The sequence below is a fragment of the Sylvia atricapilla genome, chromosome 3 (assembly GCF_009819655.1).
Source record: "Sylvia atricapilla isolate bSylAtr1 chromosome 3, bSylAtr1.pri, whole genome shotgun sequence".
NCBI classification, from domain to species: Eukaryota; Metazoa; Chordata; class Aves; order Passeriformes; family Sylviidae; genus Sylvia; species Sylvia atricapilla.
Window position 1 is genome coordinate 53,135,177 of NC_089142.1, and position 120,212 is coordinate 53,255,388.

At 39.4% G+C, this 120,212-nt stretch overlaps 2 protein-coding genes across 2 annotated transcripts; one reads left to right on the plus strand and one right to left on the minus strand.

Moving 5' to 3' along the window:
* The first annotated feature begins 17,916 nt into the window (after positions 1-17,916).
* On the plus strand, positions 17,917-30,980 carry C3H6orf58 (chromosome 3 C6orf58 homolog). Its single transcript, XM_066314337.1, has 6 exons — positions 17,917-18,251; positions 22,485-22,571; positions 26,158-26,342; positions 27,415-27,548; positions 28,001-28,239; positions 30,536-30,980. The coding sequence occupies exons 1-6, from the start codon at positions 17,930-17,932 to the stop codon at positions 30,661-30,663; spliced, it is 1,095 nt and encodes a 364-aa protein (XP_066170434.1). The 5' UTR covers positions 17,917-17,929; the 3' UTR covers positions 30,664-30,980.
* Positions 30,981-41,779: 10,799 nt separating this feature from the next.
* On the minus strand, positions 41,780-115,616 carry THEMIS (thymocyte selection associated). Its single transcript, XM_066314414.1, has 7 exons — positions 115,481-115,616; positions 101,384-101,542; positions 93,083-93,541; positions 88,068-89,110; positions 52,802-52,952; positions 42,826-42,963; positions 41,780-41,823 (listed from the first exon to the last, which is right to left on the minus strand). The coding sequence occupies exons 1-7, from the start codon at positions 115,602-115,604 to the stop codon at positions 41,780-41,782; spliced, it is 2,118 nt and encodes a 705-aa protein (XP_066170511.1). The 5' UTR covers positions 115,605-115,616.
* Between the last annotated feature and the right edge of the window lie 4,596 nt (positions 115,617-120,212).

The following is a 120,212-nucleotide window of genomic DNA, read 5'->3' on the forward strand; positions in this document are numbered from 1 at the left end:
GCAAGCAAGGGATGCGCCGCTTTCTCTTCCCAATGCGTGCAGGCGATCGATTATGATCAATAATTTAGCGTCCCGTTCAGGGGAGCCTCCTCGGGTCGGGCAGAGGTGCCGGGCACCTTCTGTACGGGCAGGGCTGCGGTGACAGAGCTTTCTTTCTTTGTTCGCCGCCCTCGCCGGCGCCCCTTGGGCAAGAGCCCGCTGCCGCCCGGAGGGGCAGAGACAAAGGCAGCCCGGTCCCTGGGCTGGTGGAGAGCACTCCCTGGGGTTATTTACGCGTCTCAGCGCAGGGACTAACTGATCCTTTCTTTACTCGTGTCGCGGGCAAATCTGTTCTACCTCTCTGCTCTATCGTGAGGTGGATTTACCTTTGCTCTGGAGGCTCTTAAGACTTTGCGCTTGAAGTCTTTCCTAATTACAAAGAAAAACGGAGGAAAGGCTTTCTTTCTTTCCCCTTCCCCCCGAGGAGGGATCCTTGCCATGTGATGGCTGTGTGTGGGAGTTTCCCGGAGCCACCTGTGTCTGTGTGAACACCCAGCAAGAATAGCCTCAGGGGGAGCAGTGCTCCATTTGGGGTCCTTCTCTCCTGCAGCAGCTTACAGGGCCGGGGGAGCTCCTCAGCCCCGGCAGCGCCTTCGCGGCGGGCGGGGCGGGGGACCCTTCCCTCCAGCCGTGGGTTTCTGAAGGATAATTAAGTGATGATTTCGTGCCCAGAGGTATACCAGTATGTACATACATGCATACGTCTATCTACAAACTCTATGTACACGTACACGCTGTGCACACATATATATACACGAGTGTGTGGGCATACACGTGTGCTAACACACCTACAAAACATACTTAGACGTGCATGGGTTTGTATATTGCATGTACATATTTACTTAACTCTGAGGTTCTTCTGAAGTCCTTGGGCAAGGGCAAGCTCAGGGGAGACGAGCTGCCCCTTTTCCAGCTCCTCCTCTCACGACAGTCCTCTCCACCTCTCCTGATGTGCTGAGCAGGACTCAACACATATAAACCAACATATCTGGCATGCAGAAAGGTGCTCCCCCATGCAGGTGCATGTCCTCCATACTCGAGCCCTGGGACTGCATGAACAGCATATATATAGATGTGATGAGTTGAGGACAATCAGAAAATAGGAAATGGAACATTAATGCTGAATAAGAAAATCACTGGTACGATGAAAGGCTACTTTTAAAATTATTAATATTTAATGATTTTTTAGGCCTTTGAAACTCATAAAAAACCATAACAAGAAAACAGAATAAGTGGTTGAAAACATGAGGAACAAAAATAAAAAATATTTCTGGAGTTGGAGTGGAGAAAACTTCCTATGAAAGACCTAGATAGATTCTGCTAGAACATCTAGGTCCTAATCTCAGTGAATATACAGAATAGAAGTATCAAGGTCATCACAACAACATAACATTTCATTTACACAATATCATTCAGAAGGATAAGCACAACAGTCCCTATTTTAACCTCTGGACTTTATTTACTATTCTTTCTGCTCTCTTGGTGGGTGAGTTGCCTGGACAAACTTTCTACAGAAAACGGTTATGTGATGTGATGGCATCTTGTACCACCTACAAGTTTGATCATGATTTTGGAAAGATAAAGATTCTTATTTTCTCATGATTTCTCATGATAATGTCCAAATGAAAACCAGGTCATCAGGTTATCACCTACATTGTCAGGCCATATATCTCATAGTAGAGATCAATCTTATGGTGGTAAAAATAGCCAATTTCTCAGTGTGATTCGGGACGATTGACTTAATTCTCAAGACTTCCATTCTGTCTAAACATCAATGCTGACAGAGTTATAAAAATTGATATGGGCACAAAAATATTCTACTCATATCATTTGTTTTTCTGGGGGAAATGGATAAAATCAATGCAAGTTAAAATACTCTTTTTCTAATATAATATGTATTTCCACTAGGAAATTTTCTGTCAGATCTCTGTGGGCATTTTCTATTACTAACAGATCATGATATAAAAGACACAATAATTATATCTACCCTTGAGTAAGTCCAGTATAAAGAGACCCATATATAAAAATTATGCCGTTTAAAAGTCCATTTCTGAGCAGATTTTATTGTAGAGTCTCTAAACACCTGTGGATTGAAATAATACACAGAAGGAAAGGTCTTAAGTTCACAGAGAAAACAGGAGGCTCTCAGCTGACTATTGTCATTCAGAAATAAATCACTGACATGATGCAGAACAGTTGTACAAATACACTGGCTCAAATGTCAGGGAAAACAATGGAAATAAAATACTAGAAATTATTTTGTGAGAAGTAGAGAACAAACCAGAAAATATAATTAGTGGTCCTGTGTAATTCCATGGTGCAGAGAGATTTTGATTACTGAGAGTAGTTCTGGTACCCCATCTCAAACCAGGCATGGTGGAAAGGGGTGAGGTTCAGGGGAGGGTGGCCAGGGCCTGAAGTGTCTCTGCTCAAGGAATGATCAGGTATGGCAGGAGTCTTCAGACTGCAAACAGGGTGACCAAGGAGAAATGTGGTGCAAGTCCCTACAATGTTTAGTAAGGAAGGTAAACAAGTGTAAGAGGTTCACTGTTAGTTACAGTCTCTTCCCACACAAATAGTGCGGAGATGCAAACGCGAAGGAAAGAAACAAACAGGTGATGCATTCCAAAAACCTAGAAAACATTCCTGTCGTTTAGCTATTCAACTCCCTGACATAGAGTGTTGTGAATATAAGGGTCTACATGAGTTTAAAAACTGATTGAAGAAAGTAATGGGAAAAAAAATTAGTTGGAGACAAAAAGGGGCAAACACATTCAAAACCCACCTCTCCTCTGACCTCTGACTACTTTTTGATCTGGGAGATGGTCTGGGAGAGGTATTAGTATGTGTTTTTGCATTCTCTTCCAACATGTACCACTGACCACAGTCAGACACCTATCAGTAAGATAAAAATCTGGCTGTGTATGACAATTCTTATCCTGTTAGTATCACACTCTAGCTTTGCCCCTCTCTATTTTCCACCTTATTTTGTTTTTTTCATTTCTATTTCATTCTTCTTCCTTGGATTTATTTTCATGCAGAATGTTGGCAACCTGCTGCACCCTGTTAGAGCATACCTATGACTTCTTCATTACTTTCTTGCCTGCAATTGTTTTGTTTTTTGCTAGAATTGTTTTGACTCAAATTCGAGATGTGAAGACCTTGTTTTCTAGTCCCCATTATTGCTTGCTCATGTAGAGACATATTTTTGTGTTCAGCCTACAACTGCATTAAGTTGTCTGTAGTTACGCAAGAGATGAAAGTAGAGGATGAGAAAGGAGAGGAAGAATTTCTCCTCCAAGTAGAGTTTTAGTTTAAGCCATGTAAGTTTCTTTTCCTAAGTTAAGAAGTGAATCCCTTTACATAACACCCTAAAAGTGTGACCGAAGCATGACCTCCTAGCTTTCAGTAGAGAATACTTTAATAATGGATTTCAGAAGCAGCTTGGAGAGGATGCTTTTCCAGGAAAATGCCTGGGTGGCTCACAAGTGCTGTACTTTCTCCACTTGCTTACTCACCTCTTCTGCCCTCTTGGGAATATGCCGGGTTATGCTGGTGCAGAAAGAGAAGCTTCTGGAGCATGCTGTGCTAATTCATGGTACTGGCACTGCCCCAGCTGGCAGAGGCTGCAGTTTATCTCCCTGCCCAGGAGGATGCGCTGGACACAACTAATTATACCCCAGGCCAAGGCCTGTTTTCTCTGTCCATAAAAAAAATGTTTGAGAATGTGATTCACCAATTTCTAATACATTGACTAAACACTTCAAGAGGTAATTTGAGAATAAACAATGAATACATTATGACTGTTGTATTTTCTTATTTTCTTGTAAATGGAAAAGCTTTTCAGAGATATTGGATAGCAGTATTGTACAGCACCAAATCGTCATACTTTGAAAAGAAGAAACCTTGCTGTTAGATAGGAATAACACTTGGCTGAATTAACAAAGTTAAACTGCGAATATTTTAAGTTCATACAACTCAGTAGGAGAGAAATAAGAGCACCAAATCATTTGTTAAAGGACAGTTTGACATACCTGTTTGGCCAAATCATTATAAAAAATCATGGTGGTCTGATTGCCATCTCTCCAGCCTTTTTCCTCCTCCTCCTCCTCAACAGCTGCTTCTCAGCCAGAGACAGCTATAGCATGGCACACTGAGGCTGCACCTTCTGTTCATCAGCAGACTCTACCTACCAAGGGGACAGGATGCCCCACCAAAGGTACAGCAATGCCATCTGCACCCTCCCTGGCAAGTCATTCCAATGGGAGAAGTAGGTCATGTTGCCTTTTACTACTGTGTAAAGGAAGCAGCTTCGGCTTTCATATCTGTAAGGGGTCGCCTATATACCAGTTCAGGAGGTATGGGTCTCATGCACCGTGTCATACCTTTCTTGGTTTAACCCTTCCATTCAAACATCTCACTGGATTCTCAGACTCACAAGATTGTGAGAAGGCACAAAAATTTAAATTGTAATGAAAATTAGAGGCATCTTTTTTTCTAACAATGGAGAATAAAACCAGGTGAAATTAGGTCTGTTGCTTTTAATAAACAAGTTCTTTTAAAATAAAGGCTTAGTTCTAATTTTGCTATCGCACATTTCTTTCAGCCTTTCCAAAGGCTTCAGGAAGTTTCATAATCCTGGTTTTTATTCCTACAGCAATCAATTGTACTTATTATTCAGAGATAATGACAGAACTGGATATGCCCTAAAACAGGCCGTTTCTGCTCAACCATCTCTAATGATAAAAAAAATTCAGTAGGTCTCTGTCTCTTCTAGAATTGCTATATCTTATGTTACTAGAATGATTTTTTTAGAAGTATCAGTTTTGAATTTAAGACACTGAAAAAGGTCTCTGTATTGCCGTGTTTGCTGCCATTCTACTTTCTCATGCTCTTTCAGAGGGTAAGATTACAGTAAACTTGCATCAATGCTATCATGCATGCATATTATCTGAATAGTCTATATATTGCATCAGTATCTAAACCTCATTGATTATTTAATGAGGCTAATGGTAGAGGAACAGTAGAGAAAACTTTATAGCTAAGACTGTGGGAATGAAAGCCAAAATGTGGAATCCTTCTAGATTAATCAGTCTCGTACCCCGCCTCATTACATTTTATATAGCATGCTCACTGGCTGCTGAAGGTAAACAAAATTTCTTTGGACACTCACACAGTACCAGTATGTTCAAGCAGCTTTTCTAGGAAGAGATTTCAAATACAAAGTATTTTTGTTACAGATGATCATTTGCAGGTGATACCAAAATTAAAATGGGTGGTCCTAAAAGAAATCAGTCATGATCAGACTGTATTCCAGGGTCTGCCTGCTGCCTCTCAACAGGTAAGCTGTGCCACAACCTGTGCATTGCCCTGAGACGTGATCCACAAGCAGGTCTTATTGTCTATCTTAATCTTTAGAGTCCTTGTTGTGACTTTCTTGAGCAGACTGCAGAGTTTCTTACCCCACGATGTTCCACCACAGCTTAAAGCAAAGGAAAACAGTGATTCAAGCATCCTAGGGGGTTTGCAGGCTCCCTCCTCTGTGCCTAAAGAGAGTTTGGGGGAAGCAGGGCCATCCTAGTCTCATACCTCTGGTGACCAACAAGATGCAGTACTTTTCATGGGTCTCCACAGTAGGTGATTTTTCTTCATTTATTTGTAGGCACTAGAATACGCCATTTCCTTCGAATGCCAGGGGGCTTAGGTCCTTATCTTGGAAAGGCAGGGAAGATGTGATGAAACAGGTGTATAAATAGCCTGCATTTTGTTAGCTGAGAGGCTTGAGAGTGTTTTATGTTTTAATTTATTCCTCATTTAATGTTAATTAAATTTTTATTTCCTCCCTGTTAATTTGATATGCTTGTTTTGATAACTTATGGATGTGCATAATTGTTTAGGCTGGGACTGTATCTTCCTTCTCTGTCTTTCAGGTGGCATTACCATATACATTACCAGGTGATATTACCATATACACAGGCTTCCAGATGAAAATTCCATCTAGATTTTCCAATATCTGATTTTAGATAATTAGTTGTTTTTCCACCTGTGATATTTCTTGAATTATTCTCTGCCTTTTTGCCCTCTTCTATGGATAATCACTCTTTTTATTTGGTCTTTGATTTCTCTGGTTTTTTTGTTTTTTTTTTTTTCACTATAACCTGTATTTTAGGATCAGTGGATTTTTGTACATATCATTTGTGAGCTTAATGCAATTTTCAGAGACAACTCTTGGTCTAGGAAATTTTGAAAATATTGTCAGATTTATCTCTGTTCCTTTTTTTCTCCTAAACACTTGTGAGTCCTCAACATAAGTAATTCTGAAAATAATTTTTTTTCATATTTCTATGTCTGAATGGATTTTGTGTATGATGACAGGACATTTTATTTGTTAATTCACACTTACAAATCCTATTAAAAAAATCACTGTATTTAGGCAAGCTGCAAATTAATAAAACAACAGTGAATGAGATCCTTTGTTTGACAGTTTACTGGGCTTTTATCAGGCCTGTTATGCTGCTATCTACATCCTGGATCATATCCAAGATGCTTACATAATGCCCTAGTACTTTTAGAGAAATTAGAGGATTCTGGCACATACCAAGACAATAAAATCAGTATATCAGGTTTTCCAGCTGGTGCATGTGCACGGAAAAAGCTCTGTAGGTGTATTGAGGAGTGCACATGACGGATTTGTAGCGAGGCTTTTGACTCGGGGACCGAATTTTGATTCCGATTTAAAGAGCAAGTGAGAAAACTGTTCTCTCCAAATCTGCTGCTTTGCGTACGCTGATGTTGCTTTAGAGGGTTTTAAAAGACAGACGGTGTGGCTCCGCCGTGAGTGTGGCTGCAGCAGCTCCCGTGTCCTCTCCGGGCTGCGGAGAGCCGCTCGCTGCGCCAGCGAGGCCACAGCGAGTCCCGGTTTCCATGGACACTCCACTGCCCTCGCCCCGTCAAGCGGCCCCTCCTCAATCCCAGGGAGCTGCTGCAGGGGAGGGAGAGGAGGGGGAGGCAAGGAAGGAGTATTTCCAAGACGGAAAATCACTATCGGTGTGTTGTAGTGTCAGCGTGTCAGGGAATGGACAGAGACAGTCCCTGCGGGGCAAGTTCCAGGGAGATGCTGGGCTCCTCCACCCTAAAGCCCCTCCTGCACTCCTTATATCTCACAGAAAGCATGGCAGAGACAGAGCGGTGAAGGCCTGGTCTTGTCTGGAGTCCCTGTGGAGAAATGTTTCTCAGCACAACACATCTACCCTGGTGTAATTCTATTATGAACAAAACAATCAACCTTTGTGGAGTAAGGACAGTCCCAGTGACACAGGAGTCCTGCAACAAGGCTCTGGGTCACATTGCCAGAGCAATATGTAAACCCTGGGCAGCTGATGCTGCTGCCCACGGAGAATCAGAATGTTGCAGGACAGATCTGAGATAATCCTTTATTGATCTGAGGTGCAAAGAGACCACAGTTGAAGCATAACTGACCCTCAAGCTTAAGGTAATGGCTTTGTGTTGAAAAGGCTGCTGCAGAGTGAGTCTTTCTGCTCCCTCTGTTCTGAGTCTGAATGCGAGGTTAACTCTGTATCCGACCCAGCAAAGTCAGCAATAAATCCAAGTGTTTCTGTTTGGCCGAGTTAATCAGTTATTAATGAGATATATATACAGGAGAGGATGCCCTCCAGGTTTCATTCATTATTGAGGGGGGAAGTCCGAGGAAGTCCAAGGAAGGCACATAAACTTACCCTGCCATATAGTCATGCTTGCTCAAATGAGCTGTGATCCACTCTCCAAACCTACTGTCTTTTCCCACAATGCATTCTGTCTCGTAATTGTAGAGGGGATGTGTAGGAAACAACAAATCCTCACTATACAGAGATATTCCTTTAAATCTTCTGGGACTAAGTCTTGGCTCCATTAAAGTCAATAGCTAATCTCACATTGCTGTCAAAATGACCATCCCCAGTGTTAGGATTCCTTGGACAATTTGGCTCATTGTCTCCCTTAAGCTGGATTCTTCATGCTATTTTGAGTACTGACAGATTTAATTTAGAAGCTTTACTAAACCAATTGCTATAAAGCAAACATATTTTCAAATCACTGATTGTTTCCACGATGACTAGGAAAAAAGCGTTCTGTTCACTTGAAATACTTCATACAACCTGAGAACTTCTGTGAATCATAATAAGGAATTGTAGTAATGGATCTTATTAAAACATCAATTGTCTTTTCACTTACAGATTTTTTTGTATGACTTAAAAAATATAAGAAAAATAAAAATCATTTAATGCAGCAAAGTAAATGTTCCCAGTTTTATAATAAAGTTTTTCTTTCAAGAGGAAATCTGTAGTTACTGGAAAGGAAGGCTCTCTCTTCTGAGCTGGAGCTGCCAATGCTTAGGCACAGAGACAAGCAGTGTGCATCCCATCTCCTGTTTGATGCTGTCCGTGTAGCTTGTGACTTCTAGTTACAATTTTCCAAAGTCATGAAAATATTTGCTGCCATGTCTTCCTCTCTTACCCTTCAGAGCTAGTTCTGGAATGAGATATGAGTAACAGACTAACTCAGGGAAGTTAAGGCATTTTTCTTAAGGATGACTGAGCTATTTTAAGGAAAAAAATCCTAAACCCCACTTTTCATTTGCATGCACTTTCCATTAATCCATCATAATTTTAAAGATGTTTAACTGAGCTGAAGAAGAAATTTCAGCTTTCATTTTGTTTATCATAATTTTAATAGCTTGAATACCAAAAGCTCTAGTTCTGAAGGTTTCACTACCATTAAAGCCCACAAAAAGACACATGAGAAAACCTTCCTCGAGCCTTTTTTCAAGAATAAATGTCCTCTTCAATGACTGCTGTGGTTACACTCTCTCTCATTGCAGGATGCTTTCTAAGCCATTGGGAGTCTGTGCATCTTATGATTACTATCAAAGGGTCAAACTATTTCTTCAAGCAGTTTTAAAGTGTAACTCAAGCCCATGTGCTCTTAACAACTACCCTTACATATAGGTTGATTCAAGCCATTGAGATAATGGTGACCTGCACCACTGATGTGAAATGAGCACGACACAGAGTTATTTCCGTGGCTGCCTGGTGAGCACATTAGTGCATGGGCCCTGCCCCCTGACCAAGGAACTCTAAAAACTGCATAGATCACAAACTCCCTGGGGCAAGAGAAGCTACTAGTCCACATCCCAGACAGCAATATTTGAGATTCTCCCCTTCAATATTTCTGCAACTTATGAAATACCCACCATATCTGGACAGGGACTTGTTTGTGTCTGTAACTATATCACCCTGAGACATGGATTCACCACTTGGTTAGTGTTTGAAATATGTTATAAGGACATCATACGTACAAGGGTCATCCAGATCAGAGCAGCTGTTTCTTACAGGAAAGACAGAAGCCAGATCTGCTTCAAAGCCTTTTCTCTGAGCCAAAGCCCTTTTTTTTTTTTTTTGGGCTATCACATTACCTGGTAGCACAAGTTTCATCTGGACCAAAACCAAGCTAACTTAGTCCAAGTGCAGTGTGTGATGTTTATGCCAGTTTAAGGAATTATCCTGACTGCAGCAAAAGAGGTGACACCTGGTCGAGTTAAAAAAACTGCTGGGTAAAGAGGATTTTTTTGCCAATTTTTTGTTTGGCAAAGCATCTGGAAAGCATTGTTACTATTAAGCATTTGTTTAAAATCATTCTGTAACACATTGCCACAACGTCTGGTACAAGGAGCCCTAAAATCAGATGTACCCTCTCTCTGCATCTGTCAGTTGAGATGATGACAGCTGACTGGGAGAGAAATGTAGATTTTTTACTTCAGTGACATGATTTGGTGTATGTGGGTACTTGCCAGCATATTAAAAACATGTTCTAGTCCAGTCTTCTGATTTTACATAATTTTTATTTCAGTTATATGTGAAAGTGATAGGGAGATTGAAAAGTTATATAGCATCATCTAGTGTTCATATACAAATCTACAGGAGCCTGCAGTTTCACCACCCTCACTTATTCAGATTAACTAGCACCAGTGTTGACTCCAAAGGAAAATGTGAGAGAAATTCTTTATTTCCAGCTGTGGACTCTAAAGAAGGAAAAAAAAAAAAAAAGAAAAAAAGAGATGTGCTATACCCATTCTGTTAGCATTAACAGGAGTGGGACAAGAATATTAAGTATTTCCTTGCGAGTATTTTTGCAGATAAGGCTAAGCCAAAGAATTTTGGTGTGTTATTTTAGTATAAAGATGGTAAAAAACCCAAGATCAGAGCCTGCTGCACTCACTCTGATTTGACAAAATAAATTAGAATGGTTTATTTTTTAAGTACTTATAATAAATAAATAAATAAATAAAATAAAAAAAAAAAAAAAAAGAGAGAGAATCACAATAGGAATCCAAATCTTCCATCTCCAAGGCTAAGCATTTTAAATTAAATTACTTAGAAGGAAATGCAATAGAAATTCAGGGGGACATTACAGAGCTCAGAAACCTGTCTTCTGTAAAGCACGTCTGCTTATGTTCACTTTTCAGGAGGGAGGTTGTCTTCTCCTTCTTAAGATTTCAAAAATTTACGGTTGGTTTTTCTTAACTGTGTACTGTGTTTTTATGTGTAGAACAGCCAGCAGAGAGGTATATGCTAATGCAAAAAAAAAAAAAAAAAAAAAAAAAAAAAAAAAAAAAAAAAAAAAAAAAAAAGAGAGAGAAAATAAAGAAGGAAAAAGAGTAGCCCAGTCTTTCATTTAAATCTAGGCTACAGTGTAACATGTTCCTGTATCTGTGTCAATGACACTCCTAAGCACCTTCAACGGGTCTCCTCACTCTGGAAAACGCAATCCCTGTTTCTAGGGAGCACAGCAGTTCCCTTTGCCCCCCAAACAGCAGAAAAAAATGCAGATCACGTCTCCCCAGACTCTTCTGCTGGATGCCATCCCCGGCAAGTAAACGTCATATTGTGACTCCTAGCAAAGACCACAGAGCATGACCCAAGTGCTGGTGCAGTCAAAGAGGAGACAAAGACAAGTTATATTGGAAAACAATGTAGGAGCAGGACAGCCAGTGAGATGGGAAGCTGAGGGAGGCATACCTTTGTATAAAAAACCCCCAAAAACTATTCTTGTCTTCTTGATGAGAATTAAATGGGACAATTAAGTATGACTCAAGATGAGCAAGGTCATGGGACACACTCATTTGAGGAAATGGCACTTCAGAACAGGCCAGGAATATTTGGGAAGCTGGACATTTTTATCTAGTGAAATCAGAGAGTCCTCAGATGTTCTTGTTTGATAGGAACACCTGAGGGCTAAATGAATTCCTTTCAAATTCCTTTTAAAACTAAATGCATGTTTTGCTTGCATCCTTTTGATAATCCAAGGCCTAATTTTTGACTTGTGATAATGGACTAGAAATTCCTGTCCTGCAAAAACTGCCCAGTTGTGTGCCTCAGGGATTTTTTTTATGGTTCCAAACCTGGTGGCCTTTGTGGAGCTTAGTCATATTTATGTTTGCTATATAATATCAGCAGTGGCTGTCAGATGCAGGAAATTAATTTCACATGAATCTTTATGCATTGGACGCTTGCACTATGGAATTGATATTGATATGTGTGAAATCATGTCGTGTGAGAAATCTCAGAAGCAGAGTTCTTAGGAGCTCCCAGGTACTGGAGTTTGGGGTGTGCTCTAAAAAGAAATAAACATCAAGGGAAAGAAAAGCATGAGAAACTGGGCAAAGGGAATATTTATAATGTTTTCTAGAAAAACAATATTTTGTTTGAAGAAATGTTTGTCCTATCATCTTTCTACTTGGTGACATGACATCTCTCCATATACTATCATTAGGTCTCATTTCAATGTTAGCTTTGTTGTGAAAGCATCTGTGAATATCCAATCATTTCCGCCTTTTAATGCCTATCTATGCACTTATTTGCTCCTTACAAAACTTTTCTGGGTTTATAGTACCATAATAATGTTTCAAAAGTGACTATTTTGGTTTAGGAATTATATGCTGAATATACATTTTAGTTTAATCAAACAGGTTTGGAATTTGTTTTTGTGAATTATTCAGACTTCTCTAAATGAGACTGAAACCTGTTTTTCTTGAAAATCGCCCTTATTTCCTCATTGCAAATTAACAGCAGAAACAAAATAGTGTGTTGTATACCAAGGCAGAATATCAATTAGAAACAACAAGGGTGTTATTCTTTCCCATGACAGAAGCAAAACTGGGCAATAAATGTGAGGTTAATTTATACCTCGTGTTTTATCTTACAACATTTCTTTCCAGTTGTCTTGTACTAAAATTTATTTTTCCTGCTTGCACAATGAAGACTAATCTATTTCTTTGAGAAATATTTTTGTTAGCTCTCCTTTTCTTTCTAGCAAGAGAGCTTCTCCCCTCCCCCTCCTTTTATTTTTCAGTCTAAGGAAAATGGCTGCAGCTGGAAGAAGATGGTTGACAGTCTTCTTAAAATTTTCTCTGCAGTCTCTGAGTGTCAAGAGCTGATTATAATTCCTGAATCAATTGTTTACTCCTTCCAAATGGAAAAAAAAATCTATTTTGGCCTAAGTTTCTAATTGATGCAGTCATTTTGCATCTTTCACATCAGTAATTCCAGGCACTAGCATCTAGCCACAGATTACCTGCTTTGGATATTTGTGTCTTTCTTTTAATGAATCTTTTCCATTATGCTGATTTTTTTCTAATCAGTATTCACATTTTCATCTAACTAAAACGTCATGCTAAAATTATAAGTGAAATTCAGTTTATTTGTCGTATAAATGAATACATAATTAATGACATATTGAAAAATAAATCCAACTCACAATGTGACTCTAGTAATTTTTGCTGCACTTTACTCCTTCCCTAGTGATATACAAACAAATAGCCTAAAGATTTCCTTGGCTTCATAAGGAGTCTTATAGCTGTATTTGGCAACAATTTCTAAGAAAAAAATAGACATATTTTATTAAAAATTTACTATCATCTTCCTCCCTTAAACAGGTGTTTACAACTCAGATGCTCTCAGGAGGAGTACATCTCTCTATTTCGGTCATATCAGCTTTTAAGTATGTGTTTCAGTGAGTGGAGCTTTTGTATAGTCTGACTCAATGGAGTGAATTCCATCATACTGTTAAAACAAGGCTGAGGTATTTTATGGCAGACGTTGAAGGTATGATGCTAAAAACCACACTGTAGGTGCTAAATTCTATAGATATCTGACTCTGTGGTCAACTTCACCTTCAATTTGAAGATAAAAAAAGCAGTGAAGATTATGGTATAATCTGAACTAACTTCTAAGCTAAATATACCTCCATAATACCATTATAAAAATGAAAATTATAGGTTAATTCAAATTTTTCTGGTTTGGGTCTGATAATTTTTTATTGGCTGGTTGACTTTATATTTATAGTTATAGTTATATTCACATTCACACTCATATTCATATTCATATTTATGTGCACATCTTAACATTGGTCCTGCAAGCAAACCTGTTCAGGAAATTTGAGTATGGTCTTGACTCCTCTGGAGCACTGTGATCGGAAAATGATACCTAGGACACCACCAGGTACGCATCACACGTCTTGTGTGTAGCTTGGTCCTCTCTCCATATTCTTACCTTGGTGGCAACTTTTATTAACTGGAGCTCTGGAAATGTTGGATTTACACGTGCCTTTGTAGCCATTTGTCCAGCCAGACTTCCACCCAGCAAGCCTCATGGAAAGAATACTGCTTTGTCTGGGAAAGAAAAACTGCATATGGTAAAATCCCACCACAGATATGAATCTGGTATTTCTCTGTGTGCTGATTAATCCCAATTTATACACTGAATTGTCAGGGTCTTCAGCACAGGTTACTTTTTTTGGTGAGGCAAGATCAGCAGGGAACACAGGAAGGCTTTTGCAGAGGGGAGAATGGGATTAACAGACCACATAAGAATGATGTTTTCCGAAGAAGGAGAAAGAAATGTTAACATCAAGGATGTAGGAAGGAGCAGGATGTGATGATGCAGCACCTCCTGCTAGATCCACTACACAAAGAGCATGATTTCCCCTCAGGTGCCTGATGCTCCTATCAGAGCACACCTTACCCCTACCAGAGCACACCTTGCTGCGTTAGTGGTTGGGTCCACCCATGTGACCACAGGGTTTGGCTGATGACCTTTACTCACAACAACACCAGTAGCAATTTATAGACCCATTTATGGCCCTGTTAAGGGGTTTTGCTGGAGGATACTGAAGCCAGAGAGATCCTACCTGCCAAATACTGAAGACCTATGACAAAAAGAAATAGAAATATGTTCAAGACAATAGCTGCTGACAGTTATGACAGAGAGTAGTATGAAACCTAAATTTATCCACTGTTTTAAACTTATTCAGTAAAATGCATGAAAAATACTTTTAGCTACAGTGTAGTAGTTTTTCTCTGAAACAGATCACAGTCAAGGGGCGCCCACAATGACTGGTGGAAGTGTCAGGGCATGAAAAAAGGTGCCATGTGACAGGGAGGCCCATATCAATATCCCATCTAAATGAAAACTCATTATTCTTCCTCTTAGGGGTGTTACCCTAAAATGAAGTGGGCAAACCCTTCGTTTCAGTGCTATTTTATGTGGCTGAAGGATAATAATATCCCCAGTTTACCTAAGGGTTTCTCACCTGCAAAAGTCTGTGTCAGTTGTGAATTAATTCCCCTGCAAATACTGAAGCCCCTTCCTTACTGGCTTTTCAGCTCCTTCCTCAGTGTATCCAGTCAGGACTAAGGAACCATATGATTTGACTGTTTGGGAGCTTCGGGCTGCCATTTCTTCTTGTGGTCATCTCAACTAATCTAATTGATGCTTGTTAGCTTTTCTGCAGTTATCTTTAAGCATAGCCTCTAGCCCACTTGAAAACTGCAGCATTCTCTCTTGAAACTTTATAATTACATATCAGAGATGAAATTACCACCTGTCATATCCTACAGTCTTTTCCAGCACGTGATTCTGCTGCAATGGCTCTAGGAACATGTCCTTACTGAGTAACTGAATAGGGTACTTGCTAACAGAGGTGTGAATAGTGCTGTTGACATTACTAATAGTCTTCCTTAATCTCCCCCTTACTTAAAACGCTGACATCCCTGGAGGGTTGCTATGACTCAACACCAACATCAACACCACTCATGTCCAATTGACATCACAAGTACCCTCCCCTCTACCCCCTCAGGACAACCAAACCAACAGGACTGGATTCCAAACTGGAAACACCAGCTCAGATATTTCTCAAAGGAAAACTATTGTCCTTAAAGTCTTTCAGAAACTTCAGCAACGTGTTTGTACACACTTATAAGTGCAAAAAATTAAGTAAGATCTATAAATTGATTAATAATATTTTTTCAGGAAGGATTTTTTATTATATTAAGAAAAAAATATTGTTTACTCTTTAAAAATTAACTGTGTTATTGAAGTCCTTTTATTGCCATAATAAGGCAAGAGGCTGAAATTTCTAAAAGTGAAGGGACTCAGCAGTCTAAGTAGATGTATTCTTGTCCATTATGTCCCATTTAGTATATAAAACAATATTTTTTCTATCCAATAGCTCAAAAATTGATATAGGGGAAACATTATGTCATTAGTTTATCTCAATTCTGTATTATAAGTCTTTTGACAAAGTGTGTTTTTGCATTTGCACTAGTGATTAATATTTTCACGCCAGCCCAGGTCAGTATTAGTAGAGTTTGCCTTTCTAGACAACAGAGCGGGAGAATAGTTTTTCATGCACAATAAAGGTCCACACAAACATGGAACAAGTAGTTCAGTATCAGGTAATCTGCCATGAGGATGTAAATATATGGTATCTGTAAAAAAAAAAAAAAAAAAAAAGTAAAGGTCCTTATTCACCTCTGTTTACCTTAAGTACCTTAGGCAAAATCACTCATATAATACAGATGTCTGGTTTTCATTAGAAGAATTCACTTTGACTGAAGTGAAACTAAAGAAAACTAGTTTTCTTTGACTAAAGAAAGACAGAAGTTTAGCTTCCCAATTTGGACACTTCTTTCAGTGATGATAAAAATAAAAAAGCCAACCACTCTTACTTACTCCTTCATGTTCCTAATTAAAATTTAGTGCAATTATGAATTTTGTGCCTTTTATTTCATAGAGTCACATGATTCCTTCATATATCTTGTGCCTTACCTGATGCCTTTCATTATCCTTCCTTTTTAGGTGTGAGCCTTACTGCCCATTGCCTTAACTAGAGACTAATAGACATATATATATATATATGAAACCAGCACAGTTCTTGACATTTGTCCTCAGGATTATTTAATAGAATGCTTTATTTCAAGAAAAAAGAAAAAGAAGTACCTTTCAAAACATTTTGCAAATTATTATTTCAGAATATAGATCACAAATTATTTTAGAGAAGTAGTAAAAAGAATATTGATTTTATTTAATCTAAAATATTTTTTCTATGTCTAAAGGTAAACTTGTAATTTCTACTCCATCTACTGTCAGTCAGGAACAATACATCTTTCAGCAGTGTGTTTTAAATGAGTTACATTCTGGATATGCCTGATTTCTGATTTGGTTATCAAGGGAATCTACATAGCTAGGTTAATGTTTAACTGGCCACATTTGGGTTAGATAAATCCCATCCACATAAGTTAATGAAAGAGCAACTTGATTTTTTTAAACTTCTTCAAGGCACCATGAATAAATCTATGTTAATCTTTAATTTCAAAATCCTTTGAGTTTCTCTCTCAGTAGCAGACAAAAAATTTATAAATGATCATTGAAAATTTCTGCTATTTACAAGAAAGTCTTCTTAATAAATAGAGTAAATGGAAAAATTTTGAATTGAAATCATACATTTCTTTTGAAATTCCTATCAGAAGTTTGCAGCCAGTTTTGACTTGCTCCCACCCACGGGTTTAAGGTACTTTAGGCACACAGAGCCCAGCTGAAACTCACAGAACGACTTCAGAGAAAGGCGGCATTTGCAATTTTTCTCATGCAAATAAAAGACTACAGAGATAACAAACCACATGTTTGTTTGCTGAATGTTCTTTTGCAACCATTGCTTATCTGAGAAAAAGCAGCTGAAGATTATGAAGTCCTAGAATTCTGAAGTAGGTGAGATGAAGGCAGCTGGACAATTTCACTTTTGTTGGAGCATAACTTGGACACAAATTTTATAGCCGGAGGCATGGCCTTTGTGCTCCCTTTGGAGTCCACAGGATCTTGGAGGTTTGACAGAAGACCTTAGAACTTTATAATGATCATTTCTACACAAGACAAACCAGAACGAAAAGTGCAGCTCTCCAGGTGCTGTGTGACCTGAGACAGGCTGATCTGACTGCCTCCAGCACCCTCATGGCCTGAAGGCTGCAGGCATTGTCCCAAGGCCAAAAGACAAAGCTGACAATGGCAGAACCAGCAGCAGCATGACACTGCTGCTTTTTTGTCAATGCCTGGAGCCCTCCTCAGAATACCTCAGCCACAGCCTGTGGGTGTGTTGAGGTGAGATCTCTGCCACTGCTGCCCCTTCTCTTTCCCAAAACTGGGCTGGGACAGGGAAGCTGACAGCTAGTAAGAAACGCAGGCAGTGTGATAGCGCAGCTGCACAGTCAGTATTGTGGCACCTCAGCCATTTGGAAGTGTGCACGTATGTCATGGACAGCACAGATTTAGACATTTTCTGATTAGATTGATTCCTCTTAAACAACTGCTGGTGCCCCCTAGATCCCACAGAGAGGACAGAGCGTTGCTCACCGTCGCTAGTCTGGTGACTCCCGATCCAGGTCATGGCCGGGAAGAGGGAAGGGAGACAAAGACTTGTGCCTCTGAGTCAGCCTTTTTGCCCAGCCCTCTCCTTTCCCGATAAAAGCCCTGCAGCCACAAACACCTGGTCACAAACCTCCACAATGTGGCCCCACTTTGGCATACACGCTCTTCTTGTGGTGGCTGTTGCCCTGAGCCCTGTGACTGCCACAGCCCAGAGTGAAAACGATGCCACTGGAGAAGATGTCTATCCCCCTCTGTGGGAGCTGGCCCCTGAAAACCTGCTGGATTTCCCAGTAAAGGACAACAAAATTGTCATCAATGCTTGGAACTATCAAGATCGACTGGGAGTGTATAAGAACTTGCTAAACGCTTCAGCCAAATATTTTGGTGCCTTTGGACCCCAAAACAGTGGCAATATTCTCTGGGGATTACCATTGCAGCATGGGTGGCAATTTCGTACAGGTATGAATTATTTCCTTAAAATGCTGGATTAGCAAATTTTTGCCAGACCTGCTTAGAGGCTTGCTTTCTGAGGTTTCTGCCTCACAAGCCCAGTATAGCCTCAGACGGTGTAAAGTTTGTCAAAGCTGCCAATTTGAAAAAGAAATGCTGAGTGAGCACCTTGCTGAGCAATACCTATTAAAATTCCTTATAGGAAGAGATCAGAATCCAGATTTGTGGCATAGATGGGCAATATTTCAGCTAACCAAAAATCTTTGGAAAGGCATTCCCAGCTGCTTCAGTTTATGTAGACAGATTTCAGGGCATACATTCTACAGTGCTGTTCTTAAATTGTCAACTAATAGGCTTTTTTTTTTTTTTTGTTAATGTTACAAGCTTCTAGAGGTGGTTTGATTTTTATTTCTATGACAGGTATTTGAAAGTCCACATCTCCCTCTGAGAACTTATTTCCCTTTATTCTTCATGGTCAATTTAGAAGTAGCCTCCTTATTTTCTAAATAATTTTTACAAAAATAATTTTTTCTGTTTGTTGGGGTTTTCTTTGTTTGCCTTTTTTGCGGGATTTGTTTAGTTATTTGGTTTTATTTTGTTTTAAATTATGTCCAGGTTCTGAGGATTTATCAGAAAAAAGCTGGTTATTGTGTAGCGCAGTCATTCTGGTTTGCTTCTTGTCCCTTCCAGGGGTGCAGACACAGAAACACATGTGAAAGGTCCCTTAGGGCTGAGGCTGCAGTATCTTATCAGGGGCTTTATCAAAGAACCCTTCTCTCACAGACTGCTTCACACACAGCATTCTTGCTTGTAGCTTTCCATTCAGAGCCAGAGTTGGCTTGCTTTGTTCTAGCAGCCAGAAAACGGGGTGGGGGGAGAAGGAAATAAGAGTCAATGAGATTTTCAGAAATCCATGCCTGATGGTAAGAAGGGCTAAACAAATGCATCTGTCTGCCTGTTGTTTTCTTTATTGGATATAACCTGTAGTTACATGCGGTGGTGGTTTGGGTGACACTGTAGGTTTGAGAGAAGACGGAGGTCCTGCAGCTGGTGGTGAAGGAAGGCTGCCAGCATTTAGTCACATCTAATGGGAAATTTACTTCTAAGTGAAAATGAGGAAAACAAGATAGTAAGCAAAATCCAAGTGGGAAACTAGCTGGCAAGAGATAGCAACAAAAAGAATTTGGCTGGAGTTTAGGCAAGGTTTTTCCTCTTTTCCTTCTTTATGTATACAAAAAGAAGAGCAGATGAAAAGGATGGCTGGTAGAGCAGGAGGACTGACCCAATGTGTGGCAGAGGCAAAGATGACTGGATGCAGCAGCTACAGTTGAGTGGTGACCTGCTGGAAAGGAGGAGTTGTGGAGTATGGCCCCATCCACGAAGTGAGGATGTGCCTTGTTGTAGTGACAATTTCCAAACAGAGACAAGGGACATAGTTTGTGAGGGGAAGATTTACCCCTGGTTGCATAGATAGGTAAAGATGTACTGTCACCTGCTAAAGAGTCATAGGACTGACACCTAGACAAAGGAGATATATTTTTAAATGTACATGATCAGAAAGTTAAAAAGTATTAAAAGGAGAAATTTCACATACCTGGAAGTTGTTTTACAGTAAAAAATATATGAGAAGTTGAAGGATAAATGGTTAAGGGACAAAGAATGACATAATTCTGGTGTACACAGTAGTAAGGTTAGCAAAGGGCTAAACTTAATCCAGGCAGGCAGTGAGATAGATTAGTGAGGAATGACTGAAGCATTTGTATATCACCATAATAATCTTGGGCAAACAAAAGCAGAATTTGCGTTCATGGTGCAAGGCAACAGAACTTTGAAAATATTACAAAATTTGTAGAATTAACAGTTATGTCTGGTCCTGAAAGTTATGTTACTGAGTGAATATTTTTATGCATATGGTTTTTCATAAACCATAAAGAACAAGTAAAGCTATGACTTAATTAGGATGGTATAAAGATTGGCAGTAGTCCACTCAGAGACATAAAATGAAATCAGTAATTTGCCTAAATCTTCAGCAGAGACAAGGATCTTGAGACAGCACGGCTGTTAGGAATGAGATTGTAGAATCAGAAATTGTCTCTTGGGAGGTGGAGCTAAACTGAGAGTCCTACCTACAGAAACTGAGGAAACAGGATAGTCTCTACCTCCATTTCACATACAGAAGTAGAAATCCAGGATCAAGAACTTTAAGAAAGATTCATGTGGTATTGTATGTCTGAAAAGCAGGAAAGGTTGTGATTGTATTTAAGAAGAAAAAGGGAGATAAGGACATATTTATTCATCTTATATCAGCAGTAAACAAGACATTAGAATAAGTACAGAGGAAAGAATATTTAATGACATGGAACTAGATAGAAAAAGAGATAAAGCACAGGTTATGAGAATCAAAGCTAGATTGTGTCAGGCTAATTTGAGATCTTCTTTCATTATATAAATGTTGGGTTTTTTCCCAAAGTTCAGAAATATATTTATTCCCTTTGTAAAAGCAAAGCTTAGAATGAAATTTTTTAAATGATACTTTACAAGACAAAGGAACTACAAATTTGGTAAAGGAACACCTGAAGGAGAGTTTAGTGATAACTGTTGCTAAAGGAATTCTACAGCTAAGTGGTGGATGTGCTAGGAGTTCTTCATCAGCAAGATGAGAATAACTACATTTAGCACTTTCAGTAACAACATTTTCACCAAAAAAAAGTAGTGTAGAAATCTTGCTGATGAGGTTGCACACAGTTACCAATATGTGCAATAACACAGCTGGGCGTCAATACAGTCAATGCAGATTAGCTTGGGTAGACCTGAAGGCTGAAATAACAATCCCTGTTGCTAGGCACAGGGAATAGGAGGGAGAAGAGACAACAAAAATGGTGTGGAGACTTGTAAGTGCAGTTAATGCTTCCAGCTCCAGTTTCTACATATCGTGTAATTATCACCGACACTGCCTGGGAAATCTTCATTTTCTTGAAACACCAAGGCTAACAATATTTGGTAAACTTCGTGTACAATTCTTTTGCAACATTTTGTCTTCTTTTTCTTCTCTAGCTTTTATCCTTCCCATTCATAACCTTTGCACACCAGTGATCTATTGCTGCCTGTTTTTTGACAGTCTCTGTTGAAGTAAAATCTTGAAAAATGGATTCTTTTTTCAAATATTAAAAAATATAATCCTAATTTAAAAAAACGGGTTGAACTGCAATTCTCATCACTGCAAGTTCATGTTCTCTGTGCTTGGCTACTGAAAGATACAGGTTTGAGTAACTAGTATGCCCCAAAGCACAAGCTCTGCCCAGTCAGCTAGGGAGAATAATTAGGATAATTTGTATGCACATTGTTCATGATCGTCTCTTCTCCTTGAGTAAAAGTATCAGAAAATTTGGTTTGGTAATGCGGTTCAGTTCTAATCTGACAGAAATGATACTGCCATTATTCAGCTGACTTGTCAGAGAGCAAGTGCTCTGCAGGGCAGAATTTGGAAGCTTCTGGAATAGCTCAAGTCATTGCACAAGGCCATGGTAATTGCGTGTCGTGCACTTAGAGCAGACCTTCTGACTCTCTGCATGACAACACTTAATGTACACATATGGTGTTCTTTATGGACTTAGGCTATTTCTTCATGCCACGTGCTTCAAGTAAAATATTCTGTCATGAATAATTGTGAAATGTCTTGCATGTTTTCTACAACACAGATGCTTCCAAACTTTGCTAATTAATTACAACAATGTTTGCATGCTTACATTCACAGTAAGGCTGCATTTGTCTGCATGATTAAACTGGAAGTGATTCTGTATCACACAACCCAATTAGGTGAGACAATTAATAGCACATTTAGTTTGTGCTATTTTGCTCATTAAGCAGCTCTCCTGACCTAGCAGCCTTACATCTATTAGAAATGATGCTTCAGCTATGCATGTGTTCATGTCTGTATGTGAATGTTTATTTATATCTCGGTAAAAATACTGTGAAGTTCCGATTTCAAACAGTTCAATAAATTCACGGAATACATTTACAGTGAGGGATAACTCAAACTGTAAAACACAATCAAATTACTATACACCGAGAAACTCAACTACTCTAGGAAAAGTAGCTTATGAAGCGAAGCAACAGTAATTGTTTTGCTTCTCTAACCAAAATCTGCATGCTTTATTCTTTTATATTTTTTCTTCTCAGTGGGATTTCTTATGGGAAAAGTTTGAGACATATTTGTTGTATTATTTTATTTGATTCATTCAGGTAGGTTAGCAGATCATTCTGGTGGGACTTCCTGTGGCTATGAAAATGGAGAGTTCCTGTGCCAATCTGTAAGAAGCTGGTGGTCCTGTAAGTATATACTGTCACACTGTTCCTCTCCAAAATAAATTAATGTCCTAGAAGGCCATCTCAAAACATTTCTTCCCCTTAGACTTCTCTACTACATTATAATTTCAGTGCTATGTAACTTTTCATCACAAACTTCCAGCAAGACACCTAACTGTGAGTGGGTAAATGAAAGTTAATTGATTTTGAATACTTACTTGAGAAAGGAGAAAAAAAAAAAAAAAACCAGAACAAGTTTGCAGCCTTAAAAATATTTACACTGCAAATATTTATGTGAAAATGTATGGGAAACACTATGACAGATATATATTTGTAGATATTTGTAAATATTTGCAGTTTACAATTAGTCCAGAGAGAATTTCTTTAGTTTAGATGCTTGCATTTCAAACTAAAACTTTGTGAGAAAATGTCAAGCAGGAATCTGTGGTTCTTATACCATCCTTGGTTCATTTTCTCTCCATCACTTGTGTCCCTTGCTCCCTCAGCTTCCCTGATATCCTGTTGTAAGTTCCCCTTTTCCCCAGACCTGTTGGCAGATTTGAGCAAGGGGCTTTGTCTCTTCCCTGCCACAGGAACGTTTTTCCTTTGGTGGCCATTTGGATTAAGCTTCTGGCTGTGAATCAGCAGTTAAATGTATATATCTTCAAGTGAACAAAGGCATAAGCATAGATAAAATTTAAAATGTAAATCTGGGGTAAAACTGACTGTGATACTCATTCCAGCTTTGGTTTTCCCTCTCTGTGTTTGGATAGCACCAGGTGCTCTGTGGGGATGGTGTCCCACACAGCATTAAGTAACAAGAGTCCCTGCAGAGCCCTTTGCAAGAAGGGGACCTTCCTGGAATAGAAACCACCACCTTTACTTTCTCAGGGTTTGAATTCCTGCTCTTCATTTACTTCTAAATATTGCATGTTTGATTGATATCCATTTTGTTGCCTCCAGAAAATGTACAAACTCAAGCTTTGATTTACCGTATTGCAGCAAGGATATGCAAAGTCCTTGAGACTGCACAGAAATGTCTCTTAGTGTTCTGACGAAATGAATTCTTTCAGCTGGCCTTCAGAGCAGCCCTCTCTGGCACAAATAGTCATAAGAAACCAGGAATGAGTTTAAACCAGAAACTCACATTTAATATATCTCGGGTGTATGTGATACTACCTGCTTAAGAACATCAGTCTTTTTTGCACAGAATAATATTCAGCATAGTCCTGTCCTGCATTGTTTTCTGCCCTCAAGTCACCCAAGCCAATATATAATGTGTGTATATGATTGATATATGATATATGATATGATATATGATATATGATACATCACATATCATATATCATATATGACATATTGTATATCATATATAGTATAGCAAATATATAATATAGGCAAGCATACTTAAAAGAATGTAAACACTTTGTGATGTGAGATCAAGGTTTCAATATTCTCATGGAAACAGTGAACCAGAAGAGAGAGCCAATTCAGCGATGACTCTCAGTGAAACAGTTTCTTCTCATCACTTGAGAGTTTTCCTTTGCTCTTCTGACTGGCCGTACATTTCCTCCTGAATTCCCAACCAGGTCCACATTCAGGAGGTATGTCACATGAGACAAGGGGTTTCTCTTTATATATGTATTTAATCTTTTACATTTCTTCAACCAGCATCCCCAGGGAAGCAGAAACCCTTGTTTCTGACCAGCCTGTCAGTGCCTCATTATGGGGACCCCACCAAACAGTCCACTCTATCTGGGCATGGTTTGACCAACCTGGGTAGGGTCACACACCAACAGTGTTCCTGCTTGAAGTTAATAGATATTTCCCGTTTTGTCAACTATGTTATCTGCTGCTGGCCACTCCTCTCTTAGCCCTTGAAGGACTCACACTAAAGTCTACTGAATAACACACTTTATTAACAAGCACACTGATAGTGGAACATTGTGACAGGTTAAGGTTCAGAGATTGCTGCTGGTAGTAGCTGATTGCAAAAATGAATTTTAAGCAATATATCTACTAATTCTAATCACCAATTAAAGCTAGCTAGAGATAATAATTTAGCTTGCAGAGAATGAGGTTCTTACCCAATAGGCATCCTTGTGTGGGAGAAGACAGGTTCAACCTGTTGACTGATCCCAGAAGTTATGATGGAGCCTTCTCTGACCTCCCTCCCCACTTTAGCTATATTTATATTACTTCCTTTGAGGGAAGAGAAAAAGTAAAATATCAGTTGGTGACATTTCATGTTGATGTGGTGCTTGAATCATTAGTATATGTAGAGTATGAAAAGCAAGATGCATTTTTGAGCTACAAAAGCAAAGGCCAGCTTCTGGTTACCATCTGGTTCAGTCCTTTGGCTTAGCTCCTGCTAGCTGCATGTTTTCAGTGGAGCATAACCACAACATCACTGTGTTGCCCCATTCTTTGTTTCCTATCTGCAGATTTTGACAGACCATGACCACAGCACCTCCATGCCGCTCCATCTTTTTTTTTTTTTATCTCATGCTTAGAGCAATATACCAAGTTCCCTCAGTATTTCTGCTCCTAAGGTGTGCAGACCCAGTCCCTGCTGAATGAAGCCAACAGAGAGGCTCCTTCTTCCTGAGCTTGGTTTCGTGATCTTCTCCCATAATGGCTTCCCATTAGGAAGACACATTAGGAAGGTGTTTGGGTTTTGATGATTTTGGTCCTCAGGGCTGGGACTTTGTACAAGACAGAAGCACAGTCTCTGGCCCTGAGACCAAATATGAGCAAATGACTTTTCAGCATAACAGCTCAGAGGGAGCTGTTATGCTGAAACCCATCCAAGAGGGAGAATAACTGATCCCCAGGCTTTTCTTCACCCAAAACAATTAAGCTTCATTTCTACAAAGGGGATACAATTAAGAGGAGAACTTTAATTTCTCCTTTCAAGAGAGGAATATCAAATAGCCCTATGGGCACTCTCACTAGGGACAAGATTTGGCATCAGTGAGAAATGAGCCTGAGTTTCCTACATCCTGGATCTGACTGCTCTGACTTATGGAAAGCCATCATCATAAAATAAATCTAAACAGATAAACTGAGGTAATATCCAAGCAATTTTCAGTGAGTGAAATATTTTTTAGAAGCAAAATCATTATTTTCCAGTAAAATATCACATTTTCCTTTCTCATAGGTCTAGGATACATAGAAGATGGGTTTTTAATGACAACAGTACTTGTGGAATATCCCTTAGTCTTTCTATACTTAGTTTGCAATTAATGTTTGAGAGACTATTCTTGTCCTGTCCATGACAGCCTGCAAAGATCTAACTTTTTTCCATTAGTGTTGTTTTTTTTTTTTTTTTTTTTTTTTTTTTTTTTTTTTTTTTTGTTTTTTTTTTTGTTTTTTTTTTCTTTCCTGGAAAGTAAAGCACAGTGTAAGCTCATACAAGGCTCTTAAAGAACAATGCATAAACGAACACTTCAAATCTAAATCTACATATCTAAATCAATACAAGTGTCATCGTTGTATTTGTGGCAATTTGAAACAGTTGCATTTGGTGTGGGAGAAAGTTCATTTTCTTACATGGGGATTTTTCATTTGCTTGTCATTAACACCTCCTGCCTTTTAATTATTGTTACAGGTATGAATTACTATCTGGCTATTATACCCTTTCTGGGGGCAGTGGAGGCTGGCCTCTTTGGGCAGCTGCCATATGAGATAGAAATATTGCCACCAGAGGAGCAAAAAGGTGACTTCTGTTACAGCGTTAAAGACTGCTGGTCTCGCATACCCGAGCTCATGGATGACTGGAAGGCCTTTTTTGAAGTAAATAGACTTTTGAAATATATTTTTAGAAATTATTCCAAAATATTAGCTTTAAAAACGATTATTACTGTCATTCTTAAAATTCAGAGAGCTTAGTTTGTTTCAATACCAGCTTCATATAAAAACAGGAAGGAAAAATGGAAAGCATAACTTACAGTGAGTCGGTGATAAGTAGGACAGGAATTTTACGAGTTATGGAGTTTTTTTCTTCCTTTGAGACAGTTCTGTATTTTGGTCTCTGTTCTAAGACACTGTTTTGTATTCAACTGTATTTGCATTCTTCCAATACTGCTTATGTTAGCAATGCAAAATAAGCCTGTGAGATGGAACACTGCCTTTAAGAAGTGGCCTTTTAAAAGTCTCATTTATTTCTTTGAACATCTAAAAACTTGAAAATGCTGAAACAACATTCAGAAGGACACCTATGTATGCAAGTAGATATTCTTTTTCCTTTTCACTCACCTATTCTTTAATCCCAAAGATGACAATATTTCTTACTTCATAGAGTTAATAGCTATTTTTATAGGTAGACTACTGCAGTCAGCACTTTTTATTGGTAGTCAGATAATTGATGATGATGAAAAATGTTAAACTGTAAGTCCCACTTGTGAGTGAAGGTAAATGGTTTAAGAGTAAGACTGGATTTATCTTCATAAGTTAATTTTTCCCATGCATTATATTTCAGAAGTTATTGCAAAATATCTAGTCCTCAAATAGCCATAATGATAGCAAGAATAATTTTCTTATTTTTCTGAAAATCTTCAGAAAGTTGTGGTCAAAATAGTATAGACAGGTTTTCAAGGAGTCCCCTGTTTCGGTACTGAATCTTCTATGGCATTCAGATACAAAAGTCCACTGAAATTTTGTAACCAAATACCAAAATTATGTGGATAAAACCTTTGCAATATTGAAGTCGAAGAACAGCAACAAGCATAAACTATTCAAATGAAATTTCCTTTAGCTGTCACACTTATTATATTTTGAGGTATGTGCTTATATATTAAAAAAAAAAAAAAAATGGGTTTAAACCTCCTCTCTCATTCTTTGCCCTTTTTGCTCCCTGTTGCTGCAGTATCTATTATCTACAGAACACAAAGCTGTGAGCTCTACCAGCCTCTCCTCCTTCAAACTGGATGATGCCCTTGGCCTCATGTGGAAGGCACACACCAGCTCCATTGCTTATGCACTCCCCAAATTCCGGGACAGGTAAGGGGAATAGAGCAGTGTTCATGGAGGATCTTTCCGCCTCCACAGCTCTTTGGAAGGAGGGTATCCTAACAAAGTCTGCAGGAGCCTTGGGCGTCAACTTGGTACCTTAGGCATCAACTCTTTGGAGTCTGCTCTTCCTTCCACTCCCTCAGAGTGTGGGATGACCAGTGAGAGATGGCTGCTCAAACCACAATGACCAGTCAGGCTCTGGTCTTAAAATGAGATGCTAGTTCCCCTCTGGGAGCCAGGGCCTGATTCAGGAGCTGTGTTTAATCTGGGTAGAGGTAGAATTGCCAGGAGAAATTAGATATAAAGTACTTAAGTAACTGCGGCACTGAGGCCAGTCAGGATTTTATATTGAACAAAAACCTTTGGGATAAATCATCAACCAGTGTATTCTACAGGAAAGTGCAATTATCTGCTGCATTTTATATTTTCTTCTCTTTCAGGTTAAAATATCTCTCTAAACCAGAAGCAAATTTTGGTGAAGACTGGGCTAATGGTGTAGATTTCATTGCTGCCACACACTTCAGTACAGACTTACTGACCACAAACAGCTTCCAGATTTTCCTGCCTCAGAGGATGCTTGTTGAAGGGGATGTCCTCCCATCCATAAGTGACTTCAGTCCAGAGCAAAATAATGTCCTGGTGTCACTGAGGGCTCTTCACAAAGGAAATAAATTAACAGGTATGAGCCTGACCTACAGATGTCTGTTGCCCATAGATATTTAGTATCTTGTTCTCTCTATATTCGTCTTTATATACATCTTTCTCCATATGAATACAGTGAATGTTTGATATAAACACATCTTAGAGACTAATGGTAAAACAGTTAAAAACACGACCATAAGCAAACAACACACCAGACAGCAAATGCTGGTGGGATAACACTGACAATATGAGAGAATTCAGTGAGAAAAAAGCATTTTGGGAACAAATGACCTTAGTCTTTCTTTTCCCAGTTTTCACAGGAACTTTAAAAACAGAAACATTTTTTGTGTTTCACCAATTGAATCTGAAACCATTAAAGGGGTAAATTAAATTATTAGACCAGTTCAACAACAACAACAACAAAGTAAATCATCATGAGCAACAGCTTTTATGTCCACAAGTGTTCTGCTTTCAGTTTTTGGTTTTATCTCAGTCTTTGATTTAACAGATCTGTCCCAGCAATACTGTATCTTTACAGAACGCTGGCTTTGCTGTATTCACCAAAATAAATCTTGCATCACCATCCAGTGGTGCGATACGGAATTACACTCTCCTGAGGATTCAGCTCGTTCATATGTACTGCTGGGTTGGCTATTTTTGTTTGACCTTTATGAAGCAAAATTATTTTGAATCTTTAAATAAAAATAGAATGTAAAACTACTCTGAAAAATTAACATGCCCAGCAATGGCATTTGTGATCCTCTTCTTCTATCTGCACATTTCACTGAAAATTCTCTCACCAGTTGCATTTAAAGTTGAAAAAAAAAGTGACATAAAGCTATTCAGTGCTACAAAAGAGCATCCTCCCATCACAGAGTGCTTCCTTCACATTTTTCACGTAGCATTATTCTTTGGACTCTGAATAAGGGTCTGAACAGATTTATCTCCTACCTGGCAGTCAGTTTAGGGTGTTTTGACATACCTCCAGGAAGAGAGAGGAACACAGCAAGGAAAAGCAGGACAAGGAGGGAGGGAGGAGAGCACGAGGGCAGCACATCAGCTGAGGACAGCACTGCAGAGAGAGAGGGAAGGATGTATGGAGGTTGAACATCATAAATGGAAGGAAAGAGAAGGATTAAGTTTCATGCAGGTGCAGCTCTAGCTGAAATCCATAGCTGAAATCCTTTGCTTTGCAGGGGAGAGTTTTCCCTGACTTTGCTCTAAGGGACGAGCTTTGAATTCAGCTGAGAATTAAATGCCAGCTAATTCAGGCTGGTAACTGGTTTGCGGATCAGAATAAGGAACTTTAAAATAAATTTTACTGCATCTAAATCCACAGCCTGAGCAGAGATCTGAAAGACCCTTCTTTAGTGCTACAAAACCAGGTGACAACATACACTGGTTTTGTAGATGCTTTTAAATACATCCTGTGAGATACAGGGTTCTCTACTGGTACTGCTAACCTCAACAGCAGATAGAAGGCCTTACTACCTCCTAGGACAGGATCCTGTCCAACCCAGAGTGAGACTTGATTTCTTGATTCCAAGTTTGATTACTTTTTGTTTTTGTTTAGTTGCCCCTGCTAGTCCAGCAGAAACTGTATTGAGAGAGTGTTGTGCTGCTTCTAAAGCTTTTCTACTCTTCTCACTGTCAAATCAACTTTTTTTGCACTCTGCCTTTCACTGAAACACAAAGGCAGAACAGGAGGAGAATAAATTCTTCTTCATTTTCCACTAGACAATTTTAGCCTCATATTTCCCCTCCATCCACTCTAAAGATGAGCACTGAGTGGAGTGAAGAGTAAAGCAGTGACTACCCTGCTAACTGGTGCTAAGGCTAGGCTGGGTTAGCGAAGCCACACTTCCTAGAGAGCCACTGCTTATCACCTGGACGAAAGCATTAGGATCGTTTGTGTCTGTAGCTTGAGGTCCTAGCTGGCAGCAAGTGAACACTCTTTGTTTTAGAGAGTAAACGAAGACAGGCCTGATTATAACTCGCAGGCTACTGCTCCACAAGCAAGGAAGCTGTGCGCCAGAGCAGACATAGACCTTCCCATAAGCCTTCAATCATTTCCACCTGCCACACTGGTGACAAGGGAACAACCCCGTTGTCTGTCAATACAAAGGATCCTGAGCTGAATGAATGGTCTGCGTCTCCCTACACATTTGTAGGCAATGATCACCCCATGGGCAAGCTCCAGCTTTGTCTCCATTTCGCTGTCCCCAGGAGAGCGTAGAGCGCTCGTTGGCAGACGCGCGCTCTGTCCCTGGTACTCCGCAAGCTGCAGGCGCTCCATGCTAATTTGACAATGTCATGTTGTGTTTCTTTCCAAGGAGGATTGCTGCTGAAGGTCTGGCAAAAGGCTATGTCCACCGAAGCAGGAAGAAAAATCGGCCGAAAACTGATTGAAAGCTTGGCTTCCAGCCAGGACATCGAACTACTTGACCTAGTAGGAATTTAGAATTATTTGGAAGGAGAGGATTTGAAAGTTCCCAGGTTCTTGAGAAAGAGCGATTCCAACATGGAATTAATTTAATTGATTTAATCTTTTTGCAGATATTTGTCTGGTAATCTGGTCTTGGTAATTTCCTACAGCAGGATTTCCTGAGTAGCCATGCGTGTCTCTGTCTCATATGGAATCGATATTTTCAGCCTTAATTTTCCTAATTATCTCATTTGTTTTCCTCAATTCCTTATAAATAAAAAGCCTCACAGAACAATCTTTACTACTTTTTGTAACTTTATAAATAACGTATCATAATTGGAAACAAAATTAAAAACAGGCAAAATATATTGTTTCAGACTGGGTTTTTTTCCCCCTTGTAGGCAGGGATTTCACTAGATATGCAATTACTCAGGTCCTTGATGATCATGAGAAATTTTGTTTGAAGTTCTGATCCAAAATGCTGTTTCCCAGCAAAATTGTTATTTCACAGAGCAGCTACAATCAAACTGGAAGATTTCAGGTTTTTCAAATTAAATACTTGGGTACAGGTAGATTCCCTCGCTACGCTGCTTTGCAACAAGTAAAAGCCTCACGTGGCAGAGCAGAGCCAGTCCGGAGCAGTCCTAAAGCAAATTACCTTACTCCATACCAGCTTTTACATGACAACAGAGATTTCTTGTATTTGATTCATTTCATTTACTTCCAGAAAACTTGGATCCATATATCGATTTATGTGATTATGTACCCTGTGTAACCACAGGTTGCTTTTCCATTCCTCCATGCCTAATCCACTTGTTGCAGTGTGTCATATGTTGGATTTGATTACTGAGGAAGAGATTTATTTGCAAGGCTGTACTCCCAGTGCCTGGAACACTCAGACCCACGTGTTGATCCCAGTCTTCAGGCTGATAACACATTTGGAATCAGATATAAGTTGAAAACAGAGGTTGTGGGGAGGTGGGTCAGGGGTCCTGCATGCACACAGGGCTTTACATTTTTTGGGAAAGAAGGAAATGAATGAAAGATGTCTTTGCCTACAGCAGAAGGCTTGTGACAAGATGACCTTTAAGGTCCCTTCCAATCCAAACCCTTCTGCAATTCTATGAGAAGAAAATTATTTCTTTCCATTCCATTTCCTCAGTTTGATTTGTCCTTTCTTCCCAAACTTGCATGATATTTGCACTGTAAATTAAAAATAATTATCGTCACATTGAGCAGTTAAACAGCATTCTGTCCTTTAATGTCCCAGGACAAAAAAGTGTTAATTATTCATTGTCATTTAATGGATAAACACTTAATGTACCATCATTAGCTAACAATTTTCAAAGGAAATACATTAATGAGGTGTAAGAAAATGTGGGAGTTTTTACCTTAATTACCTGGTTCATAGATCACACTAATTAGATTCCAGCAGACTTTAGATATAATCCAAAAGTAATCACCACAGCTGCCAGCTGCTAAAATATTAAGTTAGTTGTGCTCCAGAAAAGTTTGAAATTTTTTTTGACCTTTTATGTGGTTAATTTAGATTTAACTTAAGGTGTGCTTTGAGAAAACAAAAAGAGCCATTTACGCAAACTTCTAAACTGCAAACTGCTGCACTTGAGGGAGTATTTATAAAATGAATTTTTGAAAAGCAAATAAGTCCTTACCTGAATTTATGAAACATTAGGAAATAGTTCAGAATTTTGAAAAAGAGTGATCTTTCTTAATACAGAATCAAGCATTTATGTATTTCATACATTTTGTCCTAATCCAACAAGACAACCAGTCAGATAAAGACTTTAGAAATTCGCCCGTGATTGCTTTATGGAAGCTGAGGAATGTATAACAGTTTAGACAAAATTTGGAATGGGGGATTCTTACAAGTAGACAGTAATCTTGAAATAGAATAGATGCCTACTTCCAGGAAATCTTCTCAGTATCAAAAATTAAACAGAGAGAAAAACATCAATAGAAAGCTGTAGAGGTGTGGTAGGATGTCTTTGGAGAGGAATGGGAGAACACTGAAGGATCCTGCTTGTTAATAAGAGGTGACAAAAGCTGAACACTACCTAAGCAGGGGTTTGCCCAGCGAGAAGGACTCACAACGCATGACGGATTTTCCTGCTCAGCATTAGTCTGGGGTTTGCTGCTCGGTTCTCATGCCTTTTACACATGTGGTCTCTCTACCTAGGACTGCCTGGCATTAAGTAGGGCTAGTTCCTATTTGACAGGGGTGATGTTTAAAAAAAGCAAAGCCACAGCTGACTTTGGAAAGCCAGGGGGTTAAGCTTCTGTACATGCTTGCAAATATCAAGCCTAAGGGGATTGGAACAAACAATGTTTGGGAGTAAAGAAGGGAAGTTTAGAAATTGAATGTGGCATGTGGTAAAGGAAGAACTTGGGAAAACAAAAACACAACAGAAAAGAGCCTGTCCATCCTCAAAACTTGGACAATAGTGCTGAATATTGTGCACTCACCTCTCCACAACTCATTTCAGACAGGTCAGGTCCTTATTTCTGAGGGCTGTGCAGTTTTCAGTGCCTTTGCTACAGAAGTGATCACATTTCTGGGGTGATGTTCTTGTCCTTGTCCACGTATTTGCAACTGGGCATGGTGCTATGCCTTACCAATTACTCTCCTAAACTTACATTACATAAATATGTAAGGGCTGGCCTCTCCACCTACCCTTCAATAAGGGGAATAGCAGCCTTGTCCTTCTCTTGGAAAGGTACCTGTGTCTTCACAGAACGGCAGACAGATGTCAGCAGGCACTTTAGCCTTAGACATCAAGACATTGAGCTTACCGGGCAAACACCCAAGGAAGTCATTAGCAAAGATGACAAAATCTCTTTTCTTTCAAGTAGGAATTGGATTTCCAGGTTTTCCCTTCCCTATTATCCCTAGTCTGTGGAGAATTGAGCGTTCTTTCCAGCCTATGCTCTCTAATGAATAATAAAGTACCTTTTTTTTTCTGGTGGGAAAAACCACACCTGGCATTCTTGCCCAAGGCAACCTCTAATGTGGCAGATAGGAGGTTTTTCTGGGAAGCAGATGTAGATTTGAACTCTGACAGATAGAAATCAAAACTAACCCCATGTAAGTACTCTAACTGTTGTGCACAACATTAAAAACCCTCTACATTTCCCAAACTCAAATTGTTCAGTTATTTTTTCTGACCGAGGCATTTTGCCTGCCCCTCACAGCAGGGTGTTGGAGGCTGTGGACCTTCAGTTCCTGCTACCAAAGGCAGTGAGATTCAAGATGATGACCTCTTACATCTCTGTCACCCTAACCTCACCCCAGTCACCCCAGTCGGAGCACGTTGCCTCACCCGTTTTGATATAATTAAAAAATATGAATATGCTTGAGGATCTGAGTCTAAGCTCATTTTGTATTTAATTCTCTTTTTTTACAATGAGAGACAATGGCCATGAGGTGTTTTAGGAACAATGTGCATGGCACGAACTGCTGCAGGCAGGGGCTGCCAAGGATCCCTAGGAGGGTGTAGGGCAGCCTGGGCCTGCCAAACTGCACCAGCTGGAAAGGGCTGCTCAGTTGGAAAGCATTGACAGTGGCTCAAAATGGGGTTCACAGGATGAGGAATGGAGGCAGAATCATGTAAAGATTTGTTAGAAGACATTTATACCTACTTAGAACATGGCTAGAAAAACATGAGAATTTAAAAATGGTTTTTAACTGATTCATGCCTAATCAAACTCTCCAGGACAGAAAGAGCAATGAGATAAAATCCTTAACGTCTCTCACTTCCTTCTGCAAATTGTTTGAAGCTGTGGGAAAATTTGCATGAACTGTTTTTGTGTGTGTTTGCAGGAAAGGGCTGCAGCAGGTAAGGTCGACAGATAGTGGCAGTATAAACCAACCTTCTGGACTAGTAAAGTAATTCAGACAGAAAAGATCTTTCTACCTCTCCTTTTGTGTGACATTAGGTCCCAAAATACTAACAGATGAGATCACTGAACCTAAGAAAGCAGGCAACTGAAACAGAGGAGAAGACTCTTTTTGGTGACAAAGTAGCTGCAGTGCCCCATGTGGGGCAATCCTGAGCCCCGCTTAGATCTTTCCTCTGCATCATGAAGACCAGAGGAATTACAAAATAGTGGTGCATGTGCAAGAAAGGAAGATCATAACATCTGAGGATGCCCCGAGAAGAGTTACTGCTTTCTGAGACTGGCCTGAGCTTCTGGCTGCCAGCACTACTGCATCAAGAACCACAGGGACAATGTCAACAGAGGACATGGGGATAAGGCACATGGATGTACAGGCATTTCTTAGATCCTGGTGGAATCAGCCCCTTGAGACACCATGCAACTGTTTCCACATACACCCAAATGTTAACAAATATGAGGAATTTTAAGTTACTTAAGAAAGTGAAAATGGTCAGACTGAGCTATCCACCCTGGTACCCTCGTGCCACTGGACCAAGCTGGCAGCAGTGGACTGGGGCAAGAGCAGCAAAAGCAAGGCAAAGGCAGGGTAGTCTCTTTTCTTACTCAGCCTGCCAGCAGCTGGCAGTCTGCACTTACATCAGGCCCACATGGTTTATCAGTCCCAGAGAAAGAGCTGTGAAAGGTTATCTCAGAAAAGACAAAAACCCAAGCAGAGGTACAGAGTAAGTTCATCAAAGAAATCTATTATTGTAAAGCATGAGCATACACTCCCAGCATACAGATACATTAAGAAAACAAGGGAGGAAAATTTAAAAACAAACAGCAAAACCTGCCACTGATATATGAAGTAGAAGCAAGAGAACATTCTCTTCAGAGACTATCAGTTTTAACATGGTGTCAGGAAGCCGAAAGTTTACATGGTAAAGGTGCATGAAAGTCTAAAAATGTAAAGAAAACACTTGGACAGTCTTAGAAGAGGCAGGAAAGATAGCATATGTGTTAAGTGAAGAGACAGCAAGAATAAACAGTGGTTTCTTATTGGGAGCATTGTGGTAGATAAGTGTTCCTGTGACATGTGTCGTTTAAACAAAAGAGTTTTGGTGTTTAAAGAAGAATGCAGGGAGAAGATTCTTCTTATCTTCCCAGGCACAAAGGCTGGATATATAAAAAAATGTGCATGTTGATCATCCAAACAGAAAAATCTGTCTCACTAAGGGCTTATGCACACATGGAGTGCTGTGGAAGCAGCTGCTTCTGATCAGGCCCTCAGTGAGAACACACTGGAAAGACTTCTTAGCATTAAAAGAGATAAGCCTTTAAGCTAACAAGTCTGTGCAAAAGCTTATGCCAATCTTTTGCAAAGCAAATATCTTATTATTTAAATACACTTGTATTCTCTTCAGGCATAGCAATTGTGGTCTGTGTTCAGCTAAAAATGGCTTTCACTTCCTGAATGCAGTCATCTTGAGCATCAGTGTCTGGGAGTGATAACCATGTCCCTCAAGGATTGCCATGATATTATAGCTTTGTCAAACATGTATTAGCAAACATGAAATCACTGTGGTCATCTATATGCCATAAGGGAATCACAATACTTATTAAGTCCTTAATATTGAACACAAACCTTTTATCAGGATTTTACTTCATGTCTCCTTCCTCCCCTCTTTCCCCACCAAGACTGGACATCCTTTCTTCACAGCACTAGACAACACCATGTTCTCTCTTCCATCCAGAACTGAATGCAAATGGCATTGTCCTGCTGTATCATGTAAACTCAACAGCCAAGATAGTTCCCATTTCTGTCATAGGACATGATGTTGGCTCAAGTGCCTGAGGAAAAGATGTGGGAGACATCTCTGCTATTAATATATTTAGAGTTCATAAAATTGCCACCCTTGCTGAGAAGAATGAAACTCATTCAACTCAGCGAGGCTGAATACACAAGACACAATTGCATCACATGACAAGGGTGACAGAATCTGTCTCCTTACATGAGAGGATCTCTGCAAAGAAGAGAAATTGCATCTTTGGAATCATCTTAAAGGCAAGAATTTCCGGGAAGGGCTGATAAACCTTTGGGGTTTTCCCCCAAGAGAGCCCAAATGTTGATGTAGAATATCTGAAAGAAACTTAGGTTTGTTGGGAGAGTTACTGCATCTCACTTTGTTTACACCCATCCTTAAACTTATAGAACCTCCAGGATACCTTGTTTTGTCTAGGCTATCTCAGCCTCTCCTTATTTGTCAGACTCTCCACATCCTCAACCATGCTCACGGGCTTTTGTAGGACTCACTGCAGTATGTCTGCATCTTTCTTGAACCAGGGAGCCCAGAACTGACACAATAGTCCAGATGTGGCCTCATCAGTGCTGAGCAGAGAGAAGTCACCTCCCTCTACCTGCTGGCACATCCTGCCACTGCAGCCCAGAAGGCTGTTTGCTTTCCTCTCCTCCTTTCTTCCAAGGAAAGCTGGTACTTTACTGAAGGAAATCATGGTCGTAACATACACCTTTCAGAAATCCAGCAGATGACAACATCATATTCAGTAGAAATGTAAAAAAAAAAAAAAAGAGAAAAAGAATCAGTAAAATACAAAAAAGAAATTATTTTATTCAAATACCAGACTGCTGAAACAAATGAGGTTGTTTTGAGCTGCCAAAAGAGACATACCGATTTTTTTTAAATGCTTAATATGTATTTAAAATACCTACAAGTGATGTGGCAACCACTTTTGTACACACCTGCAAGCCATATTAACCAGTGATATGCAAAACACTGTATGCTACATATGCATGGAATCAAAGTACTCTGAGTGATTCTCAATACTTAAATTGTAACTGATTTTAATGAGGATGAACATTTATCTTGAATAAATTAATATGAGACAATATTAAGAAATCCTAAATTAATTTGCACTAGTGAAAATTAATCATTCAGTAGAATTTTAATAGGCAAGGCTGAAGACGCTTTCCTGTCTGCTTGAAAAGACTTTTGCTTTAAAATATACTAAGCATTTTTGGAGTCTATGCTTTCTAACTCCTCAGTATAACTAAAAATAGGGTATATCGATACTTTCTAAACACATTCCATTTCTCCACCCTGCTGATTTCTGGATATGCCACTTTGATCAAGATGCTGTTGACTCTGGAACCCCCTGGCATAAAACTGTGTGTTTATATATCAGTTCTTGATAGTTTTCTTTGAAAGTCAAATCACTGCTGGAGGGTTATGAACCTATCCTAGGTGGATAGGGATGTCATGGACACTAATCCTTCAGATTCAGCTTCTGTCTACCATTTGTGGCTGCATTTTTAGCAAATTGCTGAATATAATAGCTTTAGTGTGATTCTAGATATTTGCTGTACAAGTGGTTGTGGAGATGGCAATGCTACACAATTTAGGCACTCCTGGGCCTTGTGAGAGGAGTGGCTTTGCTTTCCAGGGCAAATTACATGTTGTGCAATGGTACTACTTGTGCTTTTTTTCTCATGTGAAAAAGTGGCAGAATCTGGTAATTTCCAGTTTTAAGCCTTAACCTGAAGCACATAAGACTGGCTAAAGAAATGAATTCCCACCTTAGGCAATTCTTTATTACCCTTTCCTTCTCAAAAAAAAAACCCCAGAAAACCAACCAAACCAACAAACAAACAGAAAAAACCCAAAACAAAACAAAACAAACCCCCCAAAACAAACACAAACAAAAAACCCAAAACCCAAAGGAAGCAACCATGCAGCTTTCAGTAAGGGATGTTCCTTTTGCATATGCCCTACAGGGGTTCAGGAAATAACCGGAATTTCAGGTGCAATAAGAATGAAGGATTGGACTTGGCATCGTTCTCTGAATTCACTAATAAATATGTACAGAAGAGCTTTCCCCCTTCAAAGGGTCACAAGACATTAGCTGGTTTGACTTCTTATTTAGGACAAGTAAGCAGTTTCGTTTTGCAGGGGATTATTATAGCTAAATTACAGCCTTGTGTGCTCTTCATGAGTCAAGAAGGACACTTTCATGAGCAGCTTTTTCTTACAGTTGTGGTCAGTCTTGATGTGTGAAGGACACAGCTTCCTACTAGTTTCCAGCTAATTTCAGAATTGTTTTCCTTCAGATGTCTCTGAAAACAAAACAAAATGACAGGGTGAAATGGGAAATTTTATATTTGGATTTTTAAATTGCACAGGGAGTACAGGTGAATGAGCCCTTGAGTCAAATTAATGCCTGCGAGTTAGGACTTGTCTGTACCGTAAAATGGTTCGTCAGTACAATTACACAGCAATCCAAAGATAAAACCACAAAAATAAAGCTAATATATGACTCCAACACAGCTATGCCAGCAACTTTGCTTAAGTATGTGAAACCCTTACCAGTAAATTTTTCTTTTACTGGTATAGCTTATGCAGTTTAGGGAAATATTTAACCTACACTGGGCAAAAAGAGCTCATTTAGTCAGTATTAACTGTGACTCCATCAAAAAATTTCCTAGAGTATCTCCATTGTTGTTACAACCATGGTGCCTCCTGTGTCATATCCTGGTCTGGCAGACATAGCAGAAGAGATACTTTCCTCTTGGGGAAGGACTTTCCAAAGGATGTGCCCTGTGACTCACGTAGCAGAGCTGCAGGTCTGTGGGAAGTTAATTAATAATTTAATTAATATTTAATGGCAATATGCCAGTGTGCCAGACTGCACCAGTGGGCTGCATTCCCAGCTCTGCCGACTCTAAAAACATGTTTGAATCTGCCCTGTGGGGGAATGGTAGGGCTTGTTCGGAGCAAGAAGAACATCTAGAACATCTAGCTAATCATCACAGTCTTCCCTGCCCTAAGGGTCTCTGAGCCTACAACTGCTTTGAGACAGGCTCTTTGAAGTCCTGCCTGAGTCAAAGCTAAGATTTGCAGGTCTTAGAGCAGCACACTATTTATTTGCCCCCTCTTGACTCTTCTTGCTGTAATCATCATTGATAGCAACCTGGAAAAAAACCTTTGCTTTTCATATTAGAGAAAAGTGAAAACAGCAGGAAGCTAAAAAATTATCTAACCATGAAAATTAGCAAGGTAAATGATGCCCCCAAATCTGCATTGAAAGTTACTTAGGAAGGCAACTTTGAAAACTACCGAGAACACGGAACTACAGTCATGGATTGGGTTCCTCCCTGCAATATACCCAAGGCTGCAAAATCTGCTTCAAATAGTGGCATAACAGCTCTAGAGAAATGCCCTAGAAAAACAGTACAAAAGGATTAATGAAGATGCACTGGTGTCACACACGGTGTTTTTCATTTGTAGCAGTCTCTCTAGATTTCAAATGAGGCAACCTGCAACTCAGCACAACTGAGGTAAAAAAATAAAGAAAAACATTGTGCCTTAATGTGTTTCATACAATTGGTTTTAAAAAATTGGTACTAATTGAAAATAAAGAAAATTTTTTTGTCCATACAAAACCACTTCAACTGAGTTGAGGTTCATGAGAACAGGAAAACACAGCTGTGTAGCTTTTTCATTCCTTACTGCATTTCTCTCTTCTGCTTTTCCTTTTTTTGGGTCCTATTTAATAAGCACAAAAACTGAGTCAGCTGAGATCATTCCTTCTGGCTCTTGTGTGCAGTTCTAGTCCAGAAAGCAACCTCCTGAAACAGCCTGACAACAGCACTCATTTTCAGCTTTCCAGGTGGCTGGACCATGTTGTTTCTGTCCTTCTCCAGCCATGAGTTACATGCAGCTATCAGCACATAAGAGACTCTGCCTTTTCTGATTTTGCTGCTGAATTTTTTGTGGTTGTTGCTGTTCCTGTTCCTGCATGCCTCCATTTCATTTTTGGTGTCAGGGACATAGGAGGAGACATTAGAGTAGCACCAGTTATTCCAATTCAGTGGTTGCAATGGACCTTCTAGCTTCCTATTTTTACTCACACCAAGAAAAGCCACTGTTGATATTTGAAATATGGCCCAAAAGCCTGTCAAGCCGAGGCCTTTCCTCATTAAAAAAGAAGAAACAATTCACGGCAGTAAAATGAGAGAAACTTGTCATGCTGAAAAGAAAGCCACTCATTTTAAATGCTTCTAGGGTAGTGTGGGGGGGTTTCTTACTTTCTCTTGAATCTTCAATGAAAGGTTAAAATATGGTAATGATGGCTGTTGCTATAGCAAGCTCAGGCATCTGTAGTGAAGTCCCTTGCTTAATTGCTTATTGTTCTGGAGTGATGAGGTCATGTTAACATCATTGACCCTCTGAGCACATTTATTCTATTAAAATTGACATAGCAATGACCTGAGGCAACCCTCTGTTCTTTCTTTCTCCCTCCTGCTTAGGGTGAGGACTAGCTTTTTACTAGAATCACCCTAGCATGCTTCAGCCCTGATCATGGAAGGATTTTGAGGACGCTGGTGAAACCCTGCAAATAATATATACTGTTTCTTTTTTAAGGTAAACCTGACTGCTGAGGCTTACTTCTGTAATTCACTAAAACTGTTTTTCCTCCTAACTATTCTATTTAAAAGTAATAGAATAGTAATAAGACTTAATAGACTTAATGGTAATAGACTTAATTTTGATAAATCATATATACCAAATAATTAAAAGTAGATATTAACAAATGACATAAATGTCCTGAGGAAAGGAGGCACCATGGGTGGGAAATGGTTAACTGATTAATTCTTCAAGAGTTATGATGATCAAATATTAGGTATTTGACACAGGTGAAAGAGACTGCATATTTTGGTGCATTACTATCCATATGTAAGCCTAAGTCAGCTAATTTGATTATTTTATCTGGCAACATATTTTATAAAACTTTTGCCAGTATTAAAGGTTAATTGAATAGGCCTCCGTCAAATCCATATTTCCCAAAATGCTCACAAGTGCAAATGTGGAATCTTTATAGAAACCTTATGTGCTAGAAGAAAGCCATAGTGCAGATTTCTGATGGCTGGGGGAGACCAGCAGGCTGGAGGAGCCACATGCTCCTTGGCTAGCTAATGATTTCAGAGAGCGGATATATCTGTCAGCCATTAAGGACAAAAATTTTATGGTATTGCTTTATAAACCAAAGATTATCCAAAGAGAGAGAGGTCCCTCAAGGCAGCAAAGGTCTTTTTCTTTCATGTTTTGCTAGTAACCTCAAAGAGTAAACCTAATAAAGTGAAACCTTACTTCCATTAACAGGGAATTTAAAGGGCTAGGTGGATAAAGACTTAAAAGAACTGAAGCTACAACAATAAGTCGTATGAACAGATGCTGATCTTCTAGGCTGGCATTGCTTCTTGAAAATATGCTTTCCCCTTAATGCCTAAGGTCAGAAGGGATATTTTAGTCAGAAAAAAAACTTAATTCCCTCTAGCTGAACTTCTTTACATGATAGAACCTCAATAGCATGTGGACAGAGGAAGTAATGTGTTATGTGAAACGTGTCCTACTTAGTTTCATTTTCAGCCTTTTCTGTAACTTTGGAGTCTCTGTGAGCAGGGGGAGACATGGCCACACACTGCCCTGGATGTCATGTTTCTGAGGGTTTTGAGCATTGCAGAAAAAAACTTCATATTCACTATGTTGCTTAAAACACAGTAGGAATGTTGCACATTTTTTAAAAATAAGTACAAAGTACATTTTGAAATTAAATACTTCACAATAAAATAAATTTTTAATCTCTGAAACACAATATTTCAAGATTTTCCTGTGTTTTCAAGGGTTTCTTGTCACGAAAGAAGCAATTCAGCCAAACCAAGTGAAATTCATAGAAGGTTCAGCTATAAGTGAAAAGAACTGGGACCGCAATTTCACTCATATCTAGAAAAATTCTCATCTGTGTTTAGCTAGAAATGATGCCTAGAGATTTTTTGAAACAAAGCCCTCTTCACTGGCACTTAAACTCACTGCAGACTGCCAGAGCAGAACGTTGGAGATTTAATGAAAATGTAGATAATTCCCGAAAGCCTTTAAAGCATCAAAACAGTCATGCATAACAAGGCAACCACTTCCAGAAAGAGAAGAAGGGTTGCATTCAGAGTACGAAAATTTCAGAGCAAATTGGCACAAACCAGAAAAAGGCCTGTGTGCTTCTATCCCCAGAACAATGATAGGTACTCCCTTGACAAAGGGGACATGGCTAAGAGGTCACAGGTGGCAGCTCAGAGAAGCCTCTCCTGCCTTTCTCATGGAACATTTGCAGCAACAGTGGAAGTTCCCCAGGGAAAACCTCTCTTGTTTTGGGAAGCGAAGGTTACCAGCCAGTCTGAAAAATCCCTCTGCCTGCACTTGTCTGCATCCACAAGTGATCCCAGCTTACACTCACCTTCTTTTTTGGAGAGTGAATGCTCATTTCCAATGCTGGTGTCATGAAATACTTTTCTGATGTTTTCAATTATGTTTTCATCAATATAGCTGTAGTCATGCTCTTCTTCCTCTTCCGCCTCATAGTTTCTTGCTAGGCCTGAAAAATTAGCAAAAAATAGCTCTAAGGAAATGGAAGACTCTACCCTTGGCCTGGAGAAGAAAAATGGTACAATTCAAAAAGACAAGCATAAAAACAAAGAAAACAACATTCTCTTCACATTTATGTTTTTCAGAGATCATAAATGAGTTGCTCAAATCCTTGAACAGTATCTGTGACAGAACAAGAATGAAAATGAACTGAGTACTTTATAAGACACTCTTCACTCAAGGATTCCTATTTCAGTTTTTGCATAGGCTTGTACTTCTAAGTGGACTACTCCCTGCTATCTATGCAGGAATAACTTTAAAGTTTATTGAAAGGTTTAGCTGGTGTAATTCCTAACAGCATGACAGTAGGCAGATAAAATTATCTGACCATATCAAGAGAAGAGCAGTCCACTTGCCATGAGTTGCATGTACCATCCTTACCACAGATGTGCTCCCATGCTTTTGTGTTTCATTGCCTGACCAGAGGAGCCCTGCAGCTAGGGAACCACGGTGTTACCTTGGGATTTCCTAGATCCAGAACCCCCACTTGCTTTTTATTTAGAAGGTAGAGACAGAGACACAGAGTAGAGAATGGTGTAAGGTTAAAATGAAAAGTTTTTTAGTGCATTTCCTTACATCCACCTAGACTGGCCTGAAGCAGCACTGAGGACAAACCTTTCAGAAAGCAGCAGTGTTTTCCCACAAGAGCAGAGACCCTCACTGGAGGCTTCTTAGCAGCTGGCAGTCTCTACTCTGCATCTGGGTACTGCAACAACTTCACTTTACAGCTTACAGTGGCTCAGGCTGCAGCCAGGAGACCCCAGGGTCTCCTCCCCTGCTTGGGTGGTCCACCACTTCCCTGAGGCTGAAGGAAGCTCTGCAAGTCATGTGGGACCACTGCTCTCATGGAACTAAACTCCATAAGGATTGGTCCATGAGTGCCCCATTTCACCCCTCAGAGCCACGCCACCCCTTAGCCCATCCTGTGGTGGGCAAGAGCCAGGTGGCAATAGGACCAGCTAGAGCTGAGATGATGGTGGTGTTACCATAACAGATGCCCTGCCAAGAGCAAATCACTATTACAGCTTATCAGGAAGTCTCATAGGTTATGGAGCTGAGATGATACTGTGTTTTTAAAGCCAAAACTCTCACCTGAAATTGCAAACCGGTGTGAAACACTGCTGTGGGAACAGCTGTTTCTGGTTGATTAATTTTCTAGGACACAGCCTGACATAGCCTACTATAGTGTACCATCTGACCTCCCAGCAAGCCATGTTTGTCAAACAGGTTCTTCTTTATGTGACCAAACTTCTCAAATAAGAATCCTCCCACCATGTGACCCTTCAACAAGAGGGTCACTCCATGATTTCTCAGCAGTCTCTAAATCCCACTTGGGCTCCTCCTGAGACTCTCCATGACTGAGGTGTCCCAGTAATTTTTTTCTGAAGAAATTAATAGTATGAAGAATAAATAGTAATTTCTTTCTGAAGGTGAAGAATCTTTTCCTTTATAGGTTTTCTAAGGCTGGAAATAAATACAAGGTTAATCAAGTATCTGTCTGGCTACATGGCTACACTGATGTAGAGTTTATCACAGATCTATATAGCCATGAGTCCCCCACTACCGAATTAGCAAAGTATTTCCAGATCCAGGCATCAAAAGGGAAAAATAAAACAACAAAAAAAACCCAACAAAAGAACACCAAAACAAAACCCCAAACATATGATTAGAAATGCATGGAAGATCTCACTCACACATGCGGCCACTATCTTGTTAATAAACATTTCCTGGTTTGTAGCTCATTTGCAATTTGGCTGTGCTTGATATCAGTAAAAGCAAACTAATGAATAAATCAGGCAATGAAAGAATAAGCTAATCCCTGTGATTCAGCGAGGGAAATATTGTTTGTGCACTCAGACTTGCTAATATGGATATAAGGTACAGATTGCTCATGGATGGCATTAGCCAGGCTTTCTCCTTTCCCAAACACATGTAAACAAATTTATACCCTTCTAAGCAAGACAGCTCAAGGAGAAAGAGCATTGATGTCATCAGGCCAGACTAAATCACAGCTGTCCCCAGTCCCAAACCTGTTCAGAGTTCCTTTTGAAATGTATATATTTACACTTCAATAAAGCATTAAGCAATGAATGAGACAAGCTGAACAATCCCAGGGGGATTCTGAACATTGAAATCAATGCCATTTTCTTCACTGTTTCAAAAAATTCATTAGTCTCAACACTAAATTACCGAATCAGATAGGCCATATCAGTCTGCCAAGAAAACAAGGCTTATGTCATTGTGCTGTCCATCCATCCATCAATCTCTTCAGTACTTTTACAAGTTTATTTCTGCCAATTTCAGTCAGATTTGAAAAGGGGACAGAAGTCTCACTGTGGTTACAAAAGCCAGAGTTGAATTAGTTCCTCTGTTGAAAGAGAAGCATGCAGAACACAGCTGTTATCCACTCCATTTGGCAGCAGACAGCAGGATAAATCAGCATGTACATATTTGTTGGCCACTCAACACACACATAGCTCCAGACCTGCTCTTTTCCTTTTGATAGGAACACTACAAAGAGAGTTTTGGTTATTATCAGGAAAGACAAAGAGGAGCATCAGGGGACAACAGTCCTGAATACTTATTAAACCAAATTTCATTAATTCTGTTCTTCCTGGAACAATTTGTATAATTATATTTGCCTTTATTGTGGAAGGCTAGTGCTCTGCAAACTAAAAATTTCCATTAATTTCAATTGTATCCTCAAGTGAGTAGGCTATACTGGCTTTTTCTCAGAATATACTTGCCATTTTTCACAAATTTCAAGGTCAGAAATGGTTATAATAAGTCTTCATTTTGCCCTTCCTCAAAATGTATGCAACAGAAGTGACTCAACACATCAAGAACCTTGCTTGAATGAAACAAGTGCTAGGGACCTCAACTCATGTACGTGTACAACTCTGCACTGCTAAACACCTCTACCTGTGTGACCATAGCACAATTTTATACCTATGGTAAACATTTCAGATCAGTTTTAACACTGCATAAATTAACACTCAGCCACACAGCATTTATTGTTTTTTTATGCTTTACTTGAAAAAAGTAGTTGGGAAATATTCTGCATAATAATATCATGAACTCAACGTGGTTCACATCCTTATTTCTGCACATCACTTAAGTGAAAACACACAGAACAAAAGGTATATTCATAAACCAAGCATTTTTATGAACAGCAGCATTTTATTTGCTGTGAGCCTGGTTCTGATGCTCCTCTGTGCTAATGAGAACTAATTCCTTAGGGAGTGCTGCTGGAAGCTGATCAGTGATAGAAGAATCAGAGCCCATAAAACTAATGGACTATTCCTTGAGCTGATATCCATCAACCATTACTTCATGTGATGATGTAGCATATCTTTAAGAACTGTTAAGTGCCACAGTCAAAGTATTTCACATAAACTCTAGGGGTGTATTTAATGTATGGGTAATATGTATCTCCCTCTGGAATCTCCTAATCTAATGTTTGGAAGAGAATTAGTCTAAATTTCTTTTAAAAAAATCTTAGATTTCCTGAAAGAGAAAACTGTTGACCTCTTTCACTGTACTTTTACTTTCGAATTTTTTTCTTTGTCCATTTTTTTTTCTAGTTTGTCTTGCTGGTTATATTGAACTTTTCTGAGACCTAGTTTCCACTGCTTCGCTACTGCCTCATATAAAATAAATCCCCAGTGTGACAACAGCTCTTACAGATCAGAAATGTTGCCACAAGTTTTAAGCAATCTCATATTTCTTGCCTCATCAGAAGTCCCTGCAAGAGGATGCAGAGCAGGGCTCAGGGCACCATCAGAGATATTCAAGTGCTGCTCTGCACAGGACTGGGGGAGCAGAGCCAGGCAGCACTGCCAGAGAGTGGGAAAGGGCACTGACATGAAATACCCTTTGGTTTAACTACATATAATACTGCCAAACCTCCTCCTTGCAACCACCTAAGCTACTGTCTGAAATCTCTGAATATAACTGCAATTAAAATCAGTCATATCTAATAAGCCAGTGAAATCAGAAGGATTCAGAGACTGCTGCAAAGCAATTTAGAGTTTGGTTGAGGGCAAAGCTGATTTGAAACATTTCATAAAATGTATTCACATCCTATAAAATGGTATGATCCCCATATTTAAAGTAATTTTCTTGCCTTTTTTTAAACATACCTCAGAAGTTGTGTCAGCCAAGGATGAATTTTGTATTTACAGATGAAAACTTAAGAAGTTTTTTGTTTTATTTTTTCTTTAAAGAAAATTACAAAACCATGGGAGCAAAAGAATTGAATATCAGTTTTTCTCTAATCAAAGAGTGAGGAAGCTGGAGGGAGTTGTCACACGCACATATGGGAAAGGATTCCTAGTTCATATTGCTTATTCCCGTGCACCTAGTTCAGAACATTAATACAAAATGCCTGCGATGTCATCAAAAAAAAAGAGCAGCTTTTCTTTTTTTTCCAAATAATTCAGAATTCTACAATTTGCTTTAAGTTTTTGGAGTTATTATGTTTACTTCATTTTAATATTTGTTTTAGAGCACAGTGCCATAGTCAAATATATTGTCTTAACTAATAGGACAGCAAGCTACAGGGGCAGAAATTTCTTAAACCATGTTTGAAAATTTAGTAGACATACGTGCATCCTAAAACACAAACAGTAGGCCCAATCCTCTTTTACTTTCTTCAGCCACTGGCCTCCTAAATCAAGTGACTAAAGACAGAATATATAAATACCATTCCTAAAATACTCTAACATTAATGAACAAAATCAGCATAAACACTGTTTTTTGCAGACTCTAACTATTCCAGAAACGTATGCCATGAACAAGAAGATTACGTAGTGCTATAGAAATTCCACATAGAATAAATTTCAAGGATAAAGAAAAACTGATACAGCAGATTTCTGATGAAGGTTATTATCCTGCAGATATTGCTACCATTTTTAATTAATTCAAACTCAGTCAAATATAAGAAAAAGAGATAATATCTTTAGTGGCCTGTTCAGGTTTAATTGCAACAGAGGAAGAAGGTTCCATTCCTTAGAAACAAGGATAATAAATCCTGTCTTTATTAACATGAACTCTGTGAAGAAAGACAATAAGGGTTTTAAAATAGAGAAAAACATGTTGTTTTTCTTTTCAAAACTATCTGGCCTTTGGTAAGAAATAGCAATTGTCTCTGTAACAAGGGGGTTTTTGAGAGTACAGATTCAACATCCTTATTAGGAATTTGAAACAGGCTGGTGCTTTGGAGGGTGGCTTAACATTCATCAGTAGAAGTTTAAAGATTAGTCAGTGAATGGTGCATTTCCTCCCACTCAAAACCCACAGGAGTGTGTCTGTGTTATTAGTCTTGACATATTTTCTAATCCATTATCTTTTGAATTAGCAGAGCAGAGTACACCCTCTGGAACAGGCAAGCTTGCAGCACTGGACTCATGGGGATTCCTTGGCTGGCCAGGAAGAACTGTTCCGTAATCTAATCCACTCTCCTGTGTAATTCTGCAGTTATCTTTTAATCAAGCCAAATAATTTTGGACTACACTAACATATAACTTTCAAAAAAAAATTAGCTTTGTTTTGGGTATGTCAGCATACAATCCATCACTGTTCTTTGGACAGGGTTACATCTATCTAGCTCAAACTCACACTATAGTCCAAATTGGACAGAGTTGGTAAAGGGATATACTCTAAGGCAATTAAACAAGAAGCAATTTCCTGGTCTTGCAAAAAGACTTATTATTATGATATTGCTTCATAATTTTCTGCTTGCATACTAAGAGTGGTACTAGAAGTTTGTTTGGAATTCTCCATAACAAAAGTTATCCTTTATCTGGTGTTCCATGAGTAGCCTAAGCCAAAAGAGTAAATAGGGTGAGCTTCAAATTAACTAATTGCAATTTTCATAAGAAATGAGGCAGGAGACCTTTGACTGATGAGCTTTTGAATCAGATACATGGCTAAGAACTCAGACAGATGGGAAGAGTTAGCACTGTAAATGTTTGCAGTACTAGAGTCATGCAAGCCTTCAGCAGCTACCTGAAAAGTGTGGGTCTCCAGCCATAAACTAGTGGAAATACATAGGAAAAAATAAGCCTGACTGATAACTAAAGTTTAAAAAAAAAATTACTAGAAACAGGAGGAGTGAAGTCATCAGTCTAACATGATACTGATATGTGAATCTCAACCAGAAAAAAAGTAAACTCTGCTTTCTCAGAAGGGATGCCACAGGAAATATTAGGATCTCAATGGAATGAAGGAAATAGATCAAGAACAATCAAGAAAATATATTTTCAAACCTGAAAAAGGCCCTAGAAAAAGCATTCTTCTCAATTAGATTGTTTCAGAATTAAGAACAAATAAAGAATTGGCTAAGAAAAACAGAGTTCATGCTAGAAACTGGAAAATCACAGTAAAAATCAAATGCTTTTTGAGGTTCAGGAAAACATTTATTAATGACATATAAATAAGACAATGGGATGGACAAAAGACTAATGGTCCTATCTCTGAATGAATAAGGAGAGAGAAGGCAGACAAACTTCAAGCAGGGCAGATGGGACAGTCAGCGATATTGCATCATTTCACCATGGTGCTGAAACATGTTCAGTAGAAGCTCCAAACCCAGAACCATTGCAAAAAGTCCAAGCCTGTTTTCTGTTTCTACAGAACCACAAACTGCATGAGCTAACAAGTAGTGTGAAGGAGAAGGAGGAAATTTTGCTGGCACCATGGGTAACGGAGGCAACCCTCTTCCTAGAGACAAGTGAAGAGCCTCCTGAGAATTTCTGGGTCAGGATTTAATGGAGAGACAATATGAGTGAAGCTGTGGGTGCCTGCTGTAGACACAGTGATTCATTAATGGAACAGTCAATGGGAATGAGCTTTCCTTAGTAAGTTCACAATGGGAGGAGCAGCTGAGATGGTTGTGCTGCCATCCAAAGGGACCTGAACATGCTAGAGAACTTGGCAGAGAGGACTTTAATGAAGTTCATTGAAGGAAAATGCAAGGCCCTGTACCTGGTGAAGAATAGGCCCGTGCACCAACACAGGCTGGGGAAGAATAACTGTAAAGCAGCTTTGCCAAGGAAAACATTTGCATCGTGGAAGACAAGCTGACCATACTCCAGCAATGGCAAAGCAGTCCATCCCCTCCTGGGCTGCATTAGGCAAAGTGTTGCCAGCAGAGATCCTTGTCCTCCTGATCAACACTGGTGAGAGCACACCTGGAGTGTTGGGTCCAGATCTGGGCTCCCAGTACAAGAGAGACATGGATGTTCTGGAGCAAATCCAGCAGAGGTTCCTGAAAGTGATCAAGAGCCCAAAGCATCTGAAATAGAAGGGGAGGCTGAGAAGGCTGAAAGTGTTCAGCCTGCTGAAGAGAAGGCTCAGGGAGGATCTTATCACTGGATATCAGTACCTGCTGGGAAATAGGAAGAAGATGGAGACAGATACTTCTCAGTGGTGCCCGGTTAAAAAGAAACACAAGCAGTAACAAATACCCTAACAGTAGGAAAATGGAAAGAACAAGTGACCTGCCAGTCCTGTTACTGAGCTGAAGCCTTAGTAACAGTGGATCCATACTACTTTTCTCAGCCAGCAGATGTTTAGAAACTGCTGTAGAGTTCCCATAACAGGCACAGGAAGTGACTCTATGACTTCACTTTTTGCATAAAGTGAGAAGTTGCATTCAGAAAAATATTTGAAGACTCTTCACGATAAAAGCGTTTTGAGACTTTAGCCTGTGTGATGTTTCCTGTCTGTGAGGAGTCTAGGCAAATAAAGTTAAGCACTTACTCAAGCATTGATTTTTGTGCTTGTGAATAAGCCCATCTTCAGCATAAGTTTTATGTCTGCCTTCTTCCTCAAAGAAGCCTAGGTCACATTTTCTTCAGGTGTGTTCCCTCTGCCTCCCATGTCTCCTCACCCTACAGAGACTAACCCATGCAAGTGATCCAATTAAGCCCTGTACAATGGTTTTCAAAGTCAAGCCTCAGTGATTTTGAAGAGGTGCCCTTGACATAAAATGAGTACCATGTTAATTTATGTTGGTATTCCTGTGGTGTTTTTTTTTGGTTTTTTTTTTTTTTTTTTTTTTTTTTTTTTGTGAGATTGAAACTGGAGATACTGTCCTTTATAGCTGCTAACATGTAAGCTTCACCAAGCACCCCTATAAAATCTAATGCAATCATTAAACAGTGACACAACAGAGACTGAAAAGTGATTTTTTCAAAGCCACAAAATAGCAAATTTGGGATTTTATTTCAAAGGTGCCAGATACCAAAATATTGCACTGGTTTTGGCTGGGGCAGAATTACTTGTATTCACAGTGAGTAGTACAGGCAGTTTTGGATTTGTGTTGAACACAAAATTGATAATGTAGAGAATTTTTTAATGTGTAAGGGCTTTTTTTATGCATAGGGCTTGCACAGAGGCAAGGGCTTTTCTGCTTCTCATACTGCCATGGCTGGCAAGGGAAGCTGGGGGTGCACTGAAGTTTGGGAGGAGACACAGTCAGGACAGGTAACCCAAAGTGACCAAAGGGATAGAAGGAGGAAGATGGGGACATTAGGAGTGGTCGAGTTTGTCTTCCCAAATCACTGTTATAGGTGATGGGGCCCTGCTGTCCTGGAGATGTCTGAACCTGCACATAAAAAGCAGTGAATTAAGTCCTTGTTTCTCCTTGTTTGTGTGAGTGGTTTTTGCTTTCCCTGTCTTTTTCTCAACCCACAAGTTTTCTGGTTTTGCCTTCCAGTTCTCCCTGTGTCCTGCTGGTGGGGGAGTGAGCAAGCAGCTGTGTGAGGCTTGGTTGTTGGCTGGGGTTAAATCACATCATTTTCAATAATCAGTCCCCAAATAATCAATTTCCACAGCAATAAGGATTAGTGAATATTCAACATGACACTGTAATTCTTCTTCGGAAAAGTGGTTTATGTAGGTTTTAGAAGTTTCAGTACACATAGTTTCAAATAGAAAATCCTCTTTAAGAGTCTTACACACTGAATGACAAAAAAAAAAAAGAAGAGGAATTTATAGGAAGTTCTTCTCTTGATACCAATTATTAGTTAACAAATGCTATGAGGATGAATATTCATACTTTAGCCTTCCAAATATTCTAGTGTTGTAATTAGTGTGATTTCATATTTCAAATATAACCTGTGACTGAGAGATTAATGAAATAAATTAATTTTTAATATTAACTGCTAAGTTGAAATATATATAATAAATTTGGATTCGTCATCTTGTCATCTAGCTTTTCAACTTCAGTATGATTCATTTCTGAAAAAGGAAAAACTTGAAAGATAAGCAGAAAAACTAGGGACTATCAAAATTGTGGGAAATACAAACAAATAGAGACTTTAAAAACAATTATCGGTCAAGTAATTTGCTCAGTATAATTTTATTCTTAAAAATAAAAATAACCATGAGTTGAAGGCATCTCCATATCTTTAATGTAAGTGGCTTTCTCATCTTAAAACATTTTGGTATAGGTATTTTTTAATAGCAGATGATGTGTAAACATCACTCTAAAGCAAAAGGACTGCACACGTTTTCCAATCGTCTGTTCCTAAAAACCACTGAATATTCATGCTGTAGAGTCAAACAGAGTTTAATACCATGCTGCTGTTGCTGAGAACTTGAATGAATTTGCCTTATGGCATTTATGGAGGAAGAACAGAAAGGTTCACTTTTCATCCCTTTTTGACTAAGCCACAGATTCCAAGTGAAATCACGCAAGATACTCCTGTATGTCAAATTTTCATTAGGGCTGGGGTTAAGCTTTGTTATATTAATAGCTCAAACCATAAGGCTTAACTGACCTTTAGTCACAGTAGTTTTCTCTAGTGTAGCTTTCCCAGTCATGTCCTTATTCTCGTGATGCACCAAATCATTTTGACAACTAACTTGCAATCCCAAAACATCAGCAGCTTGATCTGAGCACAATTTCCTGGTGGTGTCTGTGTAGAAATTCTGAAATTAGAAGCAGAGCACATTAACTTTCCATGTAAATTGTTATTCCAAAGTTATGTGACATGTGAAAGCAACATTCTTTGGGTTATTTCTGTGAATTTTAACTACAGATCTTTCTGTTTGTCAAAGCCATCAATGACATTTACCACAGACCTTCTCTTTCAGGCATATGCATCACAAAATACCGTGACCAGGAGGCACTCTAGGTGAAAAGATTAGCTCTAAAACACATCTTGTCTTTCTTTTCCTTTTTATTTTTTGCTATATGGTGTCACACAGGCACAAGGAAATTTATGTATCCCTTTTGGTTGATTCAGATTACTTTCTGATTAACTATTTTTATAGTATCGATTCTTCATTTAATGTGTTCTGTTACATATTACATCACAAATTCATATAAAGTTTGACATTTCAATTACATTTACCCAGTAGCATTCACAGCATAGTATAGTTAGATGATGGGAACAGACAATTATGGTGTTGTTAATTATAGTTTTATTACATTGGAAAAAGTAAGTTAGATGGCTGCAATATTTACATCCCTTGAAATTCAAGCTTCATACACACCTTTCCATAATTATGTTGTTTTATTTTTAATTCTGAGGTATTTATGTCATAAATACTTTCAATCAAATACATATTTTTAGCTGTGTAAGTAACAGTCAATTAAAGTGTCAAAAATATATCTTTGGTGAAGCTCTACAGAAGCTGCAGTGTAGGTACAGACCAATTGCAATCATTATTCCAGAGTATATATTTTAGGAAATAATAAATATAGATTTTCCATTCAAAATCAAATGCAGATTTTTTCCTTATCAATGACAAAGCCCATCCTATTCAGAGACATAAGGTCATGTTGGTAAATCTGACATTATCTATACAGTAATAGGATTTGATCTTTTCAGAATCAACCCACAATATGCAAAAGTGCAACACAAGCCCACATTTTACAACAATTTGCCCTTTTTGAAAAAAGATATCAGCTAGCAACAAAAGAAGTCACTGGTAATGAAAATAGAAAATCCGGAAAAGTATATTAAGAAGACCAGATGAGGATGAAATCTATAAAATACAGGGATCATTTTGCCCGGTGGGTGGGTCACAATGCTACACAAGTGGAAGACCCGTATTTTTCACTTAGAGGAGTCTATGATACTTTTCTCCTTTTTCTTAAAAAAACCCCAAACCCCACAAAGTGGATCCACAGGGGCCAGTTGAGTGGCAGTATTCAATGCACGTTTGTGCTCCATAGGTCATATGACGCTGGGTAGCTCTCACCTTGGCTGCAAAAGAACCTCTGAGGCCCAGTAAAGCTGTAAGCAGTGATGTAATTCACAAAAAACTCAGGCACTTGTAAAAAAGAAATCCAGCTAAGAAATATTTTGCAAAGAAGACACAAATGTCAGAAGAAATTCTCCACAGCAGAGAGTTAAAACAACCCAATGGAAAAGGCGCTGTTCAAACTAGGACTGTGCTTAGTGTGCTGTGGAATAGGTTCACTGAGGCTACAGTGTCTTTAACTTTCTTTCATCAGGAGGATATGGCCTTTCTTTCATCTCTTTTTCTTGATCTTCTGCACCTAAACATGCCTGTACAGCCCACCTGTTTGTTGCCAGACTGCCCCAGTTACATGAACACTCACTTTATAGGCAGTTATCGAGAAACGTCCACCTTCTGCTTGGGGAAAATAAATGCCTAAATCACCATGTTTCAGAGCTGCCACTAAACTAGTCCCATCCTTGGTATCAGTCATACCTCCTTATCACAAATTAAAGGTAAGATAACTATTATTCATAGGCAGATTATTCTTATGTTCCAATTGTTTGGCATACTTAGCACACAGAAAGGTTTCACATAGTGGTCAGCTTTCAGGGAAGAATGGAACCTTAATTTAAACTGTAGACATAAAAAAAAAAAAAAAAGAAGTTTTTTTTTTAAAAAATAGCATGATAGCATGAATTCTCTTATTGTTTAGTCAGCTCCTTATTTACCCTATTAATACTAACAATCAACGTGATGTATGAGTATGTTGAATTTATTTATTTTGCATTGCCTTAACTAATTAAAAACAGGCCTTGGTATCAAAATGGAAAGATCCCCTTATTAAGAAAAATGTATCTGGAATTTGTGCTAATCTTACAATTCATCAGCGAAACCACAAGCTGTGAAAAAATAGTTACCTGGGGCACCTTGTAAACAAATTAAAATATGCAAAACTCAAACATTTTAAAACAAATAAGATTACAGAAAATGAACTGTCACATCACTTTATGCTGAAATCTGATAGCATTTTAACATCCTTAATACCACTATAGATATCAATTATGCTAGAGACCAACAAAGATAAGTTGTTTTTTAAAACTATATAACAGAGAAGACTTACAGTTGTCTTTCAAATACTTGGCAAACTTAACAACACAGAATTTCTATCTAGACAGAGTCATTGTTCCACTGATTTAAAGAAGCTAGGATATCAGCCATGATTTTCAATAGTTATTGCCAGAAAAAACATTAATTCAATTAAAAATTCATGATCTGAGCTGCAGTCATTTGTTATAAGAGACTACCCATGAGGAAACCCCAAATCTCAGTATTTGGAAAATAAACCCAACATCTACAGGTATGTGAACTAAAAATTTTACAGCAATGGCTGAGAATTGCCCATGACATCTTCAGGTTGTGGTCCAGGAACAACTCAGGAGTCAAAGCATAAAGCCGTAAAGGTAAATGAGTCTAAATGTGCACAGTCCTTCTCAGGAAACAGGAGGTGTTACATCAAACAGGATAAACACAAAAAAGTGTGAGAGCTAAGGTGAGAACTAAAGGGCTGGAGATGTATCACTTTAGTAAGAACAGAAGTGTCAGAATTCTGCAGAAGCTGTGAATGAGTGCAGTGTTTGTTGAAGGTGCATGAACTGAAAAGATTGCAGGAACAAACTGAGTTTCAGAGTAAGGGGTTTGAATTAGTTTCCCTTGATCACCAGAAGAGTTTAATGCACTGCGTCTATTTGTGTGTGTATGTGTATACATGAGCTTTCTCTTCTGTAAGGAAGACAAGCTCTGCTTGCCTGCTCCAGAAGCAGTGAAATCTGACAATAGTTCTTATGAGAGGCACTAGACAAATAGTAATGTTTTCCCTATCTACAGCCACAGTTGCACAAAACCTGTTCCCAAAATGCTGATTTCCTCTTCAACATAAGTGTCTGCCCTCATCCTCTTCTCACAGCTGTGCTCTCCTCCGACTTAAAAAATTTGGGCTGTCAACAATTGTATTCATGGGAATATTTTTTCATTACTATGTCTAATTGTTTTTCAAACTCATTTACGTTTCTGTTATCAGAATCATGTGGCAATGAATCCCAGAGTTTATTTCTGCACTGAAATTTACTTTGAGTTACGAGGTTTCTTTTTTTTGCCCTAACTCATGATTTCATGCTGGTGCTGTAATTTCTCTCCATTAATTTTCTGCAATCATTTAGACTTTTACTCTTTTTCTTGAGTCACCTCTTCTTTAGGCAGAAGGTTTTCTGGTCTTGAATCTTTCCCCTTCCAGGAGTTAAATTATAACTCATGATGTGCTGACTCTGGAAATTCTTGCTCCTTTGCAAGATGCAACCAAAAAATACTGAAGGAATCCCTATCCCACGTGTGCTTCAGACAGTAGTATTTGGTCACAACTACTCAATCAGCCCATGAAATAGCACTGATGTTCTTAACATAAAAACCCCCAAAGCCCCAAACACCCACACACCCACTCAACCAACCAACCAATAAAACCCACCAAAAAACCCCCCACAAAAACCAACAATAACAAAATCACAAAACATCAAACAAACAACAACCCCCATCCTCCTCCTACTTTGGAGGTGTCCAGCAAAATCATTGTAACCACTGAGATAAAGCAGAAGAAGGAGAAGCTCTTCAAGTAAGTAAGAAAAAAAAATCTTTTAAATCTGGTTACAAAAAAGGAAAATAATTCATGTTCATAATGCACATTATTGTTTGGTTGCTTTTTTTTTTTTTTAAGGAAAGAACACCTCAACAGCATCTAGAACATTCAGAGTAAAGAAGGAAACAACATTTGTTTAAAGTACAGAAAAATGTGGGAGTAAATATGAAACCAACAGCTGTCATAATCTCTGAAAATGTGGTGAGAGATGTAGTGGCATAAACCAATCTGACAAAACTATGCTTTTCCAGACTGAAAGTCAAGCTGTTACGTGATTACAAATGACTCCAGTGAAGAGGAGTACTCATTTGCTGGAGCAATCAGTGCTGGACATGTCACTACACCTTTGGAGTACATTATTACAAGTCAACCATGCTAGTAGATAGAGAACATAAACCTTTTGCTGCAATCTTTAAAAACCACTTGGAGTGGCAGTATTTACAGCCATCAGAAACCCAAGCCAAAGCTCCAGATAGATATTTGCTGCTTTGGCATATACTGCATGAGTATATTTATCCCTAAAATGTTTAATTGCTGCACGCACCTTTCCACCAGAAGAAAAAATGTACACATAGAATGAAAGTGTGATGAATGATTTCACTCTGTCCAAACATAGACAAAAAAGACAATTTATCCCCACAAGCTGCATACAACAGTTCTACAAGAGTCGCACATCACCATATTCACTGGGAAGCCCAAACCAGGCTGAAGGAAGTTTGAGTTTTAAGTATTTTGCAGGGTCTTTCAAGGTAATTGTGAGAGAGGGTGGTAGAGAGAGACAGTATTCATAGTTGCTGATTTATAAAGAAGACTTCATGAGCTTCAGAACCTACAGAATTACAGCCTACCTATATAATTTTGCTCCCACAGCCATTATATCTACATGACTTTCTGCAGGGGCAGTTTGGAACTACAGTGGGTCAGAAAATAATCACAGATTTTGTTTCCCATGAAGTATCAGCCAGAGTAAATGCTGTCACATTCAGAGCCTTAGACCATCCTGAGTCACAGACCTGAATTACTTTCAGGTTGGAAGAGCATATGTTGGAGTACATTCTAGAGCAACTAAATTGGTCAGATTTACACCAGTGTTCATTATCAGGTGATCCCCCCTCTATTCCAATCTGGTGGAAACCCATCTGGTACTGCATCTAACTCTGGGGTCCCCAACATAAGAAGAACATTTATCTGCTGTAGTGGGCCCAGAGGAGGGCCACAGACATGATCTGGGGTACCTTTCCTATGAAAATAGGCTGAGAGAACTGGGGTTGTTCAGCCTGGATAAGAGAAGGCTCTAGGGAAATCTTCTGGCATCTTTCCAGTACCTAAATGGAGCTTACAGTAAAGAAGAGGAGGGTCTTTTTATCAGGTAGGATATCGATAGAACAAGGGGAGGAGTTTAAAACTGATAGTCAGTAGATTTAGATTAGATTTTAGGAATAAATTATTTTCTGTGAGGGTGATGAGGCACCAGCTTGGGTTGCCCAGGGACGTTGTGGGTGGCCCATCCCTGGAAGTGTTCAAGACCAGGTTGGAATGGGGCTAATCCAAGGGAAGGTGTTCCAGCCCATGGCAGGGGGTAGTAACTAGATTAACTTTACAGTCCCTTCCAACCCAAACCATTCTATGATCCTATGAAAATATATTTTATCTACTATATGACTAGAAATCTGAATGAGTGCTCTTATCTAAGAAATGAGAAACACAAATTTGAATAATGGAGACACACACACACACAGGAGCTGCTGACATGTCTCAAAATCTGTATTATTATGGCAGACAATTAGGATTGATTTATTCCACTTGAAAAGAAACAATTACCTTTGGATTATTATTCCCTTGTATCCCAAGGTAGCCTTCTTGTGTGATCTATGGGCAAGTCAACTGACCTTGCACATCGAGGTAATTTTTGCAAGGGCACAGTGTACTCATAGCAAAGGGTACTGACATGGGTCTATGATTTTGAAGCAAAGGATTTTAACAGTATTTCCCATTGCACTGATTCCAGTACATGGTACCAAGTCTTCATTTTCCACAGTCCACTGGAGTGTGGAAAAGGAGAAGAGCTAGTTCAAAGATACTTCAGAAAGGCCATGGGCAATAAAGAGGGTCCTCATTTAGCCTTATTAATATACAGGATGAGAGCACTTTGGAGAATTATTATTTGCCTGCAGGACTCATAAGGTATTACAAACTGCAGATTAACTATTTTGACAAAGAAGAGGTCAAGGTTATATTGTTTCAAAGACAGAAACAAAATAGCATTAATTTGTAAGTTATTTTCTACCTAAAAGAGACAAAACCCACATGATCAAATCAAGTTTTGTGATCCAGATTCAGGTGTTTAATAAATTTCTTCCTCACAAGGTACTTTCTACACACATCAACAATATCCCAATTAATTTGACTTTCATTGTCAGTAGCCTAGGTTTTATCATAGAATCATAGAATCGTTTGGGCTGGAAAAGACCTTAAAAACCATCTAGTTCCACACCTACTGCCATGGGCAGGGACACCTTCCATTAGACCAGGTTGCTCTTGGTTCTTTTCCCAAAGGTTTAAAAGGAAGGAACTAAATAAAATCATGCTTGATTGTAGGCTAATGCTACTGCAAGCACATTCTAAGGGTTCAAACACTGTATTTAAACTCTTACATTTTCCTAATAGTAGGGACAGGAATAGTTAATCCCTGTTCAGAGTTTGAATAAGAATACTTGGATTTGAAACCAAAACAAACCATAGCAGAAAGCCATGTTCCAGCCAGATCCATTTCGACAAAAATAAAAGAAAATGTACCGAGCCCGTTGGTCTTGGAGAAACCACCGGCACGGCGCCCTGCCCGACACGCAATTTGTGAGCTGGGACAAGCGATGACGTCCAGACAAAAAGGAATCAGCGGGGGAAGCCGGCGGCGGGCATCGCTAGGGGGCTCCGCATCCCGGCGCATCCCGGCGCATCCCGGCGCTCCGCCGAGCGCTCCCCGCGGAACGCGCTGCCGGCACCGCGGCTCAGCGAGGGAAAGCCTGGCATCCTAATTCTCCTCCGACAAAGACTTCTCTTTCGGGTCAACCCCTCTCCCCTCGTTTGAAAGGACGCACAACAAGTTTCGTGGTTATGTCTGAGACAACGGAGAAAGAGAACGACACTTGATCAGAGTTGGTTTTTTGGGATGCAATGTGGTGAAACGTAAAGATCTTGTTAATTTAACAGGCTGCGGTTTAATAATTGCAGTGGGGGCAGCCGGGAGTAACAGAGGGAAAAAAGAGATCCAGCTGATAGGATGACCTTTAATAAGGGCTGCTGTACGTGAACAGTACATGCAGGAAATTTTGTGAGGGCTTTAAGGAAGTAAGGAAATTCTGCTACTCTTCACTGACAGTTCCCACAGTTCAGGTAAATTTTCTGTAGCTAGTAGAAACAAAATAAGAAAATAACTTGCACTATGTAATCAATTAAAAAAAAAAACCACACAAGAGTGTATTTCTATTGCATTCTACTGACATTCTTTACTTCCTCTGGAAATTCAGAGTCCCAAGATTTCAATTCTTAATCCAATGATTTTCATGTACTCATTCACTGCTCACAGTATTTATTTAATCATTTGTTCAATGAGATCTTTTTCTCTTCCCAAAATTTTCCCAGAATGCTACCAATTGTGTCTCAAGAGACTTTAGAATTAAGTTTTTCCACCAAAGATCTTTTATATCTCTGGGTAACTGAAGCAGTCAACCCCTTTTTCCCAGGTATTTTTTCCTCTGCTCTGTGTGTGTGTACAAGCAAAAGGGAAGAGAAAATGATGCTGGGAACCCTTGAGTGGCCTGGGATGAAACAACATTGTATTAGCCAGCACAAAATCACCAGGCTTACACCTTCATCTTAGTGTCACAAATCAAAAAGTCTATTTAAAAATCTTTCAGCAACAGTTCAAATGCAAAATACAGAGCTGCATAATGCCCTCCCAGCTCTATCTCCTTCCTCTTCTCTTCCTGCTAGATACATAAAGGGGGGAGTGCTTGAACCCCTGTGCCTCAGAGCAGAGAATAGCTTTTTCATCTTTACTGTGGATGATAATATTACATTTATTTTTGCAGTGATGTCTTTATGTTCAAGTTTGGCTTTTTTTTTTTCTGAGTACTTAGTCTTAAACAGCACTTTGTCTCTTCAACACACCAGGCAGTGAAAGAAAAGTATTGTTTTCTGCATTTTACATGCTGTCAAATCAAAATGTACTGTGTTCCACATTGCTTCAAAAAGTGGGTAGGGGCTGGTGAGATGCCGCCAGCTGTCACCTTTCTACACACCCTGAACTCTTCAGCTGCCTGCCTTCCCTGCCATCAGGCACAGAAATTGCAGCCACACCTGTGAGCTCTCAGCCAAAGAAATTAGGCTTGGACTGTTTCAGATTGGGCAATGAAACCCAGTATGGATTCCTGTGGAAATCCTGGTTTCCATGGCACTCACAACAGCCCTGAAAGAAAGCGAGAAGAGGATCCCATCATTTTCAAAGGCTGGCTTTGCTATGCTCCCGGGCTATCCGCTCACTAAACTGTGAAGTTCTTGGAAGGAAAACAGTATACACCTGAAGACCTAAATTAATGAGGTCTACTTCCGTATTACAAATGCACCTCGCCTTGGCAAATGGAACTGCTTGTTTGTTCAAAGGCTATGAAATGTTGTATTTTGTTCTATCACCACTTAAGAAGAAGATGCGAATTCTTTTCATTTGTCTTTAATGGAACATTAACTGGAAAATATAATTACAAGCGAGAGCTAATTACCTGCAGGTTTGCCAACGTGCAGATGGAATATACTCAACAGACTGAAATCTGAAGGCTGAAAATGATGTGAATGTAAGTGCAGTTTAGTGTGTGGAAAATTTGAATTGAAACTGAATGAAAAGAAGAATGAAATTTCCTGTAACTCCTGACACAGGACTCCAAAGGAAGCAGCCTTCACTGCACAGTTTTTCTATCTGTCTCTCCCTCAGTCCTCAGACCTTTTCTGCCCCTGAATATTTAAATAACATCCACACTGGTTCAGGTCAAAATGCATCTCACAGAGTATTTTTTCTTCACCATTGCTTTAGGAAGACACCAAGGAAGAGTAAAAACAGAGAAAGTGAGTATCTGCTACATCCAGATACACTCTCAGCCTCTTACTATTTTTGGCTTAGGGAATTTCCTGAGTTTGACGTGGTTGGTCTATTAGTAACACTCAAAGAGTGTCTCTTCCAAGTATTTGTCCAGTCTCCCCTTGAACTTCTAATCCGCTTCCAGCCTTGTTCTGACTCCTCTTAGTCTGACTGTATCCTGTCTCATTTCCTCTAATTGTGGTCCTGCAGAGACTGGGGGCTGTGGGGGGGCGGGGAGTGACATTTTTTAAAATAAATTGTTTTCAAGTCCTTACTGCTGTGCTGGCCTTCCTAGCATGAGTCTGCAAGTCCAGCTGCAGAACTCACCCTTTACCTCCTCTCACTGCTTGACAGAAAACGCTGTGCACAGCAGCCATCCGCCTCAGGAAAGCAGCAAGACACTGAGCTGGTAGGAATTAAATGCTTCAGGCTGGATTTGGTCCTCAGACCCTGGGTGTAAATTTGCACTCACTCTCTGTAACTTGAAAGCATTATTCTGGATTTACTCAGTCATGGCTGAATTCAGCATCAGGGTTCTTGTTTTTCAAAATCATCTGGTTTCCAGGCCACAGCAGGGAATGTAGCAGCAGGAGTGAAAGGAAAATGGGTTATTTTATTAGCAAAATGCATTGCTTTTCTAACAGGTATTTCTGCAATATTTCAGTTCCTTCAAGAATTTTGCTTTCTCACACACTTATAGTAATGTACACAGAGATATGAATAGATAAATATTTCAGCTTGCCCACTAGAAACCAGCATGTTTTGTCAGAAAGAAACTATTCTGCTCCATTTTTCACTTCCCTTTTTATTTTATATTCTCTGACATAGTTTCAAAATTCTGACAATTAATTCCCTTGCAGCTGTGCTGAACTGCACACCGGTGGTTAGCAAACCCAGACAAGTCACCAGGGTCTTTGGTTTGTTGGCAACATGGAACCAAGTCCTGTAAATGATCTGGTTTTTTCCTCATCAGAAAGGATGTTCACATCCTGATACTTTTGGCAAACTGGAAGGTACTCACCCACCAGAAAAGAAATCACTTCTGTTTACAAATGCTTACCAAAACTATTAAAGAAGACTTTTTGGTCTATTTCTGGCTGTTGGCATTTTAGATTTTGAATTTCCTCAATTCATTGCAGGGAGCAAGAATTAAGGGAATGAAAAGCTTTCAAGACCATTTATTCCTGGGTATCAAAATGAAACTGTGTGATGCCATGTGCCCACTTCTGCCTCCTGCTCCCACCCTACCCTGAACCACCCTCCCTCTTGGGCACTGACTCTACTGGGGGTCTGAGATCTCTCCCAGAGAGAGGCTGTAGCCCAATCTGCCCCAATATCAATCTGTGAGAATGAGAATTAAATGTCCCTCTGTGCTCATAACTGTTTTCCATTGCTTTTGTTGCATCCACTCTCTTTCCAGGTTCTCTCCTGAGAGCTGGCTTTGTAGGACAGGCCTGGCACTCCAACAGTGTTCAGAGCTATGCCTCAGTGGCATTTAAAAGGCTTTTTAAGCCCATTCGAAAAGAGTCAGCTGAGAAGAGAGGATCGCTACAAACCTCGACCCATTATTTCCTGGCTTACAAAAATAAAGCAACTGGAAAGTCATCCTAACAAGCAGCATGGAAAACACTGATGGTGGCATTTTGCTCATATGCTGAGAAATGCCAAATAGCAGAAGGTGGTTCATATTCAATAATTTTTCTTCATACCAAAGGTACCCTGATAAAACCTTGGTTGTTAGTTCCATCATTCTGTAAATGACACTAAGGACTGCACAGGCTTGAAAGTGGAGGCTGCTCATCCTCAGGTCATGTTCATTCATGTTCAGTGTATGCCCAGCTTCATGAAATAGCGTGGTAGAACTGAACTTGAACAGGTACTTTAATGTACTGAACTTGGCAGGTACTTTAATATACTGAACCAGTCCTTTTAAACCCTCTGTTTAAAACTTTGCTGAAAGACTCTATGTGCAGAAGACATTCTAAACAATAAGTATCTGTATTTCCCAACCAAAATAACGAAGTAAATAATTCCTATACTACATTTACACATTTACAGGACCCAAGAAGACACTCAGGTTGGTGGGGTTTTAAGCACAGCTGCAGCTGACTAAAGCATTAATCAGCAGCTGCATGGAGAGTTTTGCTGTTAAATTCTGATCTGTCAGGGTACCCACAGATATTTTCAGAGACCACAGAGACCATATATATAGACCAGAAGATTCTTTGAGCATATAAATGCTTGGTGGACAACTTTCCAAGTTATTGACACAGGGCAAAGAGCTGTGTAACTCTCATGAGTTTCATCAATAAGACTGCTTTGGTTTCCTCAGTCCACTGAATTACCTTGGAGATTTAGAAAAGATTTTATTTCTGCAGTCTAAAATTTCATCTTGGTCAGGCTTTGAGCCAAGCTTAATTTTAACTGTTCACTTGCTTTTCAGTTCAACAACCAGCCTTTAAAAATATATTTCTGTCTTCTCCTGAGAGCTTGTGCTCAGCATTCAGATGGTCAGCTGGGACTCATTTTCTGATGTGAATATTTTCTTCTCAGGACTTTGGAACTGAGATGACTCTAAATGAGTTCACAGAAGGTTTTAAAAGAGATTATCATTACATCAATCTTATTCCTGAGATAGAACAGACATAAGAGTTTTGAGAGGTAATATTTGCAGTTCTATTAATTGCAGAGGAAAGACAATTTTCTCAGTCTTCCTAACAGTAAATAGTCCAAACATGCAGGCTAGGCCTCACCTCCATGACATGTATTACATGTCAGACTATCAATAGATGTTTATGCTCCATATTTCAGAAAAGTTTGCAAACAAAGTTGCAGGCTGCTCTCTCAGATCTACCAACTTGGCCATCATGCTTTGGCTCTGGGAAAAAAAAGGCAAACATGTCCAATGAAACTGGCAGCTTTGCAACAGCAGGACTTTTTTCCTTGGTTGAAATGATTGCTGACCTCCAACTTTCTATAATTTTCCTCATCTGGTTTGCAAAATGAAGGTAGGGAGGAGAGGAAGAGGCTGGACTCTTGGTCGTGGTGGCAGGAGTTGGTCATTTTTGCCACAGGAAACTGTCTGGCGCTGCCAACAGAAGCAAAGGGCTTGGGGAAGAAAGACTCACCCAGCCAGATGTGAGAAGACATTTCTGTCTCCAGACCTGTTCTTTTCTGTGATTTTACCAAAGCCACAACTTGTGGAAGTAGAGTGCTCTACAGGGGCACGGCGTTGAGCAGATGTAAAATGTTCCAGCTCAGGGAAAACAAGGCTGCCTCCCAGCTGTGCCTTCAGCCAGCCACCACCAGCATATCAGGACTGCTGTGGACCATGCAAGAAAAGAGGCCTTGGCAGAAGTGAGGTTGTCCCAGCTGAAACAAAATGGCAAACCTGTAATGAGCCTGGCCGAGTTGCAGAAGGATTAGGTGGCTTGTGCTTGTTTCAAGATGGTTGAAAAATGGCTTGTTGAGAGTTTAGCAAAAAGCAACACATATTCTCAAAATTGTTTGGCTGGTTTTGGCTGTTGGTGTCTTCTTGACCCACTGAGAAACAGATTAATTCAATAAAAACATCTAACCAGCTGAAGAAATCAGTCTATTAAAATGAGTGTGCATCCTTAGGCGAGTACAGCTATGCACAGGTTTCATTATTTGCAGGAGCAGACACTCAGAGACCCACACATTCACACATACTGAAGTTTACCATGGTGAACACTTCCCCTTTGGTAAGTGGGAAATCTCGCTGTGATCTTGTCCAAGCCTAACAGCTGGCAAAGTCAGGACCTTGGAAACAATGTTTTCTACAGCAGTGTGTGCTTTCTGGCACAAAGGAAGCTGAATAATCTATTAGATAGATAAATCTTTTAAGTCTTAATCCAAAAGGTATTCAGTGAACAAACTGTATGTTTCCACAAATGAGAACATTGCTTAAAATATTGTAGGTGCTACCAAAATTCAAATAAAAACCAAAGAAAATAAACTGACTTATTTTATAATTTACTTATTTTTTTTTCTTTGTGAATATATAAGAAGATTGACAAAAATAAAAGAATATACCTTTTTTTTTGTCATTAATCCTTTGGTTTAATAGTCTTTTATTTAATTATGTGCAGAAAACTTGGGAAATAAAAAGTCAGTCTATGTTTTCTGGGTGCCTGTGACATTTGAAAGCTTATAAAAGTAATGCAGATTTCAGGTTAGTCTCATCCTCCAACACTTACTTCATCTTTTTAGATAACTAATAAGATCGACAGCAGGTGACAGCAGGTAACAATGGCTCTAGGGACAAAGTTCTCAAATCTACCTGGAACTGGACTGAAATCTCTCATTAATTTCACATGGATCATCAAAGAGCATCTGTGAGGTAGTAACAGTTTGTGGATGGCACAGCCCTGCTTGCCAGCAGAAGCCTTCCCTTTAGCACTACTCATTTCCAAAGACATAAACTCCCAAATTATTCAATCCTACTGTGAATTAAAAAGCTGTGTCATAGGCAACCTGAGGGCACCCCGAATGCATCCTTTCGAGACAGAGTTTATTGGGTCAGCACTTCTGACTCCTCCTAGCCCATTTGGCCACCTCTACAGCCAGCATGTTAGCAACAGGGAAACACACCCCATGTGACAGTGACTGGCCCCCTTTTGAGGCCTCATTTTGCACTGCCAAACTGAAAAGAAGCTTTAATGCAAGCAAGAGCTAGACCCAGGGAGGAGTAGGAAGCCACACTTGCAGTGCAGAGCTCTTTGAAGTCAGTGAGTTTTACTGTGTTCTGGTTTTTGCAAACCTTTGCAGGAGGTGGTCTGTGTGGTTTTGTGCCCCAAAAGTTTCCTTTTAAGTTTAAGGGGTTGGTTGAAAGAAGACAGTTGAGAAGAAACTGGGTGAAAGATTCACACATCTTTGAAAGCTTTCGCTGAACTGCATAGTTTCTAGCCCAAAGTAGGATTTCATCGGAATTTTTCCAGTAAAATTTTCAAGAGCTTGGATTTTGATCCATCAGAAATAAAGCAGAAATAAAAGATCTTGTATTTTGAACCACCTCATTTCATTATTTTTAGTAGTCTAACTTTTGCAGATTGTTTGTAGCATAAATGTTTTCTGATACCTTAGAACTTAATATAAGTCAGACTGCAGTTACAAAGTTTCATACTTCCCCCCATAAAGGCTTTGCAAGATTCATATAGTGAAAGGAGAAAAGCAGAGACTATTAAATATTCTTCTGATAAAAGCAGTATTACTGATAGAATTTTCTAGGTTTGAATAGTCATCATCACTTTTCTCTTACAAACTTAAGAATATTCTTTGTAGCAATTTCATAATGTAGCTATCTAAAACTTCTATATTAAGCCCTGGATTCAAGCAGGTATTCTTTTTTTTTTTTTTTTTTGTGACTTTACAGGTACAATTGGTACATTGCTCCTGGCAGACTGGCAAGATAGCACACAGGAATTATCTCATTTAACTGTAGATCAATGCCATGACTGCAACGATAAAATTGTAGGAAAATTGTACAGTAACTACAAGGTTATTATCAATCACTTGTAGCTCTGCAGTGGCACAGGAGAGAGGACAGATACTGTAATAGGCTCTCTGCTGAGTACTTTTCATTAATATACTCTGTTTTCTTAGAGTCTTGCACATCTCTTACTCCCAATGGTTACTTTTGTCTTGCTTGTGATGAAAGTAGGGAAGTCAGCCCGGGTTCAACTAAATATATCAGAGTGTATGTTGCTTTTCCTCCTATGGACCAAAAGGCTTATTTAGTTATTTATTATCTGACATAAATGTATCACAGGGACATTTAATAAAATCAAGATGTATCTTTCTTTTGTTTGGTAATTATTAGGTCACAGCCCTAAGTGGAAGAAAAAGCTAAACCAAAGGTCCGTAGCAGATTTTCAGTGTAGGCAGGTGTTTCTTTATAGAACATGGTGGTTTTACAGAGGCATAAAATGAAGAGGCCTAATCAAATCCCAGTCTTAAACAATTGATCAGATTTTAACAGTTAATGAATGCATAGAGGCAAGAATGGAGCCACACTCTTTTTCACTGCTGTGAAAGCTCTGTCATGGTCATGGTAGAATTCAATGTTTTGGGCCAAGGAAACAGTAACACATTTTGGCACAAAAGAGGGCCAGAGATTTTGTTCCAGAGGAGAGCTAAGTACAGTAGTCAACTGCCATAGCATATTTTCTTACCTGCCTAAATTTCATTTTTTCACTGTCAAGGGAGGAAGAGGGGGGACTTCCCAGAGAGTAAGGTGGCAAATTTATTCTGGTTGTCAGTAAAAAATTGGGTGTCATTCAAGTAAGAGCTGCCCAGTGATGATCTCTAACTCCTTCAGAATTATTTTGCAAAACTCATACCCAGCATTATTTCACAAGGCTATTTTAACACAGAACTTCTTCCAAGGACTTGATGGAGATGTTTAGGGACACATTACAAACTCATGACAACTACATTCTTAAAAAATACTGTGGTTGCTGTGAATTCATTTTGTAGGCTGACTGTTTGACAAACTTTGTATCTGGGATCTCAGTCTATATTTTTTTCAGAAACTACAGAGAAAAAGTTCTGCCGAGAGATTTATTTCAGGAGAACACAGGTCTGCTAGCCAAAAAACTTCCCCACTAACCTGCTGAGTGACTGCAGGCAAGTTGTCTGCTGTCTGTTCCCTCTGACATGCATTCTCCACCTATTTAGAACATAAGGACATCTGCTGGGATTGCCACTCACTGTGTGTTTCTGCAGGACTCAGAGACCTCAAGACCCTCATTCCACACAGCCCTGTAGGTGAAGCGATGACTATAAATATCTGTGCAATGGATTTTTACCATCACACCATTTCCTAGTGGAATTTTATCTCATCCAAATATCCTACTCTTATTTTCCAGCGATCAGCCAAGGCAAGTCCCCAGGTGTAAGGAGCTCTCCAGCTGCCTAGAAACTGAAGCTGCAAATATTAAATACCTCCCCAGGATCCCTATAGCTAGCAGCAGCCTTTTGTTCCCGTCTCTTTTCATATTACCCTTATATAGTTCTCTTGTACAGCTGATAACAACATGAAAAATGTGCAAAAAAAAATCAAACTTGCCTTAGTCTTGACAAAACAGGCCCATGCACACATCACAAATATTGATATATTTATAAAATATATTTTGAACACAGAATAATGGAACCATTCTAAATAAGCAGAAGTCTGAGGTCAGAAAATTACCTGAAGTTATGATAAAGGGTGCGAAGTTCAATTGATTTGCATATAGTTGGCTAATAAAGAAAATAGTCTCCAACAACCCACTTGTTTATCACAAAAAAAAAATGGCATCCTTACATAAATGTGTTCATCAGAATCCTAATATCCTAAATTCACTAAAAAATGTAAACCTGATTCCTCAAAACAAAGAGCTGCCTTTTGTGAAGGTTCACCCTGTATTTGGGTGACCACGACAATAATTACCAAGCTGCTCACAGTGTTATCAGAGGCACCAAGGGGACCTGCCCTGCATGAAATAGGAAGAAGAATGCAGCACAGTGTATTCCACGGGGCCATAAGGTAAACATCCATGAATACTGAGATCAAATGACAGGCACAGAAACAAATGCTGGTTAGCAATTGGATCAGTTCATAGCTTGCCTCACTGCCCATAATGTATTTTCAGGCCACATAAGATTTCTGTTTCAGTTACATCAACTATAACACCAGACTTAACTTTGATACAGGCTATTTTTACAGGTTTATTTTTTCCTTTCCAGATGGCAAGCTCTTTCAACAAGGTTCCTCTCTTCTTCACTGTTTGCAAACAAGGCACCCTCTCATGTTTAAAAACATTTATGTACGTTCATGACTGTCCTGACTTCAAAATAATTTTATTACAGGGAAAGGCTAATGCGTGGCATCAGAGCTGGAGGAGAGCTACATGGAAGCATGATCAAGTACCACTAAGGCAAAGACTCCAGCAATTAATGCGGAGAAAAGTGACTGCTGAATGCAGAGCACAGCCTTTATGAAAGTACTAACAGGAGGTTGAAATGTAGAAGCACATGAGGTGTCTTAATCTCATGGTTACTCTGAAATTAAGTGCCCTGTTAATGGTTACATGTCCAGTGTGCAGGTGAGACTGTTATCAAATCCATCACTATTCAGCAAAAAACCCCAGGGTGAAATTCTGTGCTGTGCAACAAAAAAAATTACAGCAGAGGAAGAAAGAGCTTTGATGGCTTAAAACAACCTTCTTATCATCCAACTTTTAGCTGTTCCAGGAGCTACAGCTGGCATCGACCTGTTTGAGGCCCTATCACCTCATTTTTTACCAAGACCCTTTAGAACAGAGGGAGCATTGAAATGAGGTAGAGAAGCTACTGTCCAAGGATGTATTTATTTCAGTCAGATGTATGCTCAGTAGAGGAGAGATGGGAGATAGAAGAGAGAACAAAATTAGGGAACTGAAGAGCAGCTGTTCAAATTAACTCGTTGCATCTGTCTAAAGTCATACAAAAAGATATAATTTCACCCAAGAGCAAACCTTCCAAATGGCAATTTATTTTCTAGAAATAATTTAATGACACACAACTACTTGAGTGTTGTACTTTACATACAAATAAAAATGGTTAGTCTTTGCACTTCAGTGTTGTCATCTAAATTAGACTTTTGAGACCAAGTCCTGTGTGGGTATAAATTAGCATAGTTCCACTAATGCTAGAGGAATTATTTATACACCAGAAGGGGAAATAGTATAGGGAAAAGACATTTTTTGACTATAAAACACTAGCTCAGTACTGATTGTTTTTTATTTAAATTATTAATCCTCTGGGCATCTCCAGCGAATTGATTTTACAACATCTGTAGATCTGGAGAATGCATATAGAGATACATGAATTGATAGGACAAGCCTTTTAGCTCTCAAAAAGATGAAGCACAGGGCTGAGCCATGTAGGTCAAGGGAAATCTATAACCAAGGTTTCTAGGTGGCTTATGGGAAACTCCTGCAATTTTAGCCTTAAAGGCCAGAATTGCCAACAGGGAAAATAGTCAAAAAAATAGACATTCTCACATTTATAAAAAAAAATTCCTTTACTATTAATTACTGTCAAAGTCATTGCATTCTCTGAACTTTCAGTTCCCTTGGTGAAGAATTTAAATCTTTCTAAAGAGAAAGGACAAGCAGCAGAGCATGTTCCTCACGCCACTGGTATGTGCCATTAGTAACCACATATGGGATGTAATCCTCTGCAAGAATGCAGATGAGTCACAAAACAGTAGCAAAAATTCAATTTCTTTTTTGTAATATGATTTAAATCCTTGTAAAAAAAATGGTGCAAGTTACAGGTAGAAGGAATCATGCCTCTGAACTCTTAGAGAAGAGAACCCAAAACATGACACATCAAGATCCCTGGACTCAATCCCATGGCTGCATTCAGCATTCCCTTGGAGCCAAAGACTTTGTATTTTATTGCAGCTGGCTATGATCCCTTCAAACAAAGGGACTACCACTGGCTATTCATCTTTCTCTGGTACATGGATAGTGCGTCAAAGGAGATGCAATATTGTTTTGTAGGTTTAGGGTTTTTTCTTGTCCTTTTCTTCTCAGGAGACATTAGGTAATGATACTTTTACCTGCTGATGTGCATCAAGACACTTCTGTTGTGAAATGCTCTTTGGGAGTGTTGGAAAGCTAACAATTGTGCTCCTATTTTCACACCTCTAATTCCATTTGTTTCAAAGTAGTATTGATGCATTCTCTCTTCTCAAAGACTATAGCCAAATGGACCCCCACAAAGTAAATAAACAAGAAAAAGGTGGTGTTAAAAATACACATTACACTATATAAAAAGAAAAAGGAGTTGTGATAGTAAGAGGGTAGGCACTGAACGGAGGCATTAGCAAGGGCTTTGTCCTCTGAACTTCTACTGAATATGATTTACTAGGAACATTTTACTTATCAGTTATGTTCTGCAAGTAGATAGACGGTGATGTTTATCCAGAATGTTGAATTTACTAAATGGGGATTTTATATCACCCCTTTTATAATAAAGTGTAGAAAATAACCTAAGTGGCTAAAAAAAATTTTACACATGAATAAGATAAATATGGCATTTATTATTAGACTAGGCAGTAGTAAACAAAATTCTAATGTGAAAAGTTGTGCTTTTTATGAGTTTGGTTTCCTTCTTTGAAAGAGTAGGGATGCCAGCTTTCCTTAACTGAACAAGCTTTTAACTGTAATGAACATAGAAGCACAAAAATGCTCTTAGTGGTTGTATATCAGTAGATAGTTTTCTCAGATTTAAAAAAAAAATTTCTTGTCCAAGATTATGTGTCTTTAAACCATGACTGTATCAGGAAAATTAATAGGAAAAAAAAAAAACAACCAAAAAAAACAACCCAACATTTGCTATGTTTTGGGAAAGGGCTCCCAATATTGGTATGGTGTATTCTAAAGCATAATTCTCTGTAAATTCAATCTATTCAGATATATCTGCCAGATGAAAGAGAAATGTTAGTGAACTAAAAAGTAAAATGACAGAGAAATAAATTCACTTTATTGCACGTACTAGTGAAACTATGAACCCTGTGAGATTAGTAGGTGGGGGCACATTTATTAAATACTGATGAAATAAAAAGGATTTCAGGACAAATTTTTTTCTGTGGATGATTTAATTCCTCTGCCATTGAAAATTATCTAGGACAGAAGTTAAATACAGTGAGATGCTTGTGTAATAAGCATGAATAAAATGGATTCATAAAATTCAAAAAGAGGAGGAAAGCTAAAAAATTGTGTGCTTCAGTCATGCCACATTAGCAATATACAGTGAGGAGGGAGAAGGAGAGGGAGAGTAAACAATCTTGCATGTGTGGGGTAGGACTTCAGCACATTTTTACAGTTTATGTACCAGTATGGAAAGGAAAGTCAATGTTCTTTTACCTGAAATGGAAGATGAATAGACACATCCGTGTGTGCAGTGTTTCAGTATATAGGAATCAAAATTTATGGCAGGGTTAAAAATCATATGCTTTTCTGCCAATATATATGGATTTTTCACATGCAAATGTAACCCATGTGTTCTTTTTCACAACAAACATATAAAAAACTTACTGAAATAGGTGTTGTTTTTTTTTTTTTTAATTCAAGCTGATACTTTACATCTTCATCAGCAGTAAAGATGATGACTTCAGAAATCCCATCTTATTGTAAGAAAGGCATGGGGCATACTCTGGGATTAGATTGTCAAAATAAACAGTTTTCATCTCTGTGACTTACTGTATGTGTGCATGTTTGTAGAGGGCAAAGGATAGTCTTCCACAATTTCAAGACATCAAACAAAGAATCAACCTCTAACCTGTTTTAAGTAAGGGTTTGAAGAAAAAAAAAGCTATGACTGTTGCCTTTGATGGGTCAGTGTTTCTTATGTCTCTGAAACATGTATGGATCTTCCACCTGTGTCTCTGATTCCTGTTACAAAAAAAGATGCTACAAAAGCTAAATGGTGGATGAAAACAAAGCTCTGTTAGAGATCCCAGAATGCAGTGTGCTCTTCACTTACTGGCATTGCAAGAGCTGTGGAAACAGGAGGACTAGCTAGCATTTGAATTTTTACTTTGTCTCTTTGTCCAGAAAGATTTGCATAGCGACATTTAGTTTGACTAAGAAAAACAAATTGGAGAAAAATAAAATTTCCCCAGCCATACTAAGTAATTCCATTAAATGTTGACTTATATATTCTTTCCTGAACATATTTCTACTTCAGGAATGAAATATGCACAACAGAAAACCATGGATCCCCAGACCTTTATCTTGGGGGTTGATTTGTAAATTAAATTATGTTTATGCCCATTTTTAAGAAGGAATGAACTTCATCCTTGATATGCATATGGTCGAACTTCCAGACCCCATGAGATTGCTGAACAAGACTGAGAGACTCTACTCTCACATGCTACATACTTAGGGGGCTCAAAATGGCAAACGCTAGAACAGCTTGTAGGCTAAGAATGAAAACAGTTGTCTGAGAATGCTGTTTTTTCTCCAGGCTGTAGGTTTCTGGATGACACCTGAGCCTCATCTTTTCTTGCCAAAGCATTTCCTTCTGGACCAGGGCGGCATCTTATCCTTCAGACTTAGTATCTGCTCAATTTGCAGAGTCCAGGTCAACATAACCACGACCCCAGGGTTTCACTGGCCTGCTGATGGGTAATGTGTGTACTAGCAGCCACAATGTGGTGACCTTTTTCCTACAAAATGCACTAATCCCAGCCTTATTGTGAACAACAGCCTTATTGTCTATCATTTGGCTTAATGTCATCACTTTGGGTCAATTGCTATGCCATTGGTGGAGTTCAGCTCCTGATCAAGGCTGAAAACTGTACATAACTACAGACATCTATCTGCATATTTCACATGTCCTTGATTTCAGTCAGGAAACCTCCACAATGCAGTTAAAAACAGCATCCAACTAACCACAAGTGTCAGCTTGGCTCTCTAGGCACCATTGAGAGTGGAGACCAGAGTGGAAACACATAGAGATGTAGTTCACATCTCTAACATATGGCTACCTAAGCCAAAGCACCTCTCTGTGTGGCTCTGCTGCACCAGGCCTTCCATAGCTGCAGCATGCTGGCCCAGCTTTGAAGGGACACTCACGCCATTTTGCTCTTCCCAAACAAATATTCCAAACTCTTGTTTCTCGCAAGCAGTTTCAGTTCCATCAAAGCAAATGGACCTGATTTCCTAAAACCATGTCTGCACATGTCCCATGAGGTCCATCTATCCGAGTCCAGACATTTTAAGACAGGACACAGGCATCAAAATATATATGCAGCAGAGAAGTTGGGCAAACAGCCGGGCAGCCGAAAGTGTGCTTATAGTGTGGGTTTCAGAAACTGCTTAGCACTGCCTAATGAATGAAGTCAGCTAGAAAAGCCAAATGCTCTGTCAGGAGCCTTCATACCAAAGAGGAGGTTTTGTAGTTACGTGTGAATGACATGATGTGTTGAGAGAAACCCAAGCATTACATTTTGGTTAGGGGTGCATACAGTGTATAAGCACATAAAACATTTGGAAAGTAGTTTTTAAAACAAAAAATTAATATCTCCCACTGTCATGTCATTACAATTGTGCTGTACCTGCAAACATGGGGAGAAGCTGAATTTACATTTGAAAATTGCAATACAAATTGCATTTGTACATCTGAAAACGTATTTACATTTGATAAAGTTATGAAAAATATAATGGCAGCACTTGGCAATGTGTCTTTTGAAATAAGCTGGAAGAGCCCATTAATTTGAAGTTGTTAGCATAATGGTTTATGCCGTTAGGTATCAAATCTCTTTTTGTAATTACAGAAGAGATCACAACCAACAAATAATGAAATTGTGTTTAGGTGCTTAGGAAAAACAAATTAGTTTAATCTACAATCCACAGACATTTGAGAGCCATATGTTACTGTTGCCTTTGTTATTTTTGAAAGCTGCTATGATTTATTACTCTAAACATATAGCAGCAAATTGAAAACATGGATTAAAATGTCTCCTACTTGACCTTTTCAGAGCTATCCCACGAATATAAATATTTATTTTATGGATTCAACAGCTGCTGATAAAGATATATATTTTGAAAAGTATTGTTTGAAATATTATTCCACCATTCAAATTACATAGTTCCACAATAAATTTTGTAGGCATTTTATGCTAATAGGCACCTTACAAACTTGCATAACCCCCATGAACTCACACTGCATGAGTGGTTGTAGAGGCATGTGACTTGGTGATCTTTGCACTAAAACAATACAAGAAATCCCCTCTGGCATCAGCTCTCCACCTGAAACAAATCTTAACTTCTATTTATTCATTCATAGATGAGAAACCAGTCAGCTACCGCGAAAAAAATAGAAATGAATAACAACAAAATCAAAACAAGCAGTTTCTACTTTCCCTTGGATTTTTATTCCTGTTCATATTAGTAATACTTTCACTCTTAGTCTTGCCCTTATTTCTGTCAGGCACTGCAATCTCAGTGAGGACCTGAGTTGTCTTCACTTGGCACAAAGTAAAATAAAAGAAGTGCTAAGCAGCACCTATTAAAGACAAATAGTAGAAGAGCATTGTCCCAATGCAGCTACTAGTTTCTGGTGTGGACCACAGCCTATTCTCTCATCTGTGCCTCATCTGGTTGAGCCACGGAGGGAGAACAAATTACTTGATTGTTTTTCAGTGTCCGTCTGCTTTGGGATCAAGCACACAACCAGTGAGTCTTTGCACTCATGCAAAGAATTCCTGAGGTTATCTGTTTTTTACTGCTTGTCCTGCAAGGCAGTGAAAACATCCTGGTGTCTCTATGCTGGTTAGTATTATACTACTCATTAGAAAAATACTCTAAATTCCCCTTTATTATAACTACACCAGTTTACCAATGAATGAGAACAAAAACACCTTCTGGGAGTTCTTGTTTCAGCTGCCCTAGAAAAGGGACTTCTAGAAAACCTTTCTTTTTTAAATTTGAGTCTAAGTTTTACTTACCCTGTGTTTTCTGTGTCCTCAGCGAGTTGTGACCTGCACAGAATGCACCACCTCCCTCTGCTACACCCACAAAGTTGGGGCCTCCAATATGCAATTTACAGATTTAGCCCACAGAGTGTCTTCTAAATGACATTTATCTGAAATGCTTTTCCAAATGCTTTCAGTCTCAGCCTGAATACTCCTCTGCTTTGATAACCACCTCAGATGCTTTTGTTTATAAAGATATTGTGCAGTAAGTTAAGGAATGAATTTACACCTCCTTGCCACTAAGTCTCTCTGCAAACACCCCTACAGCACACTAAATTGCCTTGGTTTGAAGCAACTTAATCTCCTCTCAATGTCATGTGAAATATCTAATACTTTCTGCAAACTGAGTGACCACAAAAGACAGCATGCAGGAAACCAAATTAGCTGTAAATTCATAAAGGAGCTGAACACCGTCCTTTCTGTAAAAAAACCCACTTATTTCAGTTAATTCTTTGTAACTTGATTGTGGTGATGATACACCACCATCCCTGAGAAGAAGTTTCATTTGCTCTTCCTGCTTTCACTTTCACTGTCATGACTGTAGAGCTGCTGTCTAGTCAGTGAGAGAATCTTATTATAGTAACATCCAAATGTGACACACAGCAAGGATTAAAGTGTTATCCAACTTGTAAATGCATAAGCAGGCTCCCTGGAAACAGAATTCAGACTGATATTTTCATTTTCAAACCTGTATTTTTCTCCATCTGAGCAGTCAATGGAGCATCTTTCTTTCTAAGTAAGATCCAATTATAATGAGAGCTTGGATTGACAGGAAACATTATTATAACTGAATGAGCTGTCAAATCCATGATTAATAAGGTTTTTCATTTAGGTTCAACAATAGCAGCATTAGACTACTGCCATATTATTATTCAATAACTCAGAGCATTCATAAGAAGGTTTATTTTCTGTTTCAGAGGGTAGACCAAGATGTTTCACATTCAGCTATTCGTATGGGCAGAAGTGGTTTCAATATTTCATGAGATGATTTTATCTCTATTTTTTTCCTGAAGACGCAAACTAATGAAAAGCTTTATGCAAAATCTAAGCCTGGTGTTTGAGGATTTAGTTTTTGTTTTCCTTCTAGCTCCCATGTTTTTGTACCCATATTCCTATTGCTCCAACCATGAGAACAGAGAGGGAGTATGAATAGTGTAGGAGGTTGATAGCCTGGGTGTTTACACCAACAAATGTTGATGATATGGACTAAAAGTAGGAGGCCCCTCTGGTCTGTGTGTTCAGTGAGGTGCAAAAAACAGATAAAGAGCAGATATTTCGTGTTAGCCACCATGTATGTATGCATTCACCTGGCTCAAACAGAGCAGATTTTTTACATTTCACTGCTTTTCACTTTTATATGAGAGACAGTGAGGGCAGGGTATTTATTAATTAAGATATTCACAAGGGGAAAAGAACATAGTTAGAAAGAGAAATGCTCATCGTCGGACTTTTAGTGACAAAAATGCAATTCCCTCCATCCTAAATAAATTCTGCTTTCCAAATCCCATGTCATAGTTTGATAGAATGTAACTGGATATTCTGTTTTTCTGTTTCACTAGCTCTCAATTTCAACTTCCTAGCTCAGCTCCTTAATCTGCTCTTCCACCCAAATGGAGGTGCTGTTCCATCATTGCAAGTAGTATAAATGATGTGTCAGGTTGACTTCAAAAATCAACCTCTTAGTCCAGCATTTATTTATGCATCATCACTTACGTCTGACTACTTTTTATACAAGTATGATGTATCAATACAAGAGATAGATAGATAGATAGATAGATAGATAGATAGATAGATAGATAATGTAACCTTTACTCTAGCTATCTCTTTCCTCATTTTCTTCCCTTGTTGACACCTTTCTTACTTGCACAAACTAACCTTTAACATGCAACTCTTAGTTTAATGTTATCATCTGTCAAAATCCTACAAACTGGAGAAATTTACGGAGTCATTATAAGAAACATCTGACTTTCCATCCATTATTCTTTCTGTCTTGAAAGTAGCTGCTACCTTCTGTAAGCCAACTGGCAAAGACAAGGCTAAAGACACAGATAAGACAAGGCTAAAGATATACTACAGCAGACGCAGGAGACAAGCACAAAGACCCGTGTGTACTATTAGAATAAACTGTGAAGTGGTTAACAAAAGACTGATCCCTCTAAGGTGTTAGTGAGCCTCAGGGTTAACACCTTGCTGTGGTGTAAGTTCTTAAATAAGTTGTTCTTTCTTGTTCCTTCCTCTTTCAAATAGACACACTTCAGAATCCATCTGACCTAGACAACTATCACTTGGTTTTTTCACCTCTTTTGTAGATTAACTTCCAGCTAAAAACTTTAAATAAGGCTAAAACTTATTAATCTCCAGTAATTCCACTGTTGATATTATTGTTATAATAATACTGTTGCTATTGCAGTAGCCAATGCAGAAAATGCTGCATACATAGAAAAATCATTCTTATCCCAAGATGTTAAAATGAAGCATCGTGCCTCATTTCACAGACAGAGGAGACAGCTACATGAACAAGTTGCCACCTAGTAAATGAGCATGGATTTACAGCTCATTTAATACTCCATGGCAACTGTCTGTGTGGTTACTGCTCCAGAGTAAATGCGAGGTATCTCTGACCCTTACTGAAAGTGAGGCAATGGGTCTTGCATTTACTTGAGCTTTAGGCATCCATATAAAATAACTAATGAGCTGTAAATCCACAATCCCTCTTCACACCTGGCAATTTCTTCATGTATCTGGAGGCAATGATATTTATGTGATTTGCCTGTGGTCACTGAAGCAGCATTTACAGAAGTGGAGATGTAAACCAGACCTACTGAGTTCCTGTGAACCCCTCTCCTCACACGGCCAGATTTTTCTTGTAGAGCTACTGTTCAATTGCTTGGCACACTTCTGTTCAAATGATGGTAATTCACAAGCAAACTCAACCACCTTTTCCTCATTAATACTGCAGAACATGCATTTCTCACTTATGCAAAACAGATGGATCCCTAAAAGTACCTTCCAGATATGGTTTCTCCATTTCACACATAAAATATTATTCACTTTTCAAAAACTCTAAAGTTTGAAAGTGATGCTTTGGGAATAGCTTTATCCTGGTTTGTTAATTAGATTTCAACTCTAGGTAATTAAGAGCCCAAACAAGAGCAGATTCTAAGCAGAGCTCATCACCAATATTTCCGTCAGGGTGGTCCATGACATGCCACAAACTAGCAAAGAGCTTTCTTTATTTTCCTTTTTTTTTTTTTTTTTTTTTTCCTCCTGTGATTCATATTAAGTGACACTCTACTTAGACTCCATCACTCTAGTTCAGGTGGACCATTAATAAAAGCCACAGCCTACAGTCATTGCAAGCCAGGCATCTTATTTCTGGTTTTTCAGTGGCACTACAGGAATCACAATAGACTGGAATACCCTGTGCATTTTTACTCCTCTTGTTATTCTGTATTAAAAAAAGAAAAAAAGAAAATCTGAAATACTACATCACAACATACTGCTGTGATATCTATTTACTAGTAAAATTGTTTCATATTCTGAGGGAAAACAAGACCAAAATATCAAATACCTTGAAAAAGTTTGGTGTAAATTATACAACTCTATGCATAAAGAAAAGAAAAATTGTCATAGAGACAACAAAGACATTATCTTTTAGCCCTTAAAAGTTCCCTCATCATACTTTTTTATACCATGTCTATGGACTATCACATTCAAAATGTAAAGAAGGAAAGCCCAGAGCTTGGACAGTCATTACAAATTTTAATGGGTTTGATGGGTCTCTCCACAGCACTCTCTGTTTCCTGATAATCACTCAATTCCTCACTGGAAGGACTCTGGAAAATGTGAACCATGGCTACAGGTCTTTTAGGATGTGACCCTGCTGTCACACTGGCAGCAACTTTCTCATTTCTTTTCATGGGGCATATACTTCGAAGCATAATCCCAACCTGCTGGGATGCTTTCATTACCACTATACTCAGCTGGCAATACTGCCAAGGCTTGAATTTCATGAAAGAATGCATAATGTGAATGGGCAATGTCAGTGCTGTCCCTTACACTGACCACATACAATACTTCAATGACTTTAGTGAAGCTCCTTTTTCTTTTTTATCCCGTAAATTTTTAGCAGTGGCTATGTCAACACTAGTTGATTACATAGTGTCTAGAAAACATCACTGGACTTAATTTCAGCCTGTGCCAGCTACCTCTTTCCACCAAGTTCCCAGGCATAATCTGGTGGTTAGAGCACCCCAAGGTCTATTCTTACAAATAAAGAGACCAAAGTATTACTAGCAGGGACAGCAGCCCCCCCACTCCAGCTGGCCTTCAGAGCCCAGAAAAGGTCCTGAAGGTGTTTGAGCAGGGATGGACTCAGAGCCTGGGAGTTGCCCAGAGCTCTGGCAGCTGGCTCTGTGACATTCTTGGGAGCTGCCTGGCAGGTCACTGCCTCTGGTCCAGACAGGCATTGCAGGAATATGGGGACTGTGCATTCTACTGGAAATTTGCTGTGCTTTAGATTATCTTTGGCCATTTTTAACTGGAGAACTCTGTCGCTGTTAGGGACACGAAAGAACGAAGCAGGCAGCAGAAAGGTCAGCAGGAAAGCCCTCTCTTTTATTTTTTTACTCCATCTTACATATAGTTTGACAAGCAGGCCAAAGATTTGCTATACAGGTAACCACCTCTTTGACCTCATTGGTGAACATCGCCATCAATCATCTTTCTCCTCCCAGATAAATTCTAAAAATATACATAATTTTCTAGAAGCTGAGTGAGAACAAAATGCACGCAATGAAAAGCAGGCAAACTTGGGGCGACAGAACTCTTTAGTGATTTCCAAACAGAAGTCCAAAATACAGCCCATAAGAGGTAGTGCTTCAACAGCTAAGTATCCACAAACTTGATTTTACAATTTTCTTGCTGTGAGGAGAAGGGCAAACAGTAAAATGCAGCCTGCAGAACAGCTTTGTGGGAAGTCAGGTTTCTTGGAACCCTAGTTGAAAAAAGGGATATTTCCATGCCCCCACTCCCCAAATTCTATTTTTGGAGAGTTATTCTGCTGCAGTAGTTCCTTGAATTTTAGATTTATTCTTCTATCTCTTTTGTCCTACTTTATAATTGTACATGATAATATTATTTTGTTATGCTATTTGTTTTATTATGCTATGTGCTTTCTGTGAGACAGGAAAAAAATGTGCCAACCAGTTCTCTCCTTACTGACATCAATGGCTTTTGGCTCACACACTCTCCTCAGGATTTTCCTTCTTATCAAGGGTTCCATATTTTCATGTGGTTCAATTTTTTATTTCTTCTGGGCATCCTCTCCATTTTTATATTTCTTTTCTCTTTGTTCTCCAAGTAATTCATTTTTAGCTCTAAATTAAGCAATTTGTGTTTGACCAGTTGGCATTTTCATCAGTCAGCATATCCAAATGTTCATCTGTACCTTCCTTAATTCCATGTACTATATCAGCATTTCCTGTATCACTAATGCCTTTCTGCAATGAGACTTACACCTCAGATTGCCCTGCTGTTTCCTCAGGCAATTATGTATTGCCTGTCCTTCTGACAGGCACACTGATATTTCCCCACTGTATTTTGGGTTTGAGACTAACATCAAATCACAGTAACTGCCTACTGCAGACTTCATGATTCTCAATGGAAAATTTAAGCTTCTAGTATTTTTTAAAAGAAAAAGAAGATATTGAGAATATCAGGAAAACTCCAGTCCTCTTTTAGCTTGGGGTTTAGGGTTTCCAGTTCCTCTAACCCCTCCCTGCTGGTTCATTTGGAGCACATAGGCTACCCAGCAGTCTGGTCTCCAGACAGCATTGCTTGTTTTTTTTTCCTGCAGAAAACCCCAGGATGTGAAGTGGGATGGCACACAGACTTCAGCCCAGCATAGTATAAGGACGTGGACAGGCTTTCCAGAAAATGGCCACAGGCCCCCAGATCCAAACACACCTAAAGGGATCTCTGCAACAGAGCATCAATACAAAACCTTCAGCTTGGACTGTCCACCCAACAAGAAAATTAAACTGCTTGACACTTATCAGCACCTACACCCTGCTCCAGCTTTCACCTAAGATCCTAGCAGGAAACTGATCCTGTGCTGAGGTTTGGAATACCTGCTGCTGGGGAAGGCAACAAAAGTCTGTGTGTAACTTGAGATGTTTCTACAGCTCCCACTTCTTTATGCTTGTGACCTTGGCTTCAGCTCACTGCATGAGAGAAGAGCAAGAAATGGAGATGTGTTGGGAAGAAGCAAGGAATAGGAAAAGGCAAGCCTGTAGAAAGCAGTACAATATCACATTGTGATATTGGGGGTGAAGGGCCCATGAAAATATAGCATGGGGGGACACAAACATATGGGTCTGGGGCAAACCAGGCATGTCACAGGATGGGTTTTAGGAGGAAAACTAACCTATGGCAGAATGTGGACATGGTTCTCAGAGGAGTGAAAAGCTGCAGCACGAGGACTTGGAGGGAATTGGGGCCTAATTCAACAGGTCAGGCTGTGGTGGGGTTGGGATTTTGAGACACTTTACGAAATTGGCCACAATGACAATATGGGGTGGTCCTCAATTTGTAGGGCTGTACTTCCAGCCTTCACGTTATTTATCAGGGACTTACAAAGCCACTGGAAAATGACAGGGAAAAACAATAGATAGGAGGGGAACGTGGGTGAAAGAGAGGGTGGAAGCTGAGATTCCAGGAAGTGGGAAACGTCCTCTTCTGTGCGGACAGGAAAAAAGAGAGAAAGAGGAAGCACAGGTGCAGCATCAGCAACCACAATGCCACACCTATCAGAGAGAAACTCTCCTTCTTATGTTCGCATATGCACATTTCTGCCTCTGATAATGAACCTCTTTTTTCTTCCTCATTTCTAGAGCCAAAAGATTGTTAATCCTTGAAGTCTGTTCTTACTTATTCTTTCCTGGCTGTCCAGTGTGCATTTTCTAATATGCTTTTGTTTCGGAAGGTTAGTAAGGTTTCTTGCTACATAGCAGAAATATTTGTGTTAAATCTACTCTGTAAAGGAGCCAAAAATGTGAAAAATGTTCTGAAAGCAGAAAAGAAATAGTTACGAGGAAGGAAAGGAGACACTACAGGAAAACTCATTTGCTGAGAAATGCAGCTTATGTCTTATCAACTTAATTCCAGATAAGTCTTCATTTTGCTGTGAAGACAGATGCGATAAATATGTTAATGGCAGATTTCGATAGCTCAGTTTGTAGAACTGCAAAGTCAGATGGAAGTGATAATTTTTCTTTCATTTTAATTTTGAAATAAAAAAGTAAGAAAGCAAGAAAGTTCTCGATATCTTAACACTGTAATGACTTTTGAAAGGATAATGGACCTTAGCACAAAATGACGATTAACTATCATGCCCTGATGCCCTTATTTTATTAAATTCCAGTTTCCTTGGCTGGAATTCTCTCAGCTTTCTTGCCAGAGATGAGCAGATTACTGCTTGTGACTGACTTTTCCAGTTCCACATTCATAAAGTTATTTAGCAGCTATACAGCTGGTGGATATTTTACTGATCCTACTGTTGCTCAGGTTAAATACATGACCAAAAAGACCATTGATAATAGCATTGGATAGAGCTAACCTCTCTTACTCCTTATCAGGAGTGAAATACTGCCTTTTTTGTCCCTTAAGCAGTGCCCTTATGGTCCTAGGAGGATAGGACTAAATTGTGGCTTTCCATGCACTGATTAAGACTGCATTTAGCAATATTTGGCGTGGACTCTTTGTTTCAATTTAATACAAAATCATTGAGGGACATAGATTAATACTTTCTTAAATATGTAGGATATTTACTGCTGAAACTGATAAGAAAAAGAAAGCTAGAGAGCTTTTGTTGCTTGAATCCTCTTGAGCAGGTGAAAAACAGACACATCTGGGTTGTTCCCTTTATGTGAATTTTCATTTCAAGAAAGTGAGGTCCTGACTGAGTACTCCCACAAGAACTTCTCTCCAGGAATGACTTGCAAGAGGGTGAGATGCTCCATTCTCAAACCAGTAGCATTAACTTCTAGGATTTTATTAGGTCATTCTCCCTTTCTAGAAAAGCTCACAAATCAGAAACTGAATGACCAATTAATTCTACATGTCAATTAAAACCCCCTCTCAAATTAATTCCAACGATTCAGCAAAAAGAATGTAGATTTCTGATGAATTTTATAATACATTTTACCATGAGACAAAGGATACAAGTTGTTATGTCATTCCTGTCCTCAGCTGGGGCTGCTTGAGGGTACAGGTATTGGCTACTGGATAAATATCTGTAGTCAGCTAGTAATATTAGACAGATATCTGCTGTACAAAGTATAAGATTATTTTCTTCATTAAATTCAAACTATTTTTTTCATTTGTTTATACAGATTTTCTTGGGATTTATCTTTTTAAATTCAATTAGCAAGTAATAAAAAATTGCAAACTTTTGTGGTCTGGATTTTTTTACTCAAACAAGATGTTCATATGAGAGGGAAAGAGATATGCTGTGCTGTGGAGGGGAGAAGAGAGATCCCAGGTTCTGGAAGTGAAAGCTGTATCAGCAGGAGCTGAGCCAACTTAATTAGCCCTGTGAAGAGACTGGGCAGAGTGCATGGCTAATACAGCTATATCATGTTTGAGAATTCATCTGCTGTTTGTGGGCTTTGCTGAACTGTGCAGACACCCATGTCTCTACAGTGTTGCACCTTGCACACAAGCAGAGGCAGTTCTCACATTTGTCTGAGGTTCCAGTCCATGCTGGATGCCAATCTCATGCAATCCAGTGACTCACATGACCAAAAGTACGCAGTGAAGCCTGCAGTCCTGCTCCTGGGCCCAGAGCTCCCTTACCAAGGTCAGAGAACAGCAGGAAGAGACAGCTGGAGCCTTTCTGCCCTCACAGCCTTGCTGCGAGCTGAGGTGATCAAAACACAATCTGTAGCTAAAGGTGACCCTCGCTTGCAGATAATCCTCAGGTATTTGCAAAAAAGACAGATCTTGGTGTTCTGTGGACCCATGCAGCAGCAGCATTTTATCCTGGAGCTCCAAACCAAGCAGAGCTTCTCAACTGGTGCAAGGAAACCATTCTCCATCAAGCAGCCAGAGCTCCCCAAGCACCAGGCAGAGAGCTGCCTGCAGGAGAAGCATGGTAACTCATGCAGCACTAAAGCTTATCCCAGGCTGCCACCTTGTCAGGCTTAAGTTCAGCTCATTAGGACACTCATCTGTTATTTATGCAAATAAGCCTATGTATAGTCACAAAATATGCAAAGATGGCTATTTATCAGTTTGGCACAGTTTCTGACTTTCTGAACCTTCAGACATTCCTGATACATTTAAAAAGAAAATAGGATCTCCCCTAGCGCTGCAGAGGGGACAAGACTGAGCCTGGCTGCTACCATTCACATCTTCTCAGAGGACTCATGGTGCTCAGAATAGAAAAGATAATGTATTCTGTGTGACTTTAAACACAATATGTTACAGCTCAGGATACTTAATCTAGTGAATAAGGGATCTCTACTTGTTTCACCTTCCCAATGGAGGAGATTTACAATATGCATAACTCCAAGCATTCTGACTGCAGTTTATTATTTATATATAACAGGCACCTACCTGCCCCCACCAAAATTAAAAAGGATCTTCTGAAACAATGTTTAAATTATCTCCTTTGTCTGGACAGCTGCAGTCTGAGGTTGCTCTCACTCCTGAATGTGCAAAAAGCCTCAGCTCATCCCTCTTCTGTCCTTACTGCTCTCTTCTCACTTTAGGAAAATATTCTCTTCTGCATGAGCCCGATCTGGAGTCAACATCCACTTTTTCTGCACACACAGCCATCGGTAACTGCAGGAGGTTTGAATCCTCCTAACAAGGGTACAAATAGACCAGAAACACATCTTTAGGGAATTTTCTCCAGTTCTTTACCCCTGGCCAGTACCAGGGTGATTGACGCCTGCTAGCTCCATGGACAAGTTTCCCATGCATACTTCCTTGCACAACAGGATGTCTTATTTAAGATGCTTAATGTTCATTCTAAAAATTAGAAGAAATGATATTTCAGTAGTAAAGGCAGGAGAAAAATGACACCTCTTTTTTTGTAGTACACACATCTCCTTTTTTATCTTAGGGAGCCACCATATCCATTCTCCTATAATTCTCCTATAGACTGTTATAACCATTTCCCAGGATCTTTGTGGAGCTTTGGACCTGCATGAGATGTTGGAAATGGGGAATGAGAGGAAGAGCACCTCCAGTAGGCAGATGTATTCACAAATGCTGCCCTTTCAGAGTGGCTACAATTCAAGTTTAGTTTCATACCAACACATAAAAAAAGAACTTCCTCTGAATCCCCCAATATATAATCACATGAGTTACATTGTATTTAAAGCATAGCAATCACAACACAGGATGCTCTGTCCACCCAGACATCAGGATGATGATCTCTTCAGGGGAGAGAATAGTCAGAGCAAAAGCAAGAAAACTCGTGGGTTCAGATAAAGACAGCTTAATAAATGAAGGGAAGAGGGGAAAAAATCCCAAAATAGTGATGCAAAAGCAGTCACTCACCACCTCCTACAAGCAGACTGCTGTCTGATCAGTCTCTGAGTTATGGCTGCCTTCCTAGGCAAATCACCCCCTCAGTTTTTATTACTGAATACGGTATTATGTGTCACGGAATATCCCTTTGGTCAGCTGGGGTCAGCTCCTCCATCTGTGTCAACTCCCAGCCTTTTGCCCAACCACAGCCAAGTCCCTTGGGGAAGCTTGGGAACTCAAGAAGGGCTTGATGCTGTGGATGCATGGCTGTAAAATAGCCAAAAGATTGGCGTGTTATCAACCCTGATTAAATAAAAAAATAAAAAAAACATACTTTACAGACTGGTGTGAAGAGAATCAACTCCATCTCAGCCAGACCTAACATAAAGATTAATGAACAAATGCATTGTCTTAGTTAAAGATGAAGAAAATTGCCCTAGAAGGGAAATTTCTTTTTTAACATAAAAATCTATTCTAAAATAGCTGCCTTTTTTTTTTTTTTTAATTCCAAACCTATTTTTCACTTGGGTGAGTGCAAAACGATGAATTCAAAAATTTCAATACAACATGTCTCTCTGTGAACTTAATTCTGTAATTTCCAGCTGAGCAAAATTATCTTTACGTCATGAAAACATATGCTTCCCCTTAATAAAGATTTAAATACAGGCACTTCAAATCTCTCCCTTCACTTTTACAATGGTGCGGTAAAGGATTATCCATGCAAAATTATACAGCCAAGATTTCTGCTGTGAGTCGGCATGGTTCCGTTGTTTTTCATGGATCAATTAACACACACTAGAGATTTTAGCCATTCCTGTCTGTAATGGCTAATTTGCCTATTACAGGGAGCTGAGAGCCATCTGTGTACATGCCATAAGGATACAACAGTGAAATGAAGACTTTAAACCCACAGAACATGACCTGTGGTTGTAAGACACTCAAAGACAAGACAGGATGCCTTACCTTTGGAGCCCGTAGTACATCAGACACACCTTGTTTAGGCACTGCAAAACTAGGTGGTGGTGCTGCTGTTGGCTTTTTGGGAGGCCTGGGTGGTGGATGAAAGGTTAGGTTTTCATATCTTCGCAACATATAGTATTCCTCTTTGCTGATCTCTTCCACTGTTGTCCTAGTCACAGGAGGTACAACTGTCTGGACATCTTTGCTGAGCAAATGGACCAACATGTCTGAGCGATACACAGGGATCTCCCAGCTCTCCTCTGGGCTGCTGGCACTACTGATCAGCAAGTAAGAGTCTGTGATTTCTTCTTCAAACTGCAGACCAGGTGCGGCAGCCAGGACATCCTTCTCAATAGAAAGGTCCCTCACGGACACTTTGACATTAAAAGGCAAATGGAATTCTTTGCAAATCTCAGAAAGGTGGTACTGTTTCTTGTCATGGATCACTTCCACAAAGCCACCTTCCATGTACATGGGGAGGAGCACTTTTTTATATGAATCACTTAGTATTTGCTCACAAGCTAAAGCATCTATGAGATTCTTTCTTCCCTCATACAGAACTTCACTAGTCTGGCATTGCTGAACTAGAAATTGATCTCCAACTGAAACAGAACAAAGCTCTTTATGAGGAGAAGTAAAGGCTTTAGTTGCTACAACATGAAGATGTTCTTTTTCACTTTTCGCTATCTCTAAGTCATAGGCAGTTGGAAACTCCCGAGGTCTTCTCTTGAACTTTCCTTTGTAGCTCATAGGGATTAAATAATGTCTTTTGGAGGGATCACTTCTCATCTCAGAGGCTAGGACTCTTGCTGCCTGGTCCTTTTTGTGGATGACAATCTCTTTCCCTGTAGACAGTAAGTTATAAGGTTTTTGGCTTCCTGAAGGCCCTTCCACTATCTCAGCAACCATAGGAAATTCTTTGCTTGTTCTCTCAAATATATCTTCCAAAGAAAGTGGCTGAAGGAAAGAGCTAATATCATAACAGTCTGTTACATCCTTGACCTCAACATCCAGATCTGAGAGGATATGAATTATGTCTTTTCTAGCTGAAAAGAAAAAGAAATATATTGGGTTTTGATTTCAAACTGACATTGAAATAAAATGCACATCCTGTTGGCCAGATACAAAAAGTACCTTCCCTGAGGTGTGCGTGTCCATGTGTAAATGTGCACCACTAACAGGACCAGCCAAAGTCTAATTATTGTAATTTGAGAGCTATGGTTATCAGATATGCATGACGGCACACAAAGAGAGAGAATAAGGTGTGTAAGTGAGAAAAAAGTTTAAGAAAAAAAGAGTGTAGTTCACTATTTTCCCCACAACACATCCAAGATTAATCAGTTGTTTAGTTCTTCAAACTCTCAGGTCGAAGCTGTATTTTTATTAAGTTATTTCATAGCAGCTTAGGGTTTCTCTAAAGAAATGAGTGGGGAAACACTTTTAATAAATAAATTGCACTAGGATCCATTAACAACATGTTGCTGCTATGGTCAGATTGGGAGAAAGAAGGCTTTTTGATATTTATAAGAATAATTAAAATATCTGTAATTATTAGGAAATAACATCACTTAACAAAATGGCAAAACCTTTGTATAACTAAGAGTAAGTTATTTTTACAAACTAAGACATTTTAATACTATGTTCCTCTCTGGAAGTGTTGCATCTTTTTTCTGCATCACTTGGTCTTATTCACTATAAGAATTGAGCTATTGAATTTAACAGCCTGACAGGGAGCAACAGCTCTTTTAGCACAACTGAACTTGCAAAATTTTAAATGCAAAACTTCCAAGCACATTGCTGACTGTGTAATTAAGGCTCTTTTAAGAACTTGGCTCCAAGTCAGTGACACCACAGATCGCTGACCAAGGCAGTAAAATTTAACAAGCAAATAATATTTAATGATTCTCTTCAATAAGACTTATTCTGCATAGACCTACACAAAGGGATAGTACATTCTAGATTCACACTTCCTTGTAGCAGGACATACCAATATTTTATACTGAAAAGCTGGTATCAGATTTATTTTATATGGCAGGGTTCTATGACAGTGATTCAGAGTCTGTTTGTTCCAACTCTGCTTTTGTCACATTGACACCTTGAAGTGATAAACATCCTAAGAACCACAAGGGAAAGACAACAAACGAAAATGACTGGTGAAAACGAAACTTTCTATGAGAATTTGTATGAGTTCCACACACATCACTTGTTCATTATTAATAATGAGAACTATAGAGGATTCCTGCTCATAGCCTGTGAAAATGTAATCAGTTATCCCAGTTATCAGGAATCTTTTTTTTATAGTGGATAGTATTTCTCATACTTTATCTTGTGTTTATTTATAGTTCTCCTAAAAATGGTGAAAATCCATTTTTCATGGTCCACACGAAAGTAGTTATTCATGTACCATGAAGCCTACTTTTCAAGTTTGCATTGAATAGTTATATAGGATATATGCAATGCTTCTTAAATGTTGAGAACACCATGAAACTTAAAATAAAAACAACAAATACAATCCTTACTGGAAAAACTGATTGGAAGAACAAGTGAATACCAAATATTTCTGAATCTTCTGAAGGTTTTCAGCGACATTAAATTCCTATTGATTCTGCACATATATCTAAGTGGATATAGCAATACACCTGAGTTAATCAAGCTTCAGGAGATGAGCTAGGTCTCTAATTCTAGCCAGAGTTAGAACAAATAGAGTACTTTTTCATGTGGAGTTATATTTTCCAAACTCACGCATTAAATCACATAGCAAGCACAGCTGAATGTCTTATGATAAGCATATAACAACTATGGTATATTGTGTTAACAGTCTCTGCCCACTTCTATTTCTTTATCTTTTTTCCACTTGCTTACATAATTCAACAGAGAAATGCTCAATTGTGAAAAGATTTCCTTCTTAATATCCTCATGAATGGCATATTTCTGGTAGGATTCAATGTCTATGGAGCTCATTGGTTTGCTTCTAGTAAATGCAACAAGCAGAAAAACCTTCCTAAAAGCTAAGTTATTATCCTGCAGTCAGAACCCAACTGTATCAATGTTTTGGTGGAACTACTAGTGCCATAGATATTTTGAAGTTTTTTAAAATAAAAGCTCAGAGCCCAAACTCTTGAAGATATTGGTTTTCTAGTTTTTCTGTTTCCTCAAGCCTCAAGGTTTCAGAAATTGTCCACGATATTTTGTGTTTATATTCAGTTGATATTTGTTTCTGCAACAGAAAAAAATTATATGATTTTGCCTTTCTGTGACCTCCTCATTCTGAAAAGTAAATGGTAATTAAGTGTATTGCAACATGTATGTCCCTATTCTTTTCCTACTTCCTAGAACAGCCATAAATGATCAAGTGTCTCCTCCGTGGCAGAAGCCCAAGACACAAAGAAAGAGAATCTGGGAACTGAACGGAATTCCTAAGCTCAACCTTTTTACTATCCAATACTGTAGTGGTTTAGCACAGATGTGAGGTTGGAGATGGACTCTGGCTGAACAATAGGAGTGTTGTCCACATCTCTGGAGGACCTAGGCTTAAATCAGAAATCCCCGGTGACTCGGCCCTTCTTTTCACTTCTGGCTGGAGAAGGTAACAGCTCTGAGGAGCTGCCCAGACTGTCCAAGCCCCACTGCTCCCCCTGTGGGGGTTAGCCTGCCCTGGGTCTGGCCATGTCTCTGGGGCCCCATCGGCTGCCAGGGGTGGGGATGGAGACTGCTGCTGAGATCCCTGACTGCCCGACCTGCTCCGACATTCTTTCCCTCCTTTCCCCATCGGCCAGGCTGGCGTGGCCTTGAAGTCAGCCGCTGCCAGAGAAAAGAACACCTGGTAAATTTAACTCTTTCTTGGCACAGATGAAATTTCCAAAGCCCTAACCTTTTTCTTAGTAAGAGAGACAGCCAAATTGGAGACATGTAAAGGGACATTATGGAGATCTCAAAGTCAGTAAAGGAAGAGCTACTGTTTTAGCTGGGAGAAATGACAAGTTGCCTTGGTTCTAGGCTGAAAATCTCCTAAGGGTTATGGTAGCAGACTGTAATATGCTAGAATAATCCTTTAAATCATGGACAATATGAATAAGGGAGATGATTTGTGGATTTGAGCAAAGGTATCTGTGATGGACTGAGTGAATATTTAATTAGAAGCTGTGATTTGGGTGATCCCATGAGAGGTTCGAACAGAGGGAGATGAGAAGAAGCCCTCGCCAGTGAAGAAGTGAGAAGACATCTCTGTTCCTTGAGTTGAAGAATCCTTTGCCTTTGAAGTTGTTTATTTTTAAAAGTGCTACCCCAATATGTGAGTCTACAGCCCATATGCAGTCACGGGAAAGGCTATGTGGTATGGAAGGTTCCACAACTGCAGAAGTTTTCTGGATGGGCTACTTTTGTGTGAGTTGGAAGCCACAAGCAGACGGTTTCTCTTGTGGAAACTTACCAAACAACAGGAGAGACTTCTCTCTCTCAAAGACTGACTGAATAACTATTTTATAAGTGGTACTGACCTGGAGTTCGGAGTTTTGCCTCTTTACATTGTAGAAAATGAACTATTAGGGGTGGGAGAAAGAGTTGGTTTAGAATTCATTTGGAGTTTTTTTCTTTTATTATTTTCTTCTCTGAGTGTATGTTAATAAAATCTATCTGCTTTACTTGTAAGTTGGGGCCTGTTTTGCCTTTTTCTCTCAAAATCCTATCTCACATTTGGCAAATAAAATTCAGCAAATGTGAAACCACCACAAATATATATCCCTTGAGGATATAATTGTAGTGATCAACACAATAGCAACAGAAAAAAAAAAAAAAACCAAAACAAGGTACTAATCTGAACTAACAGGTAATAATGAAATACTAAAGGAAGTATTTTCTCTTTCTCCCTCTTGAAACTAATTTTATGGCAAATATGGATAAGGGACTTTTAACAAACTTAATCTTTCATGGCTATTTTAAGAAAATGTTGTGTATTTAAGGGTATTTTTGTACTTTGCTACACCAAGTTTATCAGAACACTGATTTTGATTCCTACTTACATTTCATTACTGCCTGTACTTTGTAGATAGGCATGAGACTCAAACAGCCATTAAAATTCTCAGGAAGTCGATTAGAGGATTCCCACATATGTAAAGTATTGGCAAGTTTAACAATCCGGTTTCTACACTTAGGGATTTTCCATTCTGCAATCTCTTTTAGGGTGTATATCTGGTCATCTTCACACTCGTAGAATTCTCCTTCTTGTGAAAGGGGCAAAGTAAAGGAATGAGGCTGGTTATTTCTGACCACGACACAGTTCACAGCCATCGTTCCATGGACCTCTTCCACTGAGTTGAAGGTGATCTGCTCATCATGTTTGATGGTGAGGTTTGCCAAATTTATATCCTTGGTGCTGTAGAAACAAGGATGGCCAAACCTTGTTGGCCCAATAGAGACTTTTCTCACAATTTCTTCAATGCTGGCATATGGAGTCTTATCTGCCACAATCTTATAAAGACCTACAAACAGAAAACTTGCATTATAAAAAGGGAAATACACAAAGCACATCATGCCAAATTTTAGACTGTGAATGTTATAAAAATGGGGAGCAAAGCACATCAAGTAACTCATAGATTTGCTCAATTGCTAGAAGTACAACTCTATAGAGATAATATCAGCTGCATGGTGCAATATATAGGCAGCTAGACTTAAGCCTTTCTGACGTGTATCCAATTTCTGGCATCCAGCACGCTTAGTCCACAGTAAAATTTTGTTTGCTGCAGAAAAAAGGAAAATTATCCTAAATTCCTATCTGTCTTCTTTCTCTCAAAACCAGCCTTTGAGAGCTAAATGCAAATGTGGTATGAGGAAACACAACATTAATGTGATCAGTTCATGCATGATAAGTTTCTTGTCTAAACATCAGTACTATGTAACCATCCACACAGACTCGGAATGCCTAGACCAAATGTGTTCAAAAATACATCCCAAATGAAAGAGTAGCACCTACAGATAAGAAAGAGCAGACTGGGAATTCCTAGACTAAGTGTGTTTAAAGATGCATCACAAATGAAAGAGTAGCACCTACAGATAAGAAAGAGCAAATAGATTTTAGCCTATCTGATAGCCCAGTCCACCAGCTGGATTAATTCAAAGTCTGGGTGTTGTAGCACTCCAGCAATCACGAGGCAATTAAAATGCTGAATTTCTGCAAGGCAGAAGCTGTATCTGAGTTTCCCTATCTCCCAGGGACATTATTACTTCATGTTAATCATGCCCTTTGGATCTGTCTCATTAGGAGTTTCCATTGCAAGAAAAATGTGTACATTTCTGTATTTGCGTGAGGGTTTTCATAAAGGAAGATGAACTGGAGGGTTGAGAGGACTAAAAATCAGGTCTTAGCTGAACTGTATGATTCAGCTGTCTTCTTCACAAGGTGTGGCAGCATTGTGAATGCTGCCTTATGGAATTGCAGTGCAGCTTCCTGAGACAGGCATTGACAAAGGTTTGCTTTTGAGTGAATATAACTGAGAATTGAGGTTATTTCTAGGCTAAGTGTGCTAGACGCAAATAAACCAATAGCTACAGCTACGGTGACAAAGAAGCCAAGCTCCCTGGGGATACTGCACCTTTTGTCCCTTTGTCTGCCAGCAAAAATCCTATGGCCTCACTCCTCCTCACTATTAACTCCTCTGGACCACAGAGAGGGCACTCCAATTTTGGCTGTTAAGGAGGAAGCATGGGATGGGGAATCGAGGAGCCTGGTTGGTACCACTAAAGACACTTTCAAGGCAGCTTCAAATCCCATGAGTAGTTTAAGCTGTGTCTACAAGGTTTTAAACGTCCTACCCAGCTGTCCCCAACCACGATGTCCCAGCAGATACCTAGATCTCAGTAAGGTGGGATGCTGCCAGAACACACAGTTGCTGTTGGATCTTGGGAAGACACTAATTTCCTTTGCTAGACTTCCCCTGATTGTGGGATTGTTTTAACAAATTGGATCAGAGGATATTGCTCCTCTTAAAAATACACAAGGTGCTTATTCTCTTCCATAACTTTTCCCTTACTGACTTTCATTACTGACCATAATCAACACAACTGAGGGCTCTGCATGGTCTCAGAGTGTCCCTAAGATTGTATTTTCTTAAAAGGATGCATCAAATAAGTACTTCTATTTGATCACAACAGCTTTTTTTTTTTTTTTTTTTTTTTTTTTTTTTTTTTTTTTTTTTTTGTGAGGGTTGAGTTCTGGTTACAGGATTGCTGTGATTCTGGCTTTACAGTAACAAAACCCCCATACTTTCATTTTAACACAACTCATGTTAAAGAAGACATAATTAAGATTTTGTCTGTTGAGTAGATTTTAACTGAATTAATCTCCAGATTGGGCATGTTTGTGGCATGGCCACTAGTAACTCTGGGAACTAACATCTCTGAGGGCCTGTCAGCAGCCTAAGCAATAATAGCCTATCTGAGCTGCTGAAGAAATAGTCACCAGTTGTGTCAATATCACTTCTTTCTGCAGTTCTGTGCCTTCACAATTGTCTGTATGACAGCCAGCTTTTCTTGCGTGAAATCTCTACCCTTGTGTTAATGCATCCTCTATTTATATGTCCTCACTGCAGGAAAACCTGCAGGAAAACCTCTAGGCTTTTCCCTGGGCTGCAAGGAAGGCACATATATGAATGTATGAAGAACAACTTCAACACACATTTCTTTCCCACTGATATTTGTAATGTTTCTCACTACCATTTTTAACACCATTATTAGCGAGGAAGTTGTCTACCACAGTCCGATCACCAGAGGACCATGTCAGTGCAGATCAACACAAACGGGTTCTTCAGCATTTAGAAAGTATCACTGTGACAAAGCACCAGTGACAAACTGAAACAGTGGAAAAGACAGTGTTCTAATATTGTGCTTTGGAAGCACAAGAAGGGTATCATCTCCTGGCAGCACTGGGAGAAAGCAAATAAGAATATTCTGAATTTAAAAGGATATTAGAATAATTATGATGTAATTACGATGTATTTATGATGTAAATAGACTGCCCAAAGGCAGTAACTATGCTTACCCATCTGTGATACAGGAGAAAGGGTAGGCACCCCACAGACTCCCTCAAATTGCATTGAAAAGCCTCCATAAACTGTCCTAAAAACCTCTTCCAGATGAAGATATTTGCCAGCGTACAGGTAGGAGAAACATGCTTCTCTTCTGTGAGTTTGAAAATAGTCTCAGGCTACTAATTTTGCAGTGCCTACAAAGATATTTTGAAGGTAACTATTTCAGCAGAAAACCAATGAACATCCCAGGTTGGAAAGCAGGTGTCATATGGAAGCATAATTATCAGATTTTGTAGAAAACTAGACACCTGATTATCCCCTTGGCCAGGGAGACTGGCTTTGTCGAGGATGGGAGAAGAAAAATGTTTGCCTTCTGTTCTGTTGGTTTTCTTAATTTTGGTGACAGGATGCTTGCTTAGGCAGGAGAAGAGCCATGTGGCCTTGCATACTTAGCTTCTGTATTGATAAGACCCCTGACATGAAGGCACCTAACAGCCACTTCTGGCTATAAACATGCAAAATTCCATACATTTCTCTCTATACAGAAGATAGATAAATATATAAAAGGCTATTTTCGTATGTTGGGTCATAGTATGGTCACTGTATGTTTAGTATGTCGTATGGTCACTGCCATATTCTGCCGTGGTATCTTCTCATAAATTCTCTACTTGATACTGTATACATGTAAAAAGCAAAACAAAAGCACAAAAGCATGAACAATATTATCTGGAACAATTCAGAGCCTTATTAAAATCACCGTGAATCAAACTGCAAAATAAATGTTTTCCAAATCTAAGATAACAAGGAAACCTCCAGGAGGAGGAGACATATGGCAAGTTTGAGATGCTAAAATTTGGACATTTTGAGGTCAAACAAAAATATTTTTGTACTTTTTCATGAACCATAAAATGACTGAATCAAATTCACTTAGACTTTTCCAAGAGATCTTGGTGGACTGTAAGGGAGAAAGACAGATGGAAATAACAAATTTGGAAAAAAGTCCATCTGGTTTATCAAGATCTGGCATTATTGCTCCTATAGATATACTTTCTAAATGCAATCTGGTCTACAACTAAATTATACTGCTGTCCAATGGTTTGGGGGAAAAAAACAGTAATACAAGAAGAACAATACACATATATAATAATACTGCAGGAAAATATATCCATTCCACTCCATGAAGCCTCTGTATCTAGTGACATTTCACTAGGTGAAGTGTCTGCCTAGACATAATACGATGATTAGTAAGACCCAAACATCATGAGCCCTTCTTTTCAAGAAGTTTTACTAATTGCTGTACAAGTTGAGACAGAGAGAGTTTGAGAATCTGAGAAAATTATTTCACTGCTGTGGGAGAGAAAACATAGCCAGAGGATCACAAGATTGAATGTGCTATGGGAAAGCATGTTTTGATAGAAAGATATTTTTACCACCTTTTTACAGAACAGTATATACAGCTCTCTTCTACTGGCTGTGGTGTAAAATGTACCACCCTGGAGCTTTATAGACTTCCTATTTTCAATCTTAATTAGAGTCCTGAAGGAAAGGAGTATTTTACTCTCTTTTCCCCACAGAAAGCTGAGAAAACTGATAGCAAGGCTTGCCTAGTAGAGTAGCAAGCAGCCTTCAAGAAAAAAAGAAGAGCAGAGCAAATCATCTGTCCCAGACTAGCAGTTTCTATTCCCCAAGCAAGGCAAGAGATTGGGAAGAGCACGTTTTCTGCCTTCTCTAGACATTTTCTGCCTTCTCTAGACATGACTTAATTGGTATTTCTCTTTTCCCCCACCTCCAACAACCACTCTCTACCTCTTCTGCTTCAGCATCCTCTTCTCCTCATCATGTCCCAAAGGCCAGCTCTCCCTTACCTAGTACTGAGATGAGCCTTTTAATGCCTAACCCCTGTTCTTCCAGGGATGTGTTGTGTGGTCACTGACAAGTCTCCTGTCTTTTGACTTGCAGATGAGTACACAAAGGGGCAGTCACGCTCATTCTGTCAGACCACGTAGGAATGAGCAGCAGCAACAGCCAGGGACCTCAACAGGACAGGGGCAGTCCAGTAATGCTTTTTGCAGAAGAAGGAATACAACACAATGAAATGTAATAATTTGTGCTGACAAACAATTCAGCTGTTGTGCAAATTACCTGTCTGCTAATTTGCTAGTAGGGAAAATTGTAGTTCAAAATGTGGTTAGATGTAGCCATTGAAGTGTCTAGAGTAGCAGCAGACTTCTATTTTTTTACCCAGTGTAAGAGCACAGAAAGAATAGCCTGTCCCTTTGAGGCATGAGAAAGAACAAATTAGAATGAGGATAAAACCGAATAATGCAGATAGTGAACTTGCGGTTGCAGCGGTTTCACTAATGCAAAGGGCAGATTAGGCCTTTATCAAGGATCTGATTTGCCAGAGCAGGAAAAAAGGAGCTTTGAAAACTGCAAATACGCTCAGAAAGACGAAGAAGAGTAGGGCTTGTTTAAAGCAAATGTTCTTCACTCTCAGAGCTGCTATCCCCAGAGTAACCTAAATAGGGGCATTGCTCATTTGTGCCATCATGCACTCAGTGAAAGGATACATGAGCCCATGGCATGCAAAAGAACTCATAGCAAAGGAAATGGAAAAGAGCATCAAAACAGAAGATTTCTTTGCATCAACACTGGCAAGAGAGCACTGTAAATACAATGTAAATAGAGGGTCAGCCTCCCGGAGACCTGTGGATATTTTTATTAAATTAAGTCAAAGGCAGTGTGAGAAAAATCATCTGCAATTCAGTTCCGTGCTTTGTTCAGGAGGTGGGGGCAAGCCATGTTTCATGTACAATGTTTCAGTTAGGGCCTAGCACATGTATGTAATAAAGTGACAAGGAAAAAGGTCAAGAAAGAGCAAGAGACGGGGAAATCTTGACTCTGCAGGGCAGAATCATTTGTCAGCTAAGAACTAAATTAGAGAAATGACAAATTTACGTCTTGTCAAATAGCTCTTGAATAGATAAGAGTACATATACAGAGAAAAACAGGAAAGAGGTGCTCCCTGTTGGGCTAATAAGAAGTGTCATTATGCCCCTCTTCAGTGCTGCTGTTCAGTAATACCCATCATGTGGAAGATAATAATGACAAATTTCAGCAAAATGAGCTCTGATTTTATTTTTCAAGTGAAATAACCCAGTTTTCTAGAACACTAGTTGAGAGAGTTCATAACTATGCATGAAAATTGTAGTGATTAGATTGAATTTGAAAATATGCTCAGTAGGGCAACAGCATCCAAATGCCAAGTTGTAAAACTGATCACTTGAATGCAAATAAATCCCGATTCACCAGGTTCAAGTATTCAAAGTCACAAGTCTTTCTGTTCTAACGATCAAGACTTTCAATATTAATAAATTTAGGATTACTTTTATCACTCTGTTGTGTTGGATATTTTAGGATTCAAATGTTCAAAATCATCTGCCAATCAGGATTTGGAATATATTTCTATTGGTGTACATATTTTAGAGATAGAAGAAATTTTAATAATATCAGAGAAACATGGATTACAAGAAAAATACCAAGTATCTTGAGAGTTCACAGGGAAATGTATTTCAATATCTTTAGATAGCCACAGATAATTAAAAGGTCTTTGATCTCTACGTCTGGGCCCTACTAGTGCTTGGAATTGGCATTCCAAAAAAGTCTTTTAATAAGTGGTCATAGAAACCATTCTGATTCACAGGATAAGAAAAACATGAAAGTAAATTAAGACTTTACTGTGGAGGGGAAATGTTATATATACACAACTATTTCAGAGAGAAATTTGTATTTTAGGCACGGCAAATAAAGGCATAGCAGAAGATATTTTTCTGTAGAATTCAGATGAAACATTAGGCATAACCTAAACCCTATACATGCACATCCACACACTCTGGAATACACAGTAAGACTTTAGAAGAGCATCAATGAGGTTATTAAGTCAAGCACACTCAAACACTAGAAAACACTCATATTATGTTCCCCATGCAACATCAATTTAATTTTCCACGTACTTTCAGTACAACACAGTAATAATTAAGTATTTAAGGTTTTTTTACAAAACTGTAGCTTCATTCAGTCTGTTAGCTAGACTGATGACCAGAGTGAGTCCTGGCACAATCTCAGATTCTTGAAGCGTGTTGTGTTCTGTGTGTGCTCTGTACCAGTGTTTCCTTCCTGCAGGTGTCCCACAACTTCTCTCCCAGCTCTGTCCCACTCCCACTGCCCTCCTCATGCAGTTTTCCAGCTCTTCTTCTCTCCCCAAGGGGCTCCCATCACCTCTGCTGCCTGCAAGGCTCCCAGCACAGGAAACGTCCTACTTGCAAACTTGTGGGTGGGTGCTGCAAGTGCAGCTGCACCTTCCCCCAGTCTCTGAGCTTTGCATGAAAAGTCTTCATCCTTCTGTCCTGCTCTGAGGTCAAAACTTTTTCTACCATTTTGCTAACATTGTTTGCCTCCTCCACTTCTCACACAGGGGATACCTGCATGGGATACGCACTTCTCCCTCTGTGCTTTATTCACTTCTCTGTTCAATGCTGCTGGGCCCTAACAGTTGAGGAACTGAGATGAGAACAAAATTAAAAAATTGATAAATATGATGCATGGTGAACTAGTGTTGGGTTCATTACTTGGCCAGCTCTCCTTAGCAAGGCAACATGAAGAGAGAAAGATATGGTTCAAGTAACAAGTCAGTACCACATGACAAATTTCAAGTCCATTGTCCAAAATATGAATATATTTGGATTTCTCTATAGATTAGTTAAAGAGGTTTTTTAAGCAGAAAAACACATCCATTACCCTCTAATACTGTTTCCAAGCATGGAACAGACACTCCAGCCATCATAGTTAAAATAAATCATTAAAATAAAAGCAGTATTGAAAACAAGATATTAAAAATATTTTGTACCCAAAATAATAAAATATAGACATAGTAATTGTAAATAAATCATAGTTTGAGAACACAACAAGGAAGATTTCAGCTCAGACAAGGTTTGGCAAAGTCATAAGTAAATGAAAAGAATATTTTTGTTGTATTCTTACACCAAGGGACTCCAAGTGTAGAAAGCATTACCACAAAACTTTATAATATTAATCGTTTCCATCCAGGTTTGAGAAAGGACTGTAAGAGTTGAAATTTAAAAATTAGTTGACTGTGTCTTGTATCATCTGATAAACTGTATTCTTGACAGCTGAGTTGTAACCTCAAATATCAATCACGACAGCAAATCAATAAAATCAACAAAGGTGATTACTCAGGGCTGTAATTCCTCAAAAACATGTATGCATGAAATACTATACCAGGAAAACTTAATGGTAATTCCACTTTGTCTGAAAACTGGCTGACTTCATTTTTCTCACAGATACTTGCTATAAGCTTATTAATTTTGAAGCCAATAACTTTAATGACTTCTCCTGTTGACAGGGAGCATTCATTTCCAAACATCTCATAGACGGAGCCTGAAAAGAAATAAAAAAGGAAAGAAAAGCATTATTTAGCTTTTTTCTCACTTTGTCAAGTGTCTTTACCTCTTTAAGTGAACTTAAAAATAATACTTAATCTATATGAAATAATACTTGTGATAATTAACTGAATTTTCTTTTACTTCCACAGGGTCATGAGAAAAACCATCTTGTGACTTCAGTGACCAATCAGCTCTATGTGTACATAGTTCTTAAATGCATACAAGGAGTTCAAGGTCTGAAGAATCTACATTTGCAAATTAGTAGACCAAAATAGGTAGAGGTAGAGCATAGGATTACCAGTTTGTCAGGAGCTGTGTCCTTAAACCAGCTGGCAGAGGAGCTCAGGCACTAAAGGTACCTCTGCACAGCACAGGGCATAGCATATCCCATAGGAAACAACAGACTACAGCAGAAGACAAAAACCCACTGACTCCTGAAGGTGACCAGGGAGAGAACAGGAGACATCCAAGTGTAACTAGCATTTGAGCTTCCTGTGATAACAGAAGAACCTGAAGAAATTGGAAAGAAGTACAAGAAATTGGAAAACTGGCAAATTAACAATGGCAATCCCTGTCCCATGTTGAAATGAGCATACTGATTCTGATCTGGGAGCAAAAAATTTCTTTTCTGTCTGTCATGTTCAGAACTTTGAGAAAAGGAACAAAGCAATCCAGCCACATGTTTCAGCACTTCTTCAGCAAAACCTGGAACTGTATCTTGTCCTGCCAAAACCAGTCCTCCCTTCTCTATTCTAGTTGTGGTCAGCATTTATTGTTTCAGAAGCAGGTGCACAGGGAGAAGAATAAAGCCAAAAAACTCAAAAGCCAAGTTATGCAGAAGAAGAAAAATTCCTCCTGGTCTCTGCAGGAGATTTGCAGAAGTTTTGGGGCACGGGATCAATTAACTATATATAAAGGCAATGCAGTGAACACATTGTGTTCTATTTGTAGACAGAATTGCATTGAACACAGAACATCAGAAATGTTGACTTTAATACTAGCTTCAATTCTTCCGTGCATTTCCTCCCAAGAACTAAACAAGGTCTGTCCTGAAGTGATGTGGACGTGCCTGTTCTGAAATCTCATCTCAAAGGTTTTTTTGGTGAGAAAAATAGTTCTCATTTCCACTCCCAATACATTGGTGAGTGTATTTATTTATGCTCTCCTACTAATATTGTTCAGCTACTTAAAATACTTTTTCTCATTTCCATTTTTCCCTTCCCCAGAGGGTTCTCAGGGTTGATTTTGCCCTTTGCTTTATCTCCTCTGAGATTTTCCTTTGTACAATTGCTCTAAGCCCTTACTTACATCTTCTTCACTTTAAAGTAGTCTTTTATTTTTCCTTTTCATTTTTTTTTTTTTTTTTTTTTTTTTTTTTTTTTTTTCCTACCTAGGTAAACAGAATGGTATCAGGAAATGAGAAATATTTAAAACCTGACCTCTGGCTACATAGTTGCAACCAATAATTGAGAAGTCCTGTACTGAAACATCATAATTTCTGGCAGAACTCCTTCCCTTGAAGGGCAACACTCTTACAGCTTTCCTTGTAGTTGGTGGTGATGGTGGGGAGAAAAAAGTACAGCTTATCTTTATTTTTTCCCACCCAGGTGTCACATCAAAAAACCCACAACTATTAGCTGACTGATCTTCCTAATGTTCATTCAAGAATAATTTTAGTCCTGAATATAGCCTGGGCTGATAACTATCTCTTACTGAGTCTGTGATCTATTTATTAACTCTACTGCAGCACTTGCAAATGACAAGCACTTGACTATCTCCTAGACCTCAAGATAAGTTATTGGGAGCCCAGCCTGAGCGTAACTTTTTCTTGTTTTAGCCTAAACCTACCCAAAGGCTCAATAGAGCACCACAAAACAACAGGAGAATGATGGAGAGTAACTCTGGTTATGTGTGCTCTGTTGTGAATACATGTCCAGACGAAGCTGTTCGTGGCTTGTGCAATGCTCTCAACAATTGAGATGGACACCAGAAAATCCTCAGCTTCCCTGAAGAAGCTGTAGGTTTTTAACCCCCTGAAGAAGGAATCTTGTTTGAAAAAATAAAAAAAAAAAAAAAAACACACAAATAAACAAACAAAGAAACAAAAAACCCCCAAAAAACAAAAAACAAAAAACAAAAACCTTCAGGAAGATGCTTTTCACAGGCTGGATGAGACAACATTCCCTGCTTTCCCTTGCTGAGGACCCTATACAGGCTTAAGGGCTCTGCCTTACTTAGATACCAAACTCACCCAGCAGGCCTTCTGCTGCACACCAGGATGATGACTAACTCAGAGATATTCTGGATTATAGTGCCACAAAACTATCAGCCTGTGCCAGGGGAAGAACCATGCTGTTTAAGCACACTTTCAACAATTCTAGTACTGAGCAGAAGACCAAGAGAGCTGCTGCCCTTTAACAAAGAAGAAAGAGACGATTTTCTTATTGTAAAAATAAGTGCATAGTTGTTTGCTCTCTTCAGTCCCTTAGCAATTCAACACAGACTAACTCAGCTGTCTCTATGGAAATTGCTACAGCTCCCATCCCAGGAGCCTGGCTGCTGCTAACTTGAAGTGCCATGTCTACTCACTCTTTTAATATTTCCAGGTATAATGACTCCCCATTTCCCTGGGCAGCCTGTTCCAATGTTTAACCACTCCTTCAGTGAACGTGTTTTTTCCCAGTTTTTGAGATGTGCACACCTTGAGGCCATTTTCCCTCGTTATTTCACTGGTTACCTGGAGGAAGAGAATGACCCTCATCACACCCTCCTTTTAGGTAGTTTTAGAGAGTGATAAGGTCTCCCCTTAACCTCGTTTTCTTCAGGCTTAAATTCCCCAGCTCCCTCAGCTGCTCCTCATAGGATTTATGTTCAGTCTCCTTCACCAGCTGTTTTACTTCTCTGGGCATACTTCTCTGAGTTCACCACAAATACATTTCAGATTATATTCAAAACTGTATCCAAACTCAACAGCTGACCATGTTCTCTATAATAAGATGAACTAAACTCCTACATTTTGGTTTGTTCAAGATCCGAATCCAAATGTAATTTTTCTGGCTTTCACTTGATATCCATATAAACAATTTTGATATAATCTCAGACCAGGATATTCCCAGAAGTGCTGGTCAATTGCTCTTTCTTTTCTAAGATTTTTTTCCTAAGATTGAGGTGCTGCTCCAGCACCTCAATATCTTTCTTGTCATTCTTTCGCCACCAATCTCTGGGCTTGGCCATCCAGCCGGTTTTATATTCAGTGATGAGTACATTTGTCCAAGCTGTGGGCTCCCAACTATCCCAAGAGAATGCTGTGAGAGACTGTGCCAAAGGCTTTCCTAGAGTCTCACTAGGCAACATCCACAGCCTTTCCCTCATCCACTAAATGGAGCAATTAAGGGACTAAAGCTCTCAAAAAAACTATTATTGAAGAATATTTAATGACTATTTCAGTCTATATCTGCAACAGAGTGATACCACAAATCCCCCCAAGAAAAATAAAATCAAAGGAGCACATTGGTCCTACCCTCATAGAAATTAATATGGGTAGATAATCCACTGGCAAACAAAATGTTTTGTAATACCACCAGTGTGGACCACAGGATAGTACTTTTTACTTTTTAATTTTTTTTTATTATTTGCAGAGGAGAAGTTGGATAGATAGATCATATAACCAAGGAATAATGGAGGTATGCCATCACATTTGCCATGCAATTAAAGACATCAGAGACCAACTTTTAGCAGCTTATCAATAGTAAAACATATATTACCAGATTTATCTGAAATAGGCCAAGAGATTGAAAGATTATGAGGGTGAGAGATTGGGTGGATGATTGCTAACTGAGACCGTGATTGCCGAAACCTCATTTTTTGTCAATACTAGAATAAAAAAAAATAAAAAATTAAAAATTAAAATCTGCCAGGCACATTTTTTGGGGTGCAATTGCACATGCAGTATTGATTTTAATTACATATTTGTCTGCAACTAGATTGCTTTGGCCCTGATTTTAGCCCTTGCTTGGCAGTTTGCCTGGAATAATACAATGAAGATTACATTCAGACAAGTAAAATGTTACCTAGGCACTTGCAGCAAATATTTGTGCTGGTAAATGGGAGCCAAGGAAACTGCATAGCTTTCAAAAAGGATAATAAAAGTTCTTTTTCCTTTAGAAGCCGTGATAATTAATCTTAAAACATTTTGAAATTTCCCACTTTGTGACAAGGTGACCCTGAGAGATTTTACTTCAGCTGTGTAATGTGGATCCCCTCACAAAATATATTGAAAAATAAAATTAAAATGCATGTTTTAAACATTTATTTGTTGTTGCACAACAATAACTTTGTTCTTCCCACTCAAGTCACAAAGAAAATGTAACTCTTTGAAAATGTATATCGAGTAGCCTTGAGAACAGAACCTTTTGAGAAAGATATATGCAATATAATGCAAAAAAAAAAACCAAAACCCAAACCAACATTTTAGCAGAACCCAGAATAAAGCAGTCTATTTACAGTGATCAAACAATGCTCCTGAAGGCTGTAATTAAAGAGCTTGTTGCCTTTGAAAAAACCTTTTATGGAATGTTACTTTGTTCAATAAAAAACACATTTATATCCTTTCATAAGCTCATCTCTAGTTTGACAATCTGTATTATCAATCACCGTGATCAGATCAAAGCAAGCACCACAGTTGGTTCAGTATCTTTTCCTTCCATCTTTTCTAAAACGTTAAGCAGCCACACCACCATCCTCCCTTAACATAAGCCCTTTATTTGATTTATTTCTCATTATAGGCACAAGAAGAGCATTTTTGTATTAAAGACAGCAATATAAAGTATAAGTACAGTGAATGCCTGAGATGGAGGATGTCATTCTTCATGTCATGGCATCTGACAGTACCACTGAAATAAATATTTTATAATGCAAGGTGAAACAATAAAATATCTCAGTAATACATCCTTTTTTCTTCCCAGCAGCTTGGAGCCCCATTAGGTGACTGCTCTTGGGAAGCTGATAGAAAGCTGATAGAAAGCAGGGCTCACAATCAGGCCCGTGAGTAAACAGCAGTAACACATCACGGGGATGGAGCTCCCCTTTGCCCAATGCCTCTGGGCAGTTTAGCACCGAGGGCAAGGGAGAGCGATACAAACGAGATAAAAGACTTGACTAAGGTGGCACAGAGGATTATTCAGCAGGGGTGAAGCTCAAGCCCAGGCTGGCTGACTCCCAGTCTCACAGCCGGTTGGCTGCAGGCTGCTGTTAAGCACTTCCAAGTGGTTTTGTTTTTTTTTTTTTTTTTTTTTTTTAACAAAGACCAAGCTTTTTTCCTAACAAAGCCAAATTACTTTGGAGGCCAAACACTAGGCATTGACTCCTTAGTCCCATGAGTTTGAATCCTTGAAGGAAAATATCCTCTCTTTCATGTCTCAGTAACACTCCCTGAATTCATTGCAGCGGGCAGGCTGAGCAGCCTTTGAAAGAAGATCCAAAGAACCGGGAACCTGGCTGCTTAGCAGGGAGATGAAAGATCTCCCTACGTCTCCTGAAAGGGTAGAACTTTGTCCCAATGTCCTTTTCCCAGTGCTCCTTTCTCCACTATTAAGTTGTCATCGGTTGCCCATATGGGTGCTGTCTTGGCTATCAGAGGTGACTCTGTTTCAGGGGCTGGTGAAATTGTTCTGCTTTCACATAAAGGCTCCATCCCCTGGTGCAGCCATTCAGCCAGAATTACAATAGCCCATTCTCCCCTACAACATAGCTCAGCTGAAATCACAGTTTTATTAAGGCTGTTGCAGGCTCTCAAAGTAATATGAAGGGCATAATGGGTCTATAATTAGTGTCAATAAAAAAAGGTATCATTCTTTATGGGCATTATTTGAGGGCTAGCCAATTGTTCAGAGTTTATGCTCCTTGGCAAGAAAAGAGATCTATTTTAAAGTTTAAGGAGGAGAGTTTTGCTTAATCATTTTAATAATTTCAATCATTTCATACTCTGATTAAGCAGAAGGAAAAGCAAACAATTTGTGATGAGGAGACATTAGGTGGCTTTTTTTCCCAGTCAAATACCTCCTGAGCACCAAAGCTGCTCTGCAGCCGGCCAGATTTCCCCCACTAAACTCGAATAATCCAATGTCTTGTAGGGAAGAGGCTGGAAATTATGCACAATGACAGGCAAAGAAGGATGCATGCCCCAGCTTCTCTCTCTAACCCCAGGCTGTGAGAGTGGCTGCAAACGGGAGAAACACCTCTATGGCTTTTCTCCACCCCTTTCTTCCTAGCCCCAGAAGCTGCCCCCACGGAGTGCAAGTGAGCCCAGCTCTCCAGTGCCACACGGTGCTCCAGATGCTCGAGGACAGAAGTGGCCATGAAGGCAGTGTGAATTTGAGTGGAGTTTGAATTTGTCAAGTGACAGAGCAACTTATTGGGCTTTCAAAAACCTCTTCTCTCTTTAACGTGTTCTAAGCAAAAAAAACAATCTTTAGGTTTGATCAGTTTGGGACACAAATCCCCCAAAAGACTCCATGCAAAGATGCATCTTATCTAGGTCATACCTACTTCAGCTGTGACATGTCTGATTTTTGCCAGCATGAAGCCATCAAAAAACAAAAGCCGTTAAGATTTATCTTTTGCCATATAAAGTCAAACTTCAAATGTCAAGTGCTTTAAGCCATTTCAATCATAATAGACTTTAAAAAAAATTACTCCTGCAGTTTCTGATTTATTCCTTTCCTGATAACTTAATGGTCTTTTTTTTTTAAATAAATGCATTCTTCTGATTCTCATCTATTCAGAGGCTGACACACTGCATGTGGCAGCAGAACTTTATGTGTGCAGCACCCAGTATAATGGAAAGAGCAAGTGAAACCACAGCTCCCTGTGAAACACCTTTGACATTTTATTTGGGTTTACCCAAATGAGTCAGAATTACTACAGCAGTGAAGACAATGCCCAAACCTGATTTTGAACAGCATTAGTCATTGCTACAGCTGTTCATGATTTATTAATTTAATTAATTTTCTTTACATTAATTTACATTTCTAAGCATTAATCACTTAGAATTTAATATGCTTATTTACATATATGTTCAACAAAAAAACTACATTTTGTTGGAAGAGGCTTAGGAAGGCTGCTCAAACTGAGTTGCAGGATCAGGTCAGTGTTGGGCATTTCACAGGGGCAGTCCAGAACTGGAAACATGTTCAAACAGCTTCCTCTGCTAAGATCAGAGCATATTGCCCCTTGTGCCATTTCTGTGTGTCCAAGTGAGCTAACCAGAAACAGTGGACCTGGACAAATGCCATGTTTCTTCATGAACAGATCAGCAGGTACTTGAAGAAAAAGTTTTGTCACAAAAGCCCTGTAGCTCAGAAATAGTGTGTGTAGCTCAGAAACAGTGTGTGGTCATGGGCTTGAGTACTGTGGGGCATTTATCTCAGGATCTTCCCTTCTATGCAATTTAACATAGTTGTCGCCTCATCTTTCCAGAGCCTGAGTTTGTGAAAATTATCTTAGTATTTTTATAAGCTTTTTATAAGTTCATGGGAAGGGAAACAAGGCCTCTCCTGCTACAGACCTCCTCCTCCCTTCCCTGGAGCCCAAGTGCAATGGCAGCTGGGGAGCTCTCTGCTACAGGACACCAGCACACTGAGGGAGCCTCAGCAAGCCAAGACAAGGACTTGACCCCTGCATTGAAACAAACCAGGCAATTTGGGAATTCTTCCTACCTCCTGTGCCATCCATGGGGAAGCCCAAAACTGAATGTTACAGAATGAAAATCCCCTCAAAGTGGATCCTCAAATCAGCTTCACCCTTACTGCCAGCTACCCAGGGTCAGATTTTTCTCAATCAGATTCTCACAAAAGAGAATCCAAACTATCTGTTACTCTGGCTGTACTCACGGCTCTTGCTCCTACTTGCTCAAACAAGAGGAGCAAGAACAACTGTATTCAAAGGAAACAATCCTTCCACTTTTTGATAGGTTTGGCTTCTCTATCTTCAAAGTACAAAGACACAAATTAGTAAGAGAATGCACTGTACTACAAATTTCACCAATTTCATTTGCAGTTCTCCCTTGGCATGCACTCCACTGAGAATCCACCCAGTAAATGCAGAGAACATTTTCAATTATATTTTGCTCTAAGAAATACAGCCCTAATTATCTTCATCAAAGCTGTCTATGCTTGGCCTCTGTTTAAATTATTTGTTGCTTTTTGTAATAAAAAGTAGGTTTATTAACCTGAAGCGGCAGTTTGCTTGTTTTATTCCTACGTGTTACAGACTTCATATCCTAGCCTTCATCAGCTCATCAGCTTAACACACTTGACAAGGAAACAGGATTTGTTCTCTCCAGGTTAGAAACAGCAAAAAAAAAAAAAACCCAAAAAACCAAAAAACCAAAAAACCAAAAAACAAACAAACAACCAAACAAACAAAAAACAAAAAAAAAAACCCAAAACCCCCCCAAAAAACTACCGTACATGATCATTTTTGAACTGTTAGTGTTGAGAGATATTTCTTGTCTAAATTAGGACTTGGGACAGCTGAGATTGGATAGATAAGGCTTCCTTTTGTGTTCAGTTTGCCTAGCTACAGTGACAGGGTTGACAAGACCTTTTGAACTCTGTTGATGCTCAGCAGACCCCATCACTTCCCTGAAATGCTTGCAGAAATACATGCTGGAAATATTCCATTTCCCAGTCACAGAAGCAGAGAAAGTGAAACCAAAACTGCAGGGGCAGCGAGCCGGCAAGAGGAACCATGAGTCATGTTGTTTATAGTTCACCAAAATGAGTTTTGAAATGGAACTATTCACCCAAAGGGTTTTGTTTGGCATTGCCTCTCATGCAGCTGTCAGAGAGCACCAAGCATTTGCCCGGAGGAGGAGTCCCAACCTGTCAATTCTAAGAATCTTTAAATTCCTTAGGTCTGGAAGGACATTAGCCAAGGATGTACATGTGACCACACATGTTGCCTCTTCCCACTATTTTCTCCCTGTACAGATCTAGATCTGGCACTTTCCTAAACCCCAGAGACTGGAGTACCACAGCTACAGCATGCTGCTCTGCAAACCCAGCCTGCAGAGGTGGAGGCTGCTCGCTTAGAGTTCCCTTCTCCTCAGAGAAGGAGTAGATAGTGTCCTAATGTGTTGTAAAAGAGGGTACGTCCTGGAACAGCAATCTACACAGTGCACATACTGTTTTCAAATAACTGAACTGCAGATCAGAACTACAAACTCTCTCCTCACTCTGGAAAGTCCCAACCCCTGAAGAAATGGGGGAATACCACTACTGATATATGTGTTCACGTGGGGCAAGAATGAGAAGATTGTGGGTAGGCTAATGACAACAAACACCAACAGAAGAGGTGCCTTGAGCAGTCCTTCATTTTTCACAATTAAAGTTGGCACTTTTTACTGTTCTGTCACTGGTTAAATTAAGCCTGCAAAATATTAAATTCAATTACCCATAAAATAATTATATCAGTATTAAAACAGACAATTTTTGCAACATAAAGATGAAAGCCCACACTTGCATGCTATCTGTAAAAATCAGTGGTCAGACAGTACTTACCTCACTAAGTATCAATATTTACTAAAATGATCAAAGAAAGATATCTGATCAATCAAATCAGTTCCCAATAGAGTTTCAGCAATCTAATTTTTTAATAACATATTTTAATGAGCTATTAAATTGTCATGTACTTCAGTCTGCACTATAGTTCCTTTCTAATCAGTGCTGATTACCAAGTTATTTGTATCTGGCAGGCTTGCTTGCATTTTATAATCATCCTTCTTACTCCCTTCAGAGATTCAACAGTACAGTCCAGTTTCTGTGGCAAGGACATTTTAATTGCAGAGCCCAAAGCAACTGCCCTGAGAGGCATCCCTGGCATTTGTAACAATACCATCTCCTTTCAGCTGTGTTTCTGTTTTCAAACCAGGGATAACAAATATTTCTTTGCTTCTGTATGGACTTTTGAATATGGTGATAGGCATTTTTGGAAGAACTCAGGGCTCTTATAAACACCCCACATTTCTGACTTTGCAAAGTGTCAGACAGTGGTCGGTGATGGTTGCAGGTTGAGTCTCTGATTATGCAGCCCCACACAGCTGGAGCCAAATGGGAATAGGAACATGGAAGTGTGAACAAGTGCCTCAAACCTTGACTATTCTGCCTAGAGGCAAACTGGTAAGGCTTCAACCAACCCTTAAGTCCAGGTGTAGCATGAAAATTACTGATATCAATCAAGGAAAATGCTTTCCTCTTCTTCATGCCAGGAACAGAGAGGTAAACAGGAACTGAACTTCCTGAGAAAGGAGTCTAAATCATCATATTCACTACCAACAGCAAAAGTTCAATTGCCCATAGCTTTTCTAGCTGAAAGTATTCCATGTGGAAGCAGTGTCTACAAAGTCATGTCCATTTGCAGTTTGGGGAACTACATTTAAATACATCACATTCCATTAATATCAGCAGGAACATAAATTTTTTATAGGCCAGTAGAGACTAATGGTAGAATGAGTGTGCACAGCATACATTTTCTACTTGCTCTCCACTGGGAAGAGTAGCAGGCAGGCTTGGGTCTGAAAGGAGAGATCTAGATTGTATTTGGTGTAACATGGATATAGAGGCAGAATGGATTCTTTCAGAGATGTTACCTTGCCAAAGGCAAGCAAATTCCCACACTCTCCCTGGAGCTTGACTTTGCAGCTTCTAATAAAAGTAGCTCACCACATGGAAAACCATCCATCCTCACAAAGCATTACACTTTTCTTATGCTTCCAGAGGTACTGAAAATCTATTGGGAACTGTAAGGCTAGTTTGCAAGTCCTGTGTTTGTAAAATCATTAGACCTAAGTGCAGTGAAAATGTTGTTTCCAATAGAGTAAAAGGAGAGTTTCATCCCTGTAGCACATAGAGCACTAGAGAAGAACAGTGAATCAATTACACTGTGTTGTCTTATTATCATGTATCTTGGTGTAGCCTTCTTTGGTTGGTTGCTACAGCTTTGATGTGACGCCTCTAATGGGTGCAGTAGACCATTATTTACTGTTAGCCATTCTGTGTACCTTGCTAAGATATGTTAAGAAATCTTGCTTTATCTAGGGGGGCAGGTTGTGAAGAGGGGAATATACACTAACATTTACATCTACAAAAATTCTTCCTATTTTAAATTACACAGGAAAACTAAGTATCCCTGATGACTGATCAGTTTCAAACGTTCACATGTAATGCTTTTTCAATTGATCTTCTCCCTTACTATCTGCAGGTTGTGCTGAGAATGGTTACAGATTCCTACGAAATCCCATTCCACAAAGCCATTTAGCTGACCAGGCTGACTGTGTAGCCATTTGGGAGCTATTACAATCAGTGCACAAATGCCCAGATTTGGTCCCAGCAGCCACAGCAATAAACCCATATTCCCTGCTGATAGACCTGCCATTACCCACACTGTGATTGCTGGTGTACTGCATGGGGTAAGAGAGATCAAAGAGGTTGTTGCAGGGGCAGAGGGAACTGCCTGAGGAAGGACTAAAGAGTGGTTGTCCTAATGGAAACTTGAAGTGCGCAAAGTGGCCTGTTCTCCAGTTTAGCAATAGAACAGGAGTTACTTCAGACTCTCTCTGAAGCACTAGTCTTGCAATAGAAAATGTAACATAAATCATAATGCAATCACAGAACAATGTGTTCACCCCAGCTGGCAAGTACAGAAGAGAGGAAAATATTCAGAAAAGATCTGACACAGACAGAGAGCTCAGGGAAGGAGGGAGAGAAAAGAGAGCGAGGGCCTGGCCTGAGAAGACCTTTTGTAGCCCTAGATCCTGCAAACCTACCAGGCACTGAGTGTCTTGAGCACCTCAATCTTTCTCTGAAACAAGGAAGAAGAGGAACTCACAGAAGCCTACTACAGGACATCAGTGTTTCTAAGTACCTGCAAGTGTTTTTGGGATATGCTGGCTGTGTGGGCAAGGAGCCAAGTAGATTATATCAGTCTTGCTTGTTGTACAAACAAGAGACTCATGCATGGCTGTCAGAGCTGCAGCTGCTGTGCTGGTGGAACATGTATGAGAACAGTTGAGAGGCCACCAGAAGCTGAGGACAGGAAGAAGTGGTACTGCTGAAGACCGAAAAAACATCGGAGTAACACGAGGGCTGTCACTTTTTATTGCTAATATTCTCAGGTCTCTAGAGCACATACCATCCCCTCCCAAGGCTAGTCAACAACTAATAGCTTTTTTCTTTCACATGCGAGGAGTTGCTGCAGAATGGTCTGTGGGCTAACTCACCAGTGTTTTTCTCCTCATGTGGAAGGGTTTAGACAGTAAATAGAATCACAACCTGAAATACTCTGGCTACAAAAATGTACTGGTATAAGTTTTACCATCCATGAGCAGCAGGATGTAGACTGTAGGAACAGTCTACAGCAGACAGTTGGGCTACAGTCATTCTATCATAGCATTTTGTGTGTACATATATATACACACACACACATATCATAGTATCTGTGTACACATATATATGTATATATATGCATACCTACATGTACAAATGCATACAACTTGTTTTCATATCACTTCTGCTTCCTAGCTGTGGGAAAAGAGATGAATACAGTGGCTACTCCAGCTTAAGGAGGTGATCTTCTCTTTCTTAGTTTTAATTCTACGCTTCATCACTTAGGCTGTGATTTTCTTATCAAGAACCTATTTGTCACAGTTGTTGGACCAGTTTAAAAGATAAAACTGGAACAGACCACATAGCAAAGTTCAGAAAAAGAGTATTTTTAAAAGTTTCTGGTAATTCTGGCTAAGTTTATTTCCCAGAACACTTTTTCTTTCTGTATCACTATTATTCATAGGTGTTTTCCAGACCAGCCAGGATGGGCAATCAGGAGCACATGGACAGTACACTACCATCACAGATTCAGTATGCCCTTTCCCATTTCCTTTCTGCCCAAAGAGGCTGCTGTCTTGGAGGGAAAAATCGCCCACTCTGGACACAGCTGCTGATTGCCAATCAAACTTTCCATGGCCACCTCCTCACTCCTTCTACCATGGAGCAGCATGGAAATATTTAGATTGATGTAAAGATAGATGTTGTGGATCCTGAAGTGGGTGTTTGGTTGAAGCTGAAGCAGACTTCAGCCCATTTCATGAAACTCTCTGTGTTTTATTAGTCGAATCCAAATTTTTCCCTTCCAGTGGCATGGAGGTAACTTTGTTTTTCTAGACTGATACATGGGCTTGATGTGATATCTTCACTATCATTGAACAAAGTCCATGCCCAAACCAAGACCAGATTTTTCGCTCTAATACAAGCCTCTTTACCACCTTTTGAGTGTGTTTTGTGGACAAACAGAGCACTACAAATATCATAAATACAGATGTGCAGCAGGAAACCCTAGTAAAATATTACCCCAGTGTTGCTCCTGTCCAGCTCATACCAACCCCTTTGCATTCTTGCATACTTGATGTGTCCCCAAATAGAGGACAGAATTTAAGGAAGTTCTTATGGTCCTTCATGGTCACTTTTCCAGACTCCCTGGTTCTTTATTTCTGAGGCAGAAGGCATTTCTCCATGGCAGCCCCAGAAGCTCAAGATGAGTTAAATCAATTAACCTCTGTGAGGTGATTTGCAGTTGCTGGATTGATGGGTCTGTGTAAGCAAAGCAAATTCATGTCTTATACTAGTACTCTTTCCAGGCTATGAAGAGGACTAACTACAGTTTCTTTTTTCACTGCCAGTGAGGAGATTTCACACTGCACTAATGACATTCCCAAAGCCATTGATAAAACACTCATCCTTCAGCTGGTGGAAAACTGCTAGGAGACAACTCCATGAGCATCCTTCCTGTGCCTCCCCAACATTCCACATTCCAGTCTGAAAGGCAACCTGATGTCAAATACAGCCTTGCAAAGCCCTGCAAGAAAACATTCAATGCTCACCTTGACAATAGATGCCTGACTGGATTTGGAGGACCCTGGGAAGGGCTCTGAGGTCCAGAGAATGAATGAACTTCTCCAGGGTAGAGGCCATGGTCTGCAGTCCTGTAGCATGTGGGTTTGGCATGAAAAGACCAGAGAAAAGCTCTCAAGACAGCAACATTCAGCCTGGTGCATGCTTTGCTCGAGAGCTCCGCAGCAGCGGGGAGGAGTGGCATGGGGAGGTACTTCTGCTTCCTTCCCTCTGTGGCTGCTTCCTCCCATGGGTGAAGCTGGAGTGGGGTAAGGCAGCTGGTGGCCTCATCAGCTGATTCTGGCCTCCACAGGAACCAAGGATCTGTGCCAGGCTGGGAGATGTGGGAGGTTGCTGGGGGTACTGGGCTCCAAAGGGGTAAGGGGGATCTGCTACAAAACTCCATTTCGTCAGTGATAGTTACTGACCCTGTGAAAAGAAGATACTGCATATCAGCCCTGACTAGAGCGGGGAAAAAATCCATCATATCTGGGTGGGGTGTTGTTGGTTTGTTGGGGTTTTTTTCCCCTCTTGGAACACAGCAAAATAGTTTGGTGTTTGTTTACTTTAAACCATAACTAACCTTTGAAGAAAATAAATTAAGCACTTTTCTGCCTTAAATATTTTATCTGGATATAAGACATACAAATAGAGTCCAAATAACTTCATCCTCTAAACAGACACTTAAACACAATATTGTCATGCAAAATAGTCAACATTTTTTTATGCCACCAATGATATGTAGGAATTTGGTTATGAAGTGCTTCATCTGGGAAGGGATTTTAAGAGGCAGTACCAGGTGAAAATCAGACTGGTGACAAACCGGCACTGATCCCAGTTCTGCCATTTTGAGCTTGATCAAGCACTTGTTTCAGCAGGAAACAAGTGCTTGTTCTGAAGAACAAAGCCATAGCAAATAAGCAACAGACTCAGATCAGGAGGAAAACTGAAGCGACTATGATTTCGTGTTTGTTCACACTGCTCTCCTGTCTCCCTGAGGGGTCAGGGAAAGTAGGAAGCGTGACCATTGTGATAAAACAATGAGCAAGCTAATCAAGCATTTATTTTCAAAAAGCTTACTAGCTTCATTTTCTCTATATGCAATATTTTGCAGGAGACAATATAACTCACATAATAAGAAAAATTACAATTAAAACGCTCAAATTCTTACAGTAGATGCATTGGCCATTGAAGTGCCAGGCTACCTATAGAGTCTGAAAAGTTTGTTGGCTTGGTCTTAACAAATGTTTCTCCAGAGAATGTGAAATTTATTTTATAAGTGGGGAGTCTCCAGGTGCAGAACTCACTATTGCCAGTCATTAATGCTGCAGGTGATGCAGGGAAAAGGAGTAACTGGACTTGGGATCTAGGACTCACAGTTATTATTAAAAGCCAAACTAGAGAACATACTCTTGCACAGCCAACAACTCATCAACTATTTTAATGCAATATATTACTTATTATCTCCTCCCAAGAAATCATATTTGAAATTACGCAAACATAATTGATTTGAGAGAGAGCTGGGGAAATTGCATGTATTCAGTGGTAATCAAAAGACCCATATGGTAAAAAGCTGGTTCTTACAAGCACAAAGCAGTGAAATGTGTGAGTGGTTTCAGTTATTTCAGTGGGACATCTTTGTATTTTTAAAGATTTTTGTGTGCAGTTCTAGCAATTTAAAGCCAACTTTCTTCGTACCGGCTCCCAAGGCTGTCAGGTGTTATGCCAATGCCAGCAGCAGGGCTATACCTGTACATATTGTTTTGATCAATGGATAAAGAGCCCCTAAGGCCATTTCTGTAGTTCCTCAATTCACTTGTACTTGGCTCTTCCCTTTGGTAAGACTGCCAGGAACAACACCACAAAAGAACATTTAACATGAATGGCAAACACACATACAAATTAATAAATGTTTTCAAAATTGCTTGAATCCAACAAAGCAAATGCACAAACAGACATGGATTTCACACACACACACAAAAAAATTAGAACAAAACCCGGTTCATGATGCTGAATCCAGCAGCTCAACAGCATGGATAAGGCAGCTGCAATTCTGTTCTGCAATGGCCAACAAGCAGCATGTGTTTCCAATACGGGCAGACACACAGCACCCGTATACATAAATACGCTGCCAGACACACAAATTAACCTCTACAGAAAACCCAACAAGCCCAAATCCTGTTCCTGTTCCCTTTTCTGGTTGATGTATTAGTAGGAAATACACACAAATGCATTTATGTAGTGGGAATCCCTCCAGCAGCTGAACTTAGGCACACCCAATGGCTTTTGATCTTGCTACCACTGGGGCATGAAAGCAGCTCTGGAGCACCAGAGCCTCTGTAATGTGCCTGGAAATACCCTGGAAATACCTCTGGGGTTCCTCTATGCACTGTTATTCCTATGTGGCTTGTGTGTGTGTGTCCAGAAACCAACTCTTATCACATAACCTAACAAAAGCAATTACCTTAGCCACAGTGAAGGAACTATAAATACACTTACTGAAATTGCAATTTAAATCAGGAATGCTACCCACTGATCATATGTATATGTTAGAGTCCCCAGATCTGCTAACACGTAGACTGGTAAATGGGAACCACTGACCTGTTCTTCCAAATGCTCTGCAGGAGATTTTCCAGTTTGATGGGTAAGGCCAAAACGCAGAGGAAAATAATTTGCCATCTCCAAACCATCCTTTAGCTTGGAGTGAGAGACCATCAGATTGTCATCATGGCAAAATAAGGGACCCTTTGGGGAGGTTTTCATATTGCAGACTAAATTCTTAGGATGATCTTGACTGAGAAAAATTCTTTTTATTTTGTCCAAGTTTCAATATTGAAGATTAGGACAAGTTGCTGAAAAGAAAGTATGTATACTGTATAATGTATGTATACTGTTCTGAGAGGAGGCAATATCTGACCCTGTTCTTCCCATGCAGAATGAACAGAGATCACAAACCTCTCCTTACCCCATCTTCAATTCTGTCATTCTTCACAAAGAGCCTGTCGGGACCTCAGTGTTTCCTCTGCCCTGTGTGAACCTGCAGGTACAATCAGCTTGGCCACTCCATCTCTACTGCCAGTGATGGGGTGAAGGTCAAGTTGAACAGCCAAACCTACAACAGCCAAAGTGACCATGAGTCCTCATGCAGCCACGGTGTTGGCTGCTCCAGCTGCTCTGAAGGTGCACACAAGCAGGGACCCATATCTCCCCAGGTGGAAAAGTCCTACTTATTCCCCAAGTGAGTGGCCAAGAACCAGATGCAGGGGAATGTGACTGAAAAAAAAAAGGTTAGCTAATTCAGAAGGATGGACACATAGACAAAACACAGAATTTTGAAAAATTTGTCCAGGAATATTTTTCTACCTTGCTGATGGGTTTAATTATTGTTTTTCAGAAAGTCAGTGAAATGTTCCAAGTTTCCAAAGAAAATCAGTTCTAAGCCTGTGAAGGTTTGCAATATATTTTGTGCTCTAGCCACATGTTAGATAAATGTGGCCATTAGTTGAGCTGGTTGAAGAGAAACTTTAAAACAATCCTGTAAATATGAAACTAGGCATTATGTCTATAGGAATATATGCACCATTTATTGAACTTAAAAACATTAGGGAAATGTATTTGATACAGTTGGCAGAACAGTAATTCCAAAGAGGAAAATGTTTTAGGGAAACTAAAAAGAGTCAGGAGATAGGTGTGAGTGAGGCTCATATGGAATGGTTACACTATCTTTTGAATCAAATTCCAGATATTGTAGGAAGTGCAATACACTTGCATACTTTTTTTCCAATGTAAGGTTGTCATGATTGAGAAATTAATATTCTCCAATTTAGTGTTCCCACTGAAAAAAACATGTAGTGCTTCTCTTCTCTTCCCTCCAACTGGAGACACAAAAGGCAAAGTTCACAGGCTGAGATAAGAACAATATACTGGAAACAGGAATGAGATAAGAAAATGAACAGTAACAACAACAAAAGTAATAATAAAAGTACACAAGAGAGAGAGTAAGTCACATGTAAAAATACTCACCACAAAGCCTGTGACAATAAGCAATACCAGATGGCCCCCTGCCATGACTTTTTTGACCAGAAGGAACCTCTTCTCCTTGGAAGCAGAGGTCCCTTTTCCCCTCCCCTAGCAATGATGTGAGGTGATATAGAATAACCTCAGAGTCCTAGCCATGGTCCTTACTGGCTACTGTAAAAAAATGTACCTGGATGAAACCAGAAAAAGGTGGAAACTCCACCTGTTATTAAAAATAGAGCCAGACTAAGCTGTAAGGAATCCTCCCTGACACAGGTGCATTGAGGTGTGAAGTAATCTCCCAGGGGAGCAGTGGACTCCTGGAATGTTTAAGCCTTGGCTAAAGGACTCTATGACACCACCAAGAACAATTCTGCTAAAGAAAGGGAGAAAGGTCATCTATTCCTGTGGATGGTTATCTGTATTGCCACCCTTCGTTTATAGGGATCTACTGTCTCAATACCCAAGTCAGGTGAACAGTATTGTATTCAGCTGTTCCAGAGGTGAACTGAGCATTAAAAGAAGCTGCAGAGACTTTCAGGAGCTGTGTCCTTTCTCTGTTAACCCACACTGGTTCTGGTAATACCAATCAGGTAATACCAATGCACCCAAGAAACACAACACTGAACTGACAGCTGCGCCCTTCCAATGGCCCTTGTGATGTAAAATGATGGTGTCAGCTTGAACAAACTGTCCCCAGTGTGA

Coding starts and splice junctions, on each gene's coding strand:
- THEMIS (XM_066314414.1), bottom strand. CDS start 115,604: ATGCCAAACCCACATGCTACAGGACTGCAGACCATGGCCTCTACCCTG. Junction 93,542..101,383: donor ATTACCATTAAGTTTTCCTG/GTATAGTATTTC, acceptor TTCTGTTTGTAG/GTCTTTATAAGATTGTGGCA. Junction 52,953..88,067: donor ATGTACTACGGGCTCCAAAG/GTAAGGCATCCT, acceptor TTCTAATTTCAG/AATTTCTACACAGACACCAC.
- C3H6orf58 (XM_066314337.1), top strand. CDS start 17,930: ATGTGGCCCCACTTTGGCATACACGCTCTTCTTGTGGTGGCTGTTGCC. Junction 22,572..26,157: donor TGTAAGAAGCTGGTGGTCCT/GTAAGTATATAC, acceptor TTATTGTTACAG/GTATGAATTACTATCTGGCT. Junction 27,549..28,000: donor CTCCCCAAATTCCGGGACAG/GTAAGGGGAATA, acceptor CTTCTCTTTCAG/GTTAAAATATCTCTCTAAAC.